This window comes from Sciurus vulgaris (assembly GCF_902686455.1).
Source record: "Sciurus vulgaris genome assembly, chromosome: 10".
Classification (NCBI taxonomy): domain Eukaryota; kingdom Metazoa; phylum Chordata; class Mammalia; order Rodentia; family Sciuridae; genus Sciurus; species Sciurus vulgaris.
The window spans coordinates 76,067,682-76,211,860 of NC_136470.1; the positions used below are offsets into that span (position 1 = coordinate 76,067,682).

At 44.4% G+C, this 144,179-nt stretch overlaps 2 protein-coding genes, 1 long non-coding RNA gene and 1 pseudogene across 5 annotated transcripts in view; 1 reads left to right on the plus strand and 3 right to left on the minus strand.

Moving 5' to 3' along the window:
• The first annotated feature begins 34,399 nt into the window (after positions 1–34,399).
• MUC20 (mucin 20, cell surface associated) lies at positions 34,400–58,374 on the plus strand. 2 transcript variants are annotated; one of them, XM_079154975.1, is made up of 6 exons: positions 34,400–34,769; positions 38,714–40,014; positions 43,375–44,046; positions 52,705–53,376; positions 54,511–54,602; positions 56,988–58,374. In XM_079154975.1, the coding sequence occupies exons 2-6, from the start codon at positions 39,339–39,341 to the stop codon at positions 57,054–57,056; spliced, it is 2,181 nt and encodes a 726-aa protein (XP_079011101.1). In that variant the 5' UTR covers positions 34,400–34,769; positions 38,714–39,338; the 3' UTR covers positions 57,057–58,374. The 2 variants fall into 2 exon arrangements, with proteins under 2 accessions (XP_079011101.1, XP_079011102.1); XM_079154976.1 differs by lacking the exon at positions 34,400–34,769 and adding an exon at positions 36,755–37,021.
• Positions 58,375–60,064: 1,690 nt separating this feature from the next.
• On the minus strand, positions 60,065–61,127 carry LOC306670542 (UPF0711 protein C18orf21-like; annotated as a pseudogene). The gene has a single exon. The product of its transcript is annotated as a UPF0711 protein C18orf21-like (transcript).
• A 4,248-nt stretch (positions 61,128–65,375) lies between these two features.
• Positions 65,376–94,748, minus strand: MUC4 (mucin 4, cell surface associated; the record flags this gene model as incomplete). The annotated part of the gene is made up of 24 exons (XM_079100433.1): positions 65,376–65,866; positions 67,062–67,224; positions 69,518–69,753; positions 69,836–69,900; positions 71,199–71,272; positions 71,663–71,842; positions 72,677–72,836; positions 74,352–74,533; positions 76,489–76,626; positions 77,588–77,821; positions 78,293–78,394; positions 78,719–78,886; positions 79,354–79,444; positions 79,951–80,159; positions 80,500–80,619; positions 81,234–81,359; positions 81,523–81,702; positions 85,609–85,697; positions 87,544–87,674; positions 89,021–89,176; positions 90,018–90,182; positions 90,931–91,064; positions 92,779–92,931; positions 93,254–94,748. 24 exons carry the CDS (start codon positions 94,746–94,748, stop codon positions 65,671–65,673), a joined length of 4,947 nt encoding a protein of 1,648 aa, XP_078956559.1. The 3' UTR covers positions 65,376–65,670.
• Positions 94,749–140,029: 45,281 nt separating this feature from the next.
• The window catches only part of LOC306670626, an 8,802-nt gene continuing 4,652 nt past the window's right edge, over positions 140,030–144,179 (minus strand). The window contains exon 3 of the long non-coding RNA XR_013766462.1: positions 140,030–140,778. This is a non-coding gene — a long non-coding RNA (uncharacterized lncRNA). The remainder of the gene's footprint in view (positions 140,779–144,179) is intronic.

Consider the following 144,179-nt stretch of genomic DNA (forward strand, 5'->3'; position numbering starts at 1 on the left):
TCTGGGACACTATGAAAGCGGTACTAAGAGGAAAATTCATTGCATGGAGTGCATTCCAGAAAAGAATGAAAAGTCAACAATTAAATGACCTAACATTACAGCTCAAAGCCCTAGAAAAAGAAGAACAGAATAACAGCAAAAGTAGTAGAAGACAGGAAATAATTAAAATCAGAGCTGAAATCAATGAAATTGAAACAAAAGAAAGTATTCAAAAAATTGACATAACAAAAAGTTGGTTCTTTGAGAAAGTATACAAAATAGATAAACCCTTAGCCACACTAACAAAGAGAAGGAGAGAGAAGACTCAAATTACTAAAATACATGATGCGAAAGGAAATACCACAACAGACACCACTGAGATACATAACATAATGAGAAGCTACTTTGAAAATCTGTATTGCAACAAAATAGAAAGTACCGAAGACATTGACAAATTTCTGGAGACATATGCTCTTCCCAAACTGAACCAGGAGGACATACACGATTTAAACAGATCAGTATCAAGCAGTGAAATAGAAGAAGCCATTAAAAATCTACCATCCAAGAAAAGCCCAGGACCAGATGGATTCTCAGCCGAGTTCTACAAGACCTTCAAACAAGAAAAACTCATTCCAATACTTCTCAAAGTATTCCAGGAAATAGAAAAGGAGGGTACCCTACCGAACTCATTCTATGAAGCTAATATCACCCTCATACCCAAACCAGGAAAAGACACATCAAGGAAAGAAAAATTTAGACCAATATCCTTGATGAATAGAGATGCTAAGATCCTTAACAAAATATTTGCAAACCGTATACAAAAACATATTAAGAAAATTGTGCACCACGATCAAGTGGGGTTCATCCCTGGAATGCAAGGATGGTTTAACATCCGTAAATCAGTAAACGTAATCCATCATGTCAAAAGACTTAAGGATAAGAATCATATGGTTATTTCAATTGACGCAGAAAAAGCATTTGATAAAATACAACACCCCTTCATGCTGAAAACACTAGAAAAAATAGGGATAGTAGGAACATACCTGAACATTGTAAAGGCTATTTATGCTAAGCCCATGGCCAACATCATTCTTAATGGAAAAAAACTGAAACCATTCCCTTTAAAAACAGGAACAAGACAGGGATGTCCTCTTTCACCACTTCTATTCAACATTGTCCTCGAAACTCTAGCCAGAGCAATTAGGCAGACTAAAGAAATTAAAGGGATACAAATAGGAAAAGAGGAACTTAAGCTGTCATTATTTGCTGATGACATGATGCTATATTTAGAGGATCCAAAAAACTCCTCCAGAAAACTTCTAGACCTCATCAATGAATTCAGCCAAATAGCAGGCTATAAAATCAACACACATAAATCTACAGCATTTTTATACACAAGCGATGAAACAGCTGAAAGGGAAATGAGGAAAACAACTCCATTTGCAATAGCCTCAAAAAAAAAAAAAAATAAAATACTTGGGTATCAATCTAATCAAAGAGGTAAAAGATCTCTACAATGAAAACTACAAAACACTGAAGAAAGAAATTGAGGAAGACCTTAGAAGATGGAAAGATCTCCCATGTTCTTGGATAGGAAGAATTAATATTGTCAAAATGGCCATACTACCAAAAGTGCTATACAGATTCAATGCAATTCCAATTAAAATCCCAATGATGTACCTCACAGAAATAGAGCAAGCAATCATGAATTCATCTGGGAGAATAAGAAACCCAGAATAGCTAAAGCTATCCTTAGCAGGAAGAATGAAACAGGGGGTATCGCAATACCAGAACTTCAACTATACTACAAAGCAATAGTAACAAAAACAGCATGGTATTGGCACCAAAATAGGCAGGTAGATCAATGGTACAGAATAGAGGACACGGACACAAACTAAGATAAATACAATTTTCTCAACTAGACAGAGGTGCCAAAAATATGCAATGGAGAAAAGATAGCCTCTTCAACAAATGGTGCTGGGAAAACTGGAAATCCATATGCAACAGAATGAAACTAAATCCCTATCTCTCACCCTGCACAAAGATCAACTCACAATGGATCAAGGACCTTGAAATCAGACCAGAGATCCTGCATCTTATAGAAGAAAAAGTAGGTCCAAATCTTCAACTTGTTGGCTTAGGATCAGACTTCCTTAACAGGACTCCCATAGCACAAGAAATAAAAGCAAGAATCAATAACTGGGACAGATTCAAACTAAATAGCTTTCTCTCAGCAAAGGACACTATCAGCAATGTGAAGAGAGAGCCTACAGAGTGGGAGAATATCTTTGCCTCTCATCCTTCAGATAGAGCACTAATTTCCAGAATATATAAAGAACTCAAAAAACTCTACACCAAGAATACAAATAACCCAATCAACAAATGGGCTAAGGAAATGAACAGACACTTCAGAGAAGAAGATGTACAAGCAATCAACAGATGTATGAAAAAATGTTCAACATCTTTAGTAATAAGAGAAATGCAAATCAAAACTACACTACGATTCCATCTCACCCCAGTTAGAATCGCGATTATCAAGAACACAAGCAACAATAGGTTTTGGAGAGGATGTGGGGAAAAAGGTACACTCAAACATTGCTGGTGGGACTGCAAATTGGTGCAGCCACTCTGGAAAGCAGTGTGGAGATTCCTTAGAAAACTTGGAATGGCCCTCCCATTTGACCCAGCTATTCCACTCCTCGGCCTATACCCAAAGGACTTAAAATTAGCACACTACAGAGATACAGCCACATCAATGTTCATAGCGGCTCAATTCACAATAGCCAGACTGTGGAACCAACCTAGATGCCCTTCAATTGATGAATGGATAAAGAAACTGTGGTATATATATATACAATGGAATATTACTCAGCTATAAAGAATAATAAAATTATGGCATTTGCAGGCAAATGGATGAAATTGGAGGATATCATGTTAAGTGAGATAAGCCAATCTCAAAAATCCAAAAGAGGAATGATCTCACTGATAAGCGGATGATGACTCTTAATGGGGGGTGGGAGTGGGACGGGAATGGAGGAAGGAGGGACTGTATAGAGGGAAATGAGAGGTGGGAGGGGTGGGGGGGAAGGAAAAAATAATGGAATGTATCAAACATCATTACTCTATGTAAATTTATGAATATGCAAATGGTATGCTGTTACTCCATGTACAAACAGAAACAACATGTATCCCATTTGTTTACAATAAAAAAAAAAGATTATATATTTTTGTCTTCATTTTCTAAGGTTCTTTCTTCCAAGTGGTCTAGTCCTGGAATTCAAAGGAATACTTTCCATTTCATTTTTAATTTGGTTTATTTATTTCTTCATTTTTAGGATTTCTGTTTGATTCCTTTTCACAATCTCTGTCTATTGAAATGATCTTTCGCCTCCTGAAATTTATCTGTTTTCACTCCTTACATTGTCCTTTATGTTGGGACTCTGTTTAACTATGTACATTCTAAACTGCTTCCCTGACATTTTTTCTGTGGTCAATGAATTCTATTATTGGAACATCTTGATTCGTCTGGGGTGCTTAGTTCCCTTGTTTTTTTCATGTTGTGTGTCTTCCCATCTAGTGGTATGGATCTGAAGCAGTATAGATTCTACCTGGTAGTCTTAGAGTGTCCCTGAATGTTTCCAGTAACTCACCTTTAAGGGGGAAACCAATATTAACAGCACTAATGCAAATAATATACAGCCTTAAATCAAATAGCTCCTATTGTTGCAATAAACAGAAATGATATGTTCAATTATTTTGTACAATATATACAGTAAGTTTGCTAAAAGTGTTTACAGTTTCAAATGATGGACAAAGAGAGATCAGAAGAGGTGTAGGGTGTGATGTTTATGAGAGAGGAGGAGAGAAGATATAACATTTATAGTAAGAGTGAAGGAGGAATTAATAGAGTTTGGCCGTTAGTGTGAGAGAAGAGAGAAAGAGAACCCAGGGAGAGGAAAAAGTAAATACAAAGTAAAAAAAAAAAAAAAAAAAAAATTAAAGAAGAAAGAAGGAAAAAAAGGGAGAAAAGTAAAAATATAAGAACACACAACAACATTGTAATATACCCCCTGGCTGTGGTTTGTATTCCAAGATGGAGGTGGCCACATGTAACCAACCCTGCAGGAATCCTGACACTGGACTTCCAGGCTCTAGCTGGGTGGCAGGCAATGGATAAGCTGTGGGTGGTGGGTGGTGGCAGCCTCACTGAGAAACAGTGTTTCCACTGTTTGAATCCAGAGTCATGGAGTGACAAGAAATGTAGTCTCCCCTAGTCCACCATCTTGAGTCTCCCTCACAACCACTCTTTTAATATGACTTGAAATGTACAGTTGTGTCAGTCACTGCACTGTAAATAAAACTGGGGGGTTAAAAAGAATGGGTTTTAAAAGACATTGCCAGAATTATAAGTTTGTTCTAAGTCAATTGAGGACCTACAGATTTTCCTAACCTCTTATGTAGGCAGGCTCAATCTGTTTTTCACTGGTATGATTGTCTAGTTCTAATATTTACCCCTCAGATCAATCTAAAAACTGTGAAGTGGCACATAAAAGCCCTGATTGATTTTACCAAGAAAGTACTAAGTGACACAGCTAAAGGAATTCTTCGGCTAACACAGAGGTAGTGTCAATAAATGACTACTTTACAGAATTCAGATGGCATTCCCCAACTCAAGGGGACACGTGCGCCATTATAAAAAGTAAACGTGTTTCTAGCAACTCTACTGAAGTTTCTAAAGGCTTGAGTGGCCTCCACCCACAAATGAACGACATGTCAGACCACACCTTAAGCTCTAATAAGTTACTATCTTCATGGTCTTCAGAGGCTAGCTGAAAACACTGATGGCTTTGTTTGAATAATGCTTTGTTTTGTTTATGGTTGTTTATGGTTGTCCTAGCATGGCCCCTCCTCATGTCCACCTGTCCAGTCACCTACCAACTGCCATCATGGACCTCTGGACTGCCCTGATGCACAAGATGCCCAGAGTCCATTAAGGTCCACATGGTCATGGAATATGACTCTCCATGGAACTGCTTCCTGGCTTCTATCAAGGCCCTTAGATAGACCCTCTGGAAGGATTCCCTGGCTGTCATAGCCAATTCCCGCCATCAGCTTGAAGAAACTAGAGCAGCCGTCACTCCTTTCCCCTGACAGCAGTCAAGGACCACTTTAGGGATGGGATTGAGGCAGGAGATAGATTACCTTAAGCAGAGAGAAATGGAGACCTTAGGGGATGGGGAGATAGCTCAGTTGGTAGAGTGCCCTGGGTTCGATCCCCCCAGTACAAAAAAAAAAAAAAAAAAAAAAAAAAAGGAAAGAAATGGAGACCTTGAAAAATGGAATCCCACCACCCCAGATTAAAACCCTAGGCTAAAGCGTTTTCATTTATTTTTAGATGCCTGACCAGAATGCCCCAACTCCTATCCTTGGCAAGAACATCCTAACCAAATTTGATGTCTTCATTTTAATTCCACTATAGCGCCCTACATTTCTCCTGCCTCCTTTATCCTCTTATGCTGATCAGAAGCTTTCCTTTCCCCTCTAACATTCCTGTCAACTCTTCTCCCTGAGATGTCAATCATGGTGTGGGATACCTCCAAGTCCAGAGTGGACACCAATCACACTTGCATTAAAATTTCCAAAAAGACTGTCTCCAGCTAAAGCCAGTTGTCTCCTATCACCTCTCTGGCTGTCTCAACTATAATCAGAGAATCTTCTCATGTAGAAATAATACATCTGTTTACCCACTACCTGGACAGGAACTTGCCTAGTCCCTTTCCTAGTCCCAATTATCTGTATAATTATTGACTTTGTCATTGGGCCATCCCTGTTTTGGCTATTCATCTCCTTTTCACAGAGGACTGTTAGTGATCAAAGGTCCAGAACATTCTCCTGCTGAGCTCCATTAGAACTGCTCAATACCACCATGTACAGAAGTCCTCACCTGTGCCTCCCCTCAGTGAGAAGCAGCGTAAGAAATATCACCACCCATTTTCCCATCACCCATTTCTTGTAAAACAAAAAGAAAAAAGCAGGAATGTAAGGTAGAACTTGACCTAGGCAATGACATTTTGAAACATATCCTCCATCTTAGATCCACAGTCAGCTTAAGGTCACTCTGGCTCAGTCTGACCTAAACCCCAGACAATACTCCCTCATCATGCAAATCCCCCAAACACTCCATTGTAAGAAATGAAATTGTTATCTGGGACTGAAATCCTGAAACACCTAGCTCCTTATGAAGATGACAACACAAGGACCCTTCCCTGATGACTCCCTAGCAATAGTCTACTCCCCCATCCCTCATTACCATGTGTCTAGCCCAGGCTGTAAGTGGAAGATGGGTTAGTCTGCACTGGGCACCCGCTTCACAGATTTTTCTCGAATAAACCTGTTACTGTTAAACTCCTTTCTTTATTTCTTTCATTCACTTCTTTCCTTACACTAGGAACTCCAAAAACTTTCACTACCACTGGGCTACACAGACACCTACTAGGCTACCATTAAGCCAAGATCTCTAACCAGTAAGTTTCAGGCCTCAATGAGGAATACTGTTTCCAAATGGTTCCTCACTCCCATTTTCTCACATGGACCATTCCAGACCTTTCAATTTCTCCCCACATCTCTGACCCTATCACTTCCCATTGATATCAATGACAAGAGTCAGGGCTGTGTCCTGTTTTCCTGATGTGAAAATTGAACACCCAAGAAACAATGAAGCAAGTGTAGAAAGTGAGTTTTATTTAAGGGATAGAACAGAGATAGACTTCTCTGAAGATGAGGGGCCTCATCAGGGGCCCTGAGCTGTTTGAAGAAGTTGGGGGGGGGGGTCCTGCCCCTTTTATACATTTTGATTTCCATTGTTCTCATGCTCTCTCCTGCCCGCATCCTGCTTATGTGACTAGTGACTGAAAGGTGAACCAAAAGGTGAAGTGAATGAAGGGCAGAATGAAGCCACCCAGAGGTACAGGCAGGAAAGGAGTGGCTCAGTTCCTAAACCCCCAGCAGGGAGGAACAATTCCCTGGAGGCAGGTAACCTTGGCAACAGGTTGGAGGAGGGGGAAGGACTTAGGAGATATTAGAATTGTATTTCCTTTCCTTTGGAACCAGCCCCCATCTCCCCTATCTGACCCTATAATTCATTACCTACACTGGCAGTCCTTTTGTCCCCTATTTTCAACCCCCCCACCCTGATAATGCAGCCCTTATTGCTGTAAGGGAAAATGGAAAAAGACTTCTCTGGCTGCTTTGAGCTGAGGGGCAACAAGGGCAAGCAATTTGGAATGTTTGGGGTCAGTATAGGGGTCTGTGGCAAAAGTCTGGTTTGGAAGCAACAGGTTGTAAAGTCATCTGGGATAGAGATGCTTCTATGAGAAAAACAAGAAGACATGAGTACTGGAAAGAAATTAATACAAAATAAATGTCATAGCATGGAACATGCCAATGAATGTCATGATGATGATAGAAACTAGTATTTTCACCAGAAGGTTTAAGAGCAAAAAATTCATTCCCATGACAAGGTTGGACTTGGCCTTTATTTGGTAATATAAATCTTTAAGGATATTAGTTACATTGTCAGAGTTATTAGGAATGTAAACACAACACTTAGTTTTTATAATGTCATAGATGCCCTCATAAGATATAGTTAAGCTATCTAATGTCATCTTATTTTTGTAAAACACCTTCCTATTGGCATAACCTCTGCGTTTAGTAGAGATCCCTTTATCTTTGTTACTTATAGTTAGATAATAATACTAACAGACAGATCAAGTCTGTCTATGTAGAAGGTTAGGAAGATTTGTAGGCCTTAATTGACTAAAATAGCTTCTGATTTTGACAATCTCTTTTGATAATTATCTGACACTTCTGCCCAAGAATCCCTCTTTTATAGTCTTACTTCTCTTGGTGGGGCTAACACAAGTGTACAGCTTAAGTTACATTAAAAGAACTGTTGTTTTTCTTTTTAAATGCCCAGGTATGACTGTGCTTTGGTTATAACTTTTTTTGTTAATTGTTTAAGACCAAGCTGGTCAAATTGACATTGTTCCTATCTATTGTTAAGAGGCAGCTGAGTTTCCTCAGAGGGTCACTCTTGAGAACTTGTGAGCAGCCTAGCCTCTTAGTTCCTTTAGTGCCATCTGCTGATAGGTGAGGGTCTTGTTGACCAAGTGGCTTACTTTGTAAGCATCAGGGACATTTCCTTCTCCAATGACCCTCCTCTTTGCAGCATGTGCATTGGTTGGTTTCCTGTTCTCTGGGGTCTCATTGATCTCTCTGATTGGGAGGTCATGTGGCTCAGAGTTGCAAAGCCCTTAGAGAAGTTCTCTTGTTCCCTGGGTTCAAGCTGACCTGCAGGGCAAAAGCCAAATATTGGCTACTTTTTCTTTGCCCTTTTACTTTCTTAACTTTAGTCTCCAAGTTTTGACCTTAAACTTCCAGCAAGTCCATTTTACCAGTTTTAAAGTAGGAATACTGGGTTTTACTTTGTAGTTATCATACCCCTTCTATTTAACAGGGTCAGTATTAGTGCTGAAAATCAGCCTCACATTTTGTCTGTCCTATCAATAATGGCCTATTATCTCAACTCAGGTTGTTATACTGAAAGTTGTACTTTTATAAGGCATTAACAAACAATAGTTATGGAGTTTACAAGAAAAATGCAAAATGAAATTAGCAAGAGTTAAAAACATATTGAGTCTGTATGATAGCTGTGAACCAAGAAACATAATTTTTATAATCCCAAATCTTTCCATCAATCTTTAGTTTGAAGAATATCAGCTTGGTGAAATGATCTTCTAAATCTTATATTTAAAAGATTTGTATGCTTGAAAGATAAGAATACATGTAGTATACCAAGAAGCCAGTAACAGCACCACAATTACACTGATGTTCTTATACTAACCAAGTTTAGCTTTTAAAGAAAAATTCAGAATCTCTAGTGTAGTGTAATATTCTAAAATAAACTTTGGTTATTGAACCAAAGTTTTACAAACCCAATTCCTTTAAGACTAGTTTCTCTAAATAATAAAACTTAACAGACAAAAGAAATTATCTTGATAGATAAGAACAGATTAATGTTTTAAGAAATCCTTTTTACTTCAGCCTATAAAGGATTAAAATTGGCTTATATCAGTATATTAATATTTGACCTTAGGGAAAAAACCTGACTAGCTTTAACTGAGTATGCTAATTATATAACCAATTTAGTTACACATGCACTTTTGAAATTTATCCTCTATAAACTCCTTTTAACTTACTTGGATTTCTACAACTTTTTAACTTTAACACACAATGACTTTCTCATCCAGAAACATTTTCCTTCTACTTTCCATATTAAAATATATTTTCATATCCAAAACCTTCTTATATCTCCTCCTTAGATGTTGATCTCTTTCTTAATTCACATTCTGAAATAATCCTTAAGAAATTTTTGAATTTAGACAAACTACTCCACTTTAATATGATGAAATACTTTTATGTTTTCATAGTACCTTAAATAAAACCCAATGGAAACCTTATATTCTTAGCACAAGTTACACACCTGATAGAATCTTGATTCTTAGTAACCTGTTTTTAGTGAAGACACTAAAAACAATCACAGACACAGAGACAAACAATCTTTTGGAGGGAGGGGAAGTACTGGAGTTTTGAACTTAGGGGCATTCAACCACTGAGCCACATCCCCAGCACTATTTTTTGTATTTTATTTAGAGACAAGGTCTCACTGAGTTTCTTAGTGTCTTGTTTTTGCTGAGGCTGACTTTGAACTCGTGGTCCTCTTGCCTCAGCCTCCCGAGCTGCTGGGATTACAGGCATACACCACCATGCCTGGCTGTGACAAAACAATCTTAAACCTTTTCCATTTACCAATTTATGAAAACACACATAATATCTAAATATATTACCTTACAGAATTTTAAGAAGTCAAGAGTACTTGATTTTATATTTAGCAGTTGAGGTTTTAGTACTTTATTTTGCAAATTAATCAGATGTCTGTAACAAACACATTTATGATTAATCCCATTGATGTTAAATCTAGTTTATTCATATTTAACTGTAAAAACCAAAATAACAGACAAATACAGTTAACAGTAGTAGCCATCTCTTCCCTGATGAAGAAAAAATCCCAGAGACAATGGAAATTGTCTGACCACTTAGAATAACTTGTGAATTAGTAATTTGAAAGACATCTTTACTCTCGTCTGTTTTTAAACTGACTTCCCCTTTTTTTAAGTCTTGTGAACTAATGTATTTGGATCCATTTCTCATCTAAATTTTAATTTATGAACACTCATTTATTATTTGTGAATTTTGATACCATGTACATGATATATGGACACAAGCACATATATAGACACAATAACACAATACACGGTGTGTATACATACATAAAATAGGAAACAAAGATCTTGCAGCTTTTTGTAGGTAGATCTCCACAAGTAAGAGGCAATTCTACAGACGTTTAGTAAAGCCTCTATTAAACTTGTTAGAAATTAAAATAAAGCTAATCAGACTTTTGCATTATGACTTAAATATAGGATAGGCCTATACAGGTGGAAATGCTAGGTGTAAAGTCTAACAGCCATGGTGACACTGAGATAAAAGTTTCAGGTGGCTAGTTGCCCTCAATGTCTATCAGATTCATTCCCAACATCACCGTGTCTATGTCCTAATTAGGACTTTGTAAGAAGAAATTTTTCCAATGTATTTGAGAGCTAACCCTTGAAAATTAGCCTCTGAACAAAAACAATGTAAAATCCTCTATAGTAAGATAAAATAAGACTGGTTAGAAAAATCTATTAATTTATGTTCACAAGATCAAATGTGAATTCACCATAAAATAATGAGTTCAAAATGAAAGAATTTTAAAAATCAGGAGCCATAATTACTCTAATCAAGGAGCATACAGAAGAACATCTTTATCAGATCAGAGTGCACTTTTGGCTCAAATTAGAGTCAGTTCAAACATTGAAAGAATGAGAGAGCCCTGAAATACTTAGGTAAAGATTCTCAAGGTAAAGAGGACTTGATCATTCCATTTTCCCTCCCTGTGCTGTAGTGTTTAGGGACGAACTCGTTAAGAAAGCAGTGTGGTAGACTGCAAGAGGGAGATAAGATAGCCAGCCATTTATGTCCCACAAGCAGCTTGGATTGAAAATTGACTTTTTTTCCTTTGGTCTCAAATTGGTTACCTGCAAGCCTTGCAAGCCCCGAAGGCCTCTGCAATTTACCTTTCAAATGCAAACCTTGGAGAGATAGAGATCTGGCAGGAGCTAAGTAAGGGAAGTTGCTGTTTTGAGCTTTGGAGGCAAAATCTCATGTATAGGGTGTTTTAATCACATGTTCTTTTGTAAAATCAGTCTCTCAAGATGTGCTTCTGTAATTTATGTTTGCCCCAGAGACCAGTTGTATTCCCCAGGTTGGCCAGGTTGGATGCAGAAAATTCATCTGTGGATCAAACTTATCCCAGTATGCATACTAGTTGTGAACCTGGCCACATAACTGTTGAGAGCAAAGCTCCCCTCTGAGTATGAGAAAACAGAACGCAGGCACCCACACCAGAGAAAACTGTCCATTTCACTGGCAACACTCCGCATGAGCTTCTGATGGTCCAGAAAACCCGTCTCTCACCATATGGTTCTGCCAACTCTATTTCTGCCATCATTGGCAGAATGCTAGAATCTTTGTTCGCCCCATGCCAAGGACCTGGGAGAATTCAGACTTAGGGGCCTGACCGACCTTCTTCTGCCAGTATAAACTTCCAAATGTGATGACCCACGAAAAAACCCATGATGGTGCACATTTCTCTGCTCTGTGGGCTGAAGGAGTCTCGGGAGAGTAAGGATGACATCTAGTGGTCATGAGACAATTAACGCCCTTTTCCTGGAGGAGTTTACGGAACGGGTGTTTTGAAAATGCCTCCTTTAAGGAACCCTTCCAAACTCATTCTATGAAGCTAATATCACCCTGATACCAAAACCAGACAGAGACACATCAAGGAAAGAAACTTTCAGACCAACATCCTTAATGATTAGATGCAAAAATTCTTAACAAAATTTTAGCAAATCACATACAAAAACATATTAAAAAGATAGTGAACCACGATCAAGTGAGTTTTATCCCGGGGTGCAAGGTTGGTTCAACTTCTAGAAATCAATAAGTGTCATTCACCATATCAACAGACTTAAAATCAAGAATCACATGATTATTTCAATAGATGCAGAAAAAGCATTTGATAAAATATAGCACCCCTTTATGCTCAAAACACTAGAAAAAATAGGGATAGTGGGAACATTCCTTAGCATTGTAAAGGCCATCTATGCTAAGCCCATGGCCAACATCATTATAAATGGTGAAAAACTGAAAGCATTCCCCCTAAAACCTGGAACAAGGCAGGGATGCCCTCTTTCACCACTTCTATTCAACATCGTTCTTGAGGCTCTAGCCAGAGCAATTAGACAGACCAAGGAAATTAAAGGGATACGAATAGGAAAAGAAGAACTCAAACTATCCCTGTTCGCTGATGACATGATTATATATTTAGAGTAGCCAAAAAACTCCACCAGAAAACCTCTAGACCTCATCAATGAATTCAGTAAAGTAGCAGGATATAAAATCAATGCTCATAAATTTAATGCATTTTTATTCATAAGTGATGAATCCTCTGAAAGAAAATTTAGGAAAACTACCCCATTCACAATAGCCTCAAAAAAATAAAATACTTGGGAATCAATCTCACAAAAGAGGTGAAAGACCTCTACAATGAGAACTACAGAACACTAAAGAGAGAAATCAAAGAAAACCTTAGAAGATGGAAAGATCTCCCATGTTCTTGGATAGGAAGAATTAATATTGTCAAAATGGCCATACTACCTAAAGTGCTATACAGATTCAATGCAATTCTAATTAAAATCCCAATGACATACCTCATAGAAATAGAGCAAGCAATCATGAATTCATCTGGAAGAATAAGAGACCCAGAATAGCTAAAGCAATCCTTAGCAGGAAGAGTGAAGCAGGGGGTATCGCAATACCAGAACTTCAACTATACTACAGAGCAATTGTAACAAAAATGGCATGGTATTGGTACCAAAACAGACAGGTAGATCAATGGTACCGAATAGAGAACACGGACACAAACCCAAATAAATACAATTTTCTCATTCTAGACAAAGGTGCCAAAAAATACAATGGAGAAGACAGCCTCTTCAACAAATGGTGCTGGGAGAATTGGAAATTCATATGCAACAGAATGAAACTAAACCCCTATCTCTCACTCTGCACAAAACTCAACTCAAAATGGATCAAGGACCTCGGAATCAGACCAAAGACCCTGCACCTTATAGAAGAAAAAGTAGTTCCAAATCTTTATCATGTCGGCTTAGGAGCTGACTTCCTTAACATGACTCCCAAAGCACAAGAAATAAAAGCAGGAATCAATAACTGGGACAGAATACAAATAACCCAATTGACAAATGGGCTAAGGAAATAAGCAGACACTTCACAGAAGATCTACAAGTAATCAACAGATATATGAAAAAATGTTCAACATCTCTAGTAATAAGGGAAATGCAAATCAAAACTACACTAAGATTCCATCTCACCCCAATTAGAATGGCGGTTATCAAGAATACAAGCAACAATAGGTGTTGGAGAGGATGTGGGGAAAAAGGTACACTCATACATTGCTGGTGGGACTGCAAATTGGTGCAGCCACTCTGGAAAGCAGTGTGGAGATTCCTTAGAAAACTTGGAATGGAACCACCATTTGACCCAGCTATCCCACTCCTCGGCCTATACCCAAAGGACTTAAAATCAGCATACTACAGAGATACAGCCACATCAATATTCATAGCTGCTCCATTCACAATAGCCAGATTATGGAACCAACCTAGATGCCCTTCAATTGATGAATGGATAAAGAAGCTGTGGTATATATATACAATGGAATCTTACTCAGCTATAAAGAAGAATAAAATTATGGCATTTGCAGGCAAATAGATGAAGTTGGAGAATATTGTGCTAAGTGAGATAAGCTAATCCCAAAAAACCAAAGGCCGAATGATCTCTCTGATAAGCTGATGATGATACATAACGGGGGGTGGAAGGGAGGATGGATTGTATAGAGGGAAAAGAGGGGTGGGAGAGGTGGGGGGAAGGAAAAATAACAGAATGAGACAAACATCATTACCCTATGTACATGTATGTGTACACAAATGGTATGACTCTACTTCATGTACAACCAGAGAAACAAGTTGTAACCCATTTGTTTACAATGAATCAAAATAAATAAATAATTTTAAAAATGCCTCCTCTCCCCTACTGGCTCACAAAGGCTCACTGTGCTAATAAAGGTAACCCAGGCATTTCCTTAGAAACCACTTTATGTAAAGTATCCCTCTCTCAATGGCCAGTGTCTGATCAGAGCGAAGGGGGTGCTAGGAGGAGACTGCGTGGGAGAGTGCAGTGCGGCTCATCCAGAGGCACGTGTCGCGGGGTTTCGCCAGTGCCACTTAATCCACCAGTCGTCACAGAATGCCCCTTAGGGCGGTCAGGAGGGGATTCGGGGCGGGAACCTTTGAGGTTCACCGGTAGTGGCCCTGGCCAGGATCTCGAGGCAGACTGGGATTAGAAACCCTGTGCACTCACACCAGACACGCTCTGGAGAGGGTAGTGGGAGACGACTTTGGCAGAACCCAACAGGCCTGAGCCCAGGACAGGTAAGTTGGAACCACCTAGGCCTTGGATTCTGTCACCTGAGTCTTATAGGATGACAGCTTGCACTAACTGCATTTCATTAGCCAACAGGTGTCCATTATTGTACTCCAGAGAAAAAGAAAGAAACAGGAAGACGCACCTCAGAAAGATGTGGGGGTGTGTGGGGGTGTGTGTAGGAGCTTACTTCAGTGACAATCTTGGTGGAACTTCCAAATAGGATACCAGCGCTGAGAATCAGGGCTGAGTCCCGTTTCCCCGATGTGAAGAGTGAACACCAGAGAAATGCTGAGGCAAGTGTAGAAAGTGAGTTTTATTTACAGGATAGAACAGAGATAGACTTCTCCACAGAGAAGGGGCCCAGAGCTGGGTGTCTGAAGAAGTGGGGGTGCCCGTCTCTTTTATAGATTTTAGATTTCCTTAGTTCTCATGCTCCCCCCAATTTGCCTACGTGACTAGTGACCAAAAGGTGGGTCAAAATGTGGAGTGATCCAAGGGCAGAACAAAGCTGCCCCGGGTACAGGCAGAAAGGGAGCCCAGGAGTGGGCATTCATTAACAGTTCCTACAGTTCCCTGCAGTGGGGAACAATTCCCTGGAGGCAGGTAAACTTGGCAAAAGGTTGGAGGAGGAAGGGGAAGGGCTGAGGAGATATTAGCATTTTATTTCCTTTTCTCTTGAACCAGTCCCATCTCCCCATCTGTCCTGATCATTCATTAGCTACACTGACTGTCTTTTACATCCCGCCTTCCCACCATCAAAACCAGCAAATAGTTCTTCCCTATTTCACAGAGAAAATGGAAGCCATCAGACGGAAACCCCTTCTACACCCTGCCACCAAGCATGTAGCCTGTACCTGTACCCACATATATCCTTTCCTTTGAAGGGGCCAGAATGCTTCTAGAAAGTCTTTCAGGCTCACACGCTTCTGTTCCCACCTATGTGTCCTCTCTCTCTCTTTTATTGGAAAGAACTGAATGAAGAAAATAAAGAGAGAGGGGAGGCAGCTCAACAGTAACAGATTTATTTGGGACAAACCTGCGGGGGAGAGCCCAGTGAAGACTGAGAACCATCTTCCCCTTACAGCCTGGGGTAGTTATCAGGGGTAAGGGAGAGGGGAATTTTTGCAATTAGGTGGTTGCTAGGGGATTGTCAGGGAAGGGGGTCCTTGTGGTGTCACCTACACATGTCAAATCAGATATGTTTGAGAACTTCGGTCCCAGATAACCATTACCTTTCTTTGCATAATCTGGAGTACTGTCCAGGGTTTAGGTCAGGCAGAGTCAGTGTGACCATGAGGTGACTCTGGTTCTAAGATGGGGATATGTTTCAAAATGGTGCTGCCTGTGTCAAGTTCTTCCTAAACAATTATCACGTTGAATTGCAATTACCAACATATATGTCCTTTACTCCTAGATGGAAGGTCCTTGAAGACAGAACTATATCTGTCTTATTCATTGTTAAATCTTCAGAGTTAGATTAGCATAGGTATTTAAATAGCATTGTTAAATCAATCAATGGGTTTTAGGGCTATAACAAAATAATAGAAAGCATTTATAATCCTTGGACACTGTGCCCCCACCCCCCACCCCCCTCCTTTCTGTCTCCTCCAGCAATTATTCAAAGGCCATTTGAAAGGGAAAGATTATCCCCATGTCATAGCATCTCAGAATCCCTGAGCTGGAAGAACCTCAGTGAGGCATTGCATGAAATCTCTCACCAAGCACCTCCCAGCACAGCCTCCCCAGAGCTGGTTTTCCAGCCTGGCCTGAGTACTTGCAAAGATCATCCCTGAATGGCTCTGCTTTCAGTTACACGTTACGGGAGCACCAACTAAGAGCATCAGACAAATGGAGGTTTACTTCTTTCATAGATTAAGAGGGCCGGGTGGGCAATTATGATTCATTGTCAATTCAGTCAACTCTGCTTCAGTTGCTCTGTGATGTCTCTGAGACCCAGGTTCTTTTCATCTTTCTGTTCTGCCAATCTAAATATTCTGCCTTTTGTTTAATTCTTTTCATTTTTTCTTTTTCTTTCTTTCTTTCTTTTTTTTTCTTTTTTTTTTTTTTTTTGGTACCAGGGATTGAACCCAGAGGCACTTAGCCACTGAGTCACATCCCCAACCCTCTTAATATTTGAGACAATGAGACAGGGTCTTCCTAAGTCGCTTAGTGCCTAGTTAGGTGGATGAGGCTGGCTTTGAGCTCATGATCCCCGGCCTCAGCCTCCTAAGCCACTGGGATCACAGGACATGTTCAATTTGCTCTCATTCCTCATGATCCTACAGTGGTCGCCACAGCCCTAACCCTCACTTCCTGACTTCAACAGGAGAAAGAGGAGGTCAGCAAGCTCTCCTTTTCTGCCGGTCCCCTTTACTTTTTTTTTTTTTTTTTTTTTTTAGTACTGGAAATTTAATCCAGGGATGTTTTATCACTGAGTCACATACCCAACTCTCCTCTTTTTAAAAATTTTTAAAATTTTTAATTTATTTTTTATTTAATTTTATTTTTTTGAGACAGTGTCTCGCTAAATTGCTTAGGGCCTAAGCTGCTTAGGCTGGCTTTGAACTTGAGATTCTCCTGCCTCAGCCTCCCAAGTTGTAATGGGTAACTAACCCAGGCCTGGATACAAAGTAAACTAAGGACCCTGTCTGGGAAGATTAGTGCCTGGGAAAGGAGAGTTTCCCTCCCCTCCTCTTTCCAGACAGCTGGTTTTCAGGGAAACTAATTAACACCATTCACTCCTACCTTTTGGATTATAAAGGACTTTCCCTAGAATCTAACTACTTTCCTTTAAAATGTAAATGCCTGCTCTATTTCTGTAAGGTACGTCATTGGGATTTTAATTGGAATTGCATTGAATCTGTATAGCACTTTTGGTAATATGGCCATTTTGACAATATTAATTCTTCCTATCCAAGAACATGGGAGATCTTTCCATCTTCTATGGTTTTCTTTAATTTCTTTCTTTAGTGTTCTGTAGTTCTCATTGTAGAGGTCTTTCACCTCTTTTGTGAGATTGATTCCCAAGTATTTTATTTTTTTCGAGGCTATTGTGAATGGGGTAGTTTTCCTAATTTCTCTTTCTGAAGATTCATCACTTATGTATAAAAATGCGTTGGATTTATGGGCATTGATCTTGTAACCTGCTACTTTACTGAATTCACTTATGAGTTCTAAGAGTTTTCTGGTGGAATTTCCAGGTTCCTCTAAATATATAATCATGTCATCAGCGAACAGGGATAGTTTGAGTTCTTCTTTTCCAATTCGTATCCCTTTAATTTCTTTGGTTTGTCTAATTGATCTGGTCAGAGTCTCAAGAACGATGTTGAATAGAAGTGGTGAAAGAGGGCATCCCTGCCTTGTTCCAGTTTTTAGTACCTTACAGAAATAGAGCAAGCAATTATGAAATTCATCTGGAAGAATAAGAAACCCAGAATAGCTAAAGCAATCCTTAGCAGGAAGAGTGAAACAGGGGGTATTGCAATACCAGAACTTCAACTCTACTACAAAGCAATAGTAACAAAAACGGCATGGTATTGGTACCAAAATAGAAAGGTAGATCAATGGTACAGAATAGAGGACATGGACACAAACCCAAATAAATACAATTTTCTCATACTAGACAAAGGTGCCAAAAATATGCAATGGAGAAAAGATAGCCTCTTCAACAAATGGTGCTGGGAGAATTGGAAATCCATATGCAACAGAATGAAACTAAACCCATATCTCTCACCATGCACGAAACTAAACTCACAATGGATTAAGGACCTCGGAATCAGACCAGAGACCCTGCAGATTATAGAAGAAAAAGTAGGTCCAAATCTTCACCTTGTTGGTCTAGGATCAGACTTCCTTAACAGGACTCCCATAGCACAAGAAATAAAAGCTAGAATCAACCACTGGGATAGACTCAAACTAAAAAGCTTTCTCTCAGCAAAGGAAACTATCAGCAATGCGAAGAAAGAGCCTACAGAGTGGGAGAATATCTTTGCCAATCATACTTCAGATAGAGCACTAATCTCCAGAATCTATAAAGAACTCAAAAAACTCTACTCCAAGAATTCAAATAATCCAGTCGACAAATGGGCTAAGGAAATGAATAGACACTTCACAGAAGAAGATCTACAAGCAATCCACAAACATATGGAAAAATGTTCAACATCTCTAGTAATAAGAGAAATGCAAATCAAAACCACCCTAAGATTCCATCTCACCCCAATTAGAATGGCGATTATCAAGAATACGAGCAACAACAGGTGTTGGCGAGGATGTGGGGAGAAAGGTACACTCGTACATTGCTGGTGGGGCTGCAAATTAGTGCAGCCACTCTGGAAAGCAGTGTGAAGATTCCTTAGAAAACTCGGAATGGACCCTCCATTTGACCCAGCTATCCCACTCCTCAGCCTATACCCAAAGAACTTAAAATCAGCATACTACAGAGATACAGCCACATCAATGTTCATAGCTGCTCAATTCACAATAGCCAGACTATGGAACCAACCTAGATGCCCTTCAATTGATGAGTGGATAAAGAAACTGTGGTATATATATACAATGGAATATTACTCAGCCATAAAGAATGATAAAATTATGGCATTTGCAGGCAAATGGATGAAATTGGAGAATATCATGCTAAGTGAGATAAGCCAATCTCAAAAAGCCAAAGGACGAATGATATCGCTAATAAGTGGAGGATGACACATAATGGGGGGGAGGGAAGGGTTAGTGTTAGGGTTAGAGTTAGGGTTAGGGAGGGGGGCAAGTATGGAGGAAGGAAGTACTGTATAGAGGGTAAAGAGGGGTGGGAGGGGTGGGGGAAGGGAAAAAATAACAGAATGAATCAAACAACATTACTCTATGTAAATTTATGATTACACAAATGGTATGCCTTTGCGCCATGTACAAACAGAGAAACAACATGTATCCCATTTGTTTACAATAAAAAAAAAAAAAAACACTGATAATTTGAAAAAAAAAAAAAATGTAAATGCCCCTGTGAAAGATCGGGCCCAAGGCTTAAGGAAGGCCTTGTAAGAGGAGCCCTGATCTCTCCTGTAAGCACACTTCCTGCTTGAAAACTCTTACACATAATCATATATCGTTTTGTTTTTTTAAAGTTGTACACAACCATCTGTCGTTTTAGACTGGAAAATTTATGACCCTAGATAGCCTATAAATGTTGTGAAAAACTGGTAAGGGGTGCTCAGAATCTGGAGTGCTGATCTCCTCTGGGCCTGCTGGTGTAAAATAAAGTTTGGTTTCCCCCACTCTTCCAGTGCTGCTTCTTCCCTGATTCCTGCAGTAAAGTCACAGGGATTACAGGTATGCACCACCACGCCCAGCTATCCCCTTTACTTTTACAGGAAAACAAAATTTTGGAAGTTCTTCAGCATATTTCTATCTATATTTAACTGCTCAGAACTGTATCACTGGTCACCAAGTCAAGAGAGGCTGGAAAAGCAAGATTTAATTTTTCCACTTTCTGTAGTAGAAGGAGATAGGGTGTTGTTAGGAATGGCTATTGAGTCTGGCTTAGGTACTCACTGTCTCTTTTAAAGCAAATTCTCCGCCACGTGCAAAGGTGAATCAGGAACCTGGTTAGGCCAAGGGTATAACCAGTACCAGATTGTAGTTAGGCATTCTCCACGTACCCAACGGAGTCAACTCTTCACATCTTCATATAGGAGATAAGAACAAAAATATCTCTACCCCTTGACTCTCTCCTATTTTATCAGCACTCCAACAGCTATAGTGTAGGTGACTTTTGCCAACTCTGAGAGGGAACAGAGATGCCCCCCTCATTTTCTTGGTTGATGGGACTTCTCAGGGGATCTCTCTTAATATCTGCCCACATTTTAGTGGAAAGAACAGTGCAGTGGGAATCCGGAGATCAGAATTCTCACCTCAGCTCTACCACATCCAAGCTGCATGCACCCAGGTTGTCCCTTGTCTTCCCTGGACCTCAAAGTCCTTACCTATAAAATAGGAGGTCAGATGAGATAACCTCCAAGGTTCCCAGCAGCTCTGCTACTCTGGTTTCTCTGATTCTTCCCAGAGTTTGGAGTCCCCAGGAGATGTGAAAATGACCTCTGTTTGGATGAGCTAGTCCAAGCAGCTGGGACACCTGTGCTACTACTGCCTTAGTGCCACACACTGACTTAATCCAGGTGTCAATTGGCTCCTCCCCTGGAATGCAGAAGCCAGGTGAGCTTATTGAGGTGGGTATTAAAAGCCTGGACCTTGATCCCTGAAATACTTTTGTCTCTGCTCAAGCCTGCAGCCATGTGGTGGGTCCTTCTGCTCTTGCTGTGGCTGAGCCCCGTGGCCCCAAACCAGAAGACAGGTGAGAAGCCAAGCTGGCAACTGTACTAGAGGCTAGAGGGACCCTGGCCTCTGATCTCTTTCTTTCTCTTATTCATTCACTCACTCACTCATTCATTCAATTTACCAATCTTTTTTCTGGCATGATCCACCACATCCTGGAAGTTAGCATTCATTAACTCATTAATCAAATAATTAATTTATTCAGACCTTTACTAAGTACTTGTGGTGTGTTTTGATGTGGCTTCTCTGTGTGCATCATGTCCATAAGATATCTTTGGGTAATTACCTTGGGAGAGACAGGTTGCGGAGATATGTTGGATCCAGAGAACATTCTGGTGTGGACAGGCAGCATGGAGCTCTGGAAGATGCACTGTTTGTCTGGGGGTTGCAGGAACGGCAGGGAAGGTGAATGGACAAGCCCAGATCCAGATTAATAGCAGACTCACTGGGTAACTGTGAAGCACAAATTCATTAGGTTTGCTAAAACATCCCTGGAAATTCAATGGAAAATTCAATATGGTTGTATTTACAAGAACTTTTCAGGGGAGAAAACTTGATCATTGGTAGGAATACTTCTTGTGGAAGCGGGACCTCAAGGAGAAGTAATAACAACAAAAGAAAAAGCTTGTGAGAAAGGGAAGGGTTTCCGTTTTGCTGAGTGGGGTTTGCAGAATTGAGGCTGAAGCAGGATAGCTGGGACCATAGAGGGTGGGAAGAGCTGCCCAGTGCCCTTCCTTGCCCTCACCATACTCACCTTCTCTAGAACTTGGTCAAACATAATTAAAGAGTATCGCTCTGGAGAGAAGCCAGACTATTAGGGATGCCTTTTGTTCTTCCTTTGGGGCCTGTTCCTGACCCCCCAGCTTGGCACTTCTATTACCTTCTGTTTCTGAAGTCAGTGTATGGTCACTGCTACCACTTCAATGTGTCCCCCAAAGTTCAGGTGTTAGAAACTTGACCCCAGTGCAACAGTGTTGGGAGTCTAGACACCTTGAGAGGTGATCAGGACAGAAGGGCCCCGCTCACAAATGAATGTCATCATCACCAAAGTGGGTTATTTGTTGAGGGAATGGGCTTGTTATAAAAAGGAATTTGGGGGGTTGGGGATATAACTTAGTTGGTAGAGTGCTTGCCTTGCAAGCACAAGGCCCTGGGTTCAAATCCCCAGCACTGCAAAAAAAAAAAAAAAAAAAAAAAAAGGAATTTGGCCTGCTCTTGTTTGCTTCCTCTCTCATGCATGTACCTTCTCACCCGTGATGCCCCTTCTGCCATGTTATGATGCAGTCATAGTGCTTCATGGGCCTTCACCAGCTGCTACCCCTCAATCTTGGTTCTTTCCATTTTCCATGACAGTGAGCCAAATATGCTTCTATTGTTTGAAATTTGCCCAGTATGCGGTATTCTCTTACAGCAGTAACAAACAAACTAAGACTGTCTTAAAGGGGCCACTTTAGATGTCCCCTCACCAGGAAGTTGTTTCTGGTGGCCTCGCTGCCCTTCCATGAAATTCTGTGCTCTCTTGTCTGCACACAGCACCATATGCAGTGATGATGTTCTCTTCACTACACTGAGATGGAGGACGTTTGTTTGGATGGTGGGGGTTAGGGGTGTGGTACCTCTATGACCCACAATGGTACCCAGCTCAGAGTTACTTGGTAGGTAAAATGCATGAATGAATGGGTCCTTGGTCACAGTGGGTGTGAATGGCTTCCCTTTAATATGCTGTCATTTTCTGAAGGTACCAATCAGGACAGTTAAAAACTGTAACTCTCTCCTGACTCATGGGCAATGTGGGGGTGCAAGTTTGAGCACGTTGCCTATGGGCCAGGAGAGAGTTACAGTTTTTAACAGTCCTGTCTGGTACCTTCGGAAAATAAAAGCACATTAAAGGAAAGTCTTTTAATTTGATTAAATTCAAATTATTTGGCCTTAGAAATGTGTTTCTTGCCTTCAAAGTACTGGTAGGGATGACCGGTACAAAGAAAGTTGTCCTAATAGTGGAGCAGGGATGAATGCTATGTTAGAAATTGAAATCAGCATCTTTTAAGGTTAAAAAAAAAAGATTAATTCCAGCTGGAAAGCTGTAAAAGTTCTCTCAGAATAGACTTAATTTATTTTTTAAGGCTATTTACTACAGGATTTTTTTTTTTTTTTTTTTTTTTTTTTTTTTTTGGTACTAGGGATTGAACCCAGGGTTTTTCACATGCTAGACAAGCACTTTACCACTGAACTACATCCTTAACCACTTTTAAAATGCTTTCATTTTTAGACAGGGTCTTGCTAAATTGCGCAGTCTGGCCTCAGATTTACAATCCTCCTGCCTCAGCCTCCTGAGTAGCTGGGACTATAGGTATGCCCTGCTGTGCCTGCCTTATCTTGGAAAATTTCAAGCATACACAAAGGTAGAGAACAGTATCATGAGCCCATTGTAGCTGTTGGCCAGTTTCAAAATTATCAACATTTTACTCAAGCTCTTACCATAATTAAAAACCTAATCACGTGTAAAATGATTAAAATGCCTACTATGATTTAATACCTATGAGTGTTCATATTTTCCCACTTAATCAAAAATGCCTTTTTTGCCACATGCAGTGGTACATACCTGTAATCCCAGTGACTCGGGAGGCTAAAGGAGGAGGATCACAAGTTTAAAGCCAACCTCAGCAATTTAGCTGAGGCCCTAAGCAATTTAGTCAGACCCTGTCTCAAAATAAAAAATAAAAAAGGCTGAGAATGGAACTCAGTGATTAAGTGCCCCTGGGTTCAATCCCTAGTACCTACTGCTCAAAAAAAATCCTTTTTACTTTGTTTTATTTTGAATCAGAATCCATACAAGGTATACACACACTTTTGACTAGCATTTTTTAAAAGTATCTAAATCTGTATGTCAGTCTATTTTTTCAGGCCATTTGTTTGTTGAGCAAAGGAGGTGATTTGTTCTGTAACATATCCTACAATCTGGATTTGACTGATTGAATTTTTTATGAAGATACCTCAGCCCCTATATTTCCTAAAACCTGGTAGTTGGGGTTGGATCAGAATCAGATCACTTCTTTTGGCACAAATTCTCCATAGCTGGGGCTGTGAACTTTCCACTGAACCTTTTTATTTATTTACTTCTTTTTGGTAATGGGGATTGAACCACTGAGCCACAGAGCTACATCCCCATCCCTTTTTTATTTTTTATTTTGAGACAGGGTCTTGCTAAGTTGCTGAGTCTGATCTCAAACGTGGAATCTTCCTGCCTCAGCCCCCAAGATTGCTGGAATTATAGGTGTGTGTCACTGTGCCTGGCCTCTATTACATCTTGAAGGAGACACAATGTTTAGTTGTTCCATTTTTACCGGTGTTAAACTTGATCAGTCAGAGAAGAAGTACATTGTCAAAGTTTCTGATTAACTTTTATCTAATAGATTTAGTTTCCATTGATGATTACGGCTTAGAGCCTTTTATTTTTTCTATTAGTGGTTGCCAAGTGATGATTTTCTAAAATTCTATCATTCTTTCTGCATTTATTAGCTGGAATTTTTCTACTGAGATTACCCTTATCAATTATTTGTTTTGTATAGAAAAACTGGATAAATGTTTGATTCTTTTTTTTTTTTTTTTTTTTTAAGAGGAGGAAAAGTTTATTTGGGCTCATTTTCAGAGATTTGATCCATGGTCATAGTTCTGTGCCCCGGGTGAGGCAGAAAATCATGGTGGAGGAAGACAGCTTAGGACACGGCAATCAGGAAAGAGAGCAAATGTCCGAATCTTTATTTTAACAGTTTCACAAGAATGAACTAGTTCCTCAGCAGCCCCCAGGGAGGCTGGGATTAATTGCGACCTTGAAGTATAAGAATGTTTTCTTCTATTGGGTTTGGGAAGGAAGAGACTTCCAATAAAAGGAAATAAAGTAAGCCAAGGCCCAGAGGCAGGAGCATGCAGGGCGTTTAGACAATAGTAGGGTGGGTGGCAGGCGCAACAAGGGACTTTTTTGTTTCTGTTTCTTTTTGCAGTGCTGGGGATTGAACCCAGGGCCTTAGCACTTGCAAGGCAAGCACTCTACCAACTGAGTTACCTTCCCAGCTGGGCATTTTTGAGTGAAACTCCTAAACATGGTGTGGTGGGGGAAAAAGGAAAGAAGGCAGGATTGCTGGGAGCATGATCTCCCAGCTCTGTTAGCACCTCGAGCATGACCTTGGGCAAATGACTCTTCCTTTATCTATAAAATGAGAGGACCTCTGTAGATCCATGGCTTTCAAACTTTTCTGGCCCAAATCCTTCAATAAACACACTTTATGCTGTGACCCAGGACCTAAGTACATGTAGATAAAGCAAACAAAAATTTCAAAGAGCACTCTAAAGAACTTCCTCTTATAATATGAGATGTATGTAGACCCATTCATTCTATTTGATTTGATTTGATTCGATTCAATTTGATTTGAGTTGATTCCATTCCATTCCATCTCATCTCTTTCTGTTAAAATAAATGTTGGTTGCGACCAGTGAATTGCTCTTTGACTCACAAATGGCCTACAACCTTAGTTTGGGACTTGCCATCTCTATTGATCCTTGGTCTTGATGACAACCTGGTGCTAGACCAGGCACTGAGGAATAGGGACAACATAAAAAAGGGGAGCAGATCATTTGTGGAAGTCTCCTGAGCTGAACATGAAGGCAGAAGCTAAGTCAAACCCAGAGGCCACCACCCCAGCTCAGCCCACCCTCCTGTTGAGAGGTCTGGGCCACTGCTACCCTTTCATCAGATACCTGCTGGTCCCTGTTTCCACAATAGACTGAGTCAGTCACACCCAGAAGCCTGCTTCTTGTTTATTAGGTCAACTTTGAAAAGCCCTCAGGTTTATCCTTAAACAAAGCCCTAGGCAGGTGCTAACCTAACAGGAGGCGATTGGAAAGGTCAAGGCAGAAGTAGAGAGAGAATAGCATTGAGAGTCGTGTGGGTGTGAATACCTAAGGCCCATTCCCACCCAAGCCAAAGATTCACCACTTAATTGGTCCATAGCCCCTGCCTGCCAATGCCTTGCTCTCCATGTCTGAAAGAAGATGCATTCTCTCATTTTATTGTGGATGGTAATGACCAGACAACCACTGAATTGAGCAACCGGGGTAAATTGTTGGAGGGATGAATTTGGCAAAATTTTTGTGAATAGGGATCATAGTGTCTTCCTCTAATTTTTTATTGGTTCTTTTTAGTTGTCTATAACAATAGGATTCATTTTGACATAATTATAAAAACTTGGAATATAATTTGTTCTAATTCAGTCCCTAGTTCTTTCCCTTTCTCTCCTCTCCTCCCTCTCTTTGTTCTCTTTCCTCTACTCTATTGATCTCTCTACTATTTACTTATATTTTATTTTTAATTAGTGAATGTAGAGTTAGGTCTATGATCCATTTTGAGTTAGCTTTGTGTATGATGTGAGGTAGGGGTCCAAAGTCATTCTTTTGTGTTTGGATATCCAGTTGTCCCAGCACTATTTGTTAAACCTGTTTATCTCTCTCTTTTTCTTTTGTGGTAATGAGAATCAATCCCAGGAGTAGTATATTTCAGAGCTACATCACTACTCCTTTCTAAAATTTTTGAGACAGTATCTCACTAAATTACCCAGGCTGGTCTTGAACTTCTGAGCCTCCTGCCTCAGCCTTCTGGTAGAAATCTGTCTGTTCTTAACTTCCCTTTTTCTCCAGGCAGTTGTTCCCAACCCCAGCCTCTCTGCTGCCTTGGAAGAGATCACCACTGCAAGAGGGGAAGCTGCTACTGTGATGAATTCTGCCAAGTGGTACCAGACTGCTGCCCAGACCACATTGCCCTCTGCAAACCTGGTAACTCACGCAGGTTCATTTCCCTCCATGGAAGAGCTGCATGTGTGATTGACAGAGGCAAGCCCCTTGCCTGTACCTTTAGGCATGGTCAGGTTGTCAACTGGATGGTACCTTAGGACCCTGACAATCCTAAGATTCTCACAGTCTATCCATTTCATACCAAAAACGCCTATATGTTCCTCCTAATTTTGTCTTCCCAATATTCCTTGCCACCTGCTGCTCCCCTCTGAGCCTCTTTTCTAGGTTCCACATGGAGAAGTTAAGATGCTGGTGGTGGGTTCAGGGTGGGGAGTAAGGTAGTTGGATTCCACTTAACTGCCTTACCTTCTCTTGCAGTATGCATGCCTCTCGGCCTGTCCCATGTAGACTTTTGAGGGTGGAGAGAAGTCTGCAGAGAGGTGCTTGGGATGTTTGACAGAGCAAGACAAGGACTTTCACCATGTGTTTCTCTCAGCTTCCCAGACTACCAAGATGGTGTTGCACATGGTGCTGAGAATGGAGAGCCCACCCGACCCTGCCAGAAGCCATCTAGACTGGGTGCAGAGCATGGTGAGTGTACTGGAGGTTCCCTCGGAAGGCTGAGCAGCACCCACTGTAGCCTCCAGTCCCAAAATTACCAGGGAGAATTACCAAAGGGGGAAAAGGTGCCCCCTGTGCTAAGTCAGAGCACCATTGTAATGATGGCTTGGGGTAAAAGCCAGGATTTCTGCCTGTGGACATGGAAATGATAAGTTTCATTTATTTTTTATGATGTATTCTTTTGATCCTCATTTTAAAATGGAGAAAACATTCTTAGCTTGATGACTGTACAAAAATAGGCAATAGGCCAAATTTTACTAATGGGCTATAGTTTGCCACCCTCTTCCCCAAACCCTCCTCCTTTCTCTTCTTTCCTCTGTGTCCTGGCTCCAGCCCTAACCTGTCCAGAGCTCTCAGCTCGGCACTGGAGCACAGGCCTTGGCCTTCACCCTGGCATTTACAACAGGTGCTGAAAAGAAAGGCAGTACAGTGCAATGGAAAGAATAGGGGCATGTGGGTCAGGTAGACATGACTTCAAGTCTTGACTCCACCACTTATTACTACCTGGGGGCTACAAGCAATTCCTTTAGCCTTTCTTAGCCTATTTCTTAATCTGTATCCTACAGCTTGCCTAATAAAGCCGTGGAGAGAGTTAATTGAGATCAAGTATGGAAGGGTGTGGCTTGGGGGGCATACAAGGGACACCTGTTACTTGGGAACACATGCATCAGTAGGAGAGAAACAGGCCTTTGCTTGATGTTCATTTAGATTCAGCAGCTTCTCCAAAACTGCCTCCCAGGAAGGCCATTCTCCATAGCTGTGAAGGGAATTCAAAAGAAGGCCTGATTCCTCCTTGAGGTTCCTCCTCCATCACGCCAGCAGGACCTGTGCCTGTAGAGGTCATCTGTCTCCACTTTGGCTTGTCCAGGCCAGTGTTGCTGGACCCACAGTATGCTTCCTTCCACATTGGTTTAACTAGAGGAAAAAGGAAATCTGCAACTGTTATAAACCCATTTAAATGTGCATAGAATCAGTAATACAAATTCTAAAACATAGATTTGCCTCATGGTATTATTCATTGTGCTGTGGTGGTTTCAGACAATATAGCAAACATTTCTTGAAAGTAGAAAATAAGAGCCTACCACTCCTTTAGCTTAGTAATTTTTTTCTCTTACTTCAGTATTTTTTCCTGAGCTCTATATCACTGCCCACAAATCTGGAACAGTCCTGATCTGAGCCTTGTGACTCAGGCTTCCTGTCCCACTTCTTTCTCTTCCCAGGGGTGGAAGATGAGGCAGCAGATTTTCCTCTGCAGGGGTGACCTCCAAAGGATCTCTTTGTGTGCATTATTGCAGAACTCTAGGGGGCAATGCCAGGATCTGTGGGGCCTGACAAGTCCATCCTCTTCCTCCTAGACTTGCTCCTCCTCCTGTTTCCATCAATGGTTTTCTTAGCCTCAGCCTCCTGGACTCCAAACCCCAAAGTCATCTTTTGCTTCTCTCTTCTCCTGGCCTTCTTCCCCTACTTACCAAGTCTTTTTAGTTCTAGTTCACAACATTGTCACATCCATCCCCATTATAGTTCCATTGCTGGGTCTCTAGGTTACAGCCTACCACCTGGTCTTCTTGCCTTGTGCTATTCCCTAACTGGTCCCTGGCCCAGATTGTACTGCCCAAAGCAGAGTGCTGGTGTTGCCAGTTCCCTGCTTAAAAGCCATCACTGGCTTTCCCTCATTTATAGAACAAAGCCTAAACTCCTAGGCATGCATGGCATGCCAAATCCTCCACAACAGCCCTTCAGTGCACATTTCGGCCTTATCTTCTGCTAATTCTATTCGTCCACTCCTGTGTTGCAGCCAAATGAAATGACAGACCCATTATCCCTGTCCAAGCTGTGCTCTTGGCCTTTGCTAATCTGAACACTGGTTTCTGGGTAAATGATTATAGTTTAGGTGTCTTGCTGGCACAGAGCCCAGCTCTTGAATAATGGGTTTATCTAAGCTGAGTTTCTCTGACTAATGTCAAGGAGCAGGGGTTAGGGAAAGGGGAAGTGAAGCAAGGACAGAGAGAGAGCCAGCACAAAAATGTGTCACCCAATTGGCCCCAGCCCTGGCTGACTGGTTGCTTGATTCTGTGGGATCTCCTAAGATGTCTTTGGAAATGTCTGAGAGTCATCTCTCCCAGGGACAAATCTGTCTTCCAGTTTCTATTTTCCATGAGGTTATAGGTTGCTCCAATGGGTCCTGGATATAGATACCTAAGATAAATTCAATAATATTCATAGCAGCTTTATTTAGAAGAGTGAAAAGGTGAAAACAATCTGGTCCATTAATAGGAAAATAAACAAATAAATTGTAGTATACTTATATGATAGAAAACTACCCATCAAAAAAGGATGAATTTCTGCTAAGCACAACATGGATGAGTCTCACAGATATAATATTATGAGAAAGAGACCTGATGCAAAAAGTATTTATATATGATATAATTTATATAAAGTTCAGAAATGGGCAGAACTCATTGATGGTGATAGACATAGGGATGGTGGTTACATCTGGAGGGGGGATATTGACTGGAAGGGACACAAGGGAGCCTGCTGAGGTGCTAAAAATGTATCTTGAGCTGAGAATGGATTCATCAAGCTGCATGCTACTTGAGATTGACCAGTTTAATGCATGTAAGTTATTCTATAATAAAGGAGGTAGTAAATGAACAAACCAGCAGTGGCCTCCCTGGTGTTTTCTATTCTATAACCTGTTCTCAAGCTAGAGGATTCCCACCATCTCCCTGAGGGAACCCTGCCTGGCAAGATCTCATCCACTTGGTGTGTGCCTGCTCAACAATTGGAGCCCATGGGGTTGGTATAAAGAGTTGGTATAAAGATTATTTTAAAGTGAAAGCATCTGAGATGTAGGAAGAAGTCCTATCCCAATTTCCATTACGTATCTGAAACTGAGCCTCCCCAAAATACAGGGGCTGAGACAGTTTCCTGCCAATTGAGCTGCTTTGGAGACAGACCGCCCATTCCATTAGCATCAAAAAGCCCAACAGAACCTTCAGTACTTTCCCAAGGAAACCCTCAACCCCTTTTATTAAATTTGGTATATGAACCTTTATCTCTGATTATACAGCTACTCTTTACTTAGTAACTCCCAGGGGCCCTTGTAAATAAACAATCTTTTTTCAGTTAATTTATAGGCCCCCAGGTCCCAACAAACCCAGAAAAAGTTGGTTGTGGCCTGTGAAGCTAGAGTTCAGCTCAGTGGTCTAGTAGAACTATGATCTTTGGGCGGTATTGGTGGTAGAGTGGTAAGTATAACTGCCTTCCAGATTTGGATCTGTGACCTTGTATTTCAAGGGCATTTTACCAAGTTAACTCTTCTGTTAGACCCTCAGCAGGCCAGTGCTCATCACTACCTTATGCCCTGGTTTCATGAGGTAAGATGGTCCATCTACCCCGAGGGGAGGGCCAGACCTAAATGGAATGGATGGCTCCATTCTTCCAGGTTCTCAGGCAGAAAAATTTCAAGTTATTCTCAACTCCTGTGTGTGTGTGTGTGTTACTGGGGATCAAACCCAGGGCTTCATGCATGTGAGACAAGCACTTTATCACTAAGCCACATTCCCAGCCCCTCTGCTCTTATTTTGACATCTCACTTCAGTCTGGAAGGAAATCATACCAATTCTACTTCCTAGATATACTTTTAATCAGACCATTTCCCTTTGCCTTCTCCACTGTCCCATCTGATGGGGGTGGCTCTGACCTGGATTAGGGCAAAAGTCTTCCAACTCCCTGTATCTACCTTATTCTCAACACAATAGATGAGGGGGTCCTTCCAAAACCTGTTAAGTCCCATCATGCTGCTCAAAACTCCACTGGAGCAGATCCTACCTCACTCAGTTTAGATCACAATTACTGGAGGCCATTGTTTTAGACCAGGCCCAACAGACTGGACTAAAGACCAGAATGGAATCTCCAGTGCCCAAGTTCCTCCTTACCAAACTGAAGCTAAGTTGTTTTCTGCTCTTCCCAGAAGTCAGAGGAGAGAGAAAAAATGGTCAAATGTTCCAAACACACCAGTTTCAGTTGACATAATAATAAAGTTCCCTTTGCTTTTATCCTCACCAAAGAGAGAAGGAGAATGAAAAGAAAAAGTAACTTGATATTAACCGGTCATATCTTTGTTATTCTGTTTCCCTGTTCCTGCCTTACAAGAAAGAAAAGTAACTGAAGCAGAAGTGACCGATTCACTTTTTTTTTTTTTTTTTTTTTTGTGGTGATGTTGGGGATGGAGTGTAGGGACTTACTCTACCACTGAGCTGTACCCCAGTCTTGCTCTTTGTTATGTTTTTGCTTCCTGCAGCCTTTTTCTATCTGTGAAATCAACCTCCTCTGTTCGGTTCATTGAAAGATTTGTTCTGTTTTATGGAATGAAGTGTTTACTGTTTCTAGATACACAAATAAAACCCATTATGGTATTTAAACTTGGGAGTGTAGCTCAGTAGCAAAGCACGTGATACTTAAGGCCCTGGGTTCAAATCCTAGCACCACATAAAAGCGGGGGAAAACCCAAACCACAGACCAAGATCTTTTTTAAACTCAATTGTAATTTGTCTTTTGACAGAGTAAAAGTCCCTGAGACCCACAGAGTCTTTTACCATCACCCAGCACCATCACCCTTCTCCCCTACCCCCAACCCTTACCCTTCATTGGTTCCAGTCTCGTGGTTCTGTGGTGCTCTTAACTTGCTCCTAGGAGCCTTAGGCCTCTCGGCCCTTCTCCAGCAGTTTCTGCTGCCTGGCAGGCTCTTCCCCAGGAATCCACTTGGCACCTTGCTACGACCCTCTCACCACACCACTCCGTCCTGCAACCTGCGCCACCCCGCGTGCTCATGATTCCTCTTCCCTATTTCCCTAAGTATTCACCTTTGTATCTTCACTTGTTTATTATGTTTACTGTTTGCCATCTCTCTTCACTAGGAAGTTAGTTCCACAAGGGTAGAAGGGAAGTTAGTCCAAGGGTCCGGAGCAGTGTCTGGCCCATCGTAGATGCTCCAGGTATGCTGGTGAAATGAGTGAAACTAGCTTCCTGGGCTCCCTCAGGGTAGAACTGAGTCTGGCTGAAGACATAGCCCAGGAATTTTCTGGAGAAGTTTTTTATGACCGCCCCCGCCAGGGCCAATAGCTACCTGCCCAGGCTTAGAATTTTCCCCAGATACAGAAGAAACCAGCCCAAACAAAATTCAGAAAAACCCAGGAACACTTTCAGCCAGATTTCCTTCTCAGGTTTTCTATTAGGATCCTCATCTACAAGCAGAGGTTGGGGGGCAGACAGGACAAGGGGGCAAGGCTGTTGATCATTTTAATGATAAAAAGAAAAAGGAAATGGAGTGGGGAGTCCCCTATCAGGGTGAAAAAGGCACCTGTCAGAAGATTAAGCTTTGGTCTAGGGGCTCACCTTCTCCTGGAATGAGGAAGCCCTTTGCCAACTGGGGTGGAGCCGGGAGACGGAAGTGGGGTGACCAAGAAGAACTGCACTCTTGCTGGGCTTCTTTTCCATCTTTTCCTGAGGTGAGCCTCTCAGTGGATCACAGCTGCTAGACAAGGTCTCACAGAATTCACATCACTGGGGTGTCCCCAGTCTTCTTTCCTCATCCACAACCTCTTAGGGGAAAGTCCATTCTTCCATTTTATAAAGTGAAGCACTAATGTTGAGTAGGAGGATGGAATGGGCTTGGCCTCTGCAGATCAATGGCATTCCTGAAACTGGGGTCCAAGATACCCAGCTCTAAGTGCCAAGTCATGTCCCACATGGACCCTTGCAGCCTCTTCTGGGAGAGTCCCCTTCCCCTTCCCTGGGGCAAATCCTCTTCCTTCCAGGAAGCACAGCCTTTCATCCCAAAATGGGATAAAGTTCTAGAAGATGGTGTCACACCACAGGGTCAAAGAAACCCCAGAGCTCTTGTTGACTGAGGCCCATAGAGGGCAAATAACTGGTCTCAGATGACATAGCTTTTATACTATCACTAATGACAGAGCTGGAACAGAACTCATACCACATTTATTTAGTTTCAAATTTCTTTCAACCTGAGGGTTTTTGTTTGTTTGTTTGCTTATTTTTTTAATACAAGGAGTTGAACCAAGGGGCATTTAACCATTGAGCCACATCCCCAGCCCTTTTTGAGACAGAGTCTCAATAAGTTGCTGAGAAGATTGGTCTTGATCTTGTGATCCTCCTGCCTCAGCTTCCTGAGTTGCTGGGCTTACAGGTCTGTGACACCACATCTGGCACCCGCCCTGAGATCTCGATTCCATGATACCCATCCAGCATATTTCCTCTGCCCTAGAGCTGCTTTCCTCCAAAACTCCTACTTAAAGTTCCTGAAGTAACTTATCTGGCCACTAGTTTTCCAGTTCAATGTCCTTGGCCCTGGAGGAAAAATATTCTTCTCTAGAAAGTCTGGACTAATGCCCTAAGTGTCCCTAAACCATGACCCTCACACTTCCCATCCTAGGTCCTGACACTTGGATGAGCCTGCTTACACTTGCCTTACTGGGGGACATAGTCCTGGCTTTGTCTTGGATAAGCAATCACAGGATGTTGGAGATGGAAGGATGTTAGAGATTAAAGACCTGGCCCATGTTGGGGAGCTATCTCCTTAAGACCTCAGGGGCTATCCTTTCTCTCTATTGCTTGAGGACCAGAGTGGCTGTCAGGACTTCTGCTTATTCACTGAGCACCTAAAATGTATACATTCTTGGTCAGCACTAATTATGTAGCAAGCAGTGTAGGAGCTTTACTGTCTCACATGTTCCTTAAAAGACCAACCTACTGAGGTAGACACTATGTTCATTTTATAGATCAGGAAGTTTTGGCTCAGAAAAGTTCTCTTATTTGTCCTAGATCCTAGAGCTGATAAGTTCTCACCTCCACCCCTTTAAAGATCCTAGAGCTGATAAGGTCTAGGATCAGGAATGAAACCCAAGTGTCCAGGGAGCCAAGCCTCAGGTAATGGTGTAAAGGAGGTAGAATACCACCTCCCTCGACCTCCCTAGCTGCGGGACTGTGGGGGCGAATATCACCATGGAAACGATGATAGGAATCAGACTTTAGAGAGGCAAGGTCACTGGAAGAAGGGCAGGAAGATTAGGTTGCTGATAGCCCTGACTGGCCAGCTCTCAGCCTGCACCTGGGTGCATCCTGGAAACTACCCAGTCACGCCTAGGCAGGTGGCCTGCCCCTCCTCCCTGGGTTGAGGAAGCAGGAAAAGGTGTTGGTGAGAGGCAACAGGCGGGTCTGCTGGGCAGTGGTGGTCAGCGCCTGAGCTAGGATGGACTCTGTGAGGGGCCTGGTTCTGCCCCTTCTTTTCTTTTGCTGGGAGGCTGGGGTCTCAGGGAGCTCAACAGGTAAGGAGAGGACAGGGGCCTTGTGGGCTTCTTCCCCTGCAGGGTTCTGAGTGTGAGTTTCAGTTGAGGCAATGAGGGTGGGCGAGGGTGGGCTCTTTCATGAATCATAATTAGCCAGAGTCTATGTGTGAAGTGTGATTATTGTGGATAATGAGTATACGAATCAGGGTATATCAGCCAGCACCGCAGCCATCGCTGAGTCTCTGTGAGTTTGTCTTTATGCATGTGGCAGTGTACCTGGGATGGGAGGGTTGTGGGGGATAGGAGGTGCCCAATGATGATAATTCTACCCAAAGTTGAAGAATGTGGCTTCAGAGTCTGACACTTGTTACCTAGCATAGATTTCCTTCAAAATACAACTTTGTGGGAAAAGTCTGACTGTCACAAACTTCTTGGTCAGGAGAGGTTCCGAGAGGCAGGCTTTTATGGAAGAAGGGACCTAACACAGATCTGTCACTGACAGGCACTATGCCAAACTCATTATATACATTAAAAATAGACTTTTTATTGATTTATTTTTTTTCTTTTTCTTTTTTTTTTTATTGTAAACAAATGGGATACATGTTGTTTCTCTGTACATGGAGTAAAGGCGTACGATTTGTGTAATCAAATTTACATAGGGTAATGTTGTTTGATTCATTCTGTTATTTTTTCCCTTCCCCCCACCCCTCCCACCCCTCTTTTTCCTCTATACAGTCCTTCCTTCCTCCATTCTTCTCCCCCTCCCTAACCCTAACTCTAACCCTAACACTAACCCCTCCCACCCCCCATTATGTGTCATCATCCACTTATCAGTGAGATCATTCATCCTTTGGTTTTTTGAGATTGGCTTATCTCACTTAGCATGAAAAAATAGACTTTTTAAAAAGCAGTTTTAGGTTCATAGCCAAATTGAGGAGAGCAAACATTTCCCATATAGCCCTGTGCCTACCACATACAAGCTCCCCACTATCCACATCCCTCACCAGTGTGGAACATGTGTTACTATTGATGGTTCTACCTTGACACATAATCATTTTACATTTTCTTTTTAGTCCTCAGAATAACCCTGTAAGAAAGGTACTATCCTCATTCCTTCTGCCATCTTTTATTTTATTAACTAATCAATCAATTAATTATCCTGGTATTAGGGATTGAACCTAGGGGCACTCTACCACTAAGCTACATCCCTGGTCCTTTATCCTTTTTTAATTTGAGACAGGGGCTCACTAAGTTGCTGAAGCTGGACTCAAACTTATGGTCCTCCTGCCTCAGCCTCCCAAGTAGCTGGAATTACAGACATGTACCCGGCACATCGGGCTCACCTCCACCCCTTTAAAGGCAAGGAGACTGAGGCTTATGGGGATTAAGAAATTTATCCACAGAGCCAAGAAGTGATGTCATGTGTGCCTAACCACTAGACCACACTGACACCAACGTGCTCTCAGACCACCAGGCTTGTGCTACATATTTCATCTCGTTTCATTTAATCCTTACATGAACCCCATGAAATAGGTGCCCCTAGCCTCATTTTATAAATGAGAAAATGCAGGTTTGGAGCTGGGAGATGTGGCCAGGGTCACAGGGTCACACAGGAGAGCAAGCAGATGAAAGAAGACTCAAATCAGACTCCAAAGTCCACCCTTTGAACAGAGCAGGAGAGTGGCAACATTCTAGAGTCCTGGGCAGATGGGTAGCTTTCACTCTGTTCCAGAAAACAATGGCAGGAAAAAGGCTTGCGGGGGAACCTCCCCCGCTCTGGAGATAGAGAGGCCTTGGGTTTGAGGGGGATGGGAAGGTTTCATAGCAGCCATGACAACCCAAGCTTCCTGGAAAAAGGAGACAATGTGCCTGTGGAAGTTAGGGATCAGACTGCAAGACAGCCAGCCACCAGCACTGTTTGGGCTTCTGGCTGTGTGGGCTGGGCAGCAAGGCTGTGCCTCCCTTGCATGGGGTCCAGTCAAGGAGGCTCAGGGAAACACCTGGGGTTTTAAATGGGGAGAAGAAAGTATATTAAGAAGGCAGACTGGTAGTTCCTGTACAAGCATGATTTCTGTGAGCAACTGGGCTGAGTGGAATAAGTAAGGAGAGTTTGTCCCCATGGCCCACTCAATGTACATGTGGGACACAGCCTGAAATCCCCAGTATTAAGCCAGATCATGTGCTTTCAGGTCACTCCTTGAGGGGACACATGGAAATATTTCATACCTCTTGCAGGTTTTGGAATATCAGCGCTCTCCCATTCACCTCCTCCCTTTGTCCTGACTACTGTGGTGGGTTGGGTGTTGTGACCATCTTTCCTCAGGTAAAAATATGAAGGCTGGGAGAGATCCATCTAGAGGCCAGCCTAGCTGGTAGGAGGCAGTTGGGATTTTAACCAGTAGATCTTCTGAGCAAGTGGGTAGCAGACTTGGGGCTGCAACCCAGTCTCTTGACTCCTGCAGTCATTCAAAGAGGGTGAGCCAAGGACCTGAGACCCTGCCTTCACCCCCCATGTGGGGGTCTGAGCCTCTCCTTGGATTATGTTTGGGCTAATGGATCTCTGTACAGACCATCTCAACATGACAGAATGCCAAAAAGGAAGTTCATGCTTTGATTCTTTTCCTTCTAAGAGTAGGGTCACCAGATAAAGCACAAGGTAGCAGGTTAAATTTGAATTTCAGGTGATGAAAAAATTTAAGTGTAAGTATGTTTAAAATATTTCATGAAAAATTCTTACACTAAAAAATCATTCACTCTCTCATAATAACTAAAAAACTACTCATTGGTTCATCTGAAATACAAATTCAAATTTAACTGGATGTCTTATATTTTTACTTGCTGAATCTGGAAGAGCTCCCCAAGGGCAGTGGATTGCCTGGCCCACTCACAGAGGGAGCACTCCCCCTCAGTAGGCAGGAGAGTCACCTTTATCAGGCCATAAAAGATACTTATGCTGGCCAGACCGACACTCCTGTCACCTCAGAAGCCACATGAATAGGCCTGCTGCTCTACACGGAAATTCTAGCAGCTTCTCTCTAAAATGCTGGGCTTTGCCTCACCAGACTCCCCAATGGCCTATTGCTTCTGTAGCCCTGGGGTTCCAACCTGGTAGTTCTTGGGTCCCCCTGGGGAAGAGCTTTGGGCAGGAATGGGAAGTACTCTCTTCTCTTGCTGCAGCCCCAAGGACTCTACTGCTGTCTTTGCTTTTGAAACAATAGGCCCTACACTCACACAGGAGTTTCTTTTTCCCCGGTCCTCCCAGTTACTCTACAAAAACCACAAATATTTCTTGTATTTTAAGAAAATACATCCAGCTGGACATGGAGGTGCATGCTTGTAATCCAAGCAACTTTCGAGGCTGAGGCAGGAGACTCTCATGTTTGAGGCCAGTCTCAGCAATTTAGCAAGGCCCTAAGCAACTTAGTGAGACTATATCAAGAAATAAAAAGAGCTGGGCACAGTGGTGCATACTTGTCATCCAAGAGCTGAATGTGTAGCTCAATGGCAAAGCATTCCTGGGTTCAATTCCCATTCAAAAAAGAAAATACTTCCATGGGGAAACACTTTTGGATGAGAAAATATCCACAGGAAAATGACAAGGATTCTTTCAGAAATTTCTGAGATTCCTGGTCCCTGCTCTGCAGTTGTTGACTCCTGTGGATTTCTGCCTTCTTTGTCCATCTTTGATGGTAGATCCTGGCCACACACAATCCCTCTGGATGGCCACATACCAATAATCAGCTCAGATCCTAGAGCTTGCTGGCCTCAAGTAGATCATGGGGGCTTCAGAAGCCACTGGTCAGGATAACTGGCTCCATGAATTCCACATGGGACTGGGCTTCCCAGTGTGCCTCCTTTTTCCTCATTTATATAGATGGAAAATGGGGTAACAATTACCCCACCCCTCCTGGCAGTGTCCAGGGCTTATGTGAAGCCAGTCTATTGGGTCACAAGGTTCACAAGTTTGGTCTTACTCAACACAGGCCCCAGCACCAGTATACCAGTCCCTTTGGTGACATCAAACGACAGAGTAGTACCTGCTCTGACTCAGGGTGTCAGGACAAGCTCAGAGGGAGGCTTCCAGACCACTGACCTTGCTAAGACTTCAGCACCAACCCATGTTTCTTTGAAAACTCAAACCCTGAGCACCAAGACACTTTCTGAGAACTTAACTCCAGTTGGCACCACTTCAAAGGCAGAGACCAGAGAGGCCCAGACCACGTTCCCTGCAATGGAAACCAACGCCCTCACAAAGGTAACATCTTCCAGTTTCATGGCTGTGATCACCTCCCCTGTGGAGACCTCTGTCATGAGCAGCAGCACTATGGGAACTGGAACTACCACAGGTGAGAGAAGTGGTCCCACAAAAGCCATCTCTGACGCCCTTTTTACTGATGACAGCTCAGAAGAGACAAAGAGGATGACAGCTGACAGTTGGATGTTGACCAACACCTCCCCAGAAGCTGAGAGCTTGTCCTCAGTTCCTCTGTAGATAGCTCTGTCTCCAGCAACACCACATCACACGTGCTGACACCTGACATTGCGACTGGGCCCAAAGCCTTAGTAGCATATAGCGTCACTCACATTGAGCTGACCAGGGACAGTGTGATGAAGATAGAAACAGCTGCAGCCATCTCTGAGAGGTCAAACACAGATCATAGCCCCACAGGAGTGCAGGCCTTGTCCACCTCCGAGACATGGGCTTCGTCCACCTCCACTGAGTCAAAGTCACACACCTCCAAGACCCCAGCCTCTGCCGAGGCCCTGTCCACAGCCAGCACCTCAGAGTCAGCCTCCCCTGACACCACCCCTGAGGCCCCACTCCCCACCAATGGCACCACAGAGAGAGAAACCACAGCAGCCGAGACCCCCAGCCCAGGTGGAACCTCCGTGGCCGTTAGCACCAAGCCCTGGGAAGAAACCTCAGCCCTCTCTGCTGAGACCACACCCCACGTGGAGGCCTCCAGAGCTGCTACCCACTCCACGGAGCCTGGGTCAACGGCGGGCAAAGTGACTTCCTCTGCTGGGTTCACGGCCTCAGTCTACAGCCCCTCAGAGGCAGCCACCATCCAGAACTCCACTCCCTCAGAGACTTTTGCCACGGAAGGCACAACCTGGGGGTCCTTCCCCATCAGCAGGAGCCCCCTTCCTTCTGTGCCTCCCACTACGGCCAGTAGCAGCCAGGAAACACACTCCAGCTTAGACGAGGCCACATCCCCACCAGAGCCCCCAGCAGCCACTCCCACCACTGCTCAGACCAGGCGGACCACAGAAGTCACTGCAGGTAAGTGACTTCCTGGTGGGAGCTTTGGGATTTGGGCTTGGGAGTCTCTGGGAGGCCTGCCTGCTTAGGGAGGTGGGAGGAAGGAGCTGTGGGCGTGGATGTGGCTTCTCCATGGTCTCCTAGTGCTTTTGCCAAAGTCAGCCCTGAGCAGAGGTAGGAGGGGGATGGAAAGAGTGCGGGCTGCACGAATGGACACAAGTGGTGTGAGACCGTGGCTCTGCCTTGACAAGCCGAGTGAACTTGCACCTGACCCTCTCCCTCTCTGAGCCTCAGTTTCCCCTGTAGCTGTAGGGATTGCACTGGAGGAGACTGGAGTTCTTTCCATGAAGTTAAGTGCCGAGTGACTATGGTGCACGTGGCAAGGTCCCAGCTCTTATTTAAAGCCCTGGCCCCCAACCTCTGGAAGCCTCTAGTCCAGCCATAGGCTCACAGGGGGAAGCATGTGGGCATCAGAGAGCCAGTTATTGCTCTCCGAGCAGCTGGGACCCCATGAAAGGGGTGCTTGCTGCGGGTACTTGCTGGCTCTGTGCCACAGACAGTGTCTTGAAATCCTAGTAGATGACGGTGGGTGAAGGTGGGGAGGTGTCAGAGATACATCTTTGAGAGTGTGCAGTTCTCAGGAGCAGTCATGTTCAGAGGCTGCTTGGTCAACCCCGCCCCTGGTCAGCCTGCAGCCTCCACCTCCACTTCCTGCCACTCTGTCCTGTGCCTCTGATCACAACCTCTCTGATGAACATCTTTTGTATTCTATTCAGGAGTGATTTACACATATCACACCCGGCGTGCACTGGCACCAGCCCAGAGTTCTCTCTGTTTTCAGGAGAAGTGTTCTAAGCTTTGCATTTGCCATTGCCTCTAATGTATATTCCAAAACAATATCTGGGGCCTGGGGAGGTAGCTCAGCTGGTAGAGTGCTTGCCTCACAAGCACAAGGCCTTGAGTTCGATCCCCAGTACCCCAAGTACCCCCCCCAAAAAAAAAAAAAAAAAAAAAAAAAGAAAATCAATATCTGGAACTGGGAATTGTTGCCCCATCTCACAAGTGACGATGTAAGAACAGTTACTAAATTGTCTTAGAAATATGGCAATAGGATTCAAATGAGTTTTTATTTCATTCCGAAATTTTTAGCCTTTAAACTGTACTTCTATTTTTATAACTGGACTTAATAAATTTTTACTTATAATACTTTTCTTAATTTTTTATTGATTAGATAATACATTCACAGTATTCAAAATCCCATAGCTACCAAGAGACTGTAGGCCAGGGGAGTAAAGTGAGAGATTCTCAGCATATACAGCTCCTCTTTACTGCAAGCAGAACCTATGTTGAACTCACCTCTCTGTGATAAAGCTATTCTATTTTGTTCCTTAAGGGAAGGGAAATGTTTTTACTCATTTCATGTTTGTGACTTCATAATTTGTCTCTTTGATTTTATTCTCTCTTTTTTTTTTTTTTTTTTTTGTATATTGAGGTAGGAACACTTAACATGAGATCTACTCTCAACAGATTTGGGGTTTTTTTTTAAGCTTTTAAAAAGAAGAATGGTTATGTTAGCATCCTGTATTGATTAGCCAGTATCATTGCACGCATTCTTATCATTAAGCAGAATGCTGAGAAAGTATTCTCCTGATGTTTTGTTTTTGTCCCTTTTAAAATTAGATATCTAAACTACATTGATGAAATGAGATGCTCAATCCTAAATAAATGTAAAAAATCAAAACCTCTTTTACTTTTGGTAGTAGTATTGAACCCAGAGGTGCTTTACCACTGAGCTACATCCCTGGTCCCCTTTTCGTAATTTTTATTTTATTTTTTATTTTTGAGACAGGGTCTCACTAAGTTGCTGAGGCTGGTCTGCAACTTGCCATCCTCCTGCCTTGGCTTCCTGAGTTGCTGGGATTACAGGCCTATGCCACCATGTCTGGCAATAAGTCAAATTTCTATACACTTAAAGTAACATATAGCTAGAGACATCATAAAGATTAAAAGGGAAATAAAAAACTGAACACTTTAATGATTTTAAAGATCAAGATACATACAGGTGAAATTCACTGTGGTGTTTATTTTAAAAAACTAAATAAACGTAAGAAAGATCAGTGGGTTAGAGGAAAGGGAACAGAGGGAGGGGGATGGGAAGGGGAAGGGGAAGTATTGGGGACTGAATTACATTCCATGCATGTGTGATTATGACAAAATGAACCCAAATAATATGCATGACAATAGGGCACTAATTTAAAAATTACTTAATAAAAAGTCAATACAGGGCTGGAGTTGTAGCTCAGTGGTAGAGCACTTGCCTAGCATGTGTGAGGCACTGGGTTCGAACCTCAGCATGACATAAAAAAATAAAAAAATTAAATAGAGGTATTGTGTCCATCTACAACTGAAAATATTTTTTAAAGAGTCAACAGATGATCATTCAATATATAGAAATGCATTACCAAGTTCGGCAGCAAAGGACTTAAACAACACTGAGATGCTGTGTTTCTCAGCTTTCCAACGCTATAATAAATACTTGAGATAATCAACTTACAAAGAGAAAAGGCTGATTTTGGCTCTAAGGTTTGGAGGTTTCAGTCCACAATCAGGCCTGTTGCTTTTGGGCCTGTGGCAAGACAACACATTATGGTGTGGAGTGTGTGAGGGGAAAAAACCACCTACCTCATGGCAAGGGAGCAGAAAAGAGGAAGAGGAAGGGGCTGCAGTCCCACCAACTCCCTTCAAAGGCAACCCCCTTGACCTGAGGATCTCCCATAAGCCTCCACTGCCTGGGCTCTAACCTTTAATACAGAGACACTTACCCAAACCATAACATACAGCATTTCACACACGTTGAGGTGCTTGAGATTTGTTAGATACATTTTCATAACTGTGAAAGAGATATTCCTATGCACTGTAATAAAGAAAGAATTGGTCCAATAAAGTGAGTCCAGAGCTATGATTCTGGGGGCTGTGATGAGTTAAATGTCACACTGGTTTTCGTCAAGTCGCCCTATTGCAGCATGTTTCTTCTCAATTTTGGTCCTGGGGTTTTTACTGGTTTCAGAGGTCTCAGTCCATTGATGATCAACCCCATTTCTCTGGGCCCAGATGAGGCAGAACATGAGGGCAGAAAGGCATGTAGGAGGAAAGGAGCTCAGGATCTAGCAATCAGGAAGCAGAATGCCCCTCAGCAGAGTTTTAACGCACAGTACAGTATTGTTCACACAGGCACACTGAGCAGCAGAATTCTAGAATTTAGTCCACTTGCATAACAAATTTTATCCCCATTGACTAGCAACTCCCACTTCCCGCCCCCAGTAAACGGTTCTTTTTCATGCCTGCTCAACATTCTGTTTTGTTTCCCCATTATTTCTTCAGCTAACATTCCGTGGGCCACCACCTCCGGCACCTCAGACACAGATCACAGCCCCACAGGAGTGCAGGCCTTGTCCACCTCCGAGACATGGGCTTCGTCCACCTCCACTGAGTCAAAGTCACACACCTCCAAGACCCCAGCCTCTGCCGAGGCCCTGTCCACAGCCAGCACCTCAGAGTCAGCCTCCCCTGACACCACCCCTGAGGCCCCACTCCCCACCAATGGCACCACAGAGAGAGAAACCACAGCAGCCGAGACCCCCAGCCCAGGTGGAACCTCCGTGGCCGTTAGCACCAAGCCCTGGGAAGAAACCTCAGCCCTCTCTGCTGAGACCACACCCCACGTGGAGGCCTCCAGAGCTGCTACCCACTCCACGGAGCCTGGGTCAACGGCGGGCAAAGTGACTTCCTCTGCTGGGTTCACGGCCTCAGTCTACAGCCCCTCAGAGGCAGCCACCATCCAGAACTCCACTCCCTCAGAGACTTTTGCCACGGAAGGCACAACCTGGGGGTCCTTCCCCATCAGCAGGAGCCCCCTTCCTTCTGTGCCTCCCACTACAGCCAGTAGCAGCCAGGAAACACACTCCAGCTTAGACGAGGCCACATCCCCACCAGAGCCCCCAGCAGCCACTCCCACCACTGCTCAGACCAGGCGGACCACAGAAGTCACTGCAGGTAAGTGACTTCCTGGTGGGAGCTTTGGGATTTGGGCTTGGGAGTCTCTGGGAGGCCTGCCTGCTTAGGGAGGTGGGAGGAAGGAGCTGTGGGCGTGGATGTGGCCTCTCCATGGTCTCCTAGTGCTTTTGCCAAAGTCAGCCCTGAGCAGAGGTAGGAGGGGGATGGAAAGAGTACGGGCTGCACGAATGGACAAGTGGTGTGAGACCGTGGCTCTGCCTTGACAAGCCGAGTGAACTTGCACCTGACCCTCTCCCTCTCTGAGCCTCAGTTTCCCCTGTAGCTGTAGGGATTGCACTGGAGGAGACTGGAGTTCTTTCCATGAAGTTAAGTGCCGAGTGACTATGGTGCACGTGGCAAGGTCCCAGCTCTTATTTAAAGCCCTGGCCCCCAACCTCTGGAAGCCTCTAGTCCAGCCATAGGCTCACAGGGGGAAGCATGGGGGCATCAGAGAGCCAGTTATTGCTCTCCGAGCAGCTGGGACCCCATGAAAGGGGTGCTTGCTGCGGGTACTTGCTGGCTCTGTGCCACAGACAGTGTCTTGAAATCCTAGTAGATGACGGTGGGTGAAGGTGGGGAGGTGTCAGAGATACATCTTTGAGAGTGTGCAGTTCTCAGGAGCAGTCATGTTCAGAGGCTGCTTGGTCAACCCCGCCCCTGGTCAGCCTGCAGCCTCCACCTCCACTTCCTGCCACTCTGTCCTGTGCCTCTGATCACAACCTCTCTGATGAACATCTTTTGTATTCTATTCAGGAGTGATTTACACATATCACACCCGGCGTGCACTGGCACCAGCCCAGAGTTCTCTCTGTTTTCAGAAGTGTTCTAAGCTTTGCATTTGCCATTGCCTCTAATGTATCCTCCAAAACAATGTCAGGGGCTGGGAAACATTACCCATCTCATAGGAGAGGAAACAGATTTAAACGCACCTTGTCCTAGAAGTATGGCAGTGGGCTTCAAATGAAAGTCAGTTTAACTCCCAAACGTAGAGTCTTCCCATTGTGCTTCTATTTTTTTTTTTTTTTTTTTTTTTTTTTTTTGCTACCGTGCAACAAAACTTTATTAACATTTTGGACAGGTTCAGCTATTACTGAAACTGGTAATTTCTAAACTTAAATTGGGGCAAATGGCTAGGTGCAGCATAATAGTATCACTGCACACCATGTATGCAGACAGAAGAATTAACAGCCACCCCTCAGGCGCAGGACCAGGTGCAGGGTGGACTCCTTCTGGATTTTGTAGTCAGAAAGAGTGGGGCCATCTTCTAGCTGCTTGCCTGCAAAGATGAGCCTCTGCTGGTCAGGGAATGCCTTCTATATCCTGGATCTTGGCCTTCACATTCTCAATGGTGTCACTGGGCTCCACCTCCAGGGTGATGGTCTTGCCAGGCAGGGTCTTCACAAAGATCTGCATTTTGACCTGTAATCAAATGTGAAGAGGCCTCCAACCAGCCATGTCGACCACTCTTAGGCACAGAACCGCCGCTCCACAAAGCCTCTTGCCACTGAATCTGTGCTTCTATTTTTTTTTCTTTTTTCTTTTTCTTTTAATTTATTTTTATTGTAAACAAATGGGATACATATTGTTTCTGTTTGTACATGGAGTAACAGCATACCATTTGCATATTCATAAATTTACATAGAGTAATGATGTTTGATTCATTCCATTATTTTTTCCTTCCCCCCCACCCCTCCCACCTCTCTTTTCCCTCTATACAGTCCCTCCTTCCTCCAATCTTGTCCCACTCCCAACCCCCATTAAGTATCATCATCCGCTTATCAGTGAGATCATTCCTCTTTTGGATTTCTGAGATTGGTTTATCTCACTTAACATGATATTCTCCAATTTCATCCATTTGCTGGCAAATGCCATAATTTTATTATTCTTTATAGCTGAGTAATATTCCATTGTATATATATATATACCACAGTTTCTTTATCCATTCATCAATTGAAGGGCATCTAGGTTGGTTCCATAGTCTGGCTGTTGTGAATTGAGCCGCTATGAACATTGATGTGGCTGTATCTCTGTAGTGTGCTGATTTTAAGTCCTTTGGGTATAGGCCGAGGAGTGGGATAGCTGGGTCAAATGTAGGTCCATTCCAAGTTTTCTAAGGAATCTCCACATTGCTTTCCAGAGTGGCTGCACTAATTTGCAACCCCACCAGCAATGTATGAGTGTACCTTTTTCCCCACATCCTCTCCAACACCTATTGTTGCTTGTGTTCTTGATAATCGCCATTCTAATTGGGGTGAGATGGAATCTTAGTGTAGTTTTGATATGCATTTCTCTTATTACTAAAGATGTTGAACATTTTTTCATATATCTGTTGATTGCTTGTACATCTTCTTCTGTGAAGTGTCTGTTCATTTCCTTAGCCCATTTGTTGATTGGGTTATTTGTATTCTTAGTGTAGAGTTTTTTGAGTTCTTTATATATTCTGGAAATTAGTGCTCTATCTGAAGTATGAGTGGCAAAGATATTCTCCCACTCTGTAGGTTCTCTCTTCGCATTGCTGATAGTTTCCTTTGCTGAGAGAAAGCTATTTAGTTTGAATCTATTCCAGTTATTGATTCTTGCTTTTATTTCTTGGGCTATGGGAGTCCTGTTAAGAAAGTCTGATCCTAAGCCAACAAGGTGACGATTTGGACCTACTTTTTCTTCTATAAGATGCAGGGTCTCTGGTCTGATTTCAAGGTCCTTGATCCATTTTGATTTGAGTTTTGTGCAGGGTGAGAGATAGGGGTTTAATTTCATTCTGTTGCATATGGTTTTCCAGTTTTCCCAGCACCATTTGTTGAAGAGGCTGTCTTTTCTCCATTACATATTTTTGGCACTTTTGTCTAGTATGAGAAAATTGTATTTATCTGGGTTTGTGTCCATGTCCTCTATTCTGTACCATTGATCTACCTGTCTATTTTGGTGCCAATATCATGCTGTTTTTGTTACTATTGCTTTGTAGTAGAGTTGAAGTTCTGGTATTGCGATACCCCCTGTTTCATTCTTCCTGCTAAGGATTGCATTAGCTATTCTGGTTTTCTTATTCTTCCAGAGGAATTTCATGATTGCTTGCTCTATTTCTGTGAGGTACGTCATTGGGATTTTAATTGGAATTGCATTGAATCTGTATAGCACTTTTGGTAGTATGGCCATTTTGACAATATTAATTCTGCCTATCCAAGAACATGGGAGATCTTTCCATCTTCTAAGGTCTTCCTTAATTTCTTTCTTCAGTGTTTTGTAGTTTTCATTGTAGAGATCTTTTACCTCTTTGGTTAGATTGATACCTAAGTATTTTATTTTTTTTGAGGCTATTGCAAATGGAGTTGTTTTCCTTATTTCCCTTTCAGCTGTTTCATCGCTTGTGTATAAAAATGCTGTAGATTTATGTGTGTTGATTTTATAGCCTGCTATTTGGCTGAATTCATTGATGAGGTCTAGAAGTTTTCTAGAGGAGTTTTTTGGATCCTCTAAATATAGAATCATGTCATCCGCAAATAGTGACAGCTTAAGTTCCTCTTTTCCTATTTGTATCCCTTTAATTTCTTTAGTCAGTCTGATTGCTCTGGCTAGATTTTCGAGGACAATGTTGAATAGAAGTGGTGAAAGAGGACATCGCTGTCTTGTTCCTGTTTTTAAAGGGAATAGTTTCAGTTTTTCTCCATTAAGAATGATGTTGGCCATGGGCTTAGCATAAATAGCCTTTACAATGTTCAGGTATGTTCCTACTATCCCTATTTTTTCTAGTGTTTTGAGCATGAAGGGGTGTTGTATATTGTCAAATGCTTTTTCTGCGTCAATTGAAATAACCATATGATTTTTATCCTTACGTCTATTGACATGATGGATTACGTTTACTGATTTACGGATGTTAAACCATCCTTGCATTGCAGGAATGAACCCCACTTGATCGTGGTGCACAATTTTCTTAATATGTTTTTGGATACGGTTTGCCAATATTTTGTTAAGGATCTTTGCATCTATATTCATCAAGGATATTGGTCTAAAATTTTCTTTCCTTGATGTGTCTTTTCCTGGTTTGGGTATGAGGGTGATATTAGCTTTATGGAATGAGTTTGGTAGGGTACCCTCCTTTTCTATTTCCTGGAATACTTTGAGAAGTATTGGAATGAGTTCTTCCTTGATTGTCTTGTAAAATTCGACTGAGAATCCGTCTGGTCCTGGGCTTTTCTTGGATGGTAGATTTTTAATGGCTTCTTCTATTTCATTGCTTGATATTGATCTGTTTAAATCGTGTATGTCCTCCTGGTTCAGTCTGGGAGGAGCATATGTCTCTAGAAATTTGTCAATGTCTTCGGTGCTTTCTATTTTGTTGGAATACAGATTTTCAAAGTAGCTTCTCATTATGTTCTGTATCTCAGTGGTGTCTGTTGTGATATTTCCTTTTGCATCATGTATTTTAGTAATTTGAGTCTTCTCTCTCCTTCTCCTTGTTAGTGTGGCTAAGGATTTATCTATTTTGTTTACTTTTCAAAGAACCAACTTTTTGTTATGTCAATTTTTTGAATAGTTTCTTTTGTTTCAATTCCATTGATTTCAGCTCTGATTTTAATAATTTCCTGTCTTCTACTACTTTTGGTATTGTTCTGTACTTCTTTTTCTAGGGCTTTGAGCTGTAATGTTAGATCATTTAGTTGTTGACTTTTCATTCTTTTCTGGAATGCGCTCCATGCAATGAATTTTCCTCTTAGTACTGCTTTCATAGTGTCCCAGAGATTTTGATATGTTGTATCATCAGTCTCATTGACCTCTAAGAATTTTTTAATCTCCTCCCTAATGTTTTTTGTTATCCATGTTTCATTCAATAGCATATTGTTTAGTCTCCAAGTGTTGGAGTAATTTCCTTTTTTTACGTTGTCATTGATTTCTACTCTTATTCCATTATGATCTGATAGGACACAAGGCAGTATCTCTATTTTTTTGCATTTCCTAAGGGCTGCTTTGTGGCATAACATATGGTCTATTTTCAAGAAGGTTCCATGTGCTGCTGAGAAGAAAGTGTATCCGCTCGTTGATGGATGGAATATTCTATATATGTCTATTAAGTCTAGGTTATCGATTGTGTTATTGAGTTCTATGTTTTCTTTGGTTGGATTTTGTTTGGAAGATCTATCTAGTGGTGACAGCAGTGCATTAAAGTTGCCCAGAATTATTGTGTTGTGGTCTATGTGATTCTTGAAATTGAGAAGGATTTGTTTGATGTACAGGGATGCACCGTTGTTTGGGGCATAAATATTTACTATCATTATGTCTTCCTGACTTATGGTTCCCTTAAGCAGTATGAAATGTCTTTCTTTATCCCTTCTGACTAACTTTGGCTTGAAGTCCACTTTATTTGATATAAGGATGGAAACCCTCGCTTTTTTACTGGGTCCATGTGCGTGGTAGGTTTTTTCCCATCCTTTCACCTTTAGTCTGTGGATGTCTTTTTCTATGAGATGAGTCTCTTGCAGGTAGCATATTGTTGGGTCTTTCCTTTTAATCCATTCTGCCAGTCTATGTCTTTTGATTGATGAGTTTAGGCCATTAACGTTCAGGGTTATTATTGATAAATGATTTGTATTCCCAGTCATTTGGCTTATTTTTGGTTTTTAAGTTGGCTCGGTTTCTCCTTTGAGTGGTTTTTCTCTAAGGTAGTTCTTCCCTTTGCTGACCTACACTGTTGTTTTTCATTTTCTCCTCATGGAATATTTTGTTGAGAACATTCTGTAGTGCAGGCTTTGTATTTGTAAATTCTTTTAACTTTTCTTTATCATGGAAGGATTTTATTTCATCTTCAAATCTGAAGGTTAGTTTTGCTGGGTATAGGATTCTTGGTTGGGTTGGCAACCATGTTCTTTCAGAGCTTGAAATATGTTGGTTCAGGCCCTTCTAGCTTCTAGAGTCTGGGTTGAGAAGTCTGCTGCTATCCATATTGGTCTCCCCCTATATGTAATCTGATGCTTTTCTCTCGCTGCCTTCAAAATCCTATCTTTATTTTGAATGTTAGGCATTTTCATTATAATGTGCCTTGGTGTGGATCTGCTGTGATTTTGCACATTTGGTGTTCTGTAAGCTTCTTGTATTTGATTTTCCATTTCATTCTTCAGGTTTGGGAAATTTTCTGATATTATTTCATTGAATAGGTTGTTCATTCCTTTGGTTTGTGTCTCTGTGCCTTCCTGAATCCCAATAATTCTTAAATTTGGTCTTTTCATGATGTCCCATAGTTCTTGGAGATTCTGTTCATGATTTCTTACCATCTTCTGTGTTTGGGCGATTTTATTTTCAAGATTAAATATTTTGTCTTCATTGTCTGAGGTTCTGTCTTCCAAGTGGTCTAGTCTGTTGGTGATGCTTTCCATTGAATTTTTTATTTGGTTTATTGTCTCCTTCATTTCAAGGATTTCCGTTTGGTTTTTTTGAGAATCTCTATCTCTTTGTTGAAATGATCTTTTGCTTCCTGCAGGTGCTCTTATAGCTTATTGGTATTATCATTCATTGCCTGCATTTGCTCTCTTGTCTCATCTTTTGCTTTGCAAATCATCTTAATCATGTATAATCTGAAGTCCTTTTCTGGCATTTCTTCTAACATACTGTCATTGGATTCTATTAATATAGAATCTAGATTTGTTTGGATCATTTTCTTCCCTTGTTTTTTCATGTTGTTCATGTTCTTCCCCTCTAGTGCTGCAGATCTGGGGTATTGCAGATTTCCCCCTATAGGCTTATAGTGGCCCTATAGGTTTCCAAAACCCTTTCTTTAAGGGGAGATCAATATTAGCAGTACCCAAATCAGACACTTATGCAATCCTAGAACAAATAGCCCCTATGGGGACAAGAACATCATGTAAATAAGGGAGAAAGCGACTCTGAGGGAACAGGTAAACAGAAGGAAAAGAAAGCAAGAAACATAAAGAAATAAAAACTTAAATTTTTTTTTAAAAAAGGAGAAAAAAGGAAATCTACTGTATAATAGTCATATACGAATGAAACCTCCCAGTGTTCAGTAGCCTGATGTATGAGAGATACCTGACAATGAGCTTCAAGCCTCCAGCAGGCGTCTCGGGATGGGATTTGCCCCACCGGAAGATCGGAGCTACGGCTTCCAGGATTATCCAAGATGGCCGCTCTGGCTTCCAAATGTGTTGGCAAATGGGGAGCTGCAGCTCAGGGGTGGACGTGGTCAGCTGGAGGTCCTGGAGACAGGATACAGTTGGTCTGGCAGGGGTCCTAGAGGTTCTGTGTGTTTGGTGTGGTTGTGGGATCCAGGAGGCTGGGTGCAATCAGTTGGTCTGGGTTCCCAGTGATAGGGCACAGTCAGTTGGTCTGGGGGTCCTGGCAGCAGGGAGCAGTCAATTGATGTGAGGGCCCCAGAGGCAGGGAGTGATCGGTTGGCCTGAGGGATCCTGGAGACGGGACTCGGTCAGTCCGGCCAGGGGTCCTACAGGGCCTGGCTGTTTTCTCAAAATGGCGGCAGCCATGTGTAATCAAACCTGCAGGTACTGTAACAGTGAACTTCCCGGCAGCAGCAGGCAGCTGGTGCTCCACTGGCGGTCTGCGGTCAATCTGCTGGCAGCTGTTGGATGATCAGGAGGTGAACCTCAAGCGTTGGGTGATGGATAGGGGTAAGGCAGGCGATGGACAGGCAAGAGGCAGGCAAATGGCGGATGATAAACGCCTGACAGTGAGCAATCTGCTCTCAAAAAAGGCATCGATATGCTGGCAGATTGCAGGTGATCACAGCAGACAAACGGGGTAAAGAGCAGGGGATTGATAAGCAGCAAAAACTGCCTCACCAAGAAACAGATATCCTCTGCTTGAATCTGGCGTTGTGGAGCGACAAGGAACGCAGCCTCCCTGTAGACCGCCATCTTGGATCTGACTTGAAGTTGGTTTTTATAGACTCTCAACTCTCTTCATCTGCCTTCCTGCAGTCCAATAATGGCCACGAGTTTACTTCATCTATTACCCAAGAATTGGCTAAAATTTTAAATATAAAATGGAACTTCCACATTCCCTACCATCCACAAACTGCAGGAAAAGTTGAGAGGACAAATAGCTGTGCTTCTATTTTTATAAGCTCAATTTCTTCATATGTTTTTCCTTATTGTTTGGGATTAGATAATACATTCACGTGACAAAATTCCAAGATGCAAAGGGGAGGCCAGGGAGTAAAGTAAGAGGTGTTCAGCATATACATATATTTGATATATTTCCACATACTCCTTTTTTATCCAAGTGGAGCCTATGGTAAGATCACATCTCTGTGACGAATCTCCTCTGTGTGTGTGTCTGTGTGTGTGTGTGTGTGTGTGTGTGCACGCGCCCATGAGGTAAGGGAATAAAAGTGTTTTTACTTATTTCATATTTTAAGTTCAAGTTTGTGACCTCATATTTTGTCTCCTTGATTTTATTCTCTTAGTGTGTTTTAATTGTGGTAAGAACACTAACATGAGATCTACCTGCGGCAGATTTTTAATGCACAGTACAGTATTGTTCACACAGGCACACTGAGCAGCAGAATTCTAGAATTTAGTCCACTTGCATAACAAATTTTATCCCCATTGACTAGCAACTCCCACTTCCCGCCCCCAGTAAACGGTTCTTTTTCATGCCTGCTCAACATTCTGTTTTGTTTCCCCATTATTTCTTCAGCTAACATTCCGTGGGCCACCACCTCCGGCACCTCAGACACAGATCACAGCCCCACAGGAGTGCAGGCCTTGTCCACCTCCGAGACATGGGCTTCGTCCACCTCCACTGAGTCAAAGTCACACACTTCCAAGACCCCAGCCTCTGCCGAGGCCCTGTCCACAGCCAGCACCTCAGAGTCAGCCTCCCCTGACACCACCCCTGAGGCCCCACTCCCCACCAATGGCACCACAGAGAGAGAAACCACAGCAGCCGAGACCCCCAACCCAGGTGGAACCTCCGTGGCCGTTAGCACCAAGCCCTGGGAAGAAACCTCAGCCCTCTCTGCTGAGACCACACCCCACGTGGAGGCCTCCAGAGCTGCTACCCACTCCACGGAGCCTGGGTCAACGGCGGGCAAAGTGACTTCCTCTGCTGGGTTCACGGCCTCAGTCTACAGCCCCTCAGAGGCAGCCACCATCCAGAACTCCACTCCCTCAGAGACTTTTGCCACGGAAGGCACAACCTGGGGGTCCTTCCCCATCAGCAGGAGCCCCCTTCCTTCTGTGCCTCCCACTACAGCCAGTAGCAGCCAGGAAACACACTCCAGCTTAGACGAGGCCACATCCCCACCAGAGCCCCCAGCAGCCACTCCCACCACTGCTCAGACCAGGTGGACCACAGAAGTCACTGCAGGTAAGTGACTTCCTGGTGGGAGCTTTGGGATTTGGGCTTGGGAGTCTCTGGGAGGCCTGCCTGCTTAGGGAGGTGGGAGGAAGGAGCTGTGGGTGTGGGGCTCTGCTGAGCCTCTCACCAATGTGGCCTCTCCATGGTCTCCTAGTGCTTTTGCCAAAGTCAGCCCTGAGCAGAGGTAGGAGGGGGATGGAAAGAGTGCGGGCTGCACGAATGGACAAGTGGTGTGAGACCGTGGCTCTGCCTTGACAAGCCGAGTGAACTTGGACCTGACCCTCTCCCTCTCTGAGCCTCAGTTTCCCCTGTAGCTGTAGGGATTGCACTGGAGGATCATGTGGGCATCGGAGCCAGTTATTGTTCTCTGAGCAGCTGGGACCCCATGAAAGGGGGGCTTGCTGCAGGTACTTGCTGGCTCTGTGCCACAGTGTCTTGAAATCCTAGTAGATGACGGTGGGTGAAGGTGTGGGAGGTGTCAGACATATATCTTTTTTATTTTGAGTCAGGGTTTTGCTATGTTGCTTAGGGCCTTGCTATGTTGCTAAGGCTGGCCTGGAATTTTCAATCTTCTTGCTTCAATCTCTCCTCTTCCTGGGATACAGGTTCTTCCCTTTGCCCAGTGAAGGCAAGCAGATTAGGACTCAACAAAAGACAGAACTTTCTTGCAGAGTTGCTAAACCAGGAGGGCTGGATTAGAAACCCCTTCGGTCTCCCACCAATATAACGCTGTAAGAACTGGCAGAGGGCATCACCCAGGAGCCAGTCGCTCTCAAGCTCACTCCCTCGTTGGGCCTTTCCCTCGGCCCCTCAGGACCTCTTGACCTTGAGTACACTGTAATTCTGCTCCCATTTCTTCCTCCTCACTCTGCCCTTTTGGCTTCTTCAAGTCTGAGAGGTGCCTTGAGTCACCAGGCCTTTCGCTCTTGTTAGGAGGACACAGGAGTGACTGCAATTATCCTAGAAAAGGAATCGTCTTTTCTCTTTGTAGCCAGCACATGTAAGATCCTGTGTGAACACATGCATTTCCACGTAAAAGTGTACACATGTATGCAGAGGGGCAGAGGATGGTCTAGTGGGAGGCACGTTCTGATTCCTGAACAGACTTGCTATTTCCATATTCTTCCTGTTCTCAACTCACAGGCGATGGTGGAGGCCTCCTCCTAGTGCGACTGAGTGTGGCCTACCCAGAAGACCTCAGTGAGCCCAGTCAGGCGGAGAGGGTGCGGCAGCAGGTGAGTGGACACTTTCAGAGTCAGGAGAGTAAAATGAGTGGTTTTCAGGGATAGCAGGGAAGATCTTCAGGATGTAGAAGAGCAACTACTACCCAGAAGGAGGTGTAGTTTCTTATGGAAGGTTAGGAGCTGAATTGAAGGATCTCTGCCCTGTTTCCCCTCTGCCTTGCTTCTCTGAATTCATTTTGTCTTTTCTACAATGTAAACAAATTCTTTCCCCCATTTCCAATTTCTTCAGGTCCTTGGAAGTGTTGGGCTTCTGGCCTCTGAGGAGATGGACCATAGGTAGGGAAACAGGATACTTGGTGGATTATGGAAGAAACTCACGTTATAGTAGTTTACATAGAAAGGGCAAGGTCTAAGAATCCAAGAAACCTACAGTGGCTTCTCCAGCTTCAATTATGGCTGGATCCAGCAGCTCAAACATGATCATGAGAATTTTCTCAGTCTCTCTCACTCTCAGCTCTGCTTCCATCCTTATTCAGCCTTTCTACCCACATATGCGAAAATGACGCTGACAGCTCTATATTCACAAGGCACTAACCTTTCCCCATTAAGAGGAGGGTTGGTCTCATTGACCTGCATTCACCTCCAGGACTGTCAGCCCAATCATTACCACATAGATTGGGAAGGATAGGCCCCAGATGAAATATGGATACTAAGTAGAAGAAAAAAAAAAAAAAAACTACAGATACATTCTAGATGAGTACCAAGACTGGGAGATATTTGTAGAACAAGTGAGGAAAATTCTCTTAAACCAAGATTGTTGGACAGGGTTTCCAGTGATGATATTCTGGGATCACAGCTGGGGGAGGGCGTGAAGCATGGACGGTTAGACTGGGCCAGCTCAGTGTAGGCTTCACTGGCCCGGCACAGTGTAGATTTTGCCAAGTGGGAAATGGAGTGTGATGTAGGAGGAGGGGTTTAAGTTCTATCTCCAGGATAACCAGTGAAAATGGGCTCCCTGCAGAGTCTAGTGTGGATTGTTCTTTCAGCAGTGTCCCTGCCCACACCTCAAGCTTGCAACTAGTGCCTGTCACAGTCAATAGGTGCCATACAGCTTGTCAGCAGTGTGGGCTTGGTGTCATCCCCTCTAAGGGCAAACCAGAGGTGCCACTGGTGGGTCTTATGCCAGCTAGAGATCTGTATCCAAGCTGGACAGGTGAGGTGGTTACCCTTGGCCGATGGAGGCAGGGGACAGCCATTTCAAGTAAAAGAAAACCATGGTCTCTCCTAAGCAAAAAGGAGATTTGTTGGCAGGGTTCCAGGTGCATAGAGTCACAGGAACCCAGAAGAAGAGCAGGAGCATTCTGGCTAGGACCTTGCCTTTTTTTTTTTTTTTTTTTTTTTTTTTTTGGTACTAGGGATTGAACCCAGAGGTCCCTAACCACTAAGCCACATCCCCAGCCTTTTTTTATAATTTATTTAGAGAAAAGGTCTTGCTGAGATGCTTAGGGCCTCATTAAGTTGCTGAGGCTGGCTTTGAACTTGCGATCCTTCTGCCTCAGCCTCCTGAGCAGGTGGGATTACAGACTTGTACCACCCCGCCTGGTGGGACCCTGTCTTTCTTGCTGACTACTGTCACTCTTGAATGCCGCCATGGTCAGTGGACATCATGCTGCCTGCACGCTCCATTGCGAATGGCTTCTCACTGCCTCTTTATCTTTGTGTCACCTGTCCCAGAGTCAAATTCTTGAGAGGGAACATCCAGTAGTCTAAGCTTAGATCTCGTGTCCACAGTCACTGCCAGGGAATGAGAAGAGGGACTGTGTGGGTCCTTGAGTTCCCTTGGTGGCAGGGAGTCTCATCAGGACTCCCCATTGAGGAGTTCCCTACATAAGGCACGGAGGTTTGATGTGGGACAGCCGAATAGATGACAAATGCCCTCTGCTCACGAAAATCAAAAAAGTTGACAGGAATCCCAGTCAAAGAGGGAAGCCAGGGTTGAGTATCGTATCTGAGCCTCCAAACTGGAATTTTTTCAGGGGTCGGGAAAACACTGGGTGATTAGGAGCAGTTCAGGCAGCTGAGATGTAGGAATCAGGCCGCAAGGGGTTGGGTGTCTGTTCCTGGGGCCTGGCCAGTGGTGTAGGGGTCAGGGATCAGTCAGTGAACTCTGGAGCTCTGGGCGATAGATTCGAGTGTGAATTCTAGTTCCTAACGGTGTGACCTTGGGGAAGGTTTTCATTATTACCTTTATCCCTTATAAAACAATCCGGTTTAAATGATATAACATATGCGAAGCACCTAGTTCGTGTTTATCATGTAGGAGGATCAGGGAGCATTGTTGATATTCTCTCCCACTGTCCTTGCCTGTACTTGGCCTGAGGTGAGCTCCTAGGTCAGAGAGGCTGAGTGTACCCTCTGTCTCCTTCTGCTCTCCAGCTCCAGTGTGAACTGCATACCCACCTGCCTCTCGTCCAAGTCTCCTTACTGCGTGTCAGGAAGGGCTAACGAATCTCAGCTGAAGCCAGGTGTATACCTTCTGCTGAAAAAGGACCAGTGCTTCCCATGGTCTGGGCCCTCACCAACAGACCAGAGCCATGTTGCTATGCTGAGATGTACCCAGAAGGTTACCATGAAGGTCAGCTGGTTTGAGCCCTTTACCCCAGACATAGCCAAATGACCCTGGCTCACTTATGCCTGACTGTGTGCATGTGGAGAGGGGTGTGTCCCCTGCTCCCAGAGGTGTCCTTCACTTCCCTAGGCCCATATGTTGGATTTCAATAAAGAGAGACCTGATCACTCATCCATGTGCTTCCATCTTGTACTAAAATTATACTCAGTGTGTACCAGAGGTTATCTCTGTGACCTGTATGCTTTGACATATTTTTTATATAGGGATTTTGTACATCCCTATTGTTCTCCCTATTCTTCTTGTTCCCAGTTCTTGGCTTGGACCTTGATTTCGCACTTACTGAGGCCAGCTCTGGAACTGGTTGAACCTTAAACATGTATTAGTAAGCTCTCCATCACTATAGCAAAATATCTGAGAGAATTCATTCTGAAAAAGTTTATTTGGGCTCAGAGTTTTGGAGGTTCTGGTCCAAGATCAGGCAGATCCATTGTTCTGGGCACCTGGTGGGTGTGCTGGATGGCCATGGTGGAGAAAGCATCGTGGAACAAACTGCTCCTTTCATGGTCAGGAGACAAAAGAAAGGAAGAAGGGGCTGGGGTACTGCAGTCCCCTTCAAGATCCCCAGGGACCTGAGGACCTTCCCGAGGCCTCATCTATGGGTTTCACTATCTCCTAATACAGATACCAAGCCTTTACTACATGGGCCTTTGAGAAACAAACTATAACAAGGTCCTTGAGGAAAAGACAATATTTGTGTGTCTCAGATTCCCTTGAACCTAGCAGAGCATCTGATCTGTGTGTCACCGAGAATGTCAAGAGAATGTTTGTTGAATGAACCTAAATTTTAAGTTCTAGACTTAGGCAGATTGAAAAGAAAGTCAGTGGTACAGCACTTGCCTAGCATGTGTGAGGCACTGGGTTCGATCCTCAGCACTGCATATAAATAAATAAATAAGACAAATGTACTGTGTCCATCTACAACTAAAAAAATAAAAAATAAAGAAACTCTACAGTATTCAAGTATTCCTTCCATAGCTCATAACTCACATGTTACTGTTTTAAATTAGGCATGGTTTATTGTTTTTTCCTATTGTAAAAGCAAAACTGGCTTCTGATTTTAAAATTTTGAAAAATTCAAAAAGAAGCATCAAAAATAAAAGTGGGAAGAGGAGAGGAAGAGAAAGAAAAATTTAAAAATCCCAACTCTTATACACAATGATTATTTTTTTTTCCATTTTATTATTTTATTCTTACAAGTAATTGTATATAACTACAGGTACAATGTGAGTTTCATTACATGTGTACATTGTGGATTAAATCAAGCTGACGGACATATGCATCATATCACATATTTATCATTTCTTTGTGGTGATAACATTTAAAATCTTTCAGTTATTTTGAAGCATACATTAACAATGCTTTGCAATGTATTACCAGAACTTAATTCTAACGGGAACCTTGTATTCTTTGACCAATCTATCTCCCAGCCTCTGGTAACCACCATTCTATTCTTTACTTTTCTATGTGTTCAACTGTTTTAGATCCATATGACAAGATAAGAGATTTTTTTCCCTATGCCTGGCTTATTTCATATAGCATAATCCTTCAGGTTCATCCATGTTGTAGCAAATGACAGAATATCCTGCTTCGAAAAGGCTAAATAGTATTCCATTATGTATTTTGCATTTAAAAAGTCTATTTATTGGACTGGGGTGTAGCTCAGTGGTAAAGTACTTGCATAACATGTGTGAGGCCCTGGGTTCAATACTCAGCACCACATAGATAATAAAATAAAGGTATGTTTTTTAAAAGTCATTTGTTCATTGATGGCTATTGGGTCATTTCCTTATTTTGACTATTGTGAATAACACCTGTAACAAACATGGGAGTGCAGACATCTCTGCAACATATAGATTTCAGTTCCTTTGGATATATATCCAGAAGTGGGATTGCATGCTGGCTACTGAGCTCCAGGTTTCTCACATCTTAGAGAGGTGGGCACTCTACCATTAAGCCAGTTCTACTTTTAGTTTTTATAGGGACTTCCATATTGTTTTCCAAATGGCTATATCAACTTACAGTACTGTGTAACAGTTCCTTTTCTCTTTTATTTTTGTGGTACTTGGGACTGAACCCAGGGGTGCTTTACCACTGAGCTATATTCCCAGTCCTATTTATTTTACTTGGAGATAGGGTCTTGCTAAGTTGCTGAGGCTGGACTTGAACTTGGAATCCTCCTGCCTCAGCCTCCCAAGTAGCTGAAATTATAGGTATGTGCTGCCATGCCCAGCTAAAGGTTCCCTTTTCTAAAGAGCTTAAGACAGGTTGAATACAGTCCTACTTTATCATTAAAAAATGAAATTATATATATGTGTGTCTGTGTGTATATATTCCAGATGTATATGTATTTATGTATGTATATATACATACATGTATATGTATGTATATATATATATTCATTCCAGAAAGATTTAAGGTAGCAAAACTGTTACTCTTTATGTTCTGATAGTTTTCAGACCTAGAAATGAGTCATCTCTAGAGCAAATTAAAATGCCGCTTCAAGGCAAAATATTACTACAGTAACAAAAGAAGTTGTAAAATGGAAATTTCAGTACCCTGTAGATCACCTAAATCAAGAATGTTGGGCTGGTAGTATGGCTCAGTGCTAGAAAGCATGCCTAGCATGCATGAGGCTCTAGGTTCAATCCAATACTACAAAAAAGAATGTGCTAGATACTTATTTTTGCATTCAAGATAGGAATAATGTTAAGAATTTACTCATAGTTATGTATATGAGTGAGAAAATAAGAATACACACTGGATTCCTTTTCTGATAGGGCTACACATATACAGAAGAAACCCTCATGAGTGACAGACCCTCTCCTTAATTTCTCAAATTTATTTTGAAAGAAAATGACATAATGAAAACTGTTAAGACTAAAGGAGGAAAAAATACTATCACTCAAGGTTCACATATATCCTTACTATTTATAAGAACCTTTCATATATTTTTTGATTCTCAATGACCACCTGTGATATTTTAGTTATTCATTCTAATGAGATGTTTTCCCTAATACACTGAAGGATGCCAAGGAAAGTCTGCCCTTGGACCTAATTTTCATGTATTCAAAGAATAAATAAAAGTTTCTTTTTTTTAATTGTTAACTTAGTTTCAGAAATTGTATCAGAAAAATTTCTTTTTCTCAAAGTTCAAGAGACTTCATAGAGAGGATAAGAAATTTCTGAAGTCTACCTTTGGATTCTTTTGGGATTCATTCTGACTAAGCAACATTTTTAGTTGAGAGAAGTGTTTCTTTCTTTTTGTCACACTCTTTGAGGAGCAAATGGGTGTTGATCGTCCAGATATAGGTGTTCTGTCAATCAATGCTGGGCTCTTGCCTTTGGAGCCATGCATATTAGGACTGAAGTTTGCAGAACCTGGAGTCTGTCTCTTTGGTCTCTTGGGGCTGAGTTTGCTTGTAGGAGTAATATGACTGCTCTTCAATGCTGACAGAAAGCTTCTGCTTTTACCCTGATGTTTAACCATTCTGTTGCATGTTTTACAAGTAATCAACAATACACTTTTGGAGTCTTTATACTTTTTGATTATTTTTGCTTCTTTAAAACTGAGCGTACTACTTCTTGCTTCTCGATTAAGAAGTTTCCGTATTTTGGGTGTCAATTTGGCCTTGGGTTTGAGGCGCACTCGAGAGTTATCCAGAACCAATAGCTGGAAACAGTATGGACGTGTTTCTTCAAAATTGCTCTTGTCATCGTGTGACGAACTGTAGGCCCAGAGGAGATAGCGGGCCTGGCCTGGGCAGCTCTCGAGTAAGCCTCGCGCCGCAGCCTCCAGATAGTGCTTCTGCCTCATCTTCAACGCCGCTTCCTCGCCATCCAGACCAAGCGAAAAAAGGAAACGCTGGACGTCGGCTTTCTAGCGTCATCAACATCATACACAATGATTATTAATGAATATATTCAATTGCTAACTCAACCTCTCCAGGTGGATGTTAAAGAGACACCTCAAATTCAACATTTCCAAAATTGAAGTTCTGATTTTTGCCCCTTACACCTGCTCTAACTGCATCCTCCCCATCTCTGCTAATGTCAATTACATCCTTCAGTTGGTCAAATCAAAATTCTGAGAACAATTTTTTTTGGGGACTAGGGATTTAACCCAGGGGCACTTAATCACTAAGCCACATCTCCAGCCCTTTTCATGTTTTATGTTGAGACAGGGTCTCACTAAGTTTCTTAGGGCTTTGCTAAGTTGCTGAGGCTGGCTTTGAACTCATGATCCTCCTGCCTCAGCCTCCCAAGCTGCTGGGATTACAGGCCTGCACCACCACGCCCAGCAAGCAACCTTTTTTTTTTTTTTTTTTGGTGCTGGGGATAGAACCTAGGACCTCATGTGTGCTAGGCAAGCACTCTACCATGGAGTCACATCCCCAGCCCTCCGTTCTTTATTTTTCTCTTTCTCTTACATTTTACACCAGGAAATTCTATTGGCCCTACTGCCCCAAGCAATGCCCACAATCTGACTCCACCTCACCTTTTCCACTGCCATCACCAAGATGGTCCAAGATGCTATCATTTCTCACCTGGGTTACTACAGCGTCACAGGATTTCCACCTTTGCCTGCCATCCACAGTCTAGTCCCAGGATGTCAGCAGAGCTGTCTTTTTGTAACGTATGGCAGACCATGCCACTTGGAGGCCCGAACACTCCCATTTCAGTCAGAGGAAAAGAAGAGTTCTCACAAAGGCCTGCAAAACTGTGCGTGGTTGGCATCCCTCCACCCACCTTTTTAACTTGCTCACTGTAAGTTATACTGACTTCCTGGTTTTTCCTGAATGCATTAGGCCTGCTCCTTTCTTAGGACTTTTTTTTTTTTTTTTTGAACCCAGGGGCAGTTAACCACTGAGACTACTGAGCCACATCCCCAGCTCATTTTTATATTTTATAGAGACAGTGTCTTGCTTAGCTGCTGAGGGCCTCACTAAGTTGCTGAGGCAGGCTTTGAAATAACAATCCTCCTGCCTCAGCCTTCTGAACCACATGGGGATTACAGGCATGGGCCACCACATCTGGCTATCTTGGCACATTTGCACACATAGCTCAGTGTGTTTAGAAGGTCTCTCTCCAGATACCCACTGGGCTAACTCCACCTCCACCACCCTCACACCTCTTCTTACTGAGCTCAACCCTGACCACCCAATTTAAAAATCAATATCCCCTCTGCTTTTTCTTCATCACAACCTAACATCACACTTATTTCATACTTATTTCATTTATTTGTATTGTTTATTATCTGTGTCTTCCAACTAGAATAAAAGATTTTGCACATTGTGGTAACCCTAGTACTTGGCACACAATGGGCTGGGGGTGTAGCTCAGTGGTAGAGCAAGTACTTAGCGTGGATAAGTAGTTGATGGTGGTACTGGGTTCCGTCCCCAGCACCACCACTACCAACAACCAAAAAAAGATGCCCCATGTGCAGGGTCCTGAGTTCGATTTCCAGTACCAAAAATAAATAAATAAAATTTAAAACATGGCATGGTGACACATGCCCATAATCTCAACCACTCAGGTGGCTGAGGCAGGAGGATAACAACTTTGAGGCTAGCCTCAGCAACTTAGCAAGACCCTCAGCAACTTGGTGAGAGCCTGTCTCAAATTAAAAGATTAAAAAAAAGAACTGGGGATGTATCTCAGTGGTCAAGTTCCCCAGTAAACCACCCCACTAAAAACAGAGCTCCATAAATATTTATTAAATAAATGATGAGCATGACAAAACAACTTGGCTATTTCTCTCAGTGAGGGGAGTGTGTATGTTATACTGACCCCCTTCTACTTTCAGAGTAGGATAGAATGAATTTCAGAAAGTAGACTGGACCAAAATAAATCCAATGTTCACCCTGGCATATTTTTTGAGTACCTACAATGGAAGAGAGACAGTGCTATGTGCTGCAGAGGATTCAAAGGTGTCTCTTCCCAGAGGGGTTAAGTTATTAGGGGAAGCTAGACATCAACAAAAATTACGGGCCGGAAGACCTATTTACACCACATATAAAAACCACAGAATGTCCTTCCTATACAGAGAACTCTTACAAGGCAATCAAAAGAAACATATCACTGGAAAAATAAATAACTGGCGAGGACAGGCAATTCACAGAAGAAGGAACATAAAAGCCCTATCATGGAAAAAGAAAATTCGACTAAACTAGCTAAAAAGTGACAAATTAATACAGTGAGATACTGCTTATCATGTGTCAAAAAGGTAAAGATTTCTAACAATTTCACTATCCATACTGATGAGGGTGTGAGCATTCCTAATCATTCCTAGCATGAATGAAATGGATACGATCTTTTTGGATTTATCTTCTTGACTGTTTATCTAAAGGCTTTAAATTGTGGATCCCAAGCTGGGCATGGTGGCACATGCCTATAGAGTTCCACTTACTTCAGATACTGAGGCACGAGGATCACAAGTTTGAGGCCAGCCTGGGCAACTAAAAAGAACCTGTCTTAAAATGAAATTTAAAAAGGGCTGGAGATGTAGCTCAGTTGTAGAGCATTTGCCTAGCACCTATGAAGCCATGGATGGAATCCCAGAACTGCAAGGGGAAAAAAGAAAGTAGATCCCTTTAAATCAGCAATTTCATTCTTAGTTTATCTTCAGAAAATAATAGAGAATCCATGCAGAACTGTTTATAACAGCCAATAAAAGAAAAAGACAAAACACAATCTAAGACATTCCAATGTAGTGGTTTGGTTTTATATCATCTAGAAAAGTGTTGTTGAGATGTATGTTTATTAACATGAAAAGAAAGAAGGTCATGTGACATTATTTTGTCCTCTTATTTTCTTTAAATGGAACCATTTTTTTTTCCCACTCCAAACTACCCTTCATATGGTCTCCACTAATTTCCTTTCCAGAACCTGTTTTGACCAGGGTTGCCTGATAAAATACAGGTTACCAGTGATGTTAGATAAACAATAAATAACTTGTAAAAATATAAAGGTGTCCCAAATATTCAATGGAACATTCTTATACAAAAAAAATTTATGGTGGTGGCTTATCTGAAATTTAATTTTAACTGGACATCCCATATTTTTATTTGCTAAGTCTGACAACTGTACTTTTAATACCACCTCTTGCAACTTTTTCTGTTGCTATAACAAAATGTCTGAAGCAGGGTACTTAATAAAGAAAAGAAGCTTATTTAGTTCATAGTTTCAGAGGCTGAAAAATCCAAGATTGGGTGGTCTCATCTGTTTGACTTCTGGTAAGGATCCCCTTGACTGGGTCACAACATAGGAAAAAAACAGAAAGGAAACCAGCGGCATGCAAGAGGACTGAGGGCATTGAGGTATGTTCACTTTAAAACCCACTTTCAAAACTGAGGGATCACTGGATGTGTTGGCTCACTGGGGGCTGTGGCACATGCCTGTAATCCCAACAGCTCAGGAGACTGAGGCAGGAGGATCTCGAGTTCAAAGCCAGCATCAGCAACTTAGCGAGGTTCTAAGCAACTCAGTGAGACCCTGTCTCTAAATAAAATACAATACAGTGGTCAAGTGCCCCTGAGTTCAATTTCTGGTATAAAAACAAAAACAAAAAGAAAACAAAACAAAACATTCAGGGCTCTTCAAAAAGTACATTAGTCCCTTCTGAGGGTGATGCCCCCTTGACCTAACTAGCTTGCACGAGGCCTTGCCTCTTAAAGGTTCTACCATCTCAACACTGTCACAGAAGACCAAGCCTCCAGCACACGAAGCTTTGGCGGACAAACCAATTCTAAAGCATCACAGCCTCTGTTGGGTGGGGAAAGAAGGTGATATGGAGGTGAAAACAAGGACTCAAGTCAGGGTTGTGGCAACTGAGGCCTCCCAATATGGAGTAACTGAGAACTGGGGTAGGACTGGGCCCCATCCACCTCTGCTTCCCTGCCACCTGCCTAATGCTTAACTTCCATGCCATGTGCCTTCCAGTGGCTGGGAGAAGCCTGTACCCAGCCCTTGCATCACCAGGAGAAAATCTGGAATGCAATCATGGTTTGGAGACACAAGTCAGAGAGATTTTATTTAAATAGACTTTAATCAGAAGTAAACCAGAGAGTTCAGTGTGCAAAAGCACACTTGTTAACTTAGAGCCAATCACCCCAACTCCGCTGTGTGTGCACGCGCAGCACATGTGCTTGCATTTACACATGGACCAGAGTCCTCCTTGAGGGTATGTAGGTCTGTGTGAGAGAACCCAACTGGTTACATGCGTTGGTCTTTATGGCACCTTCCTGGGGCACTCTGGCCTCCTAATAAGGTACGATCTTGTCTTTATTCCCATTATTCATTCTTGAAGAATCCCAAATCACCAGCTTTCACCTTTCCCTTTCCAGTCTCCCTGAAGCAGTGCTGCTTGAAGTGAGTGTTGAGGATGGGGTCCTGAGGTATCCTTGGCCACAGCTGCCCATCTGGGGCAAGTTCTCAACTTTCCAAGTCCAGTTGGTAGGAGCTCCTGGTTCTGGAGCTGCACCTGAAGCGAAGGACCACAAACACCACCATCCCCAGCAGCAAGAGGGCGCCCAAGGCCCCAAAGAATATCCCGAAGAATGCATCCAGTTTCACACTCAGGTGTTCACAACGCTTGCCCCAGGGCGTGTAGATGGAGAAGGGCACACAGCTGGGGACAGAGAGAGGCAGCGCTGTCATGGGCGGGGAGGTGGGCGGTCCACGGGGGAGGCTGTCCAGGACAGCCTGGGCCCACCCATTAGGGAGAGGGGCTATGTCAGACCTGAAGCCATGCCAAAGCGAGGCCACTGGGCAAAGGAGTCAGGCCTGGACCTTAAAAAAGTGGGTGTCAATTTACCTGGAGTCAGCTCCACCAGGATAGCAGGGAAGGGGGCTAACCACGGTGCGCAGGCGCAGTCGTAAACCACATCCCTCCTCACGACCTGCAGGGCAGGGCTCCTCCCTCAACTCAAACCACCCTCTACTTCGTGGGATCTGGAACTGCAGTGGGCCAAGGGTAGACCCAGGGCCCTATGGTGATAGAAGCCGAAGCTGGGATGGAGCTGCAGCCTTACTGCTGTCCTCACGGAAGCCACTCAGACTCTTAATGAACCCAAGAGTGCATAAGGTGCTAGTGTAGGGGCCTTCTTCGGCTGAGTGCTCTCATTGAGGGGCAGGGTCGGCCCAAGATACAAGACAATGAGATTCTATTTCATGCAAAGGGGACAAGCTGAGATTCCATTCTGGAGAAGTACAATCAGTTCCAAGGAGTTTGACTTAGGAAACCATACCCTATTTCTTAACTTACTGGTTTGTGTTTCTTATTATCTCTAAGCTGCACGTCTCTCATCTTCAAAATGGTCATGATACCCACTCTCTGGCTGGTTTGAGTTTCAGAGGTAATATAGCATCTTTACTCTCCACACAGGGTAAGGATGCACAACTCTTCTTTCCCACTGTAGGGTAGGCCCAAGATGGCTACAGTTAGGCTCCCTGGCCGAGACTTCTAGCAGGCTATATGTAGCCGAGGTCATAAACACCCTGATTCAGCATATGTTCTCAAGGTCATAAAAATCTGCTTGCGAGTATACAATTATTTCTGTAACCTGTTGGCACTGTGTATTCTTTGGCCTGCACTTAAAAAATCCTATGGAAAGGCTCAGGGACTGCTGCCACCTTTGAATAAAGCATGTCTACTATCCCAACTGTACCTCACATCTTCTTTCACATGCCGGGATCCTGAATCTGTTTCTCAGGATCTGAGCTCTGGTCCCTGTTCTTGCTAATTACAAAGGAACCTTTGCAGTATCTTGCCTGAATTAGATTCCCCTGCACTGTTTCCACCTCCTGCCCAGAGACCTACAAACCTGCAGCGAGGTCCATTAGGCAGGTGCTGGCACTGGCCTCCATGGTGACAGTAGCCTGCAGTGCATGGGGACACACAAGTGACGCCGCTTTGGGGGCTGTAGACCAGGCGGTAGTCTTTGTAGCCATTGCATCTGAAGTAATCACCCAGCATGCTCAGGTTCACTGTCAGGTTGGACAAGAATGCACATGGAAGGTAACTGATTAGCACTAAATTCACACCTTTCAATCAAGAATTTCATTTTCAGGCATTTATCCTGAGAAATAGTTGAAAGAGTGCACAAATACATATTTATGGGTACTCAGATCAACATAATTGATAATATCAACAAAGTTTAAAAGGAGAGGGTCTTGGTAAATAAATCACTGTATATCCTTACCAAAGGAAAGACAGTTTCCAAGGTATGGAAAATGCATTGGTGAAGAGCACAGACTTTGAAGTTGACCACACCTGAATTGAAATTCAAACTCTGCTCCTAACTAGTTGTGTAATAGGGAAGTTTTTCTCAGACTCAGTTAATTATTTTTTTTAAATTTCAGTTTCCTTATTTTTAAAAGAAAATTACAATCATAGCATTGACTTTGCTGTGAGATCTAAAGGAAACGCCACATGCAGAGTACATAGTATAGTGCTTGACACAGAGTGAGCACTCAATAAAGCAACAATTATCATAATGTTTAAAATATATCATGATACTATATTTAAATATAGCATTATAAAATAATATATCTGTTGGGTTAAATACTAACTAGCGCCTAGGAAAGCTTGCAGTGAGGTAAGAAGTTCTCTAAAAGAATATGGTAAGGAGGGAAATGGAGAGGGGGAGCTGACTACTCTCACAATCCTTGGGAGAGGATCTGAAGAGTGACCCTGGTAGTAAAGTAAAGGAATGTCAGAAGAAACCCAACTGTGTGGTGGGCGTGCATCCTATCCTGTATATTCCCCCTGCTTACAGGCATGGGGGGTCCTCAATTGCATCCCTGCCCACAGCTGAGGAGTGGATGATAAAATGTCCAGAACCTCTCTGTGGAGTCCTTCAAGTTCTTCCTTTGGGATCCATAAACAGTACACTGGAGCGTTTGCAACCCTGGGGTTGAACAAAATCAAATGGGAATACACAATTCATGAGGTGATATGCTCACCACTCCTTAATGAGGAGGCTGTCAAACATGAGGTATGATTTGATCCCTTATTTTAAAATCAATACGTGGGGATCCCTAGGCATAAAAGAAAATTCAGAAAGATATGTACAAAGTGTCGTCTCTGGGGATTGGGATTACAGGTTCTTTCTTTCTTTTTTTCTTGTTAACTGGTTTTTCCTAAAGTTTCAGTAATAAACATACTGTGCTCATATAATAAAAATTGTAGATTATCTTTAACAAACATCACAGTCGTGGCTGGGATTATTGCTCCCTTACTGCCACCCATTCCTCTCATCCTGATTGCTCAAGATGTGGTAGTTCGGAGGGATTTCTCCTTGCTGCCCAGGAAGGAAGGGGCATGAACTGGATTTTAGAAGGAACTCTTGCCTGGCTCTAGACCCAAGGGAAACAGCAGTTTCTGTTGTGTTGGGAATGGTCATTGTCCTATTGCCTGCCCCATCTGGGTTACTCCTTGCTCTTGCTGATTCCCTTTGCAGGAGAACTAGGGGCTGTCAGAACTGAAAAGGGCCTCAGAAATCCCATGTCACTTTACACACAAGGGTGTTGAGGCTTGGCTTGGGGAAGGCACTCACACAGAGCCACACCCTTTCAGTAGTGGGGTACCTCTGCCCCTGGCCAATCTTCAGCTTCCAACTTAGAATCCTTCAGCTGGAGGTTCAAAGGGGAACCTTGTGTGTGTTTGTTTATTTATTTATTTGTACTGGGAATTGAACCCAGGGGAGCTCCACCTCTGACATATCCCCAGTCCTTTTTACTTTTTACTTTTAGACAGGGTCTTGTGATCCTCCTGCCTCAGTCCACCTCAGAGTCACTGGGATCACAGGTGTGCATCACTGGGCCTGGCCCCTTGTGTGTGTGTTTAAGCACAATGACTTTTAGGAAAATCATGAGCAATTTTACTAAAGGAAAGGAAACCATTAGCAGCAATAGTCAGGAAGGCCTGGGTTGTCTGGGGACGTAGCTCAGTGGTAGAGTGCTTGCCTAGCAGACACAAGGCCCTGGGTTCAATCCCCCGTTCTCTGGGACCAGGGTGGAGCAGGGGGCATATATGGAAGTCCAGGGTTGGCAAACTGCTGAGACTACATGTTGGGGTGTTAGCGGTATTTTGTGGCCCTGCTTGGAATCTCAGCTTTTGAGATGTAATTTCTCTCAAAGATTACGAACAACAAAACTAAATTAACTTGTTTCTTCCTTGTCTGGGGATCATTATGAGTTGGGGTGGCCTGACAATCTGTGACAGGTTCCCTCTATTCCCTGACTCGGCCTCCCAACTGTTCCCGAGAGAGTGACTCACGCGCCATCACATCCCGCACATCTTCCCTGGAGATGGGGCGGAAGACCACGTCGTTCCTGGGCTCCTGACTCCTCTTCCACCTCCTTCTGGGCACCGGGAGGAGGAAGGCCTCCACCACGGCCTCCCGCAGCTGCTCATTCAGGAAGTGGATCACAGGGCCCCGAGGCCGGTACCGGAACTCCGAGATGACCACCCAGTGTCGAATGGAGTTTCCTGAGGCTGGTGCTGGGGAAGAGCTGTGTGGGAGGGGGTCAGCAAGGGCCTACGTGGAGGGGGAGACGAGATGTGCCAGCGCCAGGCAGGGACAGTCTCGCTTACCTTTGTTCCACGCGGCTGTTGCGGAGAAAGGCCCGCACGTCCAGAGTGCCCAGCCTGTAAGCCACCTGCGATGGAGGTTGGGGGATGGGAGGGTGAGTGGCGGTGAGGCCCAGACTAGAGAGGAGACCCCCACCCTGTAGTGCATTTCTTCATCCCTTCCTGGCTTCCCCTTTGGAAGTGAACCCCGGGTCCCAGGAACATTCGCCACCCATCTCTGCATCCCCACACGCCAGCCAAGTCCAGAGATGGCTCATCAGTACTCCTTGGTGAGTGAAGGCTTTACATTCTTTGCTCCTCTGCCTCACATTTATAAGGGGGGGATCTGAAATGAATGACCCCAGCTTGCCTCTGATCCCCGACTCGCCAAACCATATCTTCCCCCCATGTGTACTGAACATCAGTTGTTTAGCCACACTGGACAGGTGCTGGGATCTCAAGGTAACTTAGGAAGAGGCTGTATTCAAAGTGGTCACAGTCAGGTGCAGTAGAAAACTGACTATGGACTTTAGCATTGCAGGTGTGGAGTGCTGTGATAGTAGGGGTAGTAATAGTGATTGTATGTTTATTTGGTACCAGGGACTGACCCAGGGGTGCTTAACCACTGAGCCATATCCCCAGTTCTTTTGATTTTTTTTATTTTGAGACAGGGTCTTGCTAAGTTGCTTAGGGTCTCACTAAATTGCTGAGGCTGGCTTTGAACTTGTAGTCCTCCTGCCTCAGCCTCCTGAGCTGCTAGGATTACAGGTGTGCACCATCTCCCCAGGGAATAATAATATTTTTGAATGCTTGTTGTGTTTCAGGCACTGTGCTAAGTACCTTATGTACATTATCATTTAAACCTAGACACAACCTACTGATACAGGTACTATTATCGTCCCTACTTATACATATGAGCAACTGAAAAGCTTATCCTCTTATTACACCTGCTCTCGTAAGTGGTAGGGCAGGGATCTGAAGCCCATGTCTGGCATTCTAGAGCCTCAGGCACTCAACAGCTGGGCTGCTTTGCCTGTGGCTGAGGTGTGGACAAGGACATGGGGTCAAGGGGCAGAGCACCCAGTTCCCTCTGGGAAGTCAGAGTAGAAGTGAAGTGACCGCTCATGCTTCTTCCACATAACACCCAGGTGCAGGTCTTGAGGGACACTCGGAGAGGCTGAGGTGAACTGGCACCCTAGATTCTGCTCATGGCAATTGGTGAGTCCAACCCTTTCTGGGGTCTCTAACCTGAGGCTTGCTGGCTCCCTGCCCCAACCATGGACCTCCCCTGTGGAAGAGGCTCCAGCCTCCTCTGGCGAGTGGATCTAGGAGAGGGACACATAAACCACAGCCCGGCCTCAGCCAGAGCCCAGCACACAGCACTGACCGAGGCGTTGACATCTGCGATGGAGGCGTTTTCTTCTTCAGTGAGAAGGAGCTGGATGATTCTTAGGGGAAGCTCTGGAGGTGGAAGAGGCAGAGTCATCACCATCTCAGCTTACCCAGACTTGTCTCAGAAGTCTGTTGGGCCGGCCCACAGAGACCGTTTCATTCCAAAGTGACAGTCACTGACCCCTTTCCTACTCTCACCCCGGTACTCCTTCTGTCCTGGCCAGGGCTTCTGTGGCTCCTGCCTCACTGAGCCGGGAAGCCTCTGCTTCCATCCCTCCTCAGCAGGCCCGTGGTTTGGGCTTTGGCAGCTGCTCTCAAGAACCCGTGCAGCCCACGGCTTACCACGTGAAAGGTCTATTCTGTGAGTTTGAGGAACTTAGCCCTGGACCCTAGTTTCCTCGTCTTCCCCAAAGACAAGATGAGTGTGGAGATGGGACTGGCAGGTGCCTCTGGTCGTACCTCTATAGATGGATGGAGTGAAACTGTTCCCAGCCACGAAGCAGCGGGCGTCAGTGAAGGCTGGTGGGCAGGTGCAAGTGGGCTTGCAGCCCAGCGTCTGGGAGATGTAGCAGTGGCCGTGGTTGTAGCAGTAATTTACAGGACAGGAATGGTTCCAACAGACAGGAGAGGCCTCCACAGCTGCGAGGGAGCAGGGAGGTCAGCAACACCATACTGGGGCAGTTGGGGTGGGTGGAGGGACATCTATGGGAAACTGTTTTCAGGACATCTCAGTTTCTTTCCCCCACTGCCCCTTCAATCTGTGCTCTGCTTGTGGGCCACTCTGAACCTGAACTATCCTCCCTTTTTCCTGACATTTCTTGCAAGGCGACCCCTTTTCCTCTGCCAGGTAGGTGTTCTTTCACTTCTACCAAAGGAGTAGTATGTTTATCAGAGCCTCTGCATCAGGGAAGGACCCAAAAGACTTCACATTCATCTCCTCAGGCTGTGGTTCTGCCCACTGAGGCCTCTGCTCAGAAGACACAGTGTTCTCCTGACTTTATTTGGTCACCTTCGGGGGCTCGAGGGGAAGCCTCCTTGTGATCTCCTTCATGGTGACTGCAGTGGCTCCCAGGACGAGTGGGAGAGGATTCAAAAGAAAAACACCCTGACCTGTGAACTGCAGAGCCCCCGGGCCTGGAGTCTCTGAAGACCCCTGAGGAGCCCAAGGGCCCCAGCTTGCCCCTGTTCTCTGGACTTCTTCTCTCAGCTTGAGTCTTCTGCTCTGGGTTTTCTCCACCAGTGCCTCAGAGCTGCTCTGGCCTGGCCCTCCTGCTGCTTGGACAGACTCTTCTCCCTCAGCACCATGCCAACTCCTGTCCCCTTTCCACGCCATCCTTCCCCTGGCTTCCCCTGGTGAGCATTCTAGAGACTGACTAGGAAAGGAAGAGCAATTGTTTGCCTTTGGCTGCCTTTGCCCTTGAGTTGTCACCTGGCCCAGAACCTCCTCCTGCTGGGGCCCTGCTCCCAGCTCACCTGCACAGTGACGCCCATCCCCGGTCATGCTTGGAGGGCAGGCCCCGCAGCCCATCCCAGGATGGCACTGCACGCCCGGGAAGCACTGCTCATCACAGGGGTCCCGGGAGCGCTCACAGTACTGGCCGAAGGTATCCCCCTCACACTTGCAGCCGGCCACCTGAAACAGGTTGCTGATCACTGCCCGGCCAAAAGGCTGAGCCACTGAGAGCTTCTGGGTGTCTCTGTACCGACCCCTCTGGTATGAGATCCCGTGGACACTGAGTCCTTGTCAGTTCTTCTAGCATCTACTAAACACCATTAAAAAAATTATTGGTTCTTTTTAGTCGTACGTGACAATAGGATTCATTTTGACATAAGTATAAATGCATGGAATATAATTTGTTCTATTTCAGTCCCCAGTACTTCCCCTCCCCTCCTTCCTCCCCCTGTTCCCTTCCCTCAACTCTACTGATCTTCCTGTTATTTACTTTTTTTTTTTAAATTAGTGTCTTGTGGATTACATGACGGTGAGATTCACTGTGATATAGTCATATATGCACATAGGACAGTTAGGTCAGACTCATTCTATCCCATCCTTCTCCCTTTCCTTCACTCCCCTTTGCTACTCTACTGATCTTCTATTCTTTTACTTTTATTCCCCCTTTATTTTGGATTAGCTTCTGCATATTAAAGAAAACATTTGACTTTTGACTTTTTGGGGCTGGCTTATTTCATGTAGCATGATAAGTGAAATACTTTTTACTGGCACATGCCATAAACTCATTCTTCTTTATGGTGAGTAATATTCTACTGTGTATGTGTGTGTGTGTGTGTGTGTGTGTGTGTGTGTGTGTGTGTATCACATTTTCTTATTTTCTTTTTCCATTCATCTGTTGAAGGGCACCCAGGTGGGCTCCCTAGCTTGGCTATTATGAATTGTGCTGTTATAAACGTTGATGTCAAACACTTTCTTGACCAGTCTGGGCCTGCAAATCCTGCCTGAAACCATACCACCCTCCTGCCCATTCAGCCTCCCTGAGCTGCTCTTCACCCTGAGCCCCCTGCCTGGCCATGCAGCAGGATCTCGGACTCAGCCTTCTCACACCATATCTCTTTCCCTGGAATCCTTATTGGGTAAGATAGGGAAGGAGGGGAGGGAGAAAAAAAAATAGTTCAGATGGACAAGATTTGTGGATGAGTCTCTTGGTTGGAAACATTGATGAAGAAGGTTATCTCCAAACTAAAAAAGAGACTCCCTTAAACTGGAGTAGGAGAAAACAAAGGCGCTTGGGAATTTCAAGATAAAGGGACCTTCACTTGTCTTCCAACACCATGATGACAAGACCCCCAGTGAGAAAAGTCTGGGTGTTGCTCTGGGCAGATGCCCCTAAGTGAGCATCTCAGGAAGGTTTCCTGGGCACAAGCACAGCACAGCAGCAGTGCCGTGTCTCCCCCAGGGAGGACAGCACCTTCCCACCACTCCTCAGTGGCCTGTGCTGGGGAAATGTAAGAAAGGCCTAGGTGGAAATTTCCTGCTAGCCTGGAAGAATGGAGCTACGAGCAAGGACATTCTACTTCTTCACACTTGAGTTTGTGGCCTGAGAGTGGTACCTGCTTACCTGAATTAGCACGTCACTTCAATCCCCACTTTCTTTCCCCTCAACATGGCAACCTACCCACTCCCAACACTCACCTCCATGGAGGAATTGCCCACCCTGCTGGTCTGATTATATAAACACTGGCTCTTTGCCCTGCAAAAGCAGACCACAGTCTTGGGCTGGAGTATGGATGACAAGTTAGCCTTGGCATTTCTTGCTAGAATCTCCAGAGTGAATGGCTCCAGCAGCTTTGGTGTCCATAGCAGAGTACCATTCTCTGTCCAGGAAAGATGAGACAGTTGCGGGCTAGGAGATTCCTCTGCTCTGTGGCCTGAGGTGACCTGCCCACTAATACCCTGATTGCTGGCTCTGAGCTTTCCCCCACCCACTTCAGACCTCCCCCAAAATCTTATGGGCCATCTCCTTTGAGCAGGGCCTTGTATGCAGGGGGTGATCCTGGTCAGGCTCCAAGCCGGAGAAAGGGCACACCAGCTCAGCTTACTGATCGTAGGTGGGACTCCACAGAGGGGAAGGCCCTTTCTGCCTGAAGAGAACCCTGCCTGGGCCTGTACCAGGCTGAAAGGTCCTGGGCAATGAAGGGTGAAGGCCAGGATCCCCCAACACTTCCCCAGGCTACGCTGCAGGCCAACCTCTTGGCTTCTCGTCAGAGCAGCCCCATCCCTGGTTTCTCACCCCTCCCCCCCTTTTACTTCCTGGACCTCTGAGCAGCTGCCCCTTCAGACACCAAACTACAGGAAAACACTCCTACTGATCAAACCTGTCTTATATTTGTTTTTTCAAGAAAATAGGAAAATCTCCTGTAAACAGTAGGTTGAAAGGAGCCAACAGTAGGAAATACATGGGAGTAACTTCCAGATCATCACTCCTCAGGAGAGGAGCCCAGTGGAGAAGAAAATCTTCTGATGTCACCGTCTGGCACCAGGGCAGATGCCACCCGGAGAGAGAGAGGAAAAAAAAAAAAAAAAAAAAAAGAAGAAGAAGAAGAAGAAGCAAGGAGGCGACCAGAGCTCAGAAGAAGGTCTCTGCAGGCTTTGATTTAGCAAAGAATAGTCACCAGTGCAGTTAGTGCAGGCGACAGAAGGGAAGCTACCTCGATGTGCTTTGCCCCTTCAACCCAGACCACAGAAGCAAGCCTGGAGGTCTCTAACACTTTCCAGAGGGCAAGACCAGCTCTGCTTGGTCCCAACACAGAAAACCAGATAAGAAGAGACAAAGTCAGGAAAACGTGGTTAACCAACACAAAAATAGGGGAAAAGGTACCAAAAGAAGGTATTTGTATTTCGTTAAATCTTGCCCTGTGGTGGGTAACTGACACAGGCCTGGATACGAAGTAAACTGAGGATGCACCCTCAGAGAGGGAGAGTCCCCTTCTTCCTGTTCCCACCAGCTGGGTGTTAGGAAAACTAATTAGCACCATTTACTCCTTGCTTTTGAAATGTAAAGGACTTTCCCTGGGACCTAACCACGTCCCTTTGAAGTGTAAACGCCCCTGTGAAAGCTGGGGGCTCAAGGCTAGAGGTACAGAAGACCCTGTAAGCCGGCTTCCCTTACCCCAGTCTGCTTTTGTAAACAGATTCCACTCGAAGACCCTTATGCACAATCATATGTTGTTTTGTGAAAACTTGTGTACTGTTGTAGACTGGAAAACTTAGGACACTAGAGAGCCTAAAAACGTCATGAAAAATCGGTCAGAGGTGCTCAGAATGTTGGAGTGCTAATCTTCTCTGGGCCCGCCAGAGTTAAATAAAGTTTGGCTTCTCCCACCCTTAGAGTGCCACTTGTCGCTTTCTGGGTGATTCCCACAACAGTCCCCCATTCTATCCTTCTTTTAATAGACATAAAAATGTTGTAAAGTAGTGTTTGATTATTCTAATAATTTGATGAATGCATAATAATGATTAAAGAGAATCACATAAAAATGAAAAGGTAAAAACAGAAACAATGAAAAAAAGAATTGCACATTATTAGATGAAGATTAACTGGTCTTTGAATCGGTTGTCTGTGCCCTGAGTCAGTCTAGCCATCTGGTCAAATCTCCATAAGCTCGTCACTGCTATGGGGGAAGGTGCCTGTTTGAATTGTAGGTGTCCTTCCTAAGAAAATGTTGGTCCTGGATATTCAAATAAAAAATGATGCAGGGTAAAGGGATGCAAAATGACCCAGCTTGACTTTGATCTCATTCTCTACCCACCCACACCCCCAGATTCTTACCAAAGACCTTGACCTCAGGATTGTGGTTTCTGAGGGTGAAAGTGACATTCTGAGAGTTGCTGGTACACTGAATTCTCGTGGTCTGTCCCCTGTAGGCCTCTATCTCCTGGCAACCATCGATAAAGGGTGGGTACTGATCTGAAACACAGGGAGGGGACAGGGGATGAGCTTTCTCTCCACTTTTCCCCCTATGACCTGAGTGAGGCAGACCTAGGCCTGTGACCCACTTCTGGAAGCAGGAGTACTGTCCTCAGACCTAGGCAGAGTACGTTGTCCTGTCCACCTGCCCAAATCTTTAAGACTCTCTTTCTCTACCTCCCCTTGAACAGGGTTCTTTTCAAGTCCTTTCCTGGACAGACTGCCACACTGGGCCTGGCATTCAGTGAATTCGAGAAGAGAGTTGTTTAGATCATCCCTTTTACAGTAGGGAAGAGCTGAAAACCATGAGGTTGATGTCTGGACGGACACTGTATATGTCTAGAAATAGAGGCAAGTGGACCCTTTTAATGGTCTGTTTCTTGGAGGCCCGCTATTTCCATTCCTTCCCTCAGTCATTCAGTCATTCAGTCTGCCAGTCATTCAACAAATATTTATTGAACACCTAAACACCTAATATGTAGATGGCGCTATTCTAGAATACAGCAAGGAGCAGGTCACACACACACACACAAATAACTATGAAAATTACAAAATACAAGTAGTTATAAATACTAAGGGAAAAAATAAGTAGGACAGGTAATTAGGAAGTGTGGTCACTGTGAAATTCAGGTAGGGAGGCCAAGAAGAGCTCACTGAGGAAGGGACTTGGAAGGAGCCGAGGGGCAAGCCAGTGGCTGTCTGGGGAAAAGGTCCGTCCAGGGAGGTCGAGTGGAGAGTGAACCCCACACGTTGGAAGAGCCCAAAGAAGGCACTGGGGCAGGAGTGGAGAAAGCAAGGCAGGGAGTGCTGGAAAGGGGAGGCCACGGTAAGGGTGGTGTCCTCATCCTCAGAGGAGTAATACCAGCAAAATGACCCCTGAGGGAATGAACGTGTGGAGCTGAAGGGAGTGCCACGGAAGGGGGCTCCTTATCCCCCTGTCCCTGGGCCTCCCGCCACTTACTGATGGAGGTGTTCATCTGCTGGTAGCTTGTGAAGAGCATCTTGGTGTGAAGTCCAGTGCCTGCGTTTCCCGTGGCCAGGGCGTCATAGATGCATTGTCTATCTCCATTACACCCAGAGGTCAAAAGTTTGTCCAAGGAGCTGTTTCCCATGAGTTGGTCATAAAAGACAGGGGTGAAGTTGGAAGGCAGATGGTCAACCCTCTGGCCAAGAAGGCCTGATCCGCTGATCTTCCCTATGACACAGGTGTGACAATGGTGGCACCAGGGGTGGGACTCCAGCCACATTTCAGCTGCACCTACTCCTTACCCTCACTGTGTATGGTTCAGGCAGGGGAGGGGGCCGGGAAGGACAGCATGGATTTGGCTTGTTTTTCTTTTCTTTTTCTGTGTTGGGGATTGAAACTAGGGCTTCATGCATGCTAGGCAAGCACTCTACTACTGAGCTACACCCCAGCATCAGCTTCCGGCTGCTGAGCCTGGAAATTCTGATCATTACTTAGGGCCACCCCCTTCCCCTGTCCTCTCTTCTCAGTAGAGACATGTAAGGTAGGGATGGAGGGGGGCATATCTGGGGAGCCTGCAGAATCTTCAGACCCTTACCAAGGATGGAGGTCTGTCTCCACACCCCTGAGGGAGAGAGCGTACAGAGACCCTTCATCTGGGTCTCCCCGATCTGCTCTGAGGATCCTGAGGCCCACACTTACAGGTCATTCCATAGTGAAAAAGTGTCTCCTCAGAGCTATTTCTGGGAATGGTGGAGCCATTGGGCATCCTGAAATCGTCTTCTGGATTGTCGTTCCATACCCCTGAGGGACAGAGTAGGAAGTTGACCACCAGGCGAATGTGGCTCTTCTCTTCCCTGAGGGAGCATCCCACAGGCAGTTGTATCGGGTCTCAATTTGGGTCTCAGGGGGAAGGGAGAGGACCATCACCTCATACCGCACTCCTCTTCTTCAAGGAGGGAGGAGAAGGAAATGAAGGAAGGTGGGTGGTAGAGTTGGAGGAATGTGGAAAACATGGAAAAAGGAAGGACAGATATGGGAGACAGGAAGTGGGAAGAGCAGCCATGTTCCCTGGAGGGGCAGGAGAAGGACCAAGTTCCATCTGGGATCTCATCTCCTGTTTCTTACCCAGGAGGCCCTGTGTGTGGTTTTGGTACTCCTCTGGGAGGCTGGAGGAGGCATGGAGGATGTTGGAGAGAGCCATGACTGAGATGGCCACCGTCCCATCAAAGCTGGCTGAAACCTGGGAGCCACTGCGGGTCAGCAGGACTCCAGTGGTGTTGAATATCTCTGGACCTAGAATATGGGGAGGCAAATGGAGAGGCAGCCAGTACCAGCACCCTGCAGGCCACAGGACTTGGCAGCAGTGAAGGTTCATGACCTAGAGGACAATCTGAGGGCAGGTCTGAGACGTTCTGAGAGTGTCTCATCTAGAGGCCCCACCCACACACTCAGGCTACCCTCAAGCCCCACTCCACTCCTTCTTCCTTGAGACTGAAGATGGGGGCTATCAAAGGAGCACTCACAGTACGGGAAGGAAGGAGGGAAGCAAGGAGAGAAAATGTAAAGTCCGTGCCAGCAGCTGAGCCCATGAAGCAGCTGAGCAGCATGGCTGCCACAGGGACCACAGGGGTGGTGACCACTCTTCTCTGCCTAGTGCTGCCATCTCCATGCCCCAACACAGTTCCCAGGGTGCTGAGCACCCTGCTGACCTCCTACCTGGGGGCTTGGGGGAGGGTGACTGACAGGTCTCCCTAGCCTACCTTCTGTGTCTTCATGGTTGGTCTCAAACGTCACATTCTGGTTATTGTACAGAACATGGATTGTGTCATTGGACTCAAGGAGCCATTGAACCTGGAAGGGAATCAGAGGAGAGACTTCATTCCCACTGGGGCAGGTAGAACCAAGGTCCAGAAAGGAGGCTCTAGAGAGCAACTCAACTGGGGCCTGGTCCCTGGAGGGAGAGGAAAGCTATGTATGGGGAGAGTGGCAATGAGGTTATGCCAGCTGACATGAACAGAGAGATTGGCGCTGGCCAGGCCCTGTGCTAGGCACATTTCTTGGATTATCTCATTTAAATTTCACAACATCCACACTTTACTATAAGAAAAATAGAGACACAGGAAGCTCAGTGGTTTCTTCAAAGTGAAACAGCTGGTAAGAGATAGAAGCGGATCCTAATCCTGCCATCTCCAGGGTTTACTGTGGGGGCTCCACAGGCAGGATGTGTCCCCCATCTTTCTGCCCCTTCCCATTTTCCATTCTCTTCCTCCTTCCAAGCCTCAGTATCAGTTGAAGGCCCCCGAAGGGCTCTCTGGTGGTGCGGGGATGCAGGGATCTTCTGGGTGCCCCCCACTCACTGTGATGGGGTCCAGGCTGCTGGAATTGTATTGAGCAGCAAAGGCGATGAAGTTGGTGGCCCTGGCTGAGCCTGTCTGGGCAGTGCGGCCCTGCAGCAGGAAGGAGGAGTTTCTATCCCTGGCTTGGACCAGCAGGAAGTCCCCCAGTCCATTGAAGGTGTAATTGGCACCATCCAAGGTAGTGATGTGGGGGTCCCCAAAAGTCCAGGCTGGAAACAAGGAGATAACACATTACTAGCAAACCAGGGTTAGTATCTGAGATTCCCCCCTGCCCACCAGGCAGGGCATCTGCCAAGTGGACTCAAGCCTGGGCAGATGCTCAGGGGTGTATAACCCGCCCCCAAGCCTCTTGCACTTGTGTTCCCGACCCCATCCACACCCCTTCCCTAACACTATAGACAAAGCCCCTCCCTTTGCTGTCAGGCCCACACAGGAATTGTCCTCATCTTCCTTGTGACCCCAGCTCTTCGCCAGGAATCTGGTCCTCTCCCAATCCTGGCTCTACATCCCGAGGCCAGGGGGATGCTCTGCCTTGGCCCCAGTCCTCACCGGGCCGCAGGGGCCTGTATCTAGCACAGCTGACGCGGGGCCGCCTTTGCTGGTACAGGAAGCAGAAGAAGGGCTTGTCGTTCCAGCGGCAGCACCAGTTCTGTGTCTCTAGTTCCTTGTCTGTGGAGAAGAATGAGGTGTCGGGGGTCAGAGGGGAGCCCCAGAGAACAGCTGCAAGATGACATCAGGGGCAAGAGTGTGGCTCTGGCCTCAGGCTCGCAGCAGCTCACATTCTGTCTCCCTTGCAGGTGTGGAGTTCCATGGCTCCCACAGAGCCAGAGTGGGAGGATGTGGGGAGAACGGAGACTATGATGGTAGACCGAGGCGGGTGGACACAGACCAACCTGCACCCTCTCCCCCTTACCTCCATGTTCCCAAGCTCCCTTGGAGGGTCTCTGCAGGGAGCCGACTCTGTCTTCCCCCAAATAGCCTGCTAATGTGGGCTCAGGGACCGGTTCAGACTAAGTACTCTCCTGGAAACTTGTCCAGGTGGGGCCGTGGGGCCAAGTGGAAAGCGGGCAAGAGGTACTTAATACTAAATCTCTAGATCGCCCACTGGCAGGGATGGTGGAAACTTCCTAACTTCCCAGGGTCAGGGAAATGAGGGCCAGCGGTGAAAGAGCTGGGAAGGAATGGGGACCGGATGCTTCATATGGAGAGGCCTACTGCTCGGCTGTCGGAAAGAGCAGTGAGATCCAGAGCAGGTGGGGTGGGACCTCAGGGGATGCACATACCAATCTCCCAAGGGCTCCACACACGCAAGCCTTCTCGAAACTCTCCCCAGGGCCCGTAGCTGCAGCACACGCCACCGCGCCAGGAGGAGAAGCTGCACAACTGTCTGTGGTGAAAGCCCCACCATCCTGCAATGAGGCCAGGAGGACTCAGGCCCAGGCGGGTGCCTGAGGTGGGGCAGGGATGGGAGGAGGTGTCTCTGGGGAAGGGGCTGAGAGCGTATTAGAAAGGAAAGTCCGTGAGCTGAGGGGATGGTGGGTGGGCTTGTGGGAATCAGGAAGAAGGTGTCACCTATGTTGACGTGCTGGAAACGTAAGTCCCATCGTCCCTGCTGCCAGGAACAAGGGCAAGAGATCTGGTTCCAGTTCCAGCTGGGCCACTGAGGCTGGCTCTTCAACCACCAGAGACACTTGAGACGGTAGTTGGGACTTTCTTCCCTGTGTAGCCTGTAGACCTGTAGCCCGCGGAGGCCTAGAGAAGCAAGAGAAGAGGGAGTTATTCCAGGACCCGGGGCCACAGGCTCTGCTTGAAAGCATCCCCCTGCCATTCCCTGCCTCCCTGCAGCTCTTCCTGGGATGGGACCCTTTTCAGATCGGCAGTGATTCCTTCCCTCAAACCCCTTGGTCATGAGCTCCAAAGCCCTCTAACCTTGGCTCTCACCGGAAAACTCTGCAAGTGCTGGGCAGGCAGGCCTTACCTTAGTCCAACTTGGAGCCAAACCCTGGTCTGAACCCCCACCCCCATCCTCCCTCTAAGCTCTAGCACCTTCCAATCCCCCCAAATCGGTTCTGCCTCATGCACACTGCACCGTGGTCAGGGACACCACCATCCATCAGTCATGCTGGGAGACACTGTCCTTTGTGCCCCACCCTTGCTCTCCACCCACCAAGACCCTTCAGTGGCCAAAGCAGCCGGGACAGAAGCTGGTGCCCAGAGCCCAGCTGGGAGCCACGAAGAAGCTGACATGTGAAGCAGGAACTGGTTGCAACACCCTGGGGCTGAGGAATTCTCCTCTGCATCTAGGGGCCATCTGATTTTCTTTTTTATTAACACATATTAATTGCACAGATCAATGGGTTTCATGGTGACAGTTCCGTACATGCACACATCATGCCAGGATCATGTTCACCCTCCCCTCCAGCCACTTTCACCTTCCCCTCTCTCCCTGGTCCTCTTTCCAGTCCCTAATAGTTCCTCTTCTACCTTCAGGTCATTTTTAATATATTTCTTGATTTATTTTTGTTTCCACATATGAGAGAAAATGTGAGATCCTTGTCTTTTTGTGTCTCGCTTATTTCCCTTAACATGATGTCCTCTAGTTCCACCCACTTTCCTCCATATGATGGGATTTCATTATGGCTGTCTAGTACTCCACTGTGTATATATTATATTTTCTTTATTTATCTGTTGACAGGTGCCTAGGCTAATTCCACATCTTGGCCTTTGTCAATCTGCTGCAATAAATATCCATACTATTTTCCATAGTGGCTGTACTAATTTTCATTCCCATCAACAGTGTATAAGGATTCCTTTTCCTCACCATCTTCCCCAACATTTGTTTGTTTTGCTAATAGTTATTCTAACTGCAGTGAAAAAGAATTCAGTATAGCCATGTTTGTTGTGCAATGCTAGGGATAGAACTTAGGTGTGTGCTGGGCAAGTACTTTACCACTAAACTAAGCCCAGCCTTCAATGTAATTTTGATTTGCATTTCCCTGACGGCTAAAGATATTGAGAGTTGTTTTCATATTTTTATTGACAATTTGTACTTCTTTTTTAAAGAAGTATCTATTCAAATCATTTGACCATTTTTTGACTGCATTACTTTGTTGCTAAGTTTTTTGAGTTCTTTATATATTTCGATTATTAATCTTCTGTCAGACAAATAGTTGCCAAAGATTCTCTCCCCTTCTGTAGGCTGACTCTTCACTCCATTGATTGTTTCCTATGTTGTGCAAAGCTTCTTAATTTGAAGTAATCCCATTTGTTAATTCTTTTCTTTGTTACCAGAGCTATTGGAGTCCCATCTGGAAAATCATTACCTGTGCCACTATTTTGAAGTGTTTCCCTATGTATTGTTACAGAAGCTTCAATGTCTTAGGCTTATGTTAAGGTCTTTGATTCATTTTGAGACGATTTTTGTACAAGTTGAGCTAGAGGTCTAACTTCAGTCTTCTGCATGTGAACTTCCAGTCGTACCAGCAGCATTTGTTGAAGGGGCTTTCCTTTCTCCAGTGCATGTCCTTGGCACCTTTGCTCAGTCAACTGAAGAGGTGTGAACTGATTTCTGGGTCATCAGTTCTGTTCCGTTGGTCCAACTGTCTATTTTTGTGTCAATACCATGCTGAGTTTGTTACCATGGCTTTGTAGTATGTTCTGAAATCAGGTATTGTGATGCCTCAGTATTATTCTTTTTTCATTTCATTTTATTTATTTATTTTTGTTCTAATTAGTTGTACAAGACCGTAGAATGTATTTATACATTTTGATATATCATACATAGAGTATAATCTCTCATTTTTCTGATTATACATATTTGTTTAGAATGGCTTTTGCTATTCTGGGTCTCTAGTACTTCCATATAATTTTAAGATTGTTTTTCTAGTTCTAGGAAGAATATCATTAGTATTTTGATGGAAATCGAATTACATCTGTAGATCATTTGGAGTAGTATGGCCATTTGAGTTTGCCATATATAGTCTTTATTATGTTGAGGTATGATCCTTCTATACCTAATTTATTTGGGGTTTTTATGATAAAGGGATATTGAATTTTATCAAAATCTTTTTCTGCATCTATTAAGATGGTCATAAAACTTTTATCCTTGATTCTATTTATGTACTGTATTACAGTTATCAATTTGTGTATGTTGAACCATCCTTACATACCTGGACAGAAACTAACTTGAGGTGTATGATCTTTGTAATGTACTATTGAATTAAATTTGCAAGTATTTAATTGAGGACTTTTGCTCCTATGTTCATTGTAAATATCAGCCCATAGTTTTCTTTTTTTTTTTTTTTTTTTTTTTTTTTTTTTTTTGCTGTTGTGCCCTTACCAGGTTTTGTTAGTAGGAGAATAATACTCAATCTGTAGAATTAATTTGAAAGCATATTTCCCTTTCTGTTTTATGGAATAGTTTCAGGAGCATTAGTGTTACTTTTTCTTTAAAAGTTTGGTAAAATTTTGTACTGAATCCATCCAGTCCTGGGTTTTTCTTTGTTTGGAGACTTTTTCTTTCTTTCTTTTTTTTTTTTTTTTTTTTCCTGTTTCAATATGCTTACTTATTATTTATCTATTTAGGTTTTTTTGTACCCTTTTGGTTCAATTCAGTTTGTCATGTCTAGAAATTTGTCCATTTCTTCTAGATTTTTCTAATTTATCCACATGTAGTTTTTCAAAATTCTCTAAGGAGCTTATGGATTTCAGTGGTGTCTGTTGTAATGTCTCCTTTGTCATCTCTAACCTTATTTATAATGTTTTCTTTCTCTTGCTTATATTAGGTAAATGTTTGTCAGTTTTGTTTATTTTCAAAGAGCCAACTCTGTTTCATTGATCCTTTGTATTATTCTTTTAGTCTCTATTTCATTAATTTTCACCTTGATCTTGATTTCTTTCCCTCTACTGATTTTTGGTTTGGTTTGCTCTTGGTTTTGTGAAACCTTGATATGCACTGGTAGGTCATTCATTTGAATAACTATTTACATGACTGACTTTCAATGCTAAAATATCCTTTGCTCTATTACATTCTGGAAACTAGAATTTCTTTCTCTTTGGGGTCTCTGCACATTACACTAAGTCATAGAGCAGGCAACCACGGTTTGCCTCTGGATATTAAAGTTTTTTTTTTTTTTTTTTAATCAGAGTGAAAGCTATTTGAAAGCAAATATAGTTGACCTTTTAACTTTTATTCAGCTCACAGAGGTGCTAAATAAATGTTGACTGAACATCAGACCTCTGGAACTCCTTTGGGTAGATTATTTTAAGGAATCTAATCTAGGCTTTCAATTCAGCTCTGGAACAGGACATTTGGAGTATTGTCCCATCTGTCCACTCATATCCCCACCTCCCATTTTCCTCACTTCTAGGATCTGGGCCCCCACTAACAGACCTCCTGGATTTTGGTGCTACTGATTTGGCTCATGTGAGACAGAGCTCCAACTGAGACTGCACGGTGAGAAGGGTATGGAAGGCACTAGCTGCTCCCTGGGCAGTCCTAGGTCCAGAGTATTCCTGAAGGCAGTCAGACTATGCAGGGATTGCCTTTCAGAATGATGGAGAATTTAGGGATCCATTCTATAATACTGCCATGACACACAGAGTAAAGGACAAGGGAAGACTGAGTCCAGCTCAAGTATGATAAGGTGGTGCTTTTACCTAATTTGGAATTCAGGAATCGGTCCGGACGATACTTCTCCCATGCTGGCCGGGACATCAGTGGGCTATTTTCAAAATACCCATCTCCACTGCAGGCAAGGAAAGACTCTTAGTCCTCTGTCACTATAGGTTCTCCCCTCTCAGTTGAAAGTCATTCATTCAGCTAGTTAGTCAGCCAGCACTCAGTCCAGCTAGTCAGCAGTCAGCAGCTGGTAGCGTATTACTCAGTCGATCAGCTGGGCAGCCAACTTAAATCACTGAGTCCCAGTATGATGGGGAAGGGAGGAGAAGATGGGCAGGGTTGGAGAGAGTCTGCTTATTCCACATCTGATTGTTGACTACAAGAAACCAGTAGGTCCACTTGGTCATGAGATAGAAATGTGAAAATAATAGAGTTCAGCCTTCCTTCTCATCTGTTTCCCTTAAACTAGGGATGGAGAGGGACAGACTCTAGGGGTCAACATATTGCATTGGTTCAGAGTTGGACTCTGAGTAAGACAGTCCTGGATTCAACTGATGATTCCAACTCATACTAGCTTGGTGACCATGGGCAAGTTACTTATTCTCTCTGATTCTTAGTTTAACCTTAGTTTTTACCTCTGATTCTTAGGGATTACAGTAACGTCTACCTCGCAGCATTGTGAGGATTCAATGCAGTAACATCTGCACATGCCTCAGAACTCAGTGAAGACCCTATACGATGGCGCCACCATCTCTACCACTGCATCACCACCCTGTGTAGGTCCAGGCAGGGTAGTTGTGTTGATAGTGCAACCTTTAAGAGGTAGGGTCTAGTGGGATGTAGCCTCACTACGCCCACAGCCCATAGCCTTACTCTGGGTGTGTGACACAGAACAGTGACTCCTGATCTTTGCTCCTCTGTGACACAGCTAGATGACACACACATGCATGACAGCTCCCTTAGATGTTCTGAGGGTGGTGTGAAATTTCTTGCCAGCTGGGTAATTCCACTCCTTTCTCCTTCGTAGCACATCAAAAATCAAGTGAAGCCGAGAACTGTGGCACATGCCTGTAATCTCAGTAGCTTGGGAGGCTGAGGTAGGAGGATCTCAAGTTCAAAGCCAGCCTTAGCAACTTAGTGAGGCCCTAAATAACTTAGCAAGACCCTGTCTCTAAATAAAATATTTTAAAAAGGGCTTGGGATGTATCTCAGTGGTTAAGTGCCTCCTGGCTTCAATCTCCAGTGACTCCCACAAAAAAAATCAAGTGAAAGCAATCTAATTATAGGGGAACCCGAACACACCCTAATGTAAGAGAAAACCATCTGCAGCAATGGCCAGTAATAAATGGCATGTAACCTTCACCCCTGATTGCTACACACCAGTATGTGGATGGGATCTGTTATGTCAGAGATTGGGTCACTTCCACACACAGGCACCTACATTGCCCCCATCCACAGACCTCTCCCTCCTCTACCTCTGGTGCCATCTGAGCTGCCAGGTGCCCCGGGTAGGTAGATAACACTCAGGAAGCCAGGAAAGCAGATCTAGTCTCAGATGTTTCCGTTCAAATCAGACTTTGGGAAAATAGCTCATCTATTTGTATATCAGTTTCCTGCAGAATGAGCTGACAAATAGTTCTACATCGTGGGTGGTTGTGATAAACAGTAAAATAATATAAATGAAGTTTTTAGCACAGTAAATGTTGGCTGGTATTATGATATTTGAGGCGTAAAGAGAATCAAATATGTCAATGGAAATTGGGGAATTCAAAGTAAAAATAGCGCAGAGCCCAGGGACTAGGATAGGAAATATGGCAGGATGAATTGGGGGATCTCTTCATTGGAAGCAGCAATGAAGGAGGCACTATGGGAAGTGAGGTAAGTGAGGAGTCCTTCCTCCTCCAGGGGATGGAGTGTGTGTGTAGGGAGGGGAGTATCTGCTCAGTACTGACAGCCTTTCCTCCACATCCTACCTGGAGAAGCCCATGAGGACCTGGTTGCCCCAGCGCTGGGTTGAGTCCCACTGCATCCCATTACTCTGGTACAGAAATAGGGCATAGGATCTGCTCCCGTCTGTGGAGAGGATGGCTTGGTAGGTGTTGGTCTGAAAGTTGATGGGAGACAAACATAAAGATGCCTGTGAGAGTCCTCGGGTCTCCTCCCAGATGCCCCCCCCCCCCCAATCTGGCCTGCCTCCCTCCCTCCCACATACACATCACTTGTTCCTAGTCTACCCAGAGTAAAGGTAGGGGCTTAAAATGCTGGCAAATTTACAATCAGGGCAGCATTCACCTTGGAAGTCTAAGTAGTTACCATGATGGATTTGCCTTCTTTGTAAAGGCTTTTTTCCAAGGAAGGGAAAATTCCAGTGAGAAGAGGGTTTATAGGAGAAAGCTATACAAATCTGAGAGATTTGGCACTAGTGCTATAAGAGGCTCAGTTAGCTTCCTCAGGGATATTTAAGGACACTGCTCAAAAATCCCCTCCACCTGAATGGTATGGAGGACCTGCAGGAGGTGAGACAGAGTTCTCTGTCAATGGAAATTGGATAAGGCACATGCCACTGGAGGGCACTGTACTTAAAAGCCAGAGTTTGGGGTCAGAAAAACCTTGGTTTCAGAACTAGTTTTGTCATTTGCTAGCTGGGTAAGTTTTAGACAATTGCTTAATTTCTCTAACCATTGTCTTCATCTCTAAAATGTGGGTAATAATATCATTTTGAACCACGATATGAATAGACATGGCTTAATTGTGTCCTCACCAAAAGATTATTTGCTTGGAGATTTGGATATCAAGGTGATTGCATTGTGATATAGTGCAACCTTTAAGAGGTAGGGTCTAGTGGGATATCTTTGGTCACTGGGAACATCTAGTAGTTCTCATGTGACCCCCTTGAGTTTTTTCAAGAGGATTGTTATAAAAAGACAATGGGCCCCACCCTTGCTCTCTGGTCCTGGTTTGAGACGTAATCACTTGCTGGCTCCTACATGTGCTGCCAGCATTGCTATCCATGCCATGAGGTAATGCAGCCAAAGGGTGGCCCTTGATGAGCCTGCACTACAGTTTGGACTTTCAGCCTACAGAACTGTGGGTTAAATAAACCTCTTTTCTTCATAAGTATCCTGTTTTAGGTATTTTATTATGGTAATGAAAAATTGACTAATATATTAGTCATATGAAATTGCCAATAGCCAGACATATTTGACCAAAAAATGCCATTTCCTATGTTTCTGGTTTCCAAGCTACCATGAAGTGATATAAGAAAGGGCTGAAGCAGGCCTGGCATATGGTTTGTGCTCAGTAAACTGGTTTTGGCAGGAATTACTATAATCAGCAATCTTTCTTGCTTTCCTTGAGTCAGAGAGGATTCTAGAAGAGTAGCCTCTCCCTGGGATTCTAGGATGTCTGACCCCCACATGTCTCACAAGGGACCATCCTTGGTTCACTCACCCCGAAGGTTCTCTGGGCAGGATAGGCAGGGGCATTGACCCATGTGATCTTTAGGGTCCACTTGGCTTTATAGCTCCAGGTATTCGTGAACTTTTTAATCCAAGTCTCCACCTGCTGAACTAGCGGGTTGTATTCATCATAGAGTGTTTCATATTCCTAGAAAAGGAAGGTAGATAAAAGCAAGGAAATGAGGGTCCCACTCAAGACCCCTGAGGAACCCACACTTTCTGCTTGGGATTCTGCTCATTTTGGTGCCCCTGTGCTGCCTATACTTCCCTGTCCTAGGCCTGCATCTTTACAATGAGCTCTTTTGACCTTAATATCCATTCAAATTTGGACTGCAGGAAAACTTGGGGTATGGAATGGGGTGGGGGGGGGGTCCCCACCCAGAAATCTGAGTCCTTTGAACTTGAATTCATGCATCTCTTACCTCAAACCAGCTCAGATGGTGTGGCCATGCGTGCCCATTTTTACCTCCCCATGTCTGACTAGAAGCTACTTGAGGATAGGCATGGGTCTCTCCATCTTTGGGACCTCTGCAGTGCATTGTGGCAAGGGCACAAAACACATTTGCTGCAGTAGCCTTCATTACGTGCTCCTAATGTCCGGAATTATTAGCCCAATCTAGGAGCACCGGAGAGCCCTTGTTTGACTCAGATCTGTTAGAATAGACTCTCTGCAGCCCTATTTTTTGTTTGTTTGTTTGTTTTTTGAGACACTGGCGATTAAACCCAGGGCTTTGCACATGGTAGGCAAGCGCTCTACCACTGAGCTGCATACCAAACTACAGCCCTATTTTAAAATCAGATGCTGTCTTGCCAATTCCTATTCCTGTCACCTGCAAGACTTTGCATGGTTAGACTGGGGTATTCCTGAGTCTATTTAATATTCCTTATTGGCTTACTCCCTACCTCATGTTTAAGTCTCAGTCCTTGCCTGTGTGAGCCCAGGCAGTAACACTTCCAGAATCCTGACTCCCCGGCTTTGAAAGGCCCACCTGGTAAAATATGGTTCCTCTGTGGCTGGAAAAGTCAGCATCATCCCAAAATGGAGCCACCATAGCCACAGTTTCTCTTCCTGTGAAGCCTCCTAGAGGTGGGTTGGGGTAGGAGAACTTCTGATAATCTGACTCAGGGAAAATGATCTGGCCATTATCTGTAAACTGAGAAGGAGAGTTTTTGGTTAGCATTCAGGGAAGGAGGAAGTGAGGAGACATCCTAGTTTAGGGCCAGCTCTTCAGAAGTATCACACCCAAAGGCCTCTCTGGGCAGATTAGAGATGTCAACAACCCCTGGAAGCTCAACTCTTCCACTTTCTGTCTTCTGGGAGAGCTCTTTACATAGTAACCTCACAAATACTCATCAAACTCAGGACAGTCTTCATATCTGAGGAAGATGGACTGTGTCCTGGTCTCAGTGTGGACCCCTGGCTTTTGCCCAACCCCATCCTGAAGCCTGTGACCCCTCACTCTCGCCTTTGTTTCTCCCTCATCCTGGGTCCTAAGGGCAACAGGAGCCACAATCTATGTACAAATCTTCTCTGGGAGACATGAGCCAGAGAGAACCAGGAAGTAATCATAGGAAATGGAAAAGGCATATAAACCAGTCAAGTTTCCCAAGTATAGCTTCCTACTCATAAAAAAAGGTCCCATGAAATCCGGTGAGCTGACTGGGCTCTATCACTGGGATAAGGACATTTTGTCTGCGTGGGGAGGAAGGCTTTGCCTCACTCCCTCTTTTCCTCAGCTAGAGCCCTGACATTAAAGAAGGCTATAAATGTCAAAATGGTGCCTAGCAAGATGGCTTCCATTCTCCCTTCTTTTTAGACACAGGGTCATCTCCAAGGCTGAACAGAGAAGCAGGACTCAGAAAGCACTGGTCCTGCCACTTGGGCTGTAGTCAGAGACTCACGTAGAGAGAATCCCGCAGAGAGGAGCCAAGTGGGAAGCCAATCTGGAGCTTGAAGAGCTGCGAGGTGAAATCCTCAGTCCCGATGAACAACTGAAAGTCTCCAGTGCTGGACCCATAAGAGAAGAGGGGAACACCTGGCCAGGACAGAGAAGAGTACAAAGTCCTTGGGGACTGTGACCTCCTTTTAGGCTCAAAGTGATCCCAAGAGAGCTTTCCCCAAGCTGTTCCTCACTCTTCTCCTCTGTTCCTCAAGAGGTTCCAGCAGGCCCTGACTCGGAACCATCAAGGACTCTTCTGTCCACAAAGTTAACACTCTCATATATTCTCACTGTTATGGTTTGGATGTGAGGTGTCCCCCAAAAGCTTATGTGTGAGCCAATACAAGAAGGTTTAGAGGAGAAATGATTGGGTTATGGGAGCCTTTACCTAGTCAGTGAATTAATCCCCTGACAGGATTAACTCTGTGGTAACTGAAGGCAGGAAGGGTGTGGCTGGAGGAGATGGGTCACTGGGGGTGTGCCTTTGAGGTATATATTTGTATCTGGCAAGTGGAGTCTCTGCTTTCTGATCATCATCATGTGAGTGGCTTCCCTCTGCCACACTCTTCTTCCATATGTTCAGCCTCACCTCGAGCCCTGAGGAATGAAGCCAGCCTTATATGGATTAAGACCTTTGAAACTGTGAGCCTTCAATAAACTTCCTCCCCTAAAATTGTTCTGGTCAGATCCTTCAGTCACAGAAGCAAAAAAGCTGACTAAAACACTTACCATCCCTCAGTTTGGAGAAAAAACAGTCGTGCTCTCAGAATACCCACAAACTATTCTATATTTGTTTTGTTAGTCCAAATTCTTGTAAGAATTAAAAAGACTAAACTCCGATGCAGTGAAGATTAATAATTGAAAGTTCTTTTCGTAGAATGGGACCAGTTTCCTAAGATGGTCTTTTTCCAAATAAACTTGAAGAGCCCCTAAAATTTGTTCAGGATCCACTAGAGATACCAAAGTTTGAGAGACTTTGTCCTAAATGTTTTCAAATGGCTCTTGCTCCATCCTGGCAGCCGCTGACTCCTTGACGCCCTCTCCTGATCTGACTTGGAATACTGCGGTGGGCTGCACAGCTCCCTTGGCCTCTTCACTAACCCCTCCTGCAAGTGTATCCACACCAGTGGCCTCAGTGCCATTCATACAATGCAAGTCTGTCCTCCTGGTTCCTCTTACCTAGAGGAGTCTTGCACACACCAGCCTTCTCACTGTTCTTCACCTTCTAGCAACCCCAAATGCTTCGAGAATCTCCTCTCCAGTTGACACTGGGATGCTTTTTTTCCCCACTTCCGTGCCTTTGTTCCATTGCTTAGCTCCTTCTCTCTGCCTGGAGTGCCCAGCCTGCGCTTCTATTCACTCTTGCCTGGAAGCCTCCTGTTCACCTTGAACCCATTCCCACATCCTTTAGGGACTTTCCGTTGTGTACCCTGGGCTTACATCTATAAGATGAATGGCACATGATCATTTCCCTATCTCCAGCTCCTCGCCCAGTGTCATGTACAAAACCACCTTTAGAACCCAATTCTAGCACTAACTTTCCCCTGTAAGGATCCTTTGGATCCAAGAGAGTAGAGACCGTGAGCAAGCAGCTGAGACCAAGCACTGAGTTATACCACCCTCTAATGGAATATGCAGAACAACCAGATTTCCGGTGGCTCAGATAAGGCAGTGGAGGTACCCAGAGAATTTGTTCCCTCAACTGCACACCAGGGCCTTCACTGGCAAATTCAACCCAGCTACCACCACTACAACCTCCACATCTAGTTCAGTTGTGGGGGAGAGCTACCACCTCTACAGCATCACTCACCTTGCCCCAGCTGGTCAGGGCTTGGGGAAGTTGTTGAGCGCGAACTAGTGGATGTTCTGGGAGTGGAGGTTGTAAGAGTCAGGGAGGTTTTAAAAGGTAGAAATGTTGCTGTGCTTCTCCCACTGTCTGTCCCTAGGGAGGCTGTAATCATTCCTAAACATTTAGGGAGAGAAGAAAGGAGCGGGTCTTAGAGTCAAAGATATTCAAAGAAACCAGTAGCTGGAAGAGACAGCTGCAAACCTTGTCTGTCTACTAGTCACATCCAAGCCACTCCCTATATAAGCAGTTTTCTGCTGGGGCCAAGGGAATGGTGAGCTTGCCACCCATCATACCCCTGCTCACCTTATACTCTGGTGAACCTGACCTCGGCCCTAGGCTGTATGCTAATTCACCAACCATTCTCAAGTTCTTTTCTAAGCTAGATGGAGCCCATAGGGCCACTATAAGAGATGGAAACCCTGGATTCCCCACCTACCTGGTGTTTCTGTCTTCACGGTGGAGCCTGAAGATTCTGTGGATAGTGAAGAAGTGCTGGTAATGGACAAGGGAGCGTTGTGACCTGTGAGTAGGGTGGCGGGGTTCCAGGTGACCACAGGAATAGGGGTTGATTGAGAGAATGAAGTATTCGTGGTAGAAGTATAGAAACCTGATGTGGTCTGGTCTGTGCCCATGTTACTAGAGGAAGTAGAATCAGAGAGAGAAAAGTCTGTGGATGGCTGCAGAGAAGGAGACGTAGATGATAAAGACGTTTCAAGAGTGGTCTTGATCCAAGGAGAGTTCGTAGGTAGAAATGATGAAGTCAACATAGAACCAACTGTGCTGCTAAGATTGTTTGTAGGATCCATATATGTTAGACTTGTCCTGGGATTGATCACAGATGTTGTTTGAACAGTTTTAGGATGCTCTTGGGTTGGTGTGCTTAAAATGCCCTCTGTGGAAGTGGGGAATTGTGGGGTATTTGTGAAGGACCCACTGCCAGAACCTACAGGGGGAATTGAGCTTGGGATCATTGTCAGAACATCTCCACTTGTGAACACAGTTAAGGAAGGAGAATGAGAAGTAGCATCACTCCGAGTGGTGGAACCCGCCACAGGTGGCCCATTAGTCATTGCAGATAACAAAGTTGGCACCCTCAGAGTGTTTCCACTCACGGAGGTTGACAGGGCTGATGTGGTCACCTCTGGGGAGGAACTGTGTTTAGATTCCTGGGAGGTCTCCATGGTTTGAGTCTGGGGGTTCAGAAGAAATGCAGATGTTCCCTGGGTAGAGAAGCTGGGTGTTGGAACAGTTGATCGTTCTGGTCCTGCTGTCCTGGAAACCCCTGAAGTGGCTGTTGTAAAGCTTGCAGTTACAGGTTGTGAGGTGGCCTCTGTGTTTTCTGCAGTGGAGTCTGTGGAGGCTGTTGTGCTGGGCACCTCCGTTGTCATTGGAGGTGTGTTGCTGACCCTGGAAGAGGACAAGCCGGTTGCATCACCAGAAGGAGATGTTGCTACAGAAACGGTCACTGGCAGAGTGTTTCCACTCATGGAGGTTGACAGGGCTGATGTGGTCACCTCTGGGGAGGAGCTGCGTTTAGATTCCTGGGAGGCCTCCATGGTTTGAGTCTGGGGGTTCAGAAGAAATGCAGATGTTCCCTGGGTAGAGAAGCTGGGTGTTGGAACAGTTGATCGTTCTGGTCCTGCTGTCCTGGAAACCCCTGAAGTGGCTGTTGTAAAGCTTGCAGTTACAGGTTGTGACGTGGCCCCTGTGTTTTCTGCAGTGGAGTCTGTGGAGGCTGTTGTGCTGGGCAACCCCATTGTCATTGGAGGTGTGTTGCTGACACTGGAAGAGGACAAGCCGGTTGCATCACCAGGAGGAGATGTCGCTACAGAAACAGTCACTGGCAGAGTGTTTCCACTCATGGAAGTTGACAGAGCTGATGTGGTCACCTCTGGGGAGGAACTGTGTTTAGATTCCTGGGAGGTCTCCATGGTTTGAGTCTGGGGGTTCAGAAGAAATGCAGATGTTCCCTGGGTAGAGAAGCTGGATGTTGGAACAGTTGATCGTTCTGGTCCTGCTGTCCTGGAAACCCCTGAAGTGGCTGTTGTAAAGCTTGCAGTTACAGGTTGTGAGGTGGCCTCTGTGTTTTCTGCAGTGGAGTCTGTGGAGGCTGTTGTGCTGGGCACCTCTGTTGTCATTGGAGGTGTGTTGCTGACCCTGGAAGAGGACAAGCCAGTTGCATCACCAGAAGGAGATGTTGCTACAGAAACGGTCACTGGCAGAGTGTTTCCACTCATGGAGGTTGACAGGGCTGATGTGGTCACCTCTGGGGAGGAGCTGCGTTTAGATTCCTGGGAGGCCTCCATGGTTTGAGTCTGGGGGTTCAGAAGAAATGCAGATGTTCCCTGGGTAGAGAAGCTGGGTGTTGGAACAGTTGATCGTTCTGGTCCTGCTGTCCTGGAAACCCCTGAAGTGGCTGTTGTAAAGCTTGCAGTTACAGGTTGTGACGTGGCCCCTGTGTTTTCTGCAGTGGAGTCTGTGGAGGCTGTTGTGCTGGGCAACCCCATTGTCATTGGAGGTGTGTTGCTGACACTGGAAGAGGACAAGCCGGTTGCATCACCAGGAGGAGATGTCGCTACAGAAACAGTCACTGTCAGAGTGTTTCCACTCATGGAGGTTGACAGAGCTGATGTGGTCACCTCTGGGGAGGAGCTGCGTTTAGATTCCTGGGAGGCCTCCATGGTTTGAGTCTGGGGGTTCAGAAGAAATGCAGATGTTCCCTGGGCAGAGAAGCTGGGTGTTGGAACAGTTGATCGTTCTGGTCCTGCTGTCCTGGAAACCCCTGAAGTGGCTGTTGTAAAGCTTGCAGTTACAGGTTGTGAGGTGGCCTCTGTGTTTTCTGCAGTGGAGTCTGTGGAGGCTGTTGTGCTGGGCACCTCCATTGTCATTGGAGGTGTGTTGCTGACCCTGGAAGAGGACAAGCCGGTTGCATCACCAGGAGGAGATGCCGCTACAGAAACAGTCACTGTCAGAGTGTTTCCACTCATGGAGGTTGACAGAGCTGATGTGGTCACCTCTGGGGAGGAGCTGCATTTAGATTCCTGGGAGGCCTCCATGGTTTGAGTCTGGGGGTTCAGAAGAAATGCAGATGTTCCCTGGGCAGAGAAGCTGGATGTTGGAACAGTTGATCGTTCTGGTCCTGCTGTCCTGGAAACTCCTGAAGTGGCTGTTGTAAAGCTTGCAGTTACAGGTTGTAACGTGGCCCCTGTGTTTTCTGCAGTGGAGTCTGTGGAGGATGTCATGGTGGGCACCTCTCGTGTCACGGAGAGTGCGTTGGTGACACCTGAAAGGCATGAGGTGGTTACTTCCACTGAAAGAGTTGGAGGAAAGGATATCACTAATGTGTCATGTAAGAGATACAAGGATTTTGTGAGACTGAAGAGTTTAGTTCAGTGAAATCAAAATTTTTGACCCAATATTTTCATTTCATTTCACTTTCCTATGGAATGATTGCTGTAAGTCTTTAGTTATTTAACCAGTGCTACAAATTCTACAAATACAGGCACATGACTACTACTAAAATATTCACAGCAAAAAACATGCAGCAACCTTTTTCCTCCGTACTAGGAAAATGTAATAACAGAATGATTTTTCTTTTGGAATGATTGATCAAGTGCACCTACCACTTTCACCATGTGAAGTTTGAAAGCCATGGTCCATGTACTTCAGTCAAATATTGTTTAGTTAAAATACACGCATAGATCATGCACGCAAAAAAATTTCAAATTACTCTAAGTCCTGTACACACATTTTTCAAAAACTAGTGAGATGAGTAGTCTTCTTCTGTTTCATGGCCCCTTTTCTCCTCCTTAATCTACTATTTACTCCTATCAGTTTTCCTTTTTACTCATCTTCTAATCTGTTGGGTTAAACACTACCAATGCCTAGAAAAGCTTGAAGTGAGATAAGAAGGTCTCTAAAAGAATGTGGTGATGTATAATGGAGGTGGGGAGGTGGGGCTGAGAGAAGAATGGAGGAACTTTAGATTACATAGAGGGAAATGGGGGGGGGTATGAAAAACAGTGGAATGAGACAGACATCGTTACCCTATGTACATGTATAATTACACAAATGGTGTGAATCTACATCATGCACAACCATAGAAATGAAAAGTTGTACCCCATTGGTGTACAATGAATCAAAAAAATGCAGTCTGTAAAAATAAAAAAAAAAAAATTTAAAAAGAATGTGGTAAGGAGGGAAATGGAGATGGGTGCTGGCCCCTCTCCTTATCTCTGTTCTTCAGGAGAGGAGCCAAACAGAATAATCCAGGTTGTAAAGTAAAGGAAACGTCAGAGGAAAGCCCCCTTCGCGGAGAGCACGCGCCCTCTCCTGTATATCCCTCTGCTTGTAGGTTGGGCAGCCCTCCATGGTATCCCCTCCCACAGCTGAGGAGTGAGTGAGTGATGTCCAGAACCTCTCTGAGTTCTTCCTTTGGGATCCATAAACAGTACACTAGGGCATTTGCAGCGCTGGGATTGAACACAACTCATCCCCCAAATATCTCACTCCAGCAAGAGCTCCACGATCCTCTGTTCCTCTCTTATCTCTCAATTACCCATCTGGAAAGCCTACAGACCTCGCCAGCCCGACAGCACCTTCTTTAGAGAGTAGAGGCAGGGAAAAGGCTGTGAATGTGTACAGGCACGAGCCGCATAAGGACACTTCCGTGGACCCCACGGGACTGAGGTCGCTTGAGGTTGTGTGCCCTAATGGTGCTGTAGCCCTCTTTGGGTAAGTACTCTGGTGTTTGCACAATGACATGACTGCCTTCCAGTGCATTTCTCAGAAAGCGTCCCCATCATTAAGTGACACATGACTGTATGTGAACACCTTCCCTGCCTGAATACCTGTGCTTTGGCACTTGCTTAAACATCTTCATTTATTTGGTATGAAATGATTGAGAGAGTGCACAGTAATATAGGAGAATTGATGAGGACTCAAACCAAAGCACGACTCCCTCCTTTTGGGGACAATGTGAGGGCCTGGGGAGCAGTGGGTGAGGAGGGTCTCCTGGCTTATCTTCAGATACACAAATTTTTTTTGGGGGGGGCGCTGGGGATCGAACCCGGGGCCTTGTACTTACAAGGCAAGCACTCTACCGACTGAGCTATCTCCCCAGCCCCCAGATACACAATTGTTTTGATTTCCTTTTGATTCCTTTTTGATTTCCTTTTTGATTCCCCATGGACAGTCCTTCAGGTGTCTCTGCCATTGGTTGGTTCCCTTTACTTTCAATCTGGAAACTTTCCCTCTTGATTCACTTTTTCTTTTTGCCTGAGAGGAAGAGTGAATTCTGATCTATTTTCAAAATCACACAGGGAGGATGTGGCTGAACTCAGAACAAATCTTCATGAATAGTTTCTCAAGGCTCCACAGCTCTGTGATTGCCAGCAGGGCCAGCGGAGCAGTGGAACCTGGAGGTCACTGCATTTGTGACCCGAAGTACTTTTAGGGGCCCACAAAAAGTTTTCATATTAATTTATTTTACAATCAGAAAGGGAAAAATCAACATAAAAATCAATGAATCCAGCTTCAATTGCATTAGTGATTTTTTGTTTGTTTGTTTGGTTTTGAGGGGGGGCGGTTTGTTTGCTTTTCACAGAAGAAATGTGCCCAGGAAGGCAAAAATACCTAAGGCCTGAGCTGTGGCCCTTAATAGATAAAGAGATAGGCATGAAAGAAGTTGTCTGATAACCATCTAATTTCATTTTTATTTTTCATTAGTTTGGGCCGCTTGTACTGGTGTTTTTTCCACCACTACCACCCCCAAAAAATCAGCTTCCAAAAAGTAAAATATTTGTTAAAAAAAAAAATCACAGAGCTAAACTGGGCATGGTGATGTGTGCCTGTAATCCCAGCTACTTGAGGCTGAGGCAGGAGAATTAGTAAGTTCAAGGGCAGCCTTAACAACTTTGCAAGACTGTCTCACAATAAAAAATAAAAAGCTCAGTGGTAAAGAGCCCCTGGGTTCAATCCCCAGTACCAACAGCAAGAACAAAAAAGCAAAAACAAAAACAAACAAAAAATCACAGAGCTAAGCTCTTTCTGATTTAACTATACTGTTGATGCTGAGATACAACCATTACTGTGGTACAACAGCAAACCCAGTTTTAACACATTTGCAGTATTTGTTTCTTCATTGAAAACCCTTTTCTATAAATCAAGAGGTGTTATTCTTCTAAGAAACATGAACAGTGAGGCTGAGACACTGTTCCTTCCTTGGACAATGTTGTTTCTTCCAAGGTGACAATAACCAGTTTTAGAATTCTAGCAGTTGGAAAGTGTGTGTGGTGTGGGAGGAGGACAAAGGAAGGTGGAATTTGATCAGTGCTTTTTGCATGCACGTGTGGAAATAGTACACTGTACCACACTAATGGGTATCATCAATACGCATCTCCCCTGGGCACACATTCCAAGAGCCCAGTGGATGCCTGAGACCTCTAATAGAACTGAGTCCTACATATACTATCTTATCTATGTTTCATTATAAATTAGGCACAGAAAGAGATTAATAATAACTAATAAAAATAGAATGATATTCTGATAAAAATTTATTTAAAATTCATGAATTGTTCACTTCTGGAATGTTCTGTACAGCATAATTTTAAGAGTAAATTAAATTCTTAGGTCTAAAAAAAATTTAGTATTTGTGCCAATCTGGCAGAAAGGTAAGAAGTAGGTGCACACACTCTAGCCCTGATCACATCCTATCCTGATGCTAATTTACCTGGTCACATTTTGTTCTTTTTTTGTTGTTGTTGTTGTTGTTGTTTTTTGTGGTGTTAGGGATCAAACCAGGGGCCTTACACATGCTAGGCAAGTGCTCTACCACTGAAACACTGAGCTACACTGCCAGCTGCTTCTCAAACCTTTTTTTTTTTTTTTTTTTTTTTGAACTGAGGATTGACTCCAGGGATGCTCTACCACTGCTCATCATGAGCCCTTTTTATTTTATTTTGAGACAGGGTCTCACCAAGTCATCCATGCTGACCTCAAACTTGCAATCCTCCTGCCTCAGCTTCCCAAGTCACTGGGATTACAGTAGTGCACCACTGCACCCAGCTTTTTTTTAAGCTCATTGCTCACAGGAGGAAGTTCACAGGGAGACAAACTCCCAGGGAAGAATTTGGATTCAAGTACAGTTCCCAGGCTTGACTGTAATTCCAGCACTTTCTCTTCTTCTTCTTTTTTCCTAAATATTTTTTAGTTGTAGATGGATACAATATCTTTATTTTGATGTGGTGCTGAGGATCGAACCCAGTGCCTCACATGTGCGAGGCAAGCATTCTCCCACTTAGCTACAGCCCCAGTCCACTTTCTCTTCTTAAGAGAGTCATTTAGACCCTCAAGTGAGTGAGAGTGATTATGAATCAGCTCTGACTATTAAAAAAGAAGTGACTCACTTGATTGTGTACTTTGTTAATAATTATTTCCTAAAGGCCTTACTTCTGAGTGGAATGAACAGAGACATGGATTAAAAATAGAATCAGTGTAGCCCAAAGTTGGTTTTTTGAAGACAAAATAGACGACCTCCTGGCAAAGTTAAGATAGAAAGAAATGAAAGGGAAAGGAGGGAGTGGGGAGGGAGGCAATATGGATAAGAAAAAAAAGAAATGAAGATTATTAGGAATAAAAAAGGGGGCTATAACTTCAGGAAAAAAAATGTTTAAGACAGATAATGCTCTGATGAATTTATATCAAAAAATGTAAAGCTTGAACAAATTGAATAATTTAAAAAAATGCACAATTTATCAAATTTGGATGGAGAAAAAAACAGAAAACCCAGATATAAACTATTTTAAGGGACTGGAGGTATAGTGCAGGGGGCAGAGCACTTACCAAGTACTGGGTTCACACCTCAGTACAAAACAAAACAAAACAAAACAAAAAGTAAACACAAAAAAACAAAATAAACAATTTTAAATTGCCAGCACTTTAAAAACGAATCTAGGGGGCTGGTGGTAGAGCTCAGTGGGTTCAATTTCCACCAGCATCATAAAAAAAAAAAAAAAAAAAAAAAGAGAGAATCTCGGGGCTGGGGTTGTGGCTCAGTGGTAGAGCTCTCAGTTAGCATGCGTGAGGCCCTGGGTTCGATCCCCAGCACCATATAAAAAGAAAATAAAGGGAGAGAGAATCTATCCACCTACTGAAAAAGATAGACCAAGGTGATTTTATAGGCAATTCAAGGAATAAGCAACTGAATTTTATACCAACTCTTCCAGAGTTTCAAAAACCATTAGGTCTATGTCTAATGTTCTAAGGTTGATATAACTTTAGTACACAAACCAAAGACAGTGTAGAGAGGAAAGCTGTAGATTAATTAATTCTTAATAACGTACACTGAAACATTATAAACAAAATATCAGCAAGCCAAATCTAATATAGTGGATCAAACTCAGTTTAAACCACAAAAGCAAGATAAATATAAGACGTTGATGTAAATCACCAACTAAACAGAATGGAAGGGAAACATAATAATCCAGCAGATACAGGAAAGGTACTTGATAAAAGTCAACACTCATTCCAGTTACCAGTCCTAGCAAATGAAAAATAGAAGTTAACTCCTTTGACCTCATCAACAATATCAATCAAAAGCCCATGGTAAACATAATAATTCAATATTGGAAATATTTCCTTTAAAATCTGGAATAAAACCCAGATGTCAGTGGTCACTGCTTCTACTAAACATTGATTAGCTGGAGGTGTAGTGTGGTGGTAAAGTATTTGCTTAGTATGTGCAAAGCTGTAGGTTTGATCCTAAGCAATACCAAACAAAACAAAATATGGTACAAACATTAGGTTGGAGCTCCTAGTTAGTGCAATAAGACAAGAAAAATAAACAAAAGACATGTGGGTATAAAGAATTTCATTTTCACATGGAAAGAAAGAAACAAATCTATGAATATTTGCCAATAATGTAGTCATTTACATAAGAAAGTCTCTTTGAGCTGGGGATGTAGCTCAGTGGTAGAGGGTAGAGCACTTGCTTAGCATGCATGAGAATCTAAGTTGGAACCCCAGCACCATGAAAAGAAAAAAATTCATAAACAAAGAAATCTCTTTATTTTATTAATTATAATCAAAGTTCTATATATATAAAAATTTTAAAAATAACTGCATTCCTATACATCAGTGAAAGAAAACAATATTTAAAAATCTATAATACTTATGATATTGACAAAATATAAAGTATTTAAGAATAAATCTAGGAAAAGAAAAACTTCATCTTTATGGACCAAATTATACAACTTCAATTGAAATATATTAAACAAGGCATTATATACATTTTGGAAAATGTAGTTAAAAGACAAAAATTCCACAATCTCATTACACAGACAACATTGTTATGTTTTTCCTATACTTTGAAAATATATGTAGTTTAGCCAGGCCTGGTGGCACCTATCTATAATCCCAGAGGCTTGGGATATTGAGGCAGGAGGATTGCAAGTTCAAAGCCAGCCTTGGTGAGACCCTAACTTAGCATGACCCTACCTCAAAATAAAAAATCAGAAGGGTTGGGGATGTAGTTCAGTGGTTAAGCTCCCCTGGGTTCAATCCCTGGTACCATTAAAAAATATATATATATATACACATATATTTATATTTATATTATTATATTATATTATTTATATTATTATATTATTATATTATATTATTATAAATATATATAAAATATACATAAATATATATAAGATATATTTATATATATACTTATATATAAAATAAATTTACCCAGTATATACAATTTTAGCTTTACCTGATATCATTGAGGATTTCTTTGTATTACTATTTTTGTGAACATGGCCCAAGTAGAGACCAATTTTTCATGTCTTAGATGGTAGCTCTTTTCCTTGCCCCATTTTGGAGTCCTGAAGAACTGGTTCAGGGGGGCTGGGTGAGCTCAACCCAAAAGCAGGACCTTGGGTGGTGTATGAAAACGCTCTATATTGAGTTCTGAAAGCACCCCCTACTTCCCCACTGCCATCATTCCTAATAAAGCTATTCTCCAACTGGAAACTTCCATTGCCAAATCTCCATGTCCCTGCAGATAGGAGCACATCCTGTAGCATGCCCACTTCTCTGTGCAAAAATGTGAGCTCAGGATCATGAGCATGCAAGTTTTCCCCTAGTAAACCTTTCTTTGTGCTTATTCCATGTGTTGCTGGTATGAATGTGTGTGCGCCCACACGTGTATATGTTTATCTACGTCCCTATGGAACATTGGATGCCGGCTTCAAATATTAAATATCTGTAATGATGCTGATCAAATGACTTGAAATGAACATGTAGACAAATTTAACATTGAAGAAGAAGAAAACATTAAATAAATATTCCATCATGGGGAAAGCTTATAATTAACTTATTCCTGGACATTTAAGCTGTTTTTCAGTGTGTTGCTATTTATAAAGAAAGTTTTTATGAGTATCTTTGTGGATAATGTTTGGTTCGGTTTTTGTTATTTCAGTTCATTTCCTTATTATAAATTTTTATTGGTAGAATTACTGGCTAATACTGTTAGACAAAAAGACAGATTTTTGTGTTATTCAAACACTCTGCCAAATTTCTTTGCAGAAAGGTTGTGCCCATGTACAGTCCCACTGGCAGTGTATGAGAGAGTTCTCCTTGCCCAGTCTCCCCTCCCTTTGAAAAGCTCTTTGTTTTGCAGTTCTGATTTTAAATCTTGCCAAACAAGGTAGTGACCTGGCAGTCCTTCTTTCAAATGTTTATTTAAAGAACTTTCTAATCAAGATTGATTGATTAGGGCTGGGGTTGTGACTCAGTCGTAGATTGCTTGCCTATCATGTGTGAAGCACTGGGTTTGATCCTCAGCACCACATACAAATAAATAAATAAAAATAAAAATTCACCCACAAATATATATATTAAAAAAAGATTGATTGGTTAGAGTTTCCTGCTCCAGCAGATAGGAAGGCAAGATAGCCAGTGCACGTTAATGACAGTTTTCTTGGGAATAGGCGCAAGGTCTCTAAATCTATGGGGCAGGGCCTGGGGTTGTGGCTCAGTGGTAAAGCACTTTCCTAAATCTATGGGGCTTGCCGTGAGGAGGAAGGCAGTTTTATTGAGTACATCAAAACTGTAGTTACTGTATTTTTCTTTCACTATCATTTGAAGGATAAACCTTGAGCTACTCCTTCAACAGATTATTCAGCTATTTAAGAAAACAGTTTGCATATTACTCAATATACTAATCTTGAGTAGGTTATTCTTAGTTAAGAAACACTGGTGAGGAGGGAGGACAGGAAGGAAAGGGAGATTATGAACCAAAATTGAATTCCATGCATGTATGAGCTTGTCAGGATGAACCCAACTACTATGTATAACTATAAAGCTCTAATTTAAAAAAATTAAAAATAAAAGAAACACCTGTAGGTAGAATTATTTTTGGTAAGAATAGTCCTCAACAGATAGGATGAATCAGAATCCCTGGGGAAGCTTGTAAAAATGCATCCTTGGGCTGACCTTGAGAGTCAAATTTCATTCTTGTGGGGTGGGGTCAGGAATATGCATTTTAACAGATGCTCAGGGAGATTCTGATACAGGTGGTCTATGGACCACATGCAGCCCTTTAAATAAACTAATACCCTCTACTTTAAAAAATGTTCTTAGGGACTGGGGGTGTAGCTCAGTGGCAGAGTATGTGCTTAGCATGTGCCAGGCCCTGAGTTTGGTCCCCAGCACCAATACCAGTGAAGCAAAACAACAACAACAAAACCAGTGAAGTGTTTGTAAACTAACACCATATTACTGAAGTTGCAAGGTGCAGAAAGTTGGGATCTTATTTAAGCTGTGTTCTGAAGAATACACTCAGTCTTGTTCTTGCTAGCATTGCCAGAATGCACTGGCCTTGTCTTTTCCCAGAATGCAAGTCAGGCTGTGAAGTTTCCATCCCATGGTTAGACAACAGCAGCTTGTTTTTCTCACTTTGGCCAAATGCAGAGCAGAGAGTCATGAGAGCTGACTATAGAGTTGCTATTTGAGAGAGACTCTCTCCTCTCCTCTCTTCTCACTTCTCATGACACATCTTATACAAGCCATCTACTGTTGGAAGCTATATATGAACTATGAATTTTGTTTGAGCCATTACAGCAGGGAAGTTGCTTTTCTGAGAACTCCTGGATGAAATTCCCTGGTTCAAGAAAGTCCAGAACATGCTGGCTCCCTGCCTTAGCTCACAGCCCCAGGTTCAAACACAGTTGCCCAGAGATGGGCATGACCTGCCAAGATCCAAACAACCTGTTTTCTTCCAACTTTATCGTATTTTCCTAAAGAAGCTCTTTACTGATTCCCTTTGGTGAATCACGATGAATAAAGCATTCAAGGGCTTTTCTCTTTGTTAGGATCAGACCCATCAGGTCTCTTCCACCAGTCAGGCCCCTGCTTCATTTAATTTCCTGTGTTTTTTGTGTTTATTTCTTTCTTTTTTTTTTTAGTGAAAAAATATAAAATTTATTTTAACATAATATAATAATTTATAATACATATATTTAAGAAAATCAGAAATATACATGCATCACTTTTTATTGATTGTTTCTACCTAGAAGATGCAATAATGAATTTTTTGCAGAAAAATACTGTTTGTTGTATGTGCTAGAAAATTAAAAGTAACTGTTTTAAGTAGTTATATGTCTGGAATTACAAACTATAGTTCCATCAGTCACAAATCTATCACAATGTGGAAAAAAACTAGTTGGATGGAACATGTAAATCAAAATAGATTTGAGTTAGCAAGCAGCCTACATTGCTGCAAAGTCCTCATTCTCTTCTTTTCATTAGTTCCCCCTATCTAATAAACTGAAGTTTAAATTGCCATCTTCAAAGTTTAATTTATTTTCTTAGTCAAGCAGTTAACCACTTTTATGGAGGCCTGAGTCTTCTAGGAAGAAAAAGTGCTGAGAGTAGCACCAGTATGAGAGAACAGAATAAAAAGAAATGTAAATCTCTATTTAAATGCTAATGAAAGGTTGTTCAAAATTCATGTAATTTTCATTTAATTTTTAACAAAATTTTACCTTTTTGAGTACTAACATATTTTCTTAATATTACTTTCAGAGCTTTTCTTTCCAGCCAGCTCACACCTCCAAAAGTTACCCACTCCATCCCCACGCAGGAAGTGGGCAGACGTCTACCTTGATCTCCTTCCACGTCCTGGAACCCTCTCAACCAGGAAAACTATCTGACTTCTCCAGGTCCCTGTCTCATCTTAGAAAAGAGGTTACTCCTCATGGAAAGGCTGTACCCTCCCTAGTGTCCTCTCCTCCCTCCTCCTTCCTCCCTGAGGGCCTCATCCACCAGTTCTCTCTGTCTGAGTCTCTCTCTGCATCGCTCCTTCTCTTCCACCATCACATTTAGGTCCCTTATGGACACCTTTGCAGTACTGATTTTAAATCTCACCAAACAGAGCAGTTGCCTAGCAATCTCTCTTTCAAATGTTTATTTTAAGAACTTTCTAATCATGATTGATTGGTTAGAGGCTCCTGCTATAGCAGACAGGAAGGCAAGCAAACCAGGGCATGTTGAAGACGGCAGTTTTATTGTCTTGGGAGCAGGCACACCATCTTTTCAGCTATGGGCTTGTGAGGAGGAAGGGATTTTCATCAATTACAACAAAACTGCAGTTGTTGAGAAACGTCTATCATCCACCTTGTGCCCTCCCTGTTCCTATCTTTGCTTTCCCCCAAGCATCTTGAAGGAGCAGCTGACACCTCCGCCTCTTCTTCCTGGCCCTCCTCACACTCGCGCTCTACCTCAGTCACATCACTGACATCAAGGGGACTGTCCTTCCTACTCACCCAGAGCACTATCTCTGTAACATCTGGACTCATCTGTTCATTCATTTAACACATATTTTTGCAGCGCCAGTGTCAACATTCTCCCCTTGGCCCGGGCCCCCTGGTCCCGCAGGGTGCTGCCCCCTGGAAGCGGAAGGATTCGTGGTTCTTCTCCCCGCCTCCACCTCCCGTCCTGCTCCTGGGCTGCTTTTTTCTCCCCTTGACCGCCACACTTCTGGGTGGCATCTTCCGCCCTCTCGCTCCTACTCCTCTCTGTTTTTGGCTACATCACACCTCTCTTCATGCCTCATGCATCTGAAATTCCTCCTGGCTTCTCACCCACAGTCCAGACTCACCTTCCCGGGATTTTCTGCTTCTCGTCCAATGAGACGTGCCCAAGTCAAACTGCTTCTTCCATCTTCCTTCAACAGTATTTTTAATTGTAACAACAATCCCCCGGATGGCCAGGCCAGAAACCTCCGAGTCATCTTTAATTCCTTCCTTTTCCTTGTCCCCAACATAATAGTTTGGCACCAACTATTTCTCAGCCAAATTCTCTCTCCCTGTCACTTTGCGGTTCATTCTTGTTACGCCCCACCCTCTTAATTGTGCCTCCTGCTTCCAGTTCTCCCACCCTGCTCTTGTTTGGGTATGGTTTGAGTTTGTCCCCCAGAGGTTCATCTGTTGGTAGCTTGGTCCTCAGTGCAGTGGTGGGACCTAGTGGGAGGTCCTTAGGTCAATTGGAGGTGTGCCCTTGGAAGGGACTGTGGGACCCCAGGGACTGTGGGACCCCAGTCTCTCTCTGGCTTCCTATTTTTGCATTGTGATTGCTCATTCCTATATGCACTCCCACTCTTCTACCATGAGGTCCTCATTAGAGCCTGCACCTTCCATCCCAAACTGTGAGCTAAGTAAACCTTTTTAAAGTTGGCCTGCCTCAGGTATTTCATTATAGTAATGAAAAGTGTATTAACATACCCCACTCCAAACTTCTATCACGCCACTGCTGGGTTGATCTTTGATTTCAGGGACCAAAGAGGGGAGTTTCTCCTATCATCTCCTTAGCAAAGAGTGCTTTGGAAGTGGCCTGGATTGCCTGCCCTGGAAGGCAACTGAGATTCTGAGGACATGGGTCTGGTTGACTTATCAGTGTCATGGAGACTGGTGATTAGAACTGCTCCTCTCACTTCCTCCTGACTGTGATAAGAATGTCAGAAATGAGGGTCCCAAAGCTGTTCTCTTCAGAGGAAGGCCACTCTTGATGGCTCTGGTTGTGACTGAGAGAGTGCCTAAGAGTCTTCTGAATAGGTCTGTCTGTGTGCAGGATGGCCTCTGTCAGAAAGAATGAACGCTACCAAGACACATCTACACTGTAGACAGTTTCCATGGGAGACATCATCTTCACTCTGAGTTCCTGAGTGTCAACCAGCTTTTGTGATTAATTAGTGCATACATCTGAGATTTCTTTCAGTAGGTACATTTTGACTCAGTGACTAATAGAATTGTTAATCTCTCATGTTTGTATAGTGCTTTATAGCTTATCTCACTAATGGTGGTCCCCACTTCACAGGTGAGGAAACAGATTTGGAGAGGCAAAGCAACTTGCCTAACATCACATATCTTACAAGCAGCAGGGCTGGGGATTCAGGGTAAGAGCCAAGGTGCTGAAGATGTTGCTCCGCTCCTGCCACTAAGCAGGTGGAGAGCTGCAATAGGAATGGAGCAATGGTGACTGACCTGCCCCAAGTTCCTGACCTGCCACATGCAGAGGAGTCTGAGTCTAAGGACAAGTCTGCTCCATTTTCAGGAGCAAATGATGAACCAAGCTATTTCTTGCCTATTTTATTGGTGCCTGTTTTCTGTGATGATGTCACAGTGAATTGTGATGGCTGTTGACCCCTTGGGGTGACAAGACCCCCCACGTCTAAAACAGAGAGTTTTTGAGAAGTTCTGTCAGAGGAGGGGGCTTCCTCCTGTGACAGTGAGAGCGCTGAGGGAGAGGACTTCCTCACACCTGAGTTCCTGAAACCTCTTCTATTCTCTGCCACCACTTCCATCAGAAAGCCTTCAGCAAGATGGTTATTTTTCTCCCTTGCACTGTGCTAGGTGGGAGACGTCCAGCAGCTGTCTTGTGCCTCTTGGGATGGCAAAGTTGAAAGAGATAACAGGCATTGCTCCTCCCGGTGGCCCTCTGGTGACTCCACAGGTGTGAGAGGGGATGGGTGTGTTGTTGATTCAGGAGGAAGGGTGGTGGCAGCAGCAGTGAGATAACATACCATCACACCATCGGAGTGGGGAAGTCCCTCCCTAAAGAGACAGCAAGCCTGCACCCTGCAAGTGCCGTGGGTTGAGGCTAGTTCTTAGTGCCTGGTCTGTTTGCCTCGAGCTATTCCTGGAATCAGAGGTGAGGAACCCATAAACCATATCTCCCTCAATGTGTCACTTTTCTGCTGCTCTTTCTAGATTGGTAAGTAGGGTAGAGCCCAAGCAAAGCCCCCAACTGTAGTGACAGACTTGAGGAGGAAATGTGACAGTCACACATGGGTATCGGGTGTCCTAAAAGGTGTGAAGAGGTTGAAGGAGGAGGGTAGGACCTGCAGCCCTGCCACTCTGTGTGAGGAGTCAAGGGCTCTTCCTGTGTCAGTCTGAGAGTCGACTGTGACCAGTGTTGTGTCTGTTACTGGATATTTTTTCCCTGTTGCTCCTAAAATTCAGGAGGAGGTAGTACACTAACTCAAAATGCCCTCAGAGTAACTGATCTAGCCCTTGGAGTGGTGCCTGGCATATAGTAATTACCTCATAAACATCTGTTGAGTGAATGAAATCATATGTCCCCAGACCCTGTTTTTTGGTTCCTTCACCTGAGGTTGCATTTGTTTCTCCTGTGACTGTCATGGTGGTCCCAAGACCAGCAGGAGCTGACTTGACAGTTATGGTCTGAAAGATGTGACTACCACCATAGCAGACAGTAACCGAACTTCCAAGGGCAAGCCAAGGCTAGGAGGGTGTGCCCAACTCCGTTGGGAACCAGGAGAGATGAGCTCCAAAACCAAGATTGTGGAGCCTGGAGATGGAACTTCCTCTATGGAGAAGGAGTCAGGGGAAAGGAGAAAGTGAGGGCTGGATTAGGATGTAGTGCTTACAGCTGGGACTTAGTGCTTCTTCACTTGTCCTGAAGCTTATAGAGCTGTCATCAGGGTAGCCAAGGTGCTGCCACACCACATGCTGAGAGAAATGAAGTCCAGTGACCTGTAACAGTATCCAAGGTGAAGAAGCATCTGGTTGACAGGCATTGTTGGGTATGACTTTAGTAGGAATAGTTGGAAAGGAGTGAGGTTCTTGCCTTAGAGTCAGTTGAGAAGGGTGAATTCTCAATTATTTTCCTTGATATTATTGACCTAATTTTTTTTTAAATGGTACTAGGGATTGAACCACCCCGGGGCACTTAATCATTGAGCTACATCCCAAGCCTTTTTTTAGGTTTTATCTACAGTCAGGATCTCCCGGAGTTGCTCACTGCCTTGCTAAGTTGCTGGGTGGCTTTAAACTTGCAATCCTCCTATCTCAGCCTCCTGAGCTGCTGGGATTACAGGTGTGCACCACTGTGCCTGGCCAGCCTAAACATTTAAGATCATCCTTTCTGATGAGGGAAGAGAAGGGGGACGTGAGAGAGCTGGGAAGATGTCACTGATGTTTCTGGTACTCTGAGACCATATGGAGATCATGGAGTGTTTGAGGAGGGAATCTAGAGTTAGACATACCAGCAGTGCTGTAGGACCTGGGTGAGATACTTGACTTAGTTCAATAAATGTTGTTCTGCTGTACATGATCTTCTTGTCTCTGCAAAGTTCTGAGGTCCTGACAAACTCAACAGTCCTTGGGACTGTGTCCTTACTAGAGCAGACCTCTGCAACTGCCACCAGGCCACACCACAGATCTTCTACCTGGTGCCCATGCAGTTCCTAACTGGTCTCCCATCTCACCCTTGCCCCCTTCCAATCCATTTTCCTCACAGTATCCAGAGTGATCATTCCAAAGTTCATGTCAAAGATCATTCTGATGTCTGAACACCTCACTCCTTAACCTAAAACCCCTCACTGTATGCCATGTTAGTTACTTAAAGTTCATAATCCATTCCACCCCTTACAAGGCCCTGCACACTTTAGCACCTTTTAAATCCCCAAGGGGCCACACTTTTTACCATGCTGCACGAGCTCTTCCCCTGCCTGCTTGTGCCTGGCACATCCTCCCCTGCTTGCTCCTCAACCTTCAGTCTCGGTTCTCATGTGCAGCACTTCCTGAAGCGAGCGAGGCCTACCTGGACTTACCCATCTAAACGTGGGCCCATTTAAGGTCATCGCACCCTGTGCTTGTTCCACATAGCACTTGCTGCATTTGCCGTTGAGGACTTTTCTGTAATTACTTAACGTCTACCTACATATGGCATGACCTTAGCTCCAGGAGGCTGGGCCATATCTATTTTATTCTTCGCAGTGTATATACAGTGCTGCCCTGGAACAATGTCAGATGCTTGGTAGGTGTTCTTTAATTAATAAATGGGTGAATGAATGGCTCTCTCAGTAGGGGTTCTTCCCTCCATGAATGGGCTGGTTGGTTTGGAAGTTTGTTTGTGAAAAGTGTGTACTGCCATGGAAACTTGGATTTGGGAGACCTGAGTCTAGTCCCAGCTGTCCCACTTCTGGGTCATGTGACCTTAAGCAGATTGCTTAGACTGCTTCGCAGGCAGGGACCATGACTTCCTATGGGCACAAGTAGAAGTTCAGCAAGTGAATGAATAACTCAAAAGTCTGAGCTCTTTCCTCTTCTGAATTTCCCAGAATCCACTGTCAACTGGACTTCGGGAACCCAAACCACAACGGAAGTTGGGGTATTTACATAGAGAGTCAATGTCTATGAGGTCTTTAAACACGCACATGTGGAGAGCAGAGATGCCTGCAAGGCAGACAGGTGCCCCCCAAGAACACGGCCACCGTTGTGGAGACCTTGTGTGAGACACTTCAGAGTCTCAGGGAAAAGGCTAAGTAATCAAACCCCTTTGAAGCACCAACAAATTCAATTCATCTTGATTTGACAACTCAACATGTGCCAGGGAGTTAACTTAGCCTATCAGAAGGAAAGATGTGTATTTGAGGCAAAAGGTTGAAACACTGGAGGAAACCTGGCCTACAGGGTCTCTCAGTCCTGTCCCAGAAAGAAGGGGCTCCGTGAGCTGCACAATGTGCCTGTGTGAAGTATCTAACACTCCAGGAAACCAGAGGACAGACGCGTGGCAAAAACACTGATTTGAGCACATAAAAGGCCAACTGCTTCTCAGCCTCTCCTGGCAGTAAAAACAGCAACATTCATATGTCAAATAGCAGCACCAGGCCACTCTCTGCCCTGCGCTGAGCCCAGAAACCAGGGGGTGGAGGAGATTGCTGGGCAGGGAGCCAGGAAACAGAGCTGTCAGCCCAAGCGTGCCTCTGCTCAATGGCTGTGGTTGGCATTCAGGGTCAGTTCACAATAAGACACATTCTAAATAAACCAAGCCACAGGAAGGAAGGGGTAGCTCTGGAGAGGCACAAGGCCCTTGGGTAAATGAACCTGCCCTGAGCCAACAGAGGTGCCCCCTCCATTCCTGGTTCCTCCTTGCTGTGAAATGAAATGGACCCTCTCAATGAAGTTTGCAAGGCTTTTCTACTTTACACCAGATGTGGACACAGTTTATCCTCATGGCAACTCTGTGTCAGCCACATCCCATTTGATTTGTTTTGCCATTGAGACCCTGAGACCTCGAGCTAAAGGGACTTTAGCTGGGCTCCCTGGGCTGATAAGTGACAATACTGATGCTGGTCTCTGATTTTAAGTTCTTGCTCTTCACTGAGCTGTGACCTGAATTTGGATGATTTTCTTGAGAGGACCAGGGATGTTCTCCTTTTGAGTGTCCCTGACATATAGAGTGTTTCCTGGGGAGGACAGATGTGGAGGTTTTGGTACCCTGGGCAGAAGGTTGGGAGGCCTCTCCCAGACTGGCTGACAGGGAGGTTCTCTGAGAGAAGGCCTGCAGGACCGGTCCCTCCGGGTCCCGTGTGGCTGTGGATCTCCTCCCTTTCCTCTACCTGCTGCAGCACCCTGACCTCATAGCGGCCATCAGAGCGGCAGCCTCTCAGCAGTGAGTGGGCCCCTGATGATACGGGAGACGGAGGCTTATGCCAAACCACCTTCCTAACTGTGGGGCAAAGAAGTAGAGCTGTTGGGCTTCCTCTGCGTCATTCCTGCTGGAGCCACCTGGAGCCACATGTTTCTGTTTGCTCCTTGTCCAGCCCACCTCTGTCCACCCCGTTTTCCCACCTGCCCCCTGGAGAGTCAGGCTTTTCCTGAAGGAAGCTCTTAGTGCTGCACTTCCTTTGTAGAAACCTGGGTTTTCCCTGTGGCCCAAGGCAGAGGAGGCTCTAACAACTGCCTCAGAGGTGACCCAGGCTTGGGAGAGGGTCCTGCCAGCCAGTGTGAAGGCAGAGCCTGGATCGAGCCCCCAGGGAGCCCTAAGGAACGACTGACAGGCCCCTTGGCCCCCAGAAGCTGTTCCAGGAGGTGTGACTCCCTGCCTGTCCAGAGGCTGCTTTCCCTCACCAAGGTCCTGGGCTCCATCAGGCACTCAGGCGCCATTTCAAACGCCATTCCCACCTATTCTTGTGGCCTTGCTCCCTGTTGTCCCCTTCAGCAGCACACAGGTCTTGGAGCGCCAGGGCATGCCCGCACTTCTTCAGGCTATTATGGGGACATCCTTCCACCCTCATCGTCCTCCCGCTCCTTCTCTGGGTCCTACCTCTGTTTTCCCCACTCACTGCCACCCTAATTCTTGCCCCCAGGGATCCTCTCTGCAGACCCCACTTCCTGTCTCCTCCTGAGTTCGATGACCCTAACACTTTGAGGCTGAGTGTAGAGTTGGTACTTAACACTTTGAGAGTTGACTTTAAATCACAGAATGTCAAAATTTAAGAACTGGGCTAGGGTCCAGCTCGGTGACGGAGTGTGCACTTAACATGGGTTCAATCCCTAGCACAACCAACAAGCAAACAAACTTAAGAACCATGGGATCAGGGGTCATGCCATTCACCACCCTGATTTTAGCACAGGGGAAATAAGGCCTGGAGAGCTAGGATAGGAACTGGTCACAGAGACCAGAACTGTTAGCAGTAAACCAAGGCGTAACCCAGGACTCCTGAATTCAAGCCACCTCCCGCAGCCCTGAGAGTCACAGTTCCCATGGCAACTCCTTCCCCAGCCTCAGGAGAAACCCCTGAGTGGCTGGCCATGCTGGCTCCTCTGGTCTCCATTTCCTCACTGTATATGGGGAGGTTGAGGTTTGGGGAGGTGGTTTTTGTTTCCTTTGCTCTATCCAAGGGCTTAAAAATTTCAAGGAAGGCAGAATGTTGTTACCCACTACCAGTCCTGCGTCTCTTGCTATCTGTACCATAAGTGATTCTTCCCCAAGGCCTGTGAGGTGATTCTGACTTTGGTTTGGGTTCCTAACCGCTCACACTCTCCTGAACCCTACACCCTCCCAGAAGATTCAGGCGACCAGAAACACAGAGCAAAATCCCTCCTGGAGCTGGAGGGGCAGCCTGGAAAGTGGCGGGAAGAGAATGGGGGGATCCAGAGGGGAACATCCCCAACAGGCCTTGTGCCCACCCCACCTCAGCTCTGCGCGTGGTGGGGAAGGGGGTATGCAAGAGGCCAAGGTCAGTGCCAGAGCATTAGCCCAAGAGGAGGCTTGTAAACCCAAGGTCGGGTCAATCAGCTGACCGTCACCAGAATCTCTGCTACATCTTGTCCCTGCCTGGCATCTCTCCACCACTTTCCAAGCCAGACTGTCTTGCTGCCCCTTGGCCCTCTCCTTTCCGCTCTGCTAGCACCCCCTTCTTTTCTTTTCTGACTGTGTCTATTTTTGCTTTGATTTGTTCATTTCTCACCTGTCTTGTCCTCTGAATTGATATCTTCATGTGGTTTTTCTTCCATTTCTGTCACCAGCTTTCCTGTTTTTCAATCACAGTCTCTCCTAGATATTCTCTCTACCCCTTGCTGTGGCTCTATTTTTCTATGCAAAACAGCCCAGCTCCCTCCATGAGCTCCCCAAATCAGGCCACCTTCTGCGCATCCCCACTACCAGACATCTCTGCCTCTCTCTGCCTATCTCCTCCTTTTCTGTGTTCTTCCACCTCCTTATCTCCCTCATTTTATCCTACCTCTGCCCATTCCTCTCTCTCTCTCTCTCTCTCTCTCTCTCTCTCTCTCTCTCTCTATATATATATATATATATATATATACACACATACACATACATACATATATATACCTGCCAGGTCCCAGCTCCCTGATGGGCACCCTGAAGCCAGCTTCCTCTGCCACCCAGAATGCTCCCCCAGGTGCATCACTTACCCATGACCACTGGCCAAATGAGGCAGAAACACAGGCAGCTCAGGAGCACCCAGGGGAAACTCCTCCAGTGGGCCCCCCTCATGGTTCCAGAAAGAGTCCCTCAGTCTTCCCCGGAGAAAGCTCTGTGGCACAGAAGCTCCAGAGGTGAGGAGCAGAGGCGAGCCTGTCCCCACTGGCTGCTGGCCTCAAACAGGTGTACTTCCCTGAAGGGGCCAGAGTAAGTAGCAGGGAAGAGGACAAAAGAAGGCGGGGCCCAGTGCCAATCATCCTTGCCTGGTCTTTTCTTTCCTCAATCTCCACCTTCTTCCCCCACCAGGAAAAAAAAAATACCGATACACCCATTGCTCTGCTCTCCTTCACCCTGAGCCAAAGTCGGGGGTGGGGGGCGGGGACCTGTGGGGAAAGAGAAACAAGACGCACTCTTGCCTGCTGTCCTGGGCCCTCTTCTCCCTCTGTCGGGGTGCAGATGGCTACAGCCACACTTCAGAAGAAAGGGCAGGAGGATGGGGACCAAAGGTGGTCAGAGAAAGTGAGATTTATAGAGTCCCTAGAAACGTGGCGTTGGGGGAACCACTTGGGGTGAGGAGTGGAAGTTAGAAATACCCCGTGGCCTGTTTTGGAAAGGGGCAGTGGGCTTAGACGATCTTCTCAGTGCCAGCACACAGTAGATGCTTATCACATGGTAGATTCCCCCTTCCCAGGACAGGGAGCAGCGAGTGAGGGTCCAGAGAGCCCGAGGCAATCTCCGAAAGGAGTTTGAGGGCTCTGGTGTGGGGAGTGGGATTGAGTTAGAACCTGGGACGAGTATGTGACAGTGACAAAGAGGGAAGTGGGGGAGGCTCCTGGGAACCTGGGGGCTCAAGTCAGCCCCTTTTGATCTATTGGAACTCAAAAGCTCAAGTGTGAAGGAGCAGGGACCTCAGCCAGGGTGTGCCGGAAGTTCCAAAGGCAAGGGAAAGCAGTTCGTGTGACTGTGGAGGAAATGATGGAGGTCCCCCACTCTTGTCCACAGGGCAAATCTCTGCTTATGGCACTTTGAGACGTGATCCCCTGACTATGGTGTCTGTGGAGGGTTTAGCCCCAGAGCAGGGAGCTCAGGCTGGACACTGCAGATCTCACCGGAGTAATCATTTCTGCACTCCCAGGCACAGCCAGCCTTGCCCAAGGAGGAGTGGGCGGCTGACACTGGTGCCATCTCTGAGCCCCACAGTGGCCCTACCATCTCATTGACCACTTGCCTTCTGAAGCTAAAAATACAGCTGTGACCCAAGTCCAAAGGCTGGACCTTGCCATTTTCATGCAGATACTATACCATATCATAGAGAAGTAAGTAGCAGGGTGCCCCCTCCACCCCTCTGTACAGACAAATCCATCCTGTTCTTTTCTGAGATCAGGAAAGACATAAAGGTCAAGAGGGATTTTGTGCACAGAGAACCTGGATGGAATAGCAGGAGGATATCACTGAAGAGAATTTGCTTAGATACCAAGGCCCAATTTGGAGTCTCCCTATGAATACATCTAGTCTTTTTGGTGACACTGTCTAGACTAGTTTCCCATATACAGGGGAGGAAAAAAAAAAAAAAAAAACAACCATTCCAGTTGCACCAAAGTAAAAGTTGGGCATCTTGTTGACCTAAACCAAGACTCCAGTGGGCATCAGGATACCTGGGCTTGAATTCCAGCTGTCACCCAAAGTAAGTCATGGTCTTCGTGAAACTGTTTTATTCATCTGTAAAACAGGAATAAGAAGACCTATTCAAAAGGTTTTCTGGTTGAAATGAGCTTTATAGGTGTTAAGGTGCTTTAAAAATGTTAAGTCACCCATAAAGGGCGTGTAACTCCTCATTTCATCCTGACATCATCCCTGAAGGTAGATATGAATTAAATGAGTCAGGGGAAGGGGAGGAGACTAGAAATTAATTTCTAGGCCTATCTGCCTACAAAGTTTTTCCTGTGCCTTCTTTGGATCTTAAAATATTTTCATCAGCCTTTTTTTTTTTTTTTTTTTTTTTTTTGCAACACTGGGGATCGAACTCAGGAACTCAGGGCCTTGTGCTTGTGAGGAAAGCACTCTACCAGCTGAGCTATCTCCCTAGCCCTGGATCTTAAAATATTTTGACTAGGAACCTTAAGCTTTGGATAAGGAGGTGTGCGTGATCCTAATGCATCTTCTTCCTGCCCATTCCCGGTTCCCTTCTGCTTTCCCTCAGAGTCCAGCTCCTTCTTAACTTGCCCATTACCCAGAGTTAGTATGCTTCTAGGTTCCTGTGATAAGTGCCCTCTCCCTATCTGGGTGGGCCATGGGACACCTGTTTGCCTTTCTCTCCTCCCAAGGCATTTTAGAGGTGATTTTAGAGGGGGGTAAATGAGTGGATTCTTTGAACTCTGTCCAGTGGAGACCTCCCAAGGCCTGCAGACTGCTGGGTTACCCCCAAGCAGGAATCTGAAGTCAGGTTTAAATTGGTATTCCTGGTTGGGTGTGGTGGCACATGCCTGTAATGTTAGTAGGAGGCTGAGGCCAAGGAGGATTGCAAGTTCAAAGTCAGCCTCAGCAACTTAGCAAGGTCCTAAAGCAAATCAGCGAGACCCTGTCTCTAAATAAAATATTAAAAAGTCCTGGGGATGTTTCTCAGTGGTTAGTGCCCCTGGGTTTAATCTCTGGTATCAATAATAATAATAACAACAACAATAATAATAATAAAAAAATAAATCAGTATTCCCTGGAGGGCCAAAAGAGCTTAATCTGGACTTGGGATGTAGGTAAGTTGGAGCAGGAATAATACTGTGAACTTTTCTCATGGTAGGAAGCCAGAGTTGGCTGGAATTAACAGCTGGGCTCTGGGTAGCAAAGTCATGATATTTGATGGAGATTTCTAAATCCCTAAAGTGAGAGTCCCTAGTTTCTTAGGGGCCCCTAACATTGCTTGCCTCCAGATAGTTCATGCCTTCATAGAACCTTAAAAAGTTACTTAAGATACCTAAACTGAGACAGGGCAGAAAGTCGAACATGTGTTAAATCTGATTTATTAAGGCTTGATGAAAGACTTGTAACCAGAGTGTTGGGCCCTGTGTGTGTCCACTGCACTCTGCGAGGCGCCTATCACGTCCCCCTCTCACACACAAGGTTCAGGCAGTCAAACGTACACTCCCCTCTCACAGCTTCATGGGCCAGGTTGGGCGATCCAGTGAAACTGGAGAAAGCTCACTTCCCTGATCGCATTTGTCCTGAGTCACACACTAAGTCACAAAGCTGGAATTCCAGCTCAGGTTTACCTGGGACCAAAGCAAAAAGAAGAGAATTAATCTGGGCTGGGTGCTCGCCACGCGCTTAGCTCTATCTTGCTTCCCAGCAGCAGACCCAGAGGTGGCCTTTACAAGGGGACTTGCTGTCCAGCTGCAAGGAAAATGGCTAGAGGGTGGTCTCCAATTGCTGGCTCCTTCTGTCTCCCCCTCTGGTTTTAAGCTGAGATCATGCCCTTCGATGAACAGGTGACCCTCTGCCAATGACTGAGCAAAGTGGCAATACGAGAACCAATCATTTCCATCCCCAGGGATTCTCAAACGAGCGGTCTGTACTTCAGAGTACCCACAGGGCAGGGGCTTTGTGACCTTGTCAGTTCTGCCATGTCCCCCCCCACCCCCCCGCCCAGTCCCGCCTCTTTCCTTTTCATGGGTGTTTCTCCCTAGTGGGCCTTTTTGTCCTGATTCTGTCTCAGTTTTCAGCAGGACACAGTCTGAGACCCTGACATAAGAGGGACAATCATTTCATATATACAAACTGGTTCTCCATGGGGAGATGGAGACCTATGTCAGCTGCACCCCAAAGCCTTTCATCTCCCAATGCTCCACACCCAACTCTTCAGCAAGGAGGGGTGCCCATGATTTCTGTCCAGGAAAGGGATGGGTTCTGCTTGCAAAGACAAGACCCTCGTGCTGTAAAAGATGAAGACCAAAGGGATTGACGCCAGCAGTGCCATGGCGGGATCCCTAGACGGGGAGACGTTGTGCACCACAATAGAGGACGAGGCAGAGGCGATGAATAGGAAGGCCCATGGCTGCAGTCTTGGTCCCTAGCTGTGGTGAAGGCAGGGGCCCTGGTATTTGGGTTACAGTAAGGCTAGAAAGGCCGCCATCCACCGTCCTTGCAGGGTTGGGTTTCACGGCCCCTTTCTCTAAAAGTGCCAAGCATTTTCATGCTCATCAACTCATTTCCCTTCTCCTTTTACCTCTGAGGCAGAAGGGGCATAATCCCTACCCAACCGTCATCTGGGGTTGGTGTCCCCACAGAGCAGGGACTATCGTGGGTGCACAGGAGGGTGTGGAGGACTAGAGTTGGCTTGAAGCCCAGAAATTTCAATTTGCTCCATTCATGCAACCTTAAGCAAAAACAAAAAAAAAAAAACAAAAACAAACAAACAAACAAAAAACTAAGGCCAGGAAGTTAACCACAGTGGAAAGTAGGAACCCCGCATCCAAGTCCCTGAATTTACTTCTGGGATTCCCCTTTTATAAAATGAAATAATAAAAGAATCCTAACTTAATTTTAGAACTGGAAGAGACCTTGGTAACCACAAGGTGCACATCATTCTACTAAGGAGGAGGTGTGAGCCCATAAAGAAGAGAGTGTCCCAACTCACAGAGCTCTGGGCCTTGAACCCAGTTTTCCTGTGCTCCTTCTCTTGCCTGCTCTTCCTCCCAGGTTTTTATTGAGTGGTCTTCTTCTTTTAAATAATTTTTTTTAGTTGTAGATGGACAAAATATCTGTATTTTATTTATTTATTTTTATGTGTGTCAAAGATCAACCCAGTGCCTCACACATCGTAGGCAAGCACTCTACCACTGAGCTACACCCCCAGCCCCTATTGATCTGTCTTTGCATCTTCTGATTATCCCCATTACAACCAGTTCCTGTGTGCCACAGAAACACTCGGTAAAGGTGACCATGATGGAACATGATGAGGGACTGTCGTCTCAGGGTGGATCCAAGAGATCCCCATGCAGACTTCTGGCAGAAAACCCAATCCAGGCCTGAAGTTGACTTTTTTTAATGGGGGTAGGGGTGTACCAGGGATTGAACTCAGGGGCACTTGACCATTGAGCCACATCCCCAGCCCTAGTTTGTATTTTATTTAGAGACAGGGTCTCACTGAGTTGCTTAGCACCTTGCTTTTGCTGAGGCTGGCTTAGAACTCATGATCCTCCTGCCTCAACCTCCTGATTACAGGCATGTGCCATCATGCCCATCTTGAAATTGACTTTTAAAACAAAATTTACTGAGTTTTTTTCCCCCTATAAAAGTAATACATGCTCCCATCCAAGTACTAACCAGGCCCGACCCTGCTTAGGAATGGAACCACCATTTGACCCAGCTATCCCACTCCTTGGCCTATACCCAAAGGACTTAAAATCAGCATACTACAGAGATACAGCCACATCAATGTTCATAGCTGCTCAATTCACCATAGCCAAAGTGTGGAACCAACCTAGATGCCCTTCAGTTGATGAATGGATAAAGAAACTGTGGCATATATATGCAATGGAATATTACTCTGCCATGAAGAATAATAAAATTATGGCATTTGCAGGCAAATGGATGAAACTGGAGGATATATTGCTAAGTGAGATAAGCCAATCTCAAAAAACTAAAGGACGAATGATCTCGCTGATAAGCGGATGAGGACATATAATGGGGGTAGGAGGGGTTAGCGTTAGGGCTAGGGTTAGGTTTAGGGTTAGGGATAAGGAGGGTGGTAAGAATGGAGGAAGGAAGGACTGTATAGAGGGAAAGAGGGGTGGGAGGGGTGGGGGGGAAGGGAAAAAAATAACAGAATGAATCAAACAACAGTGCCCTATGTAAATTTATGCTTTTTAATAAAAAAAAGTAATACATGCTCATTATACAGATATGGAAAATACTTAGAGAAAAGATAAACATCATCAATGTTTCACACTTAAGAACACCCTCAATATTTTGATAGAGTTCAGGCTTTTTCCCCATGAATAGCTCATAGACAGAGTTTTTGTTGCTGTCATTGTTTGTTCATTTGTTAAGATGGAGCATCACTATGTTGCCCAGGCTGGCCTTGAACTTGTGATCCTCCTGCCTCCCAAGTAGATAGGAGTACGGTGTGCACCCCACTCATAGACATAGAATTAGTTTATCATGGACATAGAATTAATTTATCATATCATTGATGCAATTTGCATTCTTTCTTTACCACCTATCTTTAAATCTAGACATTTCTTCTATTATTGCAAACATTGCATTTAGGTATTTTAAAGACAGCCTAATATTCTATCGAGTATCACCATTTCCATCGAGTGCCATCATAACTTAACCAAGTTGCAGTTGTCTCTATTATAAATAACAAAGAGTTTTGTACCCAAAGCTCCTTCTGTTTTTCAGTTCATTTCCTTAAACTAGAATCAGGCCTGGTGTGTTTTGCTCCATAGATCTGAGCTGCTTCCTTCTCCACAGCAGGCAGTCAATGGCATGAATTAGCTCAGTCTGGGATATAAAGCATTTTCTTGGACACTTGGGGTCTACTAAACCTTTTAATGTTGGCAGTGTGATAGTAGAGGCAAAACCAAGAGCAGAATGAGGTGATTACTCAGGTGACATAAAACATGATGGCTGGACCAAGGACTGCTGGTGGTTTGTAAAACTGGGAGTGCCCCAGGACTCCTTCTTGGCTGAGCCCTCCTTGATCCTGGATTAACTGCCAGGTCTCTCATTTGAATACCTGACCTTTGATTCTTAGCCCAAGTGAATATTCTAGAGAAGGTGATCCAGAAAGAATAAGAAAGAGAGAGGGTAGGGGAGGAAGGGAGATTCGCCAGAGTGTTAGAGCAGAAGAAAATAGAAATGGGGAGTTGGGGAGTGGGGAATCCCTCCTCCTCCGGCTGCTCCCTGGGGAGAGGGACCAGCTGAAGCAGGAGGGAAAGGCTAAGGGGATGAAAGGGGAACAGGGCCAGGGCATCCCAGTGAGCCCTGCTTCCCCGCTGTCCAGAGGGAGCAGCAGAACTCAGATGAAGGGTCAGCCTGGCAACCAGCTGCCAAGTTACTGTGTGAACCTGTGTCCCAGATATTTGCTGTCCTAGGCACTGCTGATGAGTAAGGGGAGGACCCTGCCCTCACGGGGTCACAATCTCATGGGATCTTCATGGAAGGAAGGGCATTAATGAGAGGCCCTCTGGGTCAGTGGCCCTAAGTTGGTGTTGAGCAATGGAGAAGGTTCAGTGAGGCCAATCCAAGATCTCTCCTAGTCTCCCAAGACTGCCACAACAAATTTGATAGCCTCAAACAACGAAAATCTCTTCTCTCACAGTTCTAGAAGCTGGAAGTTCAAAATCAAGATGTTAGCAGGGCCATGTTCCCACCAGGGGTTCCGGGAGAGGCTCCTTCCTTGCCTTTCTCCTGGTTTCTGGCAGTGGCCAGCAGTCCTGGGCATTCCTGGACTTGCAGCTGTATCACTCCAATCTCTGTGTCCTCTGGTCATATGGTCATCCTCTCATCTTCTAAGGACACCATTCATTAGAGGAGGGCCACCTAATCCAGTATGACCTCAGTTTAACTTAATAACATCTTCAAAGACTCTGTTTCCAAATAAGGTCACATGCAGAGGTTCTGAGTGAAATGATTTTTGGAGGCTGCTCATTCAACCCAGTACAATGTCTCTGAAGAAAGGTTGGGGAAGGGTCAGCATATGGATCCCTGCGATAATTGATTCCTGTTGAATGACAGCCTGTGTGGGAGAAGGCCAGCAGTAAGCCACTTCAACCTGGGCTGGCCCTGGAAATCTCCCAAACACCTGCCCATGTCACCAACGAGTTACAAGCCAGGCTGGGTAACTGAGGGAAACAGCTGGACTAATGCCTTGATTAAACTTCCCTGCCTGTGAAACTGGACAGACAGCAGATTCCAGAGCCCCCTGCGGGGCCTCATCAGGTCCATGTTAAGAGCCCACCACTGCTGCCTAGGAGGGCCAGAGCGAAGTGGCAGAAGTAGAAGAGCAGGCCTTAGGCAGTGCTGGCCACACTGACCAGTGGTGATTTTAGCCCTACTTTCTCAAAGGTGGGCTTGCTGCAGTTGAGTGACGGTATCACACTTCCTAGTTCCCTTCAGGACCCAGAGAAGAGAGAAGGGTGAGAGGGGGCAGAGGGACAGAATAGTATATTTAAAAATAAATCAACCACACCCTGTCCCCAAGCATTCCATAGCCAGGTGTGCCAGTCAACTCCCCAAAACCCCAGGTGACCCCTGATGGCTCTCCAAGTGGGGAGGAAATAGACCTAGACGTTTTCTCTTTAACTTCACAATGTCAGACTCTCCCTTTAAAGGAAAACGTGACCCCTCACGCTGCCCACTTCCTTGAAATTGCTTCCTCAGATGCACTTGGACTGCTCTCTCTCCCCAGCCCCTAGTTCCCACTCTTGGCGCTGAAGGGGGCACAAGGATCATCATGGTCCAGTAATGGCTTTAGCCACAAAGGTGCCAGATACAGAATAAGCAACCCAGGACTAGAGGAGCCACCAGCCTGGTCTCCTGGGGAAGGAAGGCGTGAGAGGGACTGCTGTTGAGGCCTGGAAGGCAGAGCGGGTGCTGGGGAAAGAGCAAGGGCTTTGGAGTCACTGAGGACAAGAACCTCCTAGCTGGGCCTTCGTCTCCGCACCTGCACAGTGGGCACGGTGGTAATAATTAGCTTAGGACAGAGTAAGCTTTCCACAAGTGTTTGTGTGCCCTCCCCGCTCACCCCCAGGGAAGGAAGGCATGGAAAAAGAGAGAAAGAATTGTGGAAGGAGAGCCTGGAGCTGTTCTGGGTGGAGGGGTCGGCTCACGGACGTGAGGGCTTCAGTGCCCCACTCTTGATACAGACTAGCTCTGGAGGGTGATGGTGGAGGGGAAGCTGCCTGATTCAGGGGGCTACTGGTCCCACCAGAGTTCTCAAAAACTGGGGCCGGTCAGCCTGACTGGATCAAAAGGATTGGTATCTCTCAAACTCCAGTAAGCTCACTAGAGACAATGATTATGTGAGGTGGTAATTTCTTTGACAACTGTGGTTGGGAGACTGGGGGACAGGGGCCTGTGTGAGAGAAGGGGTTTTGAGATTCAGAAGCAATTGAACTGAATCAATCTACTAAAAAGCAAAATATACGAAGGATGAAGGGTGTCTGGGAGGACACTTCTGAGAGTGCTTTTAAAATTTTGGATGCGACTACAGGCCTTGGACACAAACTAACTGTGACTATCTAGTGAGGGTTCAAATCTAGACCCCAATATCTGTATTATAACAATTAATGCATAACCTAATAATCAATATATTATGATCTGTTGTATAATATCTCTTTATACTGTATAATTGTAATACTTACAGTTATATAATTATATTAGTCTGATTTAGATGCAAAATTGATTTTAAAAATGCCTTCACAGGTTTCATGAGTTTATGGCCTAGGTTGTCTTGAATTTCTGATCGCCTTTAACATGTCTGGGCAGCCAAACTCAAGCCCAGGACAGTCCTGAAACAGTGAGGCCATCTGCCCTCAGTTAGCTTGGCCCACACCGAGCAGACCCTGCCAGCAGCAGAGCCTGAATCCAGCTGTCCAGAGAAGTGGGAAGTTGACTTTCAGCCTGCAAGGACCTGGCCTGCCCCCAGCCCTCTGCCATCACAGTAAAGATCACTGACTGCTCTTTGTCTACACAGTATTAAGAAAATGAAAGCTCCCCTCCTGTTCTTTGGTCTCCTTCCTCCACCACAGGAACAAGAGGCAACATTAAAATTCACTGGTGAATTCACTCAATTCACGCTTGAGTCTGTATGAATGATGGATGCATTTATAGAACAACGATGATTTCACTTACCTTTCTCAGGACCCTTAAGTATGATCTTTCATCGGACAAATACAAAAGATGCACAAGGCAAAGAGGAAATGGGAGGTCAGGAGCAGAGTACTAAGCAAGTCTGTAAGTTCCCTTCACATTTCAGGCCTTGAACTCAGCCTCAGAAGGGGCCAAGTTGGAGGGACATGGAAAGAGTCCTGACAGGAGTCTAGGTGCTACAGACCCAACCCAGGCCAGGGGCTGAAAGGCGCATTAGTAAGAACAAATGGGAGAAGTAACATGTCTGAAACGTGTCTTAGTTCCCCGTCACCTGAGCTCCCAGCCACTCTCCGAGATAGCCTTTCAGATACATGCCCTCAGAGGGTCCTGCCTGGTGACCCTGACCTCTTCCTCCTGCCCAATCGCTCTGCCACCCGGAGCCCTGCAAAGTCCTGACCCTTTTTGTTCCTGTCAGTGCCCAGCTAATTAACAAGAAGATGGATCCACATACAACATTACAAACAATGCAGAATTTCCAGAAGGAAAACATGAGAAAGGAAATGACTGCAGAAATGATCCACGACACACTTGTTGACCTCCTGACCCACTTGATGGCATCTTCTACAGTTCCCATGATGAAGAAGAAAGCCAGGATGTTGTGAATCAAGTTCTCAAAGAAATCAGAATTGAAATTTCTGGAAAGATGGCCAAAGCACCATTTTGCTCAAAGTTTACCATTAGCCTCTATTTCAAAGGCAAGGAGACTGACTGACAACTCAAAACCTTAGGAATGGATTAGCCAAATAAGCATATTTTTGCTTACTTATAATTATTTAGTATAAAGCAAACAGTCCAGGTTGCTCTTATGAAATGCTCACATTTCATAAGATTTATTTATTTTGAAAAAAAAAAAAAAGTGAAAACCAGGAGCAAACAGTTGTTTCCTAACCCATGGTGGTTTTTAGTCGGGTGCCAAAGAATGAAGTGATGCAGAGACAGGAATGGTTTGAATTTTAATGCAGGAGTCGTGATATGTAAGAAGTTGATTTATTCATGACATAGAGATATTATATCTATTACTTAGTTTATGTTCTAAATCTCTTTACATCAAACATAAAATTCTTGTTAAATACCACCATGCACACACTTAAAGGGACTTATACAAATATTAAAAGTATATCATTAATTCTGTATCTGTTGCTTGATCTTTGTAAATGATTATGTGTTATGAGGTGCTTCAGAGGTGCTTTAGCTGCCAAAAACATTTTTTTGCATTTAATTATTTATTTAGATGTTTAAGCTGTTTCTAATAAGCTGGGGAACACTGACAAATTATTTCTCTCATGAAATTATAACCACACAATCTCAGACAGTAAAAACATATGGTTGAACTAACATTAATACACACCACCACCCGGTATGGTGGCACAGGCCTGTAATCCCAGCAACTTGGGAGGCTGAGGTAGGAGGATCACAAATTCAAGGCCAGCCTCAGTAACTTAGTGAGACCCTGTCTCAAAATAAAAAGGGCTCAGGATAGAGCTCAGCGGTAGAGCTCACCTGGGTTCACATGCACACGTGTATCAACATTTTATCAATTACATATTAAGACAAATTATCAAGTATCCAAATGTTATGTTACATAGTTCAAAGGCATATAAAATATTAGCTGTCTGCTTAATTAATTAGCAGAAAACCACTTCTTTTTTTTTTTCTTTTTGTAAGAAGTTGAGAAAAGAAGGGGTGAAGTCACACGTCAAACAAAAATAAATTGGTAAAGAACTACTGATAAGTATGGAAAAAATTACAAGAATTTCAGAAATTTTATGATTAAGGATTTTTTTAAAGGCTTTATTGTTCTTAATTTCTTGTTTTACTTGAACATTTTATTTATTTTTATTTTTTATTGCGGTACGGGGGATCAAACTCAGGGCCTTGTGCTTGCGAGGCAAGCACTCTACCAGCTGAGCCATCTCCCCAGCCCGTGATTAAGGATTTTTTTAGCTACATTAACAAAGCATCTCTACCTTTCAAAAAATTTATTAAAGAACCTATCCTACATGTTCTGTATGAGACAAAGAAAATATTTTACTAAGAACATTTAGTAGCCCCTCCCATTTTTTTCAGGCCCTCCCTGTTACGTTGCATCTCAGAGCACAAATATTAAAGTAACTGCAAGCTTTGCTTTTTGTGTCTGGAGACATTAAATACATGTGCTTCTGGCTGGGTGTGGTGGTGCATGTCTGTAATCCTAGCAGCTCAGGAGGCTGAGGCAGTAGGAGCACAAGTTCAAGGCCAGCCTCAGCAATTTAGTCAGGCTCTAAGCAACTTAGTTAGACCCTGTCTCCAAATAAAATATAAAAAGGGCTGGGGATGTGGCCCAGTGGTTAAATGCCTCTGGGTTCAACCCTTAGTACCAAAACAAACAAACTAAAAAGAAAGGCATGGGCTTCTGTAAAACTTAGATTTTTCAAAATGGAGCTTTTCTACAACAGTATAAAATAAGACTTATATAAAGATGTTGAATAATCATCATAAGACCTTTAAAAATGTAAGAAGCAAAAGCAAAATCAAAAGACCAATGGTTAAGCAAATCTTATGTATACTGGTATAAATATGGGAGATACCAACATAAAGTGAGCAGGCAAATGACCATACCATCCCTACAATGTTTGAAATGACTGAAGAAATGATCACATGAGGTCTAGAGCATTCTTGGTTTCTAGAATATGGTTTTGTATGATACTAAAAATATGCAAGTATTGTGCTGGGTATTTTGGTACCTGATCTTTCAAAATTTCTTATTTATTGATAAATTCTGGTATGGAAATAGATTTAAAAACAATTTTGCATGATCTCGGAAAAAATCAATCGGTACAAATGGTAAGCACATTTCAAAGGTTGAACAGAAAGAATCTTTTGCTATGAGTCCAAATAGGTTGGGTTGACCCAAACGTACAGGTTGAATTTCAAGCTTGTTACCTGGTAAAACTGCTTTCCAATACTCCTATGGAAGCTTCATCAGACATTCACCACAGCAATATGTGGCTAATATGTACAACAAATTAAGCCTTAAATTCTGCTTCCAAGGCAATAGCATCAGGCACCCCCGTTTTATCGAATGCAGCAGTTGTTTCTATGACTTTTGAAGTCTTTGAAGTGCAGCCACATTTTAGGACGACACTTCTCCAAATACAAAGGTTGCTTGCTGTTAAAAGCTCCACACAACTTTTGGCTCCTGAATTGTACTGCATCTTGGTATTTCATTCCACCTTCTTCACAAAACTTAGATTTACAAGACTGGTTGGACAGCAATACACCATCATCAAAAGGTCTATGGAGAACATGGATGCCTTCTTTCTCCACAAGAGGAGAGTTGTAAGTTGCTTCACATACTGTTACTGTTGTGGTAACTCTATACTTCTGAAGTTCTGCGTGTTTGTTTTAGGTTGCATTGTGTGTAATAAGAAATCTCCCCACCCTTAATGGGGGCTTCTTGTGCATGACTTCCGCAGGAGCAGTGTAGTTCATTTGAGCCTTATTAATTTAGTTTAAGAACCTTCAATAGAGTTATGACAGAATGTTTAAAATTCAATACAAAAATGATGCTAAGTAACTGACGCCTGCTTCAATAAACTTCACCTGGTACTCTCAGTGCTTCAAGATTAAAGGTGGGAGTGATAGGAGATGAAAGGAGCCTGCTCACAAGAAGCAAATCCTCAGTCCATTGACACCAGGGCAGTAGAAAGGATGTTCCCTGAGAGAACTCGTAAAATGCTGTGTGCTTTCAACCCAACACCTCTGTGTCCAGGCTGACCACTGTCATGGGGCTTCTTAGTGGAGTAGGAGTGGATTTGTACAGTTCACTTGTCTGCATCGGGTTGGGCTGTGCCTGGCAGTAATCTCCACTGGCCTCATAAATGTGTGATCAAAGACCACAGAACTGAGGAATATGTTTACTCATTGACTACTGTGGCCCTATCATGCAGCTGTTCCCAAGGCAGTAGCAATACAGTATGGCAGGAGTGACGCAGGTGGTCATGGGGACACCAGACTAGTGTCCCCACTGTCAAAGGAACCAGTACCCACACGGAGATTTTTGTTTGTTTGTTTTGTTTTGTTTTTGGTACTGGGGATTGAACCCAAGGCCTTGTGCTTGCGAAGCAAGCATTCTACCAACTGAGCTATCTCTCCAGCCCCTATTTTTAAATTATCTAAAAGAAGAGTGCTGTTTAAACATTTGTCTTAAAAACTGTCCTAGGGGCTGGAGTTGTGGTTCAGTGGTAGAGCACTTATCTGGCATGTGAGAGGCCCTGGGTTTGATATTCAGCACCGTAAATAAATAAAATTAAATAAAAAGTTCCATTGGTGCGGGGGAAACCATCCTAAACTTTTCTTTCTTCTCTTATCCTTGGGAGAACATTCTAGTGGTTAAGTTTATTACATTTCAATGTGTACCTACCTTAAATAGTGCAAACATATTGTATACATCTTTATGTTAGTTTAACTGGCAGAAAAAAATTGCATTTAAACCAAAATTGAGGCCTCTTACAAGGATTATTTCTTATAAAGAGTGACTTGAATATGATTATCAAAAAAGACACCGAATTAATAATATTTTATAGGAACAAAACAATACATTTTGGTCTTCCAAGAACTGGGAAATTTTTCTCCATATGAATTATAGTGTAATCTCTAATTTCGAATACTATTAATGTATATATTGAACCCTCTAAATTGAAGCCATTATTCTTAAGTACTGGTACTATGACCATATTTAACTTAAATTTAAAAATTAAAATCTTAAGTTTTGGGGGTGGTACATAAACTACAACTTTGTCAGAGAATAATAAATGGGACAGTGGAACCAGAGCTCCTTCGGCAGGGCCCTATGAGAAGTTTGAGAAGTATTGGTAGCTGACTCACCAAAATTCCCTTCAATGTGGATGAAATTCTTTGGGTACCTGGCTGGAATCCAGTTCTGCAGGGCAGCCTCAGAAATGAGGAAAACCACAGAGGAACCAATGGGACTTAGAGAATCCAGCACCTGCTTTGTAGAAAGCAACGTTTCCCACAGCCCCATGTTGGGAAGCGGGTCAGGGGAGGGTTTTGTGCAGAGAGGGTCTGGGTTTGGTGGTGTCTCTGTTTTCTCCCTGGGATGGAGGCCTTTCGAGTTCATGTACAAGTGTGAGAGTTAGTGAGTGGCTAGTCAGCCAGTGGGTGGGCACCAGTCTGTGAAAGTTGTCACCCGAGGGAGAGGAGTCTTTCTGCAGCAATGCTGGAGTCTCCAGCTTCCAGCTGGATTCCATAGACTTCAGAGCCTTCCTGAGCCTTTCTGCCACCACCTGTCCCTCAGGAAGCTCTGGCCAGGTTCCCTCATGGCTCACACCTACTTCCAGGGAGAAGGCCCACCCCCACATCACCCCAGGGATTCCTCCCAGGCCTTCCTTCTCCCTGCAGGGAGGAGGAGGTTTATTGGCCTCCTCTGGTCCCCACTCTCCCTGGCTGGTCTTCACAGTGCCTCGGGGTTTGACTGAAGCTCATGGGGGTGGGTTGCTGCAGCTCTTTCTTCCCCAGGCAGAACTTAGCTTCCTTACCTACTCTGCTGCCCAGGGTTCTTCCTGATCTGCAAGTGCCCAGTGCCCAGTCTTTTCCTCCTATAGGTCCTCCTGGATTTGCTTCACAATCCACTGGGTTGAAGAGAGCCCCATGGATATCAGAAACGGTGAAGGTTCTGGGATTTTACTCTACTTGCAAGCCAACAAGGTAACCTGCCATAGTTTCATGGGTACTGGCAGAAGACATGAGACCCTGGGTCAGACAAAGGACTTCATTGCTCAAGGCATAGCAGGGAGCATAAACTTCATGGTCACCTTGGTTTCCCTTGCCCTCCAAGTCCCATGGAGATGACACAGAGGCAGACCCACGTGGATTCTGTGACATCACAGCTGAGAAGCCCCCATCAGTCTCTTACAAGGGACTGCAAAACAAAACTGCCCAACCTTTTCCCCAGTGGTAGATATAATCTTTATTATATTTAACAGCAAACAAAACTGCCTTTTGGCCCAGAGGGAGACACTAACCCTTTCTTCCAAGACTTTCGCTATATAAACATTCTGGAAAAGATAGTCCAAATCAAAAGGGTATCAAATGCCTCTGCTTGTGAGACTTTCAGAAATATGAGAGATTCATGAAGAATTGTCTCCCAACACCCAAGAGGGGCAACCCAGGCCAAACTGGCACTGCTTGTTGGCTCTTTTTCCTGTCTCTGGTTTCCTTGGGTGGCTCATTCAAGTGTCATATACTCCCTTCCCCCAGGTCTCCATGCCTGGTACAGTGCTTGACCCCTGAAAGATTTTCAGTAAATATTTGTCAAATGGATGGATGAATGAATGAAGGCAGGATCTTTATAGAATTTCTGCTGTAACAATATGAAAATCACTAAAACATAAAAGAAACTCCAATAGAAATGGCATGCCAACTAGGCAGTTCTGCTGTAACCAGAGGTGGTGTCAAAAGTATGTGACCTGGCCAGGCATGGTGGTACACACCTGTAATCCTGTGACTTGGGAGCCTGAAGCAGGAGGATTGCAAGTTCTAGGTCAGCCTCAACAACTTAGTAAGACCCTGTCTCTAAAACAAAGGCATAAAAATGGCTGTGGTATAGTGCCCCCGAGTTAAATCCTGGAAACCAAAATAAAAAAAAAAGAAAGAAATACATGAACATCACAATGAACATAGCGTTTTACCTTGAGAAGGTCCTGCAGTTGCTGGTGGGCATGATGTTGGAAAGGTAGCGGCTGTTGTTATTAAGCAAGGTGGATGGGAGGGAGGAAGGGACACTAGATGTGGAACGAGGTGGCTCATGGCCCATTTGGTGAACTGAGGAAGCTGGGGCATGTCTGAGGAGTGTGCATGTGTGGGTTTTTTGTATTCCTACAGGGCTCCATTCAGCTGGGTCTGATTTTTTACTCTTTCACCTAGTGTTTCTCAAAGTTGCTCATAAATAAAATATTCACAGTATGCTCAGCTCACATATCCTAATACATCAATCACATTGGAACCAATTCCAGGAGTTGTAGCAGACTGACTGTTTTGGTCTGATGTTTGCATACATTGATACCTGCAGTTATCACAGAAATAACCCCGTCAGGGAGTTACTTTGAGGCAATCCAAAGAGCACGTGGGGACCCATATATGTGAGGGATTATGAATAACAAGAGACCCTATTGGGCCTTAGAGGGCCCACCATCCTGTGGCTAAATTCTCGCGGCTTCCAGAGAATCCATAAGAAACTAAAATCGCTGTCTGGGAGGGCCCCAGCCAGCCTGCTTAGGGGCAGACTGCTTCCTGGGCCCTTTGTCCAGTCACTCACCTACCAATGGGCTGAAAAAAAATAAATGCAAAACTCTTCACAAACAACTTTTTCCCCTCTGCCCACTTTTTAAAAATCCTGTTTTTGCTTTTGTTTATTGACAATGACCTTAATAGGTATTCTTCTCCATATATGTAAACAAATAATTTGCATACAGAAAACTACCAAAATGTCTCTGAGTAGCTCAGCACCAGGATTATGCAGACAACAAAGGCCAGGGTCAGAATTAGAGCTCAGGTCTTTGTCCACAGCCTATTCACTCTTACTTCTCAACTTGCCACCAATGCAAAACAGCCTGGAGATTCCTCGTGGAGTGAACAAGTGAGCAAGTAGGGAGGTCAAGGTGGGAAGGCACTGGGATGCGGGGTTTTGTTGTGAGAAGGTGCCCTGAGCACAGGGCTGCAGTGTGAAATGTCTTTTCATGTGGGTTGGAGTTTAAAAGTCTGAGGTGTTACTCTGTGGTAGCCCACCAGGCATGGTCCACCCTGGCGGATCCCTTCTAGTGACAAGGAACTAGAGCACTCGCTACCTTTATGACTTCTGGGCAATACAAAGCGTCAGGCTTTTCCCTTATATTTAACAAGTTCTAATTACTCGTCATGCCTGGCCAGGCCCCACCCCTCCTCCCTGGGGCAGCACCTCAGATACCTGAAGGCAGCCACCGTGTCACCCCAAGTGCACTGTCCCCCGGCTTCTCCAGTTCCTTAACCATCATCGCCACCAGGTTTACCTTCCACAGCCTCTTCTGAAGAGATCGTCCCCTCTGGCCACCTGGTCTGTTAAAATACAACCTCCCACCCTGGGACTGAGACCACTATGCCAGACCATTTTACTCACCAATGAGCCCTCGGATTCATTTCATGATCATTAAGTGGGCATCTGCTGTGTGCCCAGAACTGTGTTGTGTACACAGGAGACACCCAAAGAGTAAGGAAGGCAGCCCCTGCCTCCTCCCTGGCAGGCGGAGGGAGCGTAGCTGGCCCAGGCTGTCTGCCGTGACTGAGGCCTGTTGCCCCTAAGGGCTGACCGAGGGGGCCCAAAGCAGAGAGAAGCCTCCTGGCACTGCCTGCCACTGGCCCCCAGCCCCTCTGGGCAGCTCCCAGGCAAGGTGTATCTCTGTGGAGGGCAGCACAAGGCCACACAAGCTCTGCTCCCTCGTTGGCTTTCTGCTAGAGGTTTGAAGCCTCCTAAGGGTCAGTAACCTATGTCATCTTATGCACAGGTGGCAGAATAAAATGGACCCACCCGCCCAGAGGAACTGATTGCTACAGCCTGCTAAGCTCTAGGCCAAGCTCCTTTGTGCTGGTCTCCTCCTGTATGTTGACTTTTTGTTGTTTTTTCTTAATCAAAAGTAAATATTTGTCAAGCATTCATTATGTTTGGCATTTTAGTATTTAGCTCTCTTTATAAAATCTATAAACTGTAGTAATCAAGATAGTTTGACACTAGTATAAAAATAGACACTTAGATGAATGGGATGAAATAAGGAACCCAGGAATAAATCTGCACATTTTGGTCAACTGAGTTTTTTTGTTTGCTTGTTTTTTGGTTCAGGTATTGCTTAAAGATTGAGTCACAGCCCTTTTATTTATTTTTTATTTTGATACAGGTCTCCATAAGTTGCTTAGGGCCTCGATAAGTTGCTGAGGCTGGCTTTGAACTCCTGCCTGAGCCTCCCAAGCCACTGGGATTACAGGTGTGCCCCACTACACCCAGTTGGTCAACTGGTTTTTGATAAAGCCCCCAAAGATGGGGCTGTGACTGTGGCTCAGTGGTAGAGTGCTTGCCTAGCACATGTGAGGCGTTGGGTTTAATCCTCAGTTTTACATAAATCTAAATAAATAAAATAACAGCATTGTGTCCATCTACAAATAAAAATATTTTTTAAAAAAAGCTCCCAAAGAACATATTCAATAAATGTGCTGGGAAAACTGCACATCCACATGCAAAAGAATGAAATTAGGTTCTCATCTCACACTGTATACAAAAATCAACTCAAAATGGATTAAAGACTTAAACAAACATAAAACACAAAACTGTAGAACTGCTAGAAGAAAACACAGGAAATCTCCTTGCCTTTGGTCCGTGTAATGATTTATCTGGATGTTACCCTGAAAAGCACAGGCAAGAAAAGCAGAACAAAACAGGTGGGCTTACATCAAAGTGAACATCTCCACAAAGCAAAGGAAATGATCCGCATGGAGACACAGCCTGTGGAATGGGAGGAGATAGTTGCAAGCCATACATCTGATAAGGGCTTAATATGCAAAACGTGTGAGGAATTCAAACAACTGAAAAGCAAGAAAACAAATAACCTGATTTAAAAGTGGGCAAAGATCTGAATAGACGTTTCTCAAAAGAAGACGTACAACTGGCTAACAGGGATTTGAAAAAAAGGCTCCACGTCACTAATCATCAGGGGAATGGAAGTTAAAACCGCAGTGGGATATCACCTCACTCACTTAGAAAGCATGCTGTTGCAAAAACGAGAGGTGAGTGCTGGCGGGGAGGAGGAGGAAGGGAACGCTGGTGGGCTCCCAGCGGGAATGTAAACTAGCACAGCCATCATGGGAGACCACGTGGAGGGTCCTCAAAAAATCAACAGCAGAACTACCATGGGGTCCAGCCATCCCACTGCTAGGCGTCCATCCAGAGGAAACTGCATCCCCGTCTATCACGGCACATTCACAACAGCCCAGATGTGGAATCAGGTGTCCCTTAGCAATGACTGATGGAGAAAAGGTGGTGCACAGACACAGACTATTATCTGGTCATTAAAAAAAGAAGGAGATTCTGTCATTTGTGACAGCATGAATGAACCTGGAAGACCCGAAGGCAAATACTGAATAATCTCACTTCTGCACAAAATCTAAAGACATCAGACTCCTACAAACTTACGGTTAAGTGGTGGTCCCTCGAGGCTGGGGGATTGGGAGGATTAAAATGTGGGTCAAAGGACACAGGTTTTCAGTTAGATAAGAAAAATGTAAAAGAAAGAAAGAAAGAAAAGAAAAATAAGTTCCAGAGAGCTCTTGTACATCATGGTGACTGTAGTTAATAACTACTATTGTGTATACTTGGAAATTGCTTAAGAGAGATCTCAAGTATTCTCTACTCACACACACAAATCATACGTATGTGAGGTAATGCATATGTTGACTAGCTTGATTTTGCCATTCCACAATATCCACATATCTCAAAATATTCTGAATACTATACATATATAAAATCTTATTTGTCAATTAAAGTTAAGTTTTATGGTTGGGACTGTAGCTCAATGGTAGAGCACTTGCCTAGCATGCATGAGGCCCTGAGTTCAACTGCAAATACTGCAAAAAAGCTTTTTAAAATTTTTAAAATTACACTGATTATATATAATATATTATATTATCTATATATAATATAATATATAATTACTGGAAATTTTGCAATAGGTGTTACCATTCTATTTTACAGATGAGAAAATTAAAGGGTTTTTTGTTTAAACAATGTCTATTAAGCCCTATCATCCGTCTGTATGTCCCTAGAGTACTGTTTTCTTTCCTAACACATCATAATTACAATTATTTGCTTGTCTTTCTGTTTCATTTTTGACTCCAGACCAGACGGATGAGAACAGAGACTGTTAGTCTTGCTCCCCACAGCCTTGCCTCTGCTTCTAGCCTCCTCCCTGGCACAGATAGGGCTTAATAGACATTGTTTAAACAAAAAACCCTGTAAGGGATAGAGGAAAGACCCTCCAGACAAGGGAACAAAATCAGCAAAGCAAGAATCTATGTGGCTCAGAAGTGGGTGGGGACAAAGTGGACTGACCCAGGTAAAGTCAAATTTCAGTGATGGGATTTCTTTTCCTGTCACCTTAGCAAAGCCTCACGGTTCCTTCCTTAAAAACTTTTCATCAGAATCTCATTTGGGGCCCAGTGTGATGGTGAATGCCTATAATCCCAGCAGCTCCGGAGGCTGAGGCAGGAGGATTGCCAGTCTTAGCAATTTAGTGAGGCCCTAAGTAACTCAGTGAGACCCAGTCTCTAAATAAAATATAAAAAAAGGGATAGGGATGTGGCTCAGTGGTTAAGCACCCTCGGGTTCAATCCCTGGTACCAAAAAAAAAAAAAAAAGAATCTCATTTTGGCTTCACAGTAACCCTGGGAGGGAAGAAAAAGAGCCTACTGGAATTGCCGCCCCTTAACCTGCTGGATACGCTAAGCCACACGTAATAAAACTAATCACCCAATGCCCAATGGCCTGTGGAAAATCAGAACAACCACTGGTGGTGCTGGGCCCCAGGGGAGCGGGCTGAACCTGTCCACGTGCAGCACAGGAGGCTGGGGTGAGGGGGGGGCCTGTAAGCCACTGAGGTTATGGGAAAGCAGCCACCTGTTGTCATCGGCCCTTTGGAGGCTGAAGGCTGCTTGGATCACAGGGACTCTGTGTGACAGCGTTGAGTTGGTTCAGAAGAGCCCCAGACCTGGTCCCTCTCACTACCATGGGAAGCAGCACGCCACTAGTCTCAGTTTCCTTTTCTGTGAAATGAGGTTGACCTGGCCAGCCCCTTCCCGCTCTGACACTGTCAGACTCTGCGGCTGCCTGGGTGGGTCTCTGACCGGAGGGCGCTGGCACAAGGGGCGTTTTGGGCCAAGACAGTGGTGATTTGGCTGCCAAGAGGAACAAGGAAGCAAGATGTTTCCATGCTGGCCGCCCTGAGAACTGGGTAGGGTGCGCCCTACGGCACACAGGGAGGGGAGTCACGAGTGGCAAGCCTGTCTCAGCACCTGCCTGCGGGAGGTGAGCTCAGGCCCCAGAGGCACCCAGGCTGGTCAAGTAAGTGAACTCAGCTGCCTGGGGATCCTGGCAGAGGTGGGGAGGGGTCCTCTGTGGAGGGGTCTCAACTGTCCCCAAGGCTCACAGGCCTCACACAACCACAACGGACCAGAGGAACCAGACCCCGGCAGCCACTGGCAAAGGGGCGTCCAAACGGGAAGGTGGGAACATGAAGCTGAGAGTCCTCAATTCCGGAGCTTTCTTCCATCACCCAGAACCACCTCTGCCAGCCCCTCCACCCAAGTGAGAAGCTCAAAGTGAGTTCCTCCCTCAAAGACAGCCTCTACACCTGTCCAACCCTGCAGCCCGCCACCAGGGCGGAGCCACAGCATCTCAGCCTCAAGGCAGTGCCTCTCCTCCTGCCTGGCACCCACTTCCTGCTCCCCAGTCCCTTCTCGCTGCCTCCTTTCAGGCCTCTGTGCCACAGGTCTGGAACTGATCTCTCAACCCCATGATGCATCTCCCCTCTTCTTTGTCCTACTTGCCTTCTCCCTCACTTCTCTCTTCCCTCCTAGACCCCTGGCCTTTTGCCCATCGCTAAGGTGGCTGTTCTATGATGAACCCTTGACCCTTGACAAATTTAGCATCTCTGAAAAATCCGTGCTGTGTACACCCCTTAATCCCAGAGCTGGAAGGGGTTCTGTGGGAGGGAACTCTGGCCAGACCCTGTCTCTCCACGAGGCCAGGAGTGAGGTCTTGTTACTGCCCCAGCTGTAACAAGCCTCTGGGGTCACAGCCTGCTAACCGGACCCACGGGAGCAGAACTGATACATGAACTAGGACTTTTATTAACCTAAAATATAAAACAGCTCCCAAACTGGCCGAATGCCTGCATTTGCCTATTGAGCTCTTCTCCCTGGTGCAAATCTCTTAATCTTCACCAGGGACTGTCCCTTTGCAAGGATTAGCACACTGTGTCTGCTGACAGGGCGGCCCCTTCACAACTCCTGGACATCTGAAAACAAACTAGGCAGCTCGGCAAGCAGAGTCAGGGTTAGGGAGAGGAAAGTGTAAGGCTGCCTCCTCCAAAGCAGAGCACCCTCACGGAGCTACTTTCCAGAAAAGGACTCCATGGCTAACGAAGGTTTCAGAAGGCTGCTGCCTCACCTGTCCTGGACATCTGTGGTGTGCATTGGCCTGTTTGTGGCTCTGGAGCGAACACTGGTTTACAAGAAGTTTTCCAAATTTATTTGACCACAAAACTGCTTTCCCTTGTGCTCCCTAACACCATCCAGAGGTTAAGGCTGGGCTCTTGTCAGGCAGTGTCTCAGCTCTCCCCAAGGAGTGCAGAGCTGGGTCCCTGTGCCTAGGCACCCTCTCAGGCCCCATCCCTGTTCTCTCTCTCTCTCTCTCTCTCTCTCTCTCTCTCTCTCTGTGTGTGTGTGTGTGTGTGTGTGTGTTACTGGGGATCAAATTCAAGGCATTTTACCACTGAGTTACATCTCTAATCCTTTTTTTTATTTTTTGCACATGCCACCATTCCTGGTCAAAAAAAAAAAAAAATATATATATATATATATTTCTTTATGCACATTATTGGCAGTGTCTAGGCACTGATATCAGCTCAAGAAACCTTTCTGGCCAGGCACAGTGGCACATGCCTGTAGTCCCAGTGGCTCAGGAGGCTGAGACAGGAGAATCACAATTTCAAGGCCCATCTCAGTCACATATGTAAGTTGCTTAGCAACTTAGCAAGACCCTGTCTCAAAATAAAAAACAAAAGGGCTGTGGATGTGGTTCAGTGGTTGAGCACCCCTGGGTTTAACCCCTGGTACCAAAGGAGAAAAGAAGAGAAGGAGGAGGAGGAGGAGGAGGAGGAGGAGGAGGAGGAGGAGGAGGAGGAGGAAGTCTTTCTGTGCTTAAGGTGACTTCCCTGCCAGTAAGAGAGAGGGAACAATTGAGGAAATCAAAGAAAATTCATAAACTGTGAATGCTCTGAGCTAATGAAAGAGCAAATGTCTTCAAGGGATCTAGATAAGCAGGTGTGGGCTGAGTTTTGGGGTGAGGACTGGGAAGACCGGATTGCTCCATTCAGTGACCAGAACCTGGAGTGTCAGAGTGATCTGAAAGGGAAGGGTGAGAATCCCTGCAAAGAGGGAGGAAGCCAGTTCTAACAAATAAAAACAGAACAGCCAGTTAAATTTGAAGTTCACATCAACAGAAAATGGGTTTTTTGTTGTTGTTGTTGTTTGTTTGTTTGTTTGTTTGTTTGTTTGTTTTTAGAATATGTTCTGAACAAAACTTGGGGCATAGTTATACTACAGATGATTTATGGTTTATATGAAATTCAGACCTGACTCCATGCCCTATATTTCATCTGATAATTCTATGCCACAGCAGGAAGAGGGGGTGCTGTGGCTGGGGCAGCAGGGATGGGTGGTGGGGACAAGAGGCAGACCATGGAGAAACTGAGGTCTAGAGGAGAGTAATGGCTAATCCAAAATCCCGGCAGAGCTGGAACCTTCTACAGGGACCAGAGCTCCTTTTGCTATTCTGAATTCTTTCTCCACATTCAAAAGAGTTTACCCCTCTGTCTCAGTTTCTCCATCTATAAACATGTTTCAGGATGGTCATGAGGATTAACTAAACAGTTATGTGATTAGAAGTGTCTATCACAGGCAGGTGTTCAATAAGGATTGGCTCTTTTTACTATCATCTCTTTCCACCTGTGTTACTTCTGTCCTCTGAAAAGTTGACACCATGAGAATGAGACACGCAAAGATTTATTGGAGGAAGCATCTCTGAAGGGAGCAAGAGAGTACATTGGCAGCTGTGGCCGTCTGTCAAATTACTGCCAAACTGAAGGGCTTAAAACGTGTGTCTATTATTTCACTCTGAGGGCGGGGGATTTAGAGAGCTGAGCTAGGTGGCTGCACTCAGGGTCTCTCAGGAGGTTGTAGTGGAGGTGTCAGTGAAGACTGCGTCAGACAAGGGCTTCCAGATCCACTCATGGGGCCCCTGACCAGAGCTTCAATTCCTTGCTGCATGTGCAGAAACTGCTCAGCAACATAGCAGCTGGCTTCCCCCAGAGAGGGAGAGGACAGAGAAAGACTGACTAATCAATCACATCCTGAGATGTGAGAGGGAATTGAAGGATGTAGGACCAGAGTAGGTGGAGGAGGAACCTAGTGGTAGACAGAAGGGCGGTTGGCAAGGAAGGGACAGGTCATGACTCTTCTCTCTTAGTCTGGTTTGTGTTGCTATAACAAAATACCTGAGACTGTGTAATTTATAAAGAATAGAAGTTTATTTAGCACATAGTTCTAGAGTCTGGTAAGGTTAAAAGCACAGTGCCTGGGATCCACTCAGCCTCTGATGAGGGCCTACTTACTGTATCATAACATGGCTGAGAACATCACATGATGAGAAAGAACAAGGATGCTAGCTCAGGTCTCTTTCCTTCCTATTAAACCACAAATGTCACCATGGAGGTCCTACTCTCAGGCCTCATCGAATCCTAATTATATCCCAAACTTCAAATACCACTAACATGAATTTGGGGGTGTTTTCAACACATGAATCGTGGGGGGCACATTCAAGCCATAATACCTCTCCTCCCCTTCAGGAGTTTCCTGCTCACCTCCTTCCTGGGAGGAGCTGGGATGTTGGCCTGAATGGAGGGCCAGAGGGGGCGGCACTACTGTGTTCACCACCAAGACCTGCACTGGGAGGCACTCTGTCTCTGTCTCAGTCTCTCTCCTCATTCTTTTCTCCTTTGTTAAAATATAAATACAATATGCAAATATTTTAGAAAAATCTAACATAAGAGAGTAGAAGATCACATATAATCCAACTTACCCATAAATAACTTTTAATATTTTTTGTTCCCAAATTTCTCATCTACATATATATTTTAACATAGCTTGTTAGACCAATGAAGGAGGTACCATTCATATTCTGTTGTCTTATTTACTCTATTATACATCTTCAATATTACAACTTTAATTTTAATGAAAGAGCTCTATCAAATAGCTATGCCATAATCTAACACACTTTTCCCCTATTGTTGAACATTTAACTTTTTTTATATGACCTTTATTGAACTTATCCACCAGGGTGGAAATAATGTCTATACAAAGCCAAATGTTTGTTACTATAACTTCTGCATCACAATTAAAATCCAAACAGTTTTTTAAAAACAGTCAACTCAATCAAAACCCACTACTTCAGAATCAATAGCTTCTTTGAAGCCACAGTAACACTGAAATCTGATTAAGACTCAAATGCAGAAATTTGGTTGGTTGGAGAGTTAATTAAACTTCCAACTTGCTCAAATAGAATTACAAAGAAGGCAAAATTGGATTTTTTCACAGAGATACAGTCCACCGGAATCACTAACCCTGGACAGCTGTTAAGAGTATTAGAGTCCTGAGATAATAAGGAACCCAGGCATCCTTTAGACAGTCTTCTGTTGTCCTTTCTTCCCAATCAGAGATGTGTGGATATGTAGGATACCACCAGCAGCAATTGTAGCCTTGATGAGGGAGTCCAATTCTTCATCTCCATGAATAGCAGGTTGCAAGTGATGAGGGGTAATGCGCTTTACCTTTAAGCCTTTTTTTTTTTTTTTTTTTTTTTTTTTTTTTTTTTTTGGCTGTGAAGCATTGTTTTTTTATTTTGGGTTTTTTTACATATAAATAATTTTTGGTACCAAGGATTGAACCCAGGGGCACTAACCATTCAGCACATCCCCAGCCCTTTTAAAAATATTTTATTTAGAGACAGGACCTCGCTAAATTGCTGAAGCTGGCTTTGAACTCTTTATCTTCGTGCCTCAGATTCTCCAGCTGCTGGGATTATAGGCGTGAGACACCACCACACCCAGCTTGTGATATATTTTATTTTATTTTATTTTATTTATTTATTTATTTTATTATTATTATTTTTTTTTTGCAGTGCTGGGGATTGAACCCAGGGCCTTGTACTTGTGAGGCAAGCACTCTACCAACTGAACTATATCCCCAGCCCAATACATTTTTTTAAATCTTTTTTATTTTACAGATTGCATTCTGCATTTTGATTTGTTGTATACAAATGGTGTACAACTTTTCATTTCTATGGTTGTATACAATGTAGATTCACACCATTCATGTAATCACACACATATATATATATAGGGTTAATACTGTTTCATTCTACTATCTTTCTATCTCCCACCTCCTCCACACCATTTTCCTCTACACCATCCAAAGTTCCTTCATTCTTCTCCCCCCACCCCCGTCACCCTGCCCCTTCGTTATATATTTTCATCCATATATCAGAGAAAACATTTGGACTTTGGTTTTTTGGGCTTGGCCTATTTCACTTAGCATGATATTTTCCAACTTCATCCAATTATCAGCAAATGCCATAATTTTATTCTTCTTTATGCCTGAATAATATTCCATTGTGTATATATACCACAGTTTCTTTATCCATTCATCAATTGAAGGGCATCTAGGTTGGTTCCACAATCTAGCTATTGGAAATTGAGCTGCTATGAACATTGATGTGGCTGCATCACTGTAGTATGCTGATTTTAAGTTCTCTGGGTATAAACCTAGGAGTGAGATAGCTGGGTCAAATGGTGGGTCCATTCCAAGTATTCTGAGGAATCTCCATACTGCTTTCCAGAGTGGTTGCACCAATTTGCAACTCTATCAGCAATGTATGAGTGTGCCTTTTCCCCCACTTTCACGCCAACACTTATTATTGCTTGTGTTCCCAATAGCCATTCTAATTGGAGTTAGATGAAATCTTAGGGTGGTTTTAATTTGCATTTCTCTAATTACTAGGGATGATGAGCACTTTTTCATATATTTGTTGATCACCTGGGAAGTATCTGCCCAGTTCCTTAGCCCATTTATGACTGGGTTCCTTGTATTTTGGGTGTAGTTTTTTAAGTTCTTTATGAACTTTGGAGATGAGTGCTCTGTCTGAAGTGTGTGTGGAAAAGATTTTCTCCCACTCTGTAGGCTCTCTTTTCACATTACTGATTGTTTCCTGTGCTGAGAAGAAGCTTTTTATCTTGAATCATTCCATTTGTTGATTCTTGATTTTACTTCTTGCTCTTTAGGAGTCTTGTTAAGGAAGTCTGGTCCTAAGTCAACATGATGGAGATTTGGGTCTACTTTTTCTTCTATTTGGTGAAGGGTCTCAGGTCTAATTCCTAGATCCTTGATCCATTTTGAGTTGAGTTTTGTACAGGGTGAGAGATAGGGGTTTAGTTTCATTTTACTGCATATGGATTTCCAGTTTTCCCAGCCCCATTTGTTGAACAGGCTATCTTTTCTCCATTGTGTTTTTGGCACCCTTGTCTAGTATGAGGTTACTGTACTTACATGGGTTTGTCTCAGTGTCTTCTATCCTATACCTTTGATCTACCTGTCTATTTTGGTGCCAGTACCATGCCATTTTTGTTACTATGACCCTATAGTAGAGTTTAACTGGTATAGTGATACCTCCTGCGTCACTCTTGCTGTCCAGGATTGCTTTGGCTATTCTGGGTCTTATGTTCTTTCAGATGAATTTCATGATTGCTTTTTCTGTTTCTATGAAAAATGTCATAGGGATTTTTTTTTTTTTTTTTTCCTGTGCTGGGGATTGAACCCAGGACTTCGTGCTTGCAAGGCAAGCACTCCACCAACTGAGCTATATCCCCAGCCCTGTCATAGGGATTTTAATTGGAATTGTATTAAATCTGTATAGCACCTTTGGAAGTATGACCATTTTGACAATATTAATTCTGCCTATCCAAGAACATAGGAGATCTTTCCATGTTCTAAGGTCTTCCTCAATTCTTTCTTCAACGTTTTGTAGTTTTCATTGTAGAGATCTTTTACCTCTTTGGTTAGATTGATTCCCAGGTTTTTTTTTTTTTAAGGCTATTGCAAATGGAGTTGTTTTCCTCATTTCCCTTTCAGATGTTTCATCTCTTATGTATAAAAATGCTTTAGATTTATGCGTGTTGATTTTATAAACTGCTATTTCGCTGAATTCATTTATGAGGTGTAGAAGTTTTCTGGAGGAGGTTTTTGGATCCTCTAAATAGAGAATCATGTCATCAGCAAATAGTGACAGTTTAAGTTACTCTTTTCCTATTTGTATCCCTTTAACTTCTTTAGTCCATCTAATT

Bases quoted from the DNA above. Each gene is read 5' to 3' on its own strand.
- MUC20 (XM_079154975.1), top strand. From the start codon at position 39,339: ATGAAGATAGAAACAGCTGCAGCCATCTCTGAGAGGTCAAACACAGAT. The intron at 44,047-52,704 runs GTAAGTGACTTC...TTATTTCTTCAG, and splicing joins GACCACAGAAGTCACTGCAG to CTAACATTCCGTGGGCCACC. The intron at 54,603-56,987 runs GTGAGTGGACAC...TCTGCTCTCCAG, and splicing joins CGGAGAGGGTGCGGCAGCAG to CTCCAGTGTGAACTGCATAC.